Below are 144,179 nucleotides of genomic sequence, written 5' to 3' on the forward strand. Positions count from 1 at the left end.
AAGAGCTTGATATATTGAGAGACTTCCTCATCAATAGTTTGTCATTCTTCTGAATCACTCTCATCTGAAAGCTCATCCAACTGTTCATCAAGACACTTTTCCCAGTTATAGGCAGATTCAGACACAGAGGCAGAACCAGAAGGTTTCTTAGATGTCACAGGAATATGTAACATCTCAGAGGAACTCTGATCTGGTGTTGCGTTATCAGAGAGATTACTGTCCATAAAGTCAGATCGCTACAAACACATACTTATAAGGTCTTTAAAGGTGTTTGCATACTCTTATACCAATTGAAAAAGCGGGGGTCTAATAACCTCACCCATTATTTCGCTTAGCAATCTGTATGGACTAACTCCAATATACTTTTCAAGAGAATCAACTAGACAGTCAGACACAATCTTAAGAAAAGTATATCAAAGAGTTATATCTCAATTTCTCGATTCAATACTTACTCAAGCAAATAGATATCTGCAAGTCCAATTGAATACAAGAGAAATCAACTTGAACGGTACCAAAGACCAATGTTCAAGGATCAATCAATTTCAATAAACAACCAAAGGTTGGATTTACCAATTGATCGATTCAACACACAACCTGTGATATTTCAATTATATAACAAAATATAATGTGGAAAAGAAATAACACATACATCATAAGTTTTGTCAATAAGGAAACCGCAAATGCAGAAAAACTCCGGGACCTAGTCCATATTGAACATACACTGTATTAAGCCGCTACAGACACTAGCCTACTACAAACTAACTTCGGTCTGGACTGTAGTTGAACCCCAAACAATCTCACATTGATCCAACTTACAGTTGAGCTCCTTACGTCTCTGATCTCAGCAGGATACTACGCACTTGATTCCCTTAGGTGATCTCACCCACAACTAAGGGTTGCTACGACCCAAAGTCGAAGAATTTAATAAATGAATCTGTATCACACAGAAAAGTCTACAGGAATAGATACCATAGAAATACCTATGAGTTTTTGTTTCGTCTTTTGATAAATCAAGGTGAACATGAACCAATTGATAACCCGGACTTATATTCCTGAGAAACAACCTAGAAATATCAATCATCTCACAATAATCTTAATCGACTAGCGAAACAAGATATTGTGGAATCACAAACGATGAGAAGAAGATGTTTGTGACTACTTTTCTATCTTGCCTATCATATAAATTAATCTCAAGCCAATCTTAGGATTGCACTCAATCACGATAAAAACAGCAAGATCAGATCAGGCAACTACAGAGAAAATAGTTGGGTCTGGCTTCACAATCCCAGTGAAGTCATTAAGTCGTTAACCTACAGGGTCTCGGTAGAAACCTAAGGTTAAATGAGAATCGACTTTAGCTAATACAACTAGTATCACACAAGAGGTGTGCGGATTATGTTTCCCAGTGTTTCCCAGTTGCTATATTTCTCCTTTATATAGTCTCCAAATTAGGGTTTGCAATCTAAGTTACCTTGGTAACAAAGCATTCAATATTCACCGTTAGATGAAAACCTGATTAGATTCAAGCTAATATCTTTCAACCGTTGATCGAACTTAGCTTGTTGTACACAAATGAAATGCACGTTCATTTAGGTTTGTGTAACCGTACCTAAACGTGTACACCTAGTTGGTTCAACAGTAGTTAACCAAATGGTTAGCCATATGAGCACTTTCATATCAACCATATTCATCTTCACCATAACTAGTTCAAATGACTCAAAAGAACTAGTTAGAGAGTTGTTCAATTGCTTAGATCTCATAGAATTATACTAGACACAATCGAAGAAAAATGATTTTGATTCACTCGAATCAATTCATGAACTTTATAGTCACGGTTTACACATTCCTTAGTTTATATAAGTTTAAGTTCACGAATAAACCGTTTTTAGAAAATAACCCACTTAAGTATGCATACCGTTACGCATACTTAAGTACCCGGATTAAGTTTGTTTGCAGTTCACAAACTCCAGCAGAAATTCACGGGATGTGAACCTCCGACAGTACGCGTACAGGTCAAGGTAGTTAATATCGTGTGTCAGTATTGTATCGGTCGGGTCATATACACCTATACAAATGATAATATTTGTTTTTATAGGCGATACATCATTATGATTTCTTTAATATTTATTATTTATCAAACAAAAAATTATATTGATATAACCATAATAGAAAATAATAATTGTAGTAAACATACTTCAACTTTACAAAATAAGAGGTGGTTGATTAGAGCCTTATACTATTAACAACGAAACCAAGCATTGCATGTCTGTTAGCCCATCAACATCACATTATTACATCCAACATAATCATATACGAAATTACCAAAATTAGTGGAGTTACTTTCTTGAACTTAAAGGTTCAAGAAATCATAATCAAAAGACAAAATACATTAGTGATATATCAGAGTACAAGTGAAAGCTATAATACCAGTGTACAAGTGAAATCGATATAATGGTCCGTACAGGATGATACACGCGTTTTTAAACTTTCTCCTTCGTATCGTCAATATTTTCAATATCGTAAAGTTTTTTTTTTCTGATATCCTATAAAAACCTTTAATATCGTCATTTACAACCGATATTGACTACCTTGGTACAGGTACGCGGACTTTAGTTCCGGTTATCCTGGACAGCAAAGTACGCGTACTTTGGTTCAAGGATTATGAACTTACACAAGTATGAGTTCACATATAATGTTTATATCCATTCAAGGTTATATATTCTAAACTATCATTTAAATCATTGAAACATTCTTAGAGTATGTTAAATAGAGGTTACTCACGCACTATTCTTCATCAAAGCGATTTTCAAGATATTGAAATAGTCAACATGACTTTCGTCACTTGTAAAGATGAACTTTGCCAAAGCGAAAGCTTACCAACACATATTTTGAGAAATAAAAAAGCGAGATAAACTCGACTCGAAATAGCAAATGTGTATAATCGAAGTCTATATAGCAATACGACTTTTCTCTCAAGATAGGAGATAGAGTTGATAGACTTTTGAGTGATAGATAAGTTCAAGTCTCCGCATACCTTTTAGTTGATGAAGTTCCGCCAGTTTATTGAGTAGTTCTTCGTCTTTGTATGATGAACTTCGTGGAGTCTAGAGGTCAACTACACTTTCTATCCTAGTCCGAGACTTAGCTATAAGTAGACTAGAAATCAAGACTTATAGTTTTGGCAACTAAACTTGACAAAAAAAACTTGAAATAACAACGCTTGCGAAATCGACCAAGCAGTGCTCTAACACCTCCCTTGGGGTTAAATAATCAAACATCATTTATGCATCATGGAACCCTTTGGATTTTATTAAAAAGTTGTTGTGTCGGCATTACCTTAGAAACTAGTTGATGACGTATCCTACAAATACCCTTCACAAATCGATGGAACAATATATGTAATTGCCTGTCCCTCTTCATTATCCAAACATCAATCCAGTAAAGGCAAATATAAATTTCATGCTTATCAAAAGAAATTAAATTTTAAACCTTGAAAAAGAAAATCACTATCTTTTGGCTCGTTTGTGGATATAATTCGAAATCGAAGATTGCAATAAAAATACCGTTAAATGAAGTACATACCCTTTTTTTAAAAGTCGAGAAATTCGACCTAAATCACTGAATGATAGAATTTCGAGATATGTGATTTGGGACTTATGTTGTTGTTACGAGGAAGAAAAGGCCGTTTTTTTGTGTGTGTAAAATATCCCGAAGCTGGATATTGAGCATTTGCCTTTGTCAAAATATTGACTAGTCCACTTCCTATTATGGATACTCAGTATCCACCCAACACAATTAAGACAACAAGTCCCAATATCCTGAAAAAATACAAGATGACCATAATGGTTGCTTTTTGTCTTCTCCAAAAGTTAACACGCGTATCTCATACTTACCATACTGTTCTCCTTTTAATGTAGGAAATTATTTTGACATTACTTTGGGTAAAAAACAATTTCTATGGTGGTTCTCTACATTTGGTCGGATTCATGATATTCAACCAAATAACACTGGGCTGACAAATACATATTCATCGAGAGTGATAAATTATTTTAAGAAGTAAACCATGTTTGGACGATACTAAATCCGCCAATCCTAATGTCCGGATATTATGGAAGTTCATATGGAAGCAATGCACTTCTTTTCCATTTCCTTACCTTAGAGGTTGCAATTCCCCACATTTATCTCCTTCAATGACGCCAATTTATAATTTGATGTTTTTATTTTCGAAGAGAGTAAATCAAGATATTAAATATGAAAATCCTGTGTTATGTTTTTCTTTTTCCAGTTCTTTTGCGAGCGACGTATCAAGAGAAACTAATTTGGTTGCGTTGTTACATTGGCATCAATAGTTATGATATGAGCAACCAACAATCCTTATTTTATTCTAAGAAGAAAACCTCTTCGAATATGGTCCCAAGTTAAGGAAATGCGTTTTCTGATTAACATATTTAGAAGTTTGCTTTCTGATTTCTGGAAGCAAAAAAATCAACAGTTGGCTTAGATACACCGTTACACAAATTCAAAATAACTTCTAGAAACAAAACACTTCTAGACACAAAATATTTTTGCTTCTGACTTCCTCTTCTGGAGTTCCAGTTCTGATAACCAAACATGTTATAAAACCTCTAAATGATTTCTAGAAGAAAAAAAAAAAAAAAAGTCAATTTTTGGTAATTTACGAACCGAGACCTCTTGACTGGGGTGAGTGGGTAAATAAACAAGACCAAAGCGGCGTGTCTCAGTTTTGCGGGCGTCTGTCTGAACTCTGTGTGTATGCTCAATCTCTTCTCTCAACTCTCTCTCTAGCTCTCTCTAATTCTCAAACTTGGATTCATCAGTTCCCCTCTCTAAACCCTCAAAAAAGTGATTGAGCTTTCTACTGCTTTGAAAAATGGCGGATGAAAATGAACATTCTCAAAGAAGAGGTCCAATCAAGTCTTCTGGTAAGTCTAGAATTCAATTTCTGAGTGTTTTTAGATGACGATGATTATGTCTCAAACATGTTTTTTAGGGTTTATATGAATTTTGATTTTATTGAATTTGGGGTTTTTGCTTATCTATTTTTGGATTTTGATTAGTTGGGAATATTGCGGCAAATCGGAGACGACAACAAGCAGTTACAGTTAGTAAAGAAAGAAGAGAAGCATTAGTACGAACTAAACGTTTATGTAGAGATGGAATTGTTAATGATGATGATATTGATAATTTGGGAGATGGTGATAAAGATATGATGATCGATGAAGAACAAACAGCTTTGGATGAACAGACTACTCAAGCTGTGGAACTGCTCAAATCTGCTTTGAATTCACAGTATGTTTTTCCAATTCATTTTTAGATTTTCATTCGTTGTTAGTTGGTATGTTATTACTCATTGAGATGAAGAGTAAGCAGCCATGAATTTAACCTAGATTTATCAAACTCAGCTGGATTATAGAAATTAGAGATTCAGGTCCAATAAGGAATGCGTTTGATGCTAACAAATTTAGTTTTGTGCGATGATCCATGCTTATAAATTCGATATTAAGGCAAACTTGTTAGGTTTGGATATAGGATGTGTTATCACTACTGATATGAGCTTTAGAACTTTTACGTTTGCATATAGAAATTCAGAAATAAATAAAAACAATTGCTGATACAGACTCAAAGGTAGGAGGGAGAGTGAGGCATCACTGTGCAATTACTTTACTCTCTTTTTTGTTGTTGTTGTAATTACATTAGAGAGAGGAATATCATAGAGCTAGTTAGTTGTTCAACTTGTTTTATACTTTTTATAGCTCCTTCAAACAGTATGCCCGTGAATATGAATGATATTCTCATTGCCGTGCTCCAAAGAGAAAGACCCATCAATAGCAATGGTTCTCTACGCAATTACATGTATGCTTCTATTTCGTTTTGGTCTTTCACTAAGTAGGTAGTGTTTGCATCGGCCACATTATGTATTGCCCAAGGAACGAAATACTATGTTTAAAAAATATCAGAATAATATCGGCCGGTATATGGCAATATAGGTCAGTGTTGTTGAAGTTAGTAATATATGTAAAGGTACTGTTCTTTTTTGTGGACATAAAAAATATGACCGATGATATAAAATTGCATAAATACTAGTAAGTATTATTCAGGTTTCCCACTTTTCATTCTTCTCAAATGACAATTTTCTGGAGTATTTACTTCTTTCCATGAAAGATATTTGGATTAGAACCCGGATTTAATGCTAGTAAGTGGAGGATGAGGATGAACTTTTTGTTTGATACCAACCAGAGACCAGTACGATATTTTGCCAATATATCAGTTTTTATAGGATATTAACTAGCTAGATTTTTAGGCTGTTACAACTTAGTATCTAACAAGTTCACATTTGCGTCGAGCTTACGAGATTTTATGACTCCGAACTTTATAGAGGGGCAGGTTCCAAGACAAAAAAGGTGGAGGCAATTAGGGATCTAAGGCGCTTGTTGTCGAAGTCTGAAATACCTCCTGTTGAAGCAGCTCTCAAAGCTGAAGTAATACCTGCTCTTGCGCAGTGCCTTGCATTTGGATCACCAGATGAACAGGTGAGGAGTTTGACTATAAACTCATGTATTCCGTTCTTACTAGTATATCCAGTAAGCTTTTCCATCTTTCTTTCACCAACCTTCTGACATGATTTTCATTTCCTGATAAAATAAAATCTTGATGTCAACTTATGCTACTTCATTCTATAATAAGCTTGAGTGAAAACATATAACAGATGATAGAGGATGCAGGAAGTTAGCATCTGTATGTGTGTGAAGGTGTGCCCACGAATAATCAGTGATCAAAGCAGAATCTGAACAGGGCAAACCTTTTTCTTGTTTCATGTGTGCAGTTGCTTGAGGCAGCCTGGTGTCTGACAAATATTGCTGCAGGAGAGCCAGAACAGACAAAGTCTTTACTTCCTGCCTTACCTTTGCTCATTGCTCATCTTGGGGGTTAGTGGTTTCATTTCAACTTTCTTTTTCTGAATATATTTATGGTTCTTCAATGCCTCTTATTAGAATGCTGCCGTAGCGTAAATATACTTAAAATCAATAAGAGCATCTCCAACTCTTGGGGTCAAGGTGGAGGTCTTATTAACACCTTTTATTAGTGGGTCATTGCTAAATGACAAAAAAATGTTTGAAGATAAATTTTTTCACCTAAGGTTCATCTCCAATCTCGGAGGTCTTATCTAACAAATTTTATTTAAATTTAGAAACAAATGATGATGTGGACTTAAGACCCAAGGTCATGAAGAAAGTGTAATCTAGACTTTCTCCTTGACCCCCACTTTGCCATGTCATCCTTTTTAGTGACCTTGACCCTTACATTGGAGATTAAAATTTGGTGAAAAAGGTCTTATGTCATGCTTTTTTAAGACCTTGACCCCTTGCATTGGAGATGCCCTAAAGTTTCACATCTCTATGCTCTCGCACATTCTTATAGTTTTCATCAGTAGTGCAAACTGTCTCAAGACTCAAGTTACAATATCAACCCAAAACTGAAGTGTCAGCCTGATTAATAAGATATTCCTACTATTTCAGCTAACTTAGAAAGTAGAAACTGTGGCACTTGTGATCAACTTGACACTCTTGCTTTACGTTTTATTTATGGACTAAATCGGAAAATATAAATGTGAACATTTTGAAATGAAAAACAAAATTGTCTCTGTCAATATGATAGTTATTTTGAGGCGTTTTTTTTCTCTTTCTCATTCTTATTTTTGGGACCAATTTTAGGATCGTTTGTTGTAGGGTCTATTTCTTAACAAAGACAGAGAGAATAAGACTAGGCAACTAGTAAATTGTTTGGGTAATTAATGTCTTCAGCTTACAATTTACACAGAGAAGAGTTCCATTCATGTCGCCGAGCAGTGTGCATGGGCACTTGGCAATGTTGCTGGTGAAGGAGAGGAGCTGAGGAATGTCTTGCTGTCACAAGGAGCCTTAACACCTCTTGCAAGGATGATGCTGTCAAATAAAGGGTCAACAGCAAGAACAGCAGCTTGGGCCTTGTCAAACCTGATCAAGGTTCTAACTCTTCACATACACTTACAATTAATTGATTAATAACCAGCGATATTTGTCTTTATTAATGGTAAGTTAGGGTGATTTAGTGATGTTTATTAACATGAAACATGACCAGGTTGATACATGCGACAAAACGTAATCATGTTCATCACCTAAGAAGTATATGTATATGTGCCTTCTTGATTTCTACTCTTTTATATCATTATGAATCTCATTGGAATCATCTGTTTTAGCTGATTTAATGATGAATTAGTTTGATTTCTACTTTGTGTAGGGGCCTGATTCAACAGCTGCCTCCGAACTCATAAAAATCAATGGAATGCTGGATGCAATTGTTCGGCATTTAAATAAAGCGTAAGTATAAGGTTACTTGTTGCCTGAACTTTTGGATGCTAAATTGCTAACTTAAAAGAAACCCATGAGTACTGTGAAACAAAATGAAGCATTCCATGACACGCGATATCGAATGTTTTCTCAAAGTTCTTGTCATCGGGTTATGTCTAGATAATTGATTAGTTTAAGTTACTGATGATTAAACAGAGATGAGGAGTTGGCCACTGAAGTAGCATGGGTTGTTGTTTACCTTTCAGCTCTATCAAATCTTGCTGCCAGCATGCTTATCAAGAGTGACCTTGTTCAAATACTTGTTTGGAGATTGGCAACGTCGGACAGTTTACAGCTGCTCATTCCGGTAATTTCAGTCAATTCGTTTTTTCCTCATCTGTTGCTTGGAACTCAGTTATCAGTCAAATGGCCTCCTCCTTCATCTTCATTTTTCAATTGCAACTCCAGTATCATCCTTTTTATATTTATCAAAGTTCGGTTTTCTTTCTTTTTTATTCTCGTTGGATCATCATAAAATAGTTTCATTACTTTGTGGTTCACAAAAATTGCCCATCAATACCCAGCACTGAATTTACTAAAAACTAACTCTGCCAAATATATTTTTCTTTTCCCATATCTGCCTGTAATTTTACTTTGAATTTCGTTTACAATTGGTTGTGATCAACCTTAGGTAGTTTGTGGGACGTTCTGGGTTCTGGTGCATTTGTGCTATATATAAAGCTGAGAGTTTTCTGTCCGTGTAGGTTCTACGGAGTTTGGGTAATCTGATAGCCAGTGACAGTCACAAAACTTATGTACTTACTGCTGGACATGATATTACAGGTTAGCTGATATCCTTCTGATTTTACTGTGTGCAACCAAAGCTTTTATCACTTAACATTCAAGGATGCTGAATCATTTGAAGTTTCCAGAAAATGTCATATTGGCGCTCGTAAAGTGCTTGAGATGTGAGCATCGGGTATTGGAAAAGGTATGTAACATTTTCCTTACTAACAACTCTTGTAGTAATATTTTTGTCTCACCTCCCAGTCGGTATTTTTGCTAACGGTGTAGGAGGCAGCCTGGGTTCTATCCAACATAGCAGCAGGTACTCTTGCTCACAAGCAGTTGATATACTCTAGCGAGGCAACACCTTTGTTGCTACATCTTCTTTCTGCTGCTCCATTTGACATAAGGAAGGAGGTAGCATATGCACTTGGTAACCTTTGTGTCGCTCCGGTTGAAGGACATGGCCAGCCTAACATTATCCTAGATCATTTGATCTCACTAGTTACTAGAGGATGCGTTCCAGGATTTGTAAATTTGGTCAGATCTGCTGATATTGAAGCTGCAAGACTAGGCCTTCAGTTCTTAGAGCTGGTAAGCACAAATATATTCATCTGGTCTCTGCGGTGCATTCTATATGTGTTCCTTCTTTGCTAGGAGTACGCACAGATTTTTGCTGGACCATAGTCCTGTTTTTGGTAATTAACTAATTATACTTGATCGATATATATTACTAAGAATATCAAGTTAGATCTTGAAAAAGAATTTGGTACTTCCGCTATATGATGTCTGTAGCTTTTGATTTGATTGAAGCTGTGTTTACATTGTAGCATCATATACAGGGGAAATATTGATATGTTAATATTACAACGATAAAATTTGGATCCATATCGAGTGTGTGTTAATTCAAAAAGGATTGAACGGATTTCAAGCACCACCTGACTCCTTTCGATCGTTTGTATTGGACATTTTTTTAAAGCTTCATGCAAATATTTGCATAATTTGTGCAGGTCATGAGGGGGATGCCAGATGGAGAGGGACCAAGACTTGTCGAAAAGGAAGATGGTATCGATGCTATGGAGAGATTTCAGTTCCATGAGAACGGGGAGCTCAGAGTTTTGGCAAATGGATTAGTTGACAAGTACTTTGGTGAAGATTACGGTGTTGAGGAGTAGAAGCAGGTCTGGGATCTCAGAACTCTGGCTTCTTACACATCTACCTTCATGTTGTTCCTCCACTGCATCCATCTTCTGGCCGTAAATGTATGCGATCTACTTCCTTTCTTAAAAGTTTTACTGCTGATCACTGTGTTAAGAAAAAAACTAGTTTGGGTTAACCATTCATGTTCATTATGAGGAAGTAGATTTCTTGATCAATTCTGCTGCAGTAGATATAGACTATTAAACTACCTTCACTTGCTGGGTGGAGTGACAACTTCCTGCTAATAAAGAACTAACAACTGGTAGTTAACGATAAAAGAAAAGAAAAAACATTCCCACTCACCCCATACTTTGATTAGGTTGAAAATTACTCTTTTCGCATTCCATGTATCTTCACTGCACATTTGAGGTTCCTTCCGCTGGCAGATGATACCAACGGATCAAACCTTCAAGATTCAGGATCTAGTCATTGGAATTTGGTTGTTGGTAGCATCTCTCCAGCGAAGGAGCCTCTCAATGTGCCTTTAATGTTTTTGCTTCTTTCTATGCTAAAATGCTTGATGTGCCTGTAATGTTCCTGCTTCTCTTTCTATGCTAAAATGAGGAATACTTTTGAATGGGAACTCATCAATTTATAGGAAATTTCAGTTTATTTGGTACTAATGTATCTTGTCTACTAAAGTATCTATCCTTATCCAGACTGTATCCAGCTAAATTAGTTTTTAATGGTAGTGAACCAATAATGAATGTCAAGGACTTACAATGATGTTTTTGTCCTGAGGATGACAGTTTTGTTTTGTGCAGTCAAGACTGCGTTAGATGTCTTTCAAGATTTATTATCCACGAGGCATGAGGATCATCCAACGACCAAGGATTTTTCAAGACGTCGATGATAATAGCTACTCTTTGGATTTTATATGTTTTCAATCTACTTTATAAAATTGTGGTAGGGAACAAATCGATAGACTCAAACACAATAAGCATTTAATGGTTCAAATTGTGGTAGAGATCACATCCAAGGCAGGCTGCACTGGACACGGTATGATTGGCACTTTTATTACTCCCTCTGTTACTTTTTAATAGGCCAGTTTTTTTTTTTTTTTTGAGAAAATTAAGAGAACTAATCATTGAAAGTGGTTCTCTAGACACTTGTCAATAAAAGAAGTGAAGTGAAATGGTTTTCATGACACTTGTCAGCCAAAGAAATAAGTTTAATGGTCCACATGAGAAGTTAAAAAAAAAGTGGTTCCAGAAAATTAAAGTAACATTTGACTTTTCCAATCATGAAACTGACTTATTTTTCTGAAATATTTATTTATAGAAACTGACCTATTAAAAAGTAACGGAGGGAGTACAACTTATTTAAACGTGTGTCTGTAGGGCCGATGTATTGGTTCATAAGAATTATGGTGAAGATTACAATCCCGAGTTGAAACAGATCTCAGGTTTCTTAAGAGTCTAAGATCCCTGCATTAAAAAAAAAGAAACAAGTGGGATTTTAGAGTTTCTTTGAAGTAGATTTTACGGATTTTGCTGCAGTAGACAGAGACTCTGTTAAACTGCCTTTCACTTCAAATTTAACGCATCCACCACTTGCTGGTTGGAGTGACCACTTCTTGCTAACAACTGGAGTTTATGAGGAAAATAAAAGACATTCGCACTTACTGTTTTCGCGTTCCATGTATGTTATTGGACATTGAGTTTCTTTCTGCTGGCAGAATGATACCTACAGATCAAACCTTCAAGATTCAGGATCTCTAGTCTTTGGAATTTCGCTGTCGGTATCATCTGCCCAGAAAGGAGCCTCTAAATGTGGCTTTGACATTCCTTTTTTTCCGTGTATGGTAAGATAACCTGTTATTCTGAATGTGCAAACAGCAAGCTTGCTATTTATAGACAAATCTTAGTTTACTGGCCATGCAAATGTATCTCGTTTGATGGTATTTTTGTGCTTAGCTGACTGTATCAGACTAATGATCAAATAATTCTGAATCTAATAATGGATTAAAAACAAATGACGATGTTTTTAGGCCTGATGACAGCCTTGTTTGCCGTGAAAAAGTATTTGATGCCTCTTAAAAATGACGCATACAATATATATTGTTTATGAGGTCATAATGTTACTGCATTTGGACACTATTTGTCCAAATGCATAAAACGTGCGGTGTTCTATTATTTCTATATTTGTCGTATTGTAAATGTCGGTTTTGATCCTTTTGATTCTTAACTGTAAAGTATGACGGTGAAAAAAGTTCTGAAAATGATTTATACACATCAACGAAGTGTATGCACCGTGTGAGAGGGGTGACCTTTCTGCCGTTGGATCCTCTCGATGCATACACTTGGTTGTGTATGTAGCAAAGCCAAAAAAGTTCTACTATTTTTTGAGTCAGAGACACTTTAGAGTCTAGATCAAAGAAACGGAGAAAAGGAACCGCTGTAAAATAGTTTTACCTGTTTGGTCGTTTTCTTCACTGGCCTTTAAATTTTCATTGTCCTTTAAAATTTGGAATCGCATTCAGTTTCTAGTGGTTACTTTCCCATTTTAAGGTATCCGGTTCCTGACATCATTTTTTACTGTGAAAGAATGATTGTATCTTATCATCATGTTTTACTTTACTAATTGCACCCGAAGCAGTCTATTATTGTAGAACAGAGGGAGTACTATTTTTATAGGAAGCAACACGTTATTTAAAATCTTTGAATGGGATGAACTTTGGATTTTCATGTGACAATTATCATTGAGCTAGATGCTAGAGGTCTCTCTTTAGGCTTACTTTTATGGTGTTTCAGTTCACATTCAAGAGATTCCACCAAAAAAACTGTGGTCTATTTCCTCTCTCACGGAGCGTTTAATGGTTCGTTAAATGTGATCTGGAATCAGCCAAGAGACGCCAAATGGGTTGGCGTTGGGAAATTCACTTTTTCTGTTTGGCGTTTCAATTTCAGCCATCGGATCTTATGTTAGATATTAACATCTGTGCCAAAAAAATTTACTTGCTAGATGTTGTGATTTTTGTTTTTACAATGTTTTATTCTGTGAAAATACGAACCTCCTGCACTTCCTCCATTCACTTTCCCCACTCCCTTCCCTCATTAGGTGACATTGTTCTTAGCCGTTGATTTTCTGGATTGGGATTAGCATGGATCCCATTATTATTGGATTAACCTATATATGCATGACACGTAAGCGGGGAAAGGGAGTGGGGGATATATATCATTTTCGGTGAAAATAATTTAGGTGCACTTAAGCTAAAAATTATGATTGTGTTTTTGATAAAAAAAAATAGTAAAATATGAGTTTGCGGGTGTAGATGGGGAAAAACGATTTGTTGGTTTTTCCGGGAATTGAAGAGACGAGCGTGTTGTCGAGACTCCTCAACCAAGCAAACTGTACAACCGCACACAAATGCACTGTAAAGGGAGTGCTTAGATTCGAGAGATCAATCTGTAGGACTCCGGCCTAAACCAAGTCAATGGTCGTTCCAGAGTCAATTCGGTCGCAAAGAGGGAGATCGTTGATCTGTAGGAGGGAAGCTGAGAATTGTGTGGGATCAATGATGATCAAGGATTGTGGATGTGTTGAAGGTTTCTGCAATTTCTGTGAACTGATGAGTTCGAATAAGTTCTGTTAGATTGATGCATTCTTGAGAGTAATTGCTCGAAAAATTCTGTGTAGATGAATGTTGATGTGCCCTTCAATCATGGATTCAGAGACTTATTTATATTGTCATAATAGTAAAACACCTTGATCCCTGTAAGTGTGACAGTTTCTAGAGTGAAAGAGTGGGGAAGTGGGAAATCGTGGTGAAACCAGTTCCAGGCCGTGCGGAGACTTGGTTAACCGTCCATCCATTACTTTGCTAACTCCTTCAAACGTTTGCACGACTTACTCACATTTCTCATCGTGGAGGAATCCACGTGCCGTAGGCTGCCAGACCAAAACCTTAATTGATATCCCCCCATGTGACGTGATTGATGTCTCACGAATCGTGGAGTCTGCATGACTGACGTGCATTTAATTAGTCAGTTGTTGACTGTTTAGACAATGAGTCTAGGTTTTTGTTGAATTGAGCATGAGTGACGAATGTTCAGTGATTCATGGATCGAACATGTCTGTTGAGACTTAGTTCTTTGAATGATGTTGATATTGCGCGTATTAGCAAAGATTGTAAATTCGACGATGAATTATTGAATATTGATAGTTGGATCAATATTCGAGCAACTGAGCAAGTATTGCTCAATTCGACAAATCACTGAATATTGATAGTTGGAACAACATTCGAGCAACTGATCAAGTATTGCTCAATTCGACGAATTACTGATAAATTACTGAATATTGATAGTTGGATCAATATTCGAGCAACTGATCAAGTATTGCTCAATTCGACGAATTATTTATTGGTAACGTGACCCAATAAAATATTAATTAAAATACTGGTAGACTACCAAATATTATATGATTAATCCAGATGTTGATTGCTGAATTTACATAAATTCATTAGTGTTTGAATCTTGCTCAGAATGATAATTTGTGGAGCGCTTATTCGAAACCCTAATTTTTGATCAATTGTGCATCAATTGATGAACCGCTGAAAATAGGTCATGAGTGATAGAGGGACCGACCACATGGGATGATGGACGTCCATGTGGCTCCCAAGTGCTCGAGTGAGCATGCACCAGGGTCCTTAATTGGCCAGTTGGTGAAAGAATGATGATTTAAATGCCGGTTCATCATTTATTGAAATAGTACTCGATTGAGCATTAGGTGATAAAACCTAATTATGGAGAAGTAAGGGACCGACCAATAGGTCATGAGACCGGCCCTTGGTGGTCGTGGGACCAGCTGATGGTTGTTTGAGCAAACTCCAGGTTGGTTGGAAAGAGTTTGGACCCAGTATGAGTGATTGCGCAAATTAGGTCAAAATTATGAAAGCGTGTGGGACCGGCTCGTCGCAAGCCTTAGAGCCGCTCTTGGTCGGTCAACGGGAGCATGCCCGTGTCACCATAATTCCCGTATCTCAGTCCTGAGAGTTTCAGTATTTTCTGGTGTGCATTTGAGCAATATGTTGAATTTTCAGAAGAGTTTGATCTTTGAGTGAAATTCTTGATTTTGCTCGAATGAGCAAAGTAGAACTTTGCTCGTTTCATCAATTTTTGAGAATATTAAAAGAATGATAGTATAATATTTTTCGTGAATAGCCTAGTCGGTCATGTGACCATTTGGCTTTTTGGCTTTTCATAGTTTGAGCAATATTTGAGAAAATATGAAGAAACCATGATTCTTGCTCAAACTGAGGAGTTTCATGAGATGAGAGAAATAATAATTATGAAAGATTAGGGATTGTAAGGTGTGGGACCGGACACGGCTAGGGCATGGCCGGACGGTCAGGTATCCCGGTCCGTAACACCTTTCCATATTTTATATTATTATTTTTCATGAAACCGTGAAACTATGGAGAAACCATGAGTTTTGTTGAAACGAAGAAGTTTCATGAGATTAGGGAAATAATAATTATGAAAGGAAAAGGGATTGCAAGGTGTGGGACCGGCCACGACCAGGGCATGGCCGACCGGCTAGGTTGCCCGGTCCCGTGACACCTTTTTCTATTTTATATTATTATTTCTCATGAAACCATGAAAATGTGGAGAAACCGTGAGTTTTGCTCAAACAAGGAAAGTTGCTAGAATGAAGGAGTTTTCATGAGTTCATGAAAATAACAAAATAAGGAAAAATAATGGAAGAGGCATGGGACCGGCCATGACTAGGGCACGGCCGGCCAGCCGGTGGGCCCGGACCATGAGCGCCTCTTTTTTATTATTTTAATATTATTATTATTTTGTCTCTCCTGTTTTGTGTAGGATTCCTCGTTTGTCCATATTTTTGAATGCTCGTTCGTGCATTCGGGTGCTCGGTCGTGCATCATTGTCGAGTACACTTGCACCATTATCTTGGGGCTTACTCAGTGATAGTCCAGATGCCCGGTTGTTGAGTATTTATTACTAATTTATGAAATTCAGTGGAGAATGATTCATGAAACTGAGTAATAAAGGTGAGTAGTTATTTATTGTCAATTCATAGGATCAGCCGTGGATTCGACCATGAATTCACAATAATAAAATGAGCATTACCATTCCATGGGATCATGGATTCGACCATAGAATCGGAGTAATAAAATTATCTATTGCCATTCCATGAGATCAGCCGTGGATTCGATCATGAAATCAGAGTAATGAGATAAGATAATTATCTATTACCATTCCATGATATCAAGCCGTGGATTCGACCATGGAATCGGAGTAATGAGATAAAATATATTATCTGCTAGGAATTCAGTGGTGAATGTCACGGTAGAATTAATCTATTGCAGAAGGGATATTAGCCAGTTAAAGCATCATACCCATTCTGAGAGGTGCATAGTCAGGGAGCAGCGAGTGTTGCTGGAAACCTGAAGGCGTTAATGCTCTCAATCTTACAGAAAATCGCCTGAATCTATACACGGTCTCTCTACATAATCAGGGAACAGTAAGTGTCACCGACGTCCTGAAGGCGTTAATGCTCTCAATCTTACGGAGAACCACCCAATCGTTCTTCTATGTAGAGGGAGTCTCTCTCATGTAGTCAGGGAACAGCGACCCGCAAGCACGTCAACGTTATAGACCAGTCAAGAGACGCTTTAGTCGCTAATGACATAATTAATTAATTAATAGTAATAATTTATAAAAAATTAATATAACAATAATTTGGACAAACTAATAATACGGTTAGATAGATATCGAAAAGTTATGCGAAATAGACTACAAGAACGCGTCAATCGGACTCCAGAGGAAGAAGATACGAGACTCAGAAGATAGAGTAGAAAACAACCAGGCTACCGTTGACCGTCTGACTTGACCGTTGACTGACTGCACCTGACTTCTGTTGACCGGACCTCCGACTGGACCTTTCATTGGTAACCGATTGTCCCTTAGTAGACTGCTAGACATGAAATAATATATCTCTTCTGCATTTGAATTTTGAAAACTAAATTTATCAGGAAGCTTATCTTCCTTTTTTTTGCTCGATAAAGAAAAAAAATATATTGAGAAGATTAGCAGCCAAAAACAGCAGCTAACCACCAAACAAAAATACAAGGATACAAAGCTAGAAGACTAGCAGGAAAGACAAACCCAAAAACAAAAAAAAATAAGGATCAGGGATGTCTAAAGAATAACTCCCTCCAATTTACAATCACGTCAGTAGTTGAAATACCTGACATACAAGGGGTATAACTTGCCCATTGAAAGACTTTTAACATAATGTCATTAATGATGTCCTCAACCTTTCTTTCCTTAGAGTTGAAAGTACGGTTGTTACGTTCCATCCAAGTGACCCAAAAGATAGCAGCATATAAGCGAATCCACACCTCCTTACCACGAAGAGATAAACAAGTTGTTGACCAATTCTTAGTAATGTCCAAGGTGGTGCCGGTTAGATTGACAGATCTACCAGACTCGAGGCAGAAATATCTCCAGATTTGAGTTGTGAAAGAGCAAGTTAAGAATAAGTGAGCATTAGACTCAGCACCTTGTTTGCACAAACAAACAAACAAACATTAATACGAGGGTTCCCACTAGGAGTAAAAAGAACAGAACCTCTTTTTTGTAGATTATCTAAAGTTGGCTGTCTATCCAACACGCATTGCCAAAGGAAAAAAACTAACCTTGTGAGGCCAAGCCTTAGACCAGACACGCTTATGAGGGAAAGTAGCAGAAGTAGAATCTGAAGTAGATAGATTATAGGCTGATTTGACAGAGAAATTACCCGAGTTGTCTCCCAGCCAAACCAAAGAGTCTTCTTCATCGGGGTAGAAAACAATGGAGTCGAGCATAGAGAAAGCTAGAGACAGTTCCCCAATTTCCACCTCGTTGAATCTGCGATGAGTTAGACCAAGCTCCCAATAAAAGCCGTCAGAGTTAGCACAATAAGCCTCGCTAATAGTCTTGAATTTCGCAATTGAAGTTCTGTACAGATTAGGACAAAGATCAGCCATAGATCCTTGAATAAACCATTTATCCTCCCATACTCGAATCTTGTTCCCTTTGCCAATTTTGAACTGAACTTTATCAAAAAATCATCTTGAACTGCTCCAATTTGTTTCCAGATGCTAACACCATGAGCAGCATTACACTGTTTTGTTCTCCAGCCACCATCAGCAAACCCATACTTCTCCTCAACAATATTTGCCCAAAGAGCATTTCTTTCTCTGCCCAATCTCCACCACCACTTCATAAGGAGAGATTTATTCATTTTCTTTAAGTTGCGAATAGCTAAACCACCAAACTGAAGCGGCTTACTAATTCTTTTCCATCCCACCCAATGGTGCTTTTTGTCACTATTAGAGTCATGCCAAAGAAAGTTCCTAATGGCTTTCTCAATTTGAAGAATAATGGACTAGGGGCACATGAATAAGGAGAAGTAGTAAACTTGAATGCTCATTAGCACACTCTTAATCAAAGTGAGTTTACCTGCTTTACTAAGAAGTTTACTCTTCCAAAGAGCAAGTCTTTTTTGGCACAACTCTACCACTCGATCCCATTTGTTGCAGGATAGGGACTTATCACCCAACGGAAGCCCCAAATAAATCACAGGGAATGCCGCAACGGAGCAACCAAAAACAGAAGCAAGATAATCAACATTTTCCACATTACCAACAGCAAAGATATTGCTTTTAGTAAAGTTCGTACGAAGACCAGAGGCATACTCGAATAACAACAAGTTATATTTGAGCATTCTCACCTGGTTAATGTCGGCATCAAGGAAGACGAGAGTGTCGTTGGCAAACTGCAGATGACTCACCTTAGTTCCGTTAGGTTTGACCTGAAAACAACCCAGCTATCCAACTTCAGCCGCCTTAGAGAACATAGTAGTAAGAACTTCAGAGACCATTAGAAATATGAAGGGGGACAAAGGATCCCCTTGACGAAGGCCTTTTTGACTCGTGAATTTACCACAGCAGCAGCTGCCTTTTTGACTCGTGAATTCCTTTTTCAGGAAGCTTATCTTCCTTCCTCCTTTTGTTTTGATAGAGTAGGTGCTGTAGACTTTGGGTTTCACTTTAGAAATGAGTCACTAGAGTTTGAAGGAGGTGTTGTTACGGATTTAGTTTTATTAGGAAAGTATATATGTATAATTTGGAAAACTAGAAAACGTTTAGTTGATGGATGGGAGTAAGAAACTATGATGAAATTATTATGATCATTGAGAATAGGATTAGAGAGAAAGGAGAGGTGAAAGTCGGAGAGGATGAGTTTGAGAAAATAATCGGTAGTTGTAATTAACATAGAGAAGAAGTTCTTAATGAAGGAAAGATGGTGAATGGTAATACTTTTGATAATCAAGATATTGGTGATCATGAAGTTAATATTTGATCAAGGTAACCCTTCTATTCACTTCCTTATGTTGAATGATGTTTTGGGTATGAGCTTTCATGAGGAGTAGATTTAATCAATCCATGTTAGTTTTAATGAAAAATAATCATAATTGTATACAAGGTGTTTGATTCTCTGCCCGTTATGTAGAGACTTTGTTAGGTACCTTGGAATGAGATTTAGAGATAGCTATATAAACGTAAATTATATTTCATTGCGTTGTGGTTCTGTTCATATAAAGTTTGTTTAGTTTGGTGGAGAAAAGAGTGAGATACGGAGGTTAGAAAATGACCCGTTGAAACTGTGTTTTTGTAGAAACAGTCACGAGTAGTCATATGTAGGTGACTTTCTAGATGGGTTCGAGTTAGAATTAGAAATTATTCAGTAGGCTAAAGTTGTAGAGGGTGATCCGTTGATGCGAATAAGCCGTAGGTTGTTTAATTTGGATTTATAGGTTGTGTTATAGAGACCTTAGAAATTAATCAGATGAGCTGAGTTTTGAGTTCCAACACTTGGAATATTTCAGAGATTTAGTGAAGAAGATGGCCGAGTCAGATTCTGACTCAGTCGACTCATCTGACTTCGTATGAGTCAGACCTATGTAGGTCGTGGACCGGGTTTTGGGTCGGGTCATGGTTTGACCCGATGTGTCAATAAGTGGATTAGTGGGCTGGTTCAGTGGGCCGTGCCGGATCAGGCCCATTGTCCTAGGGTTAGGGCCAGAAATCTTAATAAGAGTTTTTGGACCACATATGGTCTAAATTAGCTTCCAGTTCCTTCTGCAAAGTTGTAGCATTTTTCGAGGGCTTTCCGGTGATACCCAATTTGATCCTCTTTGGATAGGTAGATATTATTTTATGCCAATAATACTTAATACTAGGTTATAGAACCATTAGTAAAACTAGAACTGTTAATTATTTGACTCAGCCTATAACTGGAGACTTGTATAAAATTATATTATGAATATTGTGTGAGCCTTTTGGCTAAATTCTTAGAGTGGTTGTATGGTTAACAATTAGTCTTTATTAACGACGAACGATTCAAGGGATGAACCAGTGGATTGAGGATCTCGAGGTAAGCGTGGCTTGTTATCAAATCAGGTGGGAACTCTGTAACCTTCTTGTAATTATTAAGTTTGCTTTTTCTGCGAGCATGATGTGTCTTTAATTTCTGTAAGCATATTTTTTGTAATTCAATGGGTATGTTGTGTGATATGCGTTGGGTGGTTTCCCCGCAAGGAGTGACCGTTTTTCCCCACGGCTTCTTGCTATGTTCGATGTAGGCCAGGGAAAGCCGGTTGAATATTACGCACTTTACTTTATATTAGTAGATCGGGGAAAGCGGGTTAAATATTATGCACTTTACTTTTTATATCTATAGTAGGACGGGATAAGCCGGTTGAATATTACATAGTAGGTCGGGGTAAGCCGGTTGATTATTATATATATCATTTTATTCTGGGTAATTCACTCATGTGCATATTATACTTGATTGTGCAGTCTTAGTAGTATGACTAGGTTACTATGATCTTGACTTAGGAAGAAATTCTAGGTTCGTGACTGGATATGGTTATTATTCAGAGACTTCGGTCTACGAATAATGATTGGGCCCTTTGTGAACCTGTTGTGCGGGGTCAGATCATAGCAACCAAAATCTTATTATATTCTAGACTTAGATGATGGCATTGGGTTCTATGAGGTATAAGCATTCCACGATAATATCTTACGGTACCTGGATTCATGCTATCATTTGAGACTGAAGTTATTCCTAGCATCTTCTCCTCCATTGAGTGAGACGAGGTTGGGATAACATATGTTTAGGTTGTTTAATTCTTTTCTCGTGGATCCATCCGGAGGTGGATCTTTCACGGATATTACCACTATGGACGTAATATCTGGGGATATGAATTGAAGCAATCTTCTGCTCTATGTTGCATGTAAAAGATGTTTATCGTCTTCCTTTAGTAGAACTGTGATGCATGTTAGTGATTACTTGAATGTTATAATGATAACCACTGAGCCCCCTTTGGGATGATGTGCTCACTTGTTCCCACTTCAGTTTCAGTAATCAGAAGCAATGGAGTGCACGATGATATCTGTTTCATAGTTTAGAGCTTTATCAAATCTAGTCTTGTAGTGTATCTTTTATTATATGCACGTATCCTTTCTTTATACTGTAAACAACACAATATAATATTATTAACACTTGAAAAACCTTCCTTTATATGATATCAGAGAGTTTGGGTTTTGGTTATTAGCACTTTTTGTATTTATGATCCTTGCAATCGGAAATCTAGTTTGATGCTTCGATTAGGTTGTAATCCTATTAGCTAAGAAGGTTTAAGAGTTGGGGCGTCACAATCACCGACATCCTGAAGGCGTTAATGTTCTCAATCTTACGGAGAACCGCCCAATTATGTTATTCTACATAGAGGGCATGATGAAATGCGAGGCATCGAACGCTCAGCTAGTGGAGTTTTTTTGAGAAACATACTCATCATGGCTCGAAAAATACGAATCATCAAATGCCTGAAAGCCGTGTCAGAAACATGTAGTATCATGATTTTACGGTTTTGACCTTTGTTAAAAATCCACCATCTACAGTGGGATACATTCTTAATTATAAAATTCCAACTAAATGCAGGTTTTGAATCTTTTGATGGTACTTTAGTTTACACAACAGTAGGAAGTTTTTGTAAGGTCCTATAAGAGAAAAAAGTGATATTGTTTCATAAGAAAAAAAATGTTCTTCCTTTTCGACTTTACTTATGTTTCCTTTTCGATATTATGAGAAGCATGCTAATTCATATTTTTTCTTTATGTGCCAGTAATTACTGAGCTAGACCAGGGACAGAGCCAAAAATTCTGGGATGGGGTGCAAAAATTCTGGGATGGGGTGCTAATTTTTTATTTTCTTTGGGGGGGGGGGGATATGGGTGGGTAAAAAAGAAAAAATACGCTTATACATGTAATTTTTTTCTAAATTAGGCCTAAAATTGGCTTTGTAGCCAGCTGGACAGAGGGTGCAAATGCACACCCTTGCAATGGGCTGGCTCCGCCCCTGAGCTAGACTGCTGGAGGCTTTTCAAAAATGAAAAAAAGTTCATTGTGTCCATTTTTTTTACAATGGTAGAGGTCTGTGTGAAAAAAATTCTACTATGTTTGAGGTCTGCAACAAACAGGTCCACCTTGTTGTTGTCCATGACCCAAATCTTATGAGTAGTACCCTGCCACTGTAAGTAGTATCACAATATTTCAATGAAATTTTTTTCACATATGGCTGATTGGAGATGGCAAAAAAGTGTATGCTTTGAGGGACAATTGGATTCAAGGTTATACAGCTCAGCTAGTCCAGCAAAATTTCAATGATGGAGAAGATATCCCACTGCATATGAAAGTTGAAGATTTCTTTGACAGTCACACAAAAAGATGGAATGTAAATCTTCTCCAAAACTATTTTACTCAAGATCAGATGGAGAAAATTTTAAATATCAGGCCATCTACACAACATGAAGATAAAATTCAATGGTCTTGGACTAGCAGTGAAAATTTCACAGTAAATTCAGCTTATAAAGCAATTCTTTGTGAGCACAATCAATACCTGAGAAATAAGGAAGAAGAAGCCAAATTCTGGCTGGGTTGGCATATCAAAATTCCTCACAAATGCCAATTGTTCTTATGGAAATTAGCTCAAGATATTCTGCCCTCTAATCAAAGATTGGCTAGACATTCTCAAGTCTAAGATAGGAGTTGTAAAAGATGCATGAATAGAGAGGAATCTACCACTCATATGCTCATCCAGTGCACCTTTTCCAGGAGTGTTTGGAATGCCATATCTCAAGATATTGCTCAAGAACTAGAAAGTGTTCAAGACATACAGCAATGGGTGAAATCTTGGAGCAACACAGATTCAAGGATAAATTTCAGAAAGCAGTCAGCCATCAATCTCATTGTCATTACTCTGTGGTTCATATGGAAGTCAAGATGTGAACTGGTGTTTGACAACAAAAGAAGCTCCACCAACAGCCTTACTCACAGAATTAGAGATTATTGCAGGGAGAATAAAATCCAAACTAACAATCAACTAAACCAAATGCAGGTGTTATGCAATAATCTTAACAGAACAGAAGAAGCATAACTAACATAACCAGATGGAACCCTCCCCAAAGAGGATGGCTAAAAATCAATATTGATGCTTCTGTTCTTCCTGATAGTAATATTGCTGGAATTGCTCTAATTATTAGAGATTTTGCAGGTCAATTGGTGGAAGCATGGACAATGGTAGAAAGAGTGAGAGATGTTTCCCAAACAGAAGCTGTTACAGCCTTAAAAGCTTTCCAATGGATATATCAGCTTCAACTGAAGAATGTTATAGTGGAAGGTGATAATAAAACAATTATGGACAGCATAAATGGTCTCTGCAATATCTCTCCTTGGGAAGATGGTAATATTATTAGAGAATGTCAGCATTTAGTTCTTTGTTTAGGAAGTGTTGTTGTTTTCTTTAGGACTAGAAAATGTAATCAACTGGTAGATCTGTTGGCCAAATTTGCTAGGAACAATCTTTGTTGTAGGAAATGGTGTGCTAATCTTCCTATTTGTGTCAGTTCTAAGATGGAGGTAAAGAAAATATCATGTACTATGTAACTTGCCTTTGGGCCTTTTTCTCGATGAAAATCTTTATGTTTTTCTTTCAAAAAAATAAAAAAATATCACAATAGTTATTGAGTAATTGAATTTTAGGGAAATTGAGTAAAAATAAGTATACTATCTTTTTCATTTACAATTTTTATCAACCCAAGGCACCAGTGGTCTAGTGGTAGAATAGTACCCTGCCACGGTACAGACCCGGGTTCGATTCCCGGCTGGTGCAATTTTCAATTCTTTTTTCCCATAATTTTCAGTTCTTTTTGCAACACTAATGATAATCCTCCGAGACAGTTTGTACCTTCGTGAAATGAAACAATAAGAGATAGTCCTGTGAGATAAGCAACACAAAACTGGAAACTTCTTTTATAGATTCTTATCTTATAACGATCTGAAGCCAGAGTTGATTGGCACAAGATTGAACAAAAGTTAAAGAATGCAGTAAAATTCTAACATCTATACCACCAACACAAACAGACCAACCATCCTAACTTGTCCCAACCTAAACAAAATCATGCAACTAGTATCCCTCAGTAGCGGTCTTCGTAGGATGAAGGTTGTGTGCTCCCTGCTTGGGCAATCATAAGGACCTGCCCTGTCCCTGTAACTTCCTCCCTCAACGTGTTGGCCCTCCATTTCCATACCTATCGCTATCAGCACCCGCAGCGCCGCCACCAGTCCTTGGGGCTGCATCTCTGTCATATGCCCTGTCCTTGCTATGGCCATTCTGAGGGTACCGATCTGCAGCCACACAACGATCACAACCTCCAAAACGATCTCCTCCAGCAGCTGGGTACCTGTCCCCACCAGCATACCGATCACACCCTCCACCACTCCTAGGCTGGGCTTTGTTGACTTATATAACATGTTCACCAAGTTCCCTGCCATGCATCTCTCTAATGGCATCATCCATTCTCGTTCTTTACATTTATCAATCAAAACCCCACGTAAGAATAAAGAAGAAAAAAAAAACAGACTGCCAAGTGAGATTTTTTCCTTACCGTAATAGTTCGACATTCGGGTCGATCAAGTAAGTTACATTGTCTCCTTCCATGCCCAAAATATGCTTGGTAAGATTCTTTATAACATTCTCAGTGTACGCTCCACGTCTCTATAATTCACCTTCCCTAATTGAGTAGATATCTTCTCCATCAAAACCAAATCACCTGTTATACTTAAAGTCGGAGCATACTAGGACCAAACACCTAGAAAAGAGAAAAAACATCCAAACACAATTGTCCCTTAATTTACAGAGCAGGGAGTAGAAAATTGGGATCAATTGCTTACAAGAGTAGGACTGCAGATGTAGGTGTTGCTAACATGAAACGAAGAAATCAAAGAAACTTCCCAACTAAAATTGTTGAATCAAATGCTTCTTTCGGAATCTCAATTCCCTTTCCTTTCAACAGATTCCTCAATCCATTTAAACACACTTGAAAAAATTCTTTCGAACAGCAGATCTACTACCTATTTTAAACTGACTCGACTAGAGCATTTTCTCTATATGTACATAATTAAGAAATTCTAATCGACATTTCGTGCAGAATTTATGCATCCAAATAATCACATACAACCCATATCTTTGATTACCAACATGAATATTTGACTCAATAGCTAAAGTGATTTCATACATGCCAACAAATATATTTTCATTAAAGAAAAAACTCGAATAACTAAGTGCCACCTATAAACCAAGGCCACTAATTTTGAACTACCTATAACTCATGACATGAACGGAAAACACTAAAATATCTATTTCATGCAGTTGACCCACCTTGTAAACTGGTCAACTAGTTTCACTTAGCTCACAAATCATATATGAACCAGACATGAGCTATAAACAGATTCCAATTATGGTTACCAAAGAAAGTAAACTGACATATAAGAAGCAATTCAAACTCTATGCCAATTAGCAACTTTGAACTTTGAGATTAATGCTACAAGCTGGTGAAAACAAGACTACCAGCTGAAAGGGAACACTTCAAACTCGTCTAGCAGCTTTATCAGCGAATGAGACACCAATTACTCAGTTTTGAACCAGCATTGGATGTCTGGCGATGAATTTAGCACCTTAGGTGTAACATTGTGACAAGTTTCAGTTCACTAACACTACCTATGAGAAAGAAACAAGTCCCTGACTGGTTTAGGTTGTGCTGTTGCAGTATTCTAATTACATGATTATTAGATTGTGAATCTTCCTTGTCCTTTATTACCGGAATAAACAATTCAACCAGCTAAACCGCCACTAAGCTTCAAGTCATCCATAGAGTGCATCTAAATTGACTAATTGGGTCTATGGAACATCACCATTGTACACTATTTATTTATTCGAATTTTGAGTAAATCCGTCAACTAAATCTGTTCTCCTAAGCTAGGTTACACTAAAGCCAGAACAACAGGATATAGACTATGTGCTTCAATCTGGAATCCAAGTAATAAAAGCAAGTGAAGAGAGTGCATCACAAAAGGAAAAAGAAAAAATCCCAAATGAGAGTGTAAGATTGTTACAGTAAAAAAAAAAAAGCACCTTCTCTACTAGATTCCTTGTCCCAGCGATCCAAAGCTACTGATTGGCCAAATCTACAAAAAGAGCAGCTAACAAAAGTAAGCTTTCACTCGCAATTCAAAATTAGTGACAAAAACGGTGGAAACCACAAAATGCCAAAAAACCTATACTCTAGTGAATCCAAGGTTGCATTGTTGGTGGACAGGATGGTGGTGACAGTAGATGTGATGAAGCTGTTACGGTGATTAAAGAGAATTTGCAACAAGACTGAAAGAGTTAAGCAGTTGAGACAATGATGGATGCCATGAGGATAATATCCGAAACAATTGGCGAAATGGGTACAGTCGGGGAGGAGATGCAAGTCCAAAACAATGTTGAATATTTACTTAAAACTAATATCCGTATAAAACATGTATATTAAGTCTGATCAACAACACATTCGCAATTCAAATCTGGGCAGTAAACATGCTTATATAACAAACAAAAGGAAACTCACCCTACAAAACACCTTGTTTTGAATAAGACCGTACGTAACTGGACAGAATTGGCATGGGTCATTCGAGGCATATATGTTATCTCCTTGGATCCACCTTGGCACCTGTTTCAAACCAGTGAAATAGAAAACTTGAACGATGAGTTAAGAGAATATCAAAACATCCTTGAGACGAACTTAAATCATATCGATACTGAAATATACTAAGGGGAAACTATACAAAAATCAATCAAAACCCACGTAGTAACAACGAAGAGAAAAACAGACAGCCAAGTGAGATTATTTTTCCTTTACCATAATAGTTCGACATTTCTCAGAATTCTGCGGGTCGATTAAGTAAGTTACATTGTCTCCTTCCATGCCCAAAATACGCTTAGTAAAGAGTCTTATTAGGATTCTCACGTAGCTTATATCTATTATTCTTCCTAAATGAGGTGATATCTTCTCTTTCGAAACCAAATTACCAGTTAGACTTAAAGTTGGATGCAATACTAGGACCATACACCTGGAAAAGAAAAAAATCATTCAAACACAATTGTCCTTTAATTTGCTGACCTAGAGAGTAGAAAATAGGGATCAATTGCTTACAAGAACAGGACTGCAGATTTAGGTGCAAGTCAACTTGCTTTTTCTTCGCTTCTCTAGCCGGTTCGGTTTAGAATTTATAAACACTTAAAAGCATATGTTTTTGAACAAATCCTATAACAAATTTAACACTCATATATAAGTACTAACTTGGTATCTAAATAACCTGTTTTTTAGTACTAACTTGGTATCCAAATTTACAATCTGTTTTTTAAACACTGAACTAGTGCATTTTTTTTCTATATGTACATGATTAATAAATTCTTATCGCCATTTCATCAAACACTTTCATGGCATAACCTATGCATCCAATAATCACATACAACCCAATTTTTTGACTACCAACATGAACATTAGACTCTGATCAAAAAAAAAAAAATGAACATTAGACTCAATACCAAGAATAATCTAATAGCAGTACTTACTTCTTATGATGATTCTTGCAGAGATTGTTTCTTGTTGTTGTTGTCTTTCGAATATATTTTAAGAAGAACAAGAAGCTCATGAAGAAGCCAATGTGTGGGTATCTGACAATTTCGTTATTTTCTTGGTTCTGTATCCGAATTTCGATGTTAGCACTTTGTACAAATGAATATTGGTATCCTGTGCGTCTGTGAGGTCACATGGTCCATCAAAAAAAAAAAAAAAGGCAAAAAAAAAAAAAAAAAATTATTGGCAACATTGCCTACCTCCTTCGCGAGGGGAGGGATCAGGGGAGGAAAAGGACACGGTACAGCCACAGCATGACTAACCGCTAACAATATCAATCCACTGCACCAGTACAATTGAATCGGCGTCAAAAAATCAAGTGTTGCAGTATAAAAAGCGAAACAGACTATGTAATCTGTTCCATGTGGGACTAAAAACTATAGTGTAAATCTGACAGTCTAACACTTAGAGAGCTAAAAGCCCTTTTCTGTGTTAGGTCAGTGGTTCGATTCCTCATGCGACCCTTTTGTTTCCTGCCTTGTTCCTTCCTTCTAGTAAGTCTCTCACCCACATTCTTCATAAACTGGTACCTATATATTCAGCTCCAAGTGCGCGGAAGCTTCAAATGGAAAGTGAAAAGCAGTCTTTCAGTGGCTTTACCTCTTAGCTTTTAATTGATCTTAAGACTTGGATAATACACAAATTTTGCATTAAAGGATGAGGTTTATCAGAACCAACAAACTCTCTGACCTTAATCACCAACCAAATTGGAAACTGGAAACTTCTTTAGAACCCAAGTAAGTTCTCAAAATATGGTAAAGACGGTATGTATTCTTCGAGGTTAAAGTGTACGCAGAGAAAGATTTAAGCCTAAAAATTGCTAAATGTAGTCTAGAAATAATTTGTGTTTTTTCAGTGCATAATTATTTGAAGAAGCTCTAAGCAGTAGCCACTGGATGATTACTTTAGAATGCATTTCTTATTGATGCACAATACATATCAAGAACAGTTAATACTGAATCTGTAATGGCTTTTGATCCTGGAAGTGTAGGGTGATCCCGATTTCCAAATTAAATTCACCATTCCAAATTTAGAGTACGGTGATATAAGATTATTAGAAGTGGATGGCGGAAAACCAGTGTTACAAGGTCCGCACAATATTTCCAACACCGGAAGAGACAATTGGACTCGAGAGTATCACACTACTTTCTTATTTGTTAGCAGGTCCGCAAAATATTTTCTTTCACTCTGTTGCCGGAAAAGATCAGGTAATCTTAGAAACCTATGGTTTCGATTGAAACGTAAGACTTGCGGAATTTCATTCTTAAGATCAGAAAGAAAAGACACTTAGGAAGTTTAAAACCATATTGGGTTACCATTGGTTCTCGTAGAAAGTCTTTTGCGTGTTCGATAGAGGCTGTTATGTTCATACCCCTCCACATCCTGGATTTTACAGGCCATGGATTTGCCACTCTTAAAAGCACAAGCCACATTTATGTTGATGTAACCATTGGACGGAGGCACCACACATTTGAAGCCCTGAATAAGAAATCTCACCTCTGTTGTGGACCTGTTCTCAACAATTTTTTCTGAACTATCTTGATTGAACCAGTGAAGAGCAGTGTTTAAGATGCTCTCAAGTCTCGTATTCTCACAATTTCAGATTCTTCAATTGCGAGCTTTCCATATTTGCCATGAAAAGACGCTCCCATCTTTTAAGATTCAAGTCAACAGCCTTCTTTGGACCAATCATTTACACCAAGTCTTAATTGTGAGATTTTAAATAAGTTCAGCTCTGAAGTTTAGCGGAGAGGCAAACGGAACAGCCTTGCTGTAGGAAAAAATAGGAATAGATGTTCAGGGGTTGTTGCAGAATCTGCAATCCATTTAATGCCCTTTACAAATTTGCTGATGCAACCACTGGACAACAAAGAGGTATGTGGTGCGAATGCACATGTAGCTAAGTAATATGATGGCAAAAAAGCCATCGAGATTTGAAAATGATACAACTTCAGAACTTGCTCATGAGCCAGAGAACAAATGTTTTTACCTGAACCCCGATTAGTCTAGCATTAAGTAAAAGCTGATGCCAAAGAAACCAACAATAACCTGACAATTTTTTTGGATTTTGAGGATTGTTGGGTTCCTCTTGTGGAAGAGAAGCCCTTAAAAAATAGGCGTATGCCGCCTATTTTTATACACAGCAATTTGAGTAGAGTTGTGCTTTCTAATCCGTGTGGGACTATTGCCATTTCATTTCTAGTCTTGTTGTTTCCCTTTCCAAGTATGGTGCAACAAGCTGATCGGAATAGGTGCTCATCAAAACTAGTCTTGGCTGTTAGTTATTTGGATGAGATTAACTTCTGCTATAAAAGTTTGAATGTCTTCTTCCTCCTCCTTTTCAGTTTGAAAACCCTTTTAGGGCCTCTCTCAAGTTTTTTACCATTGTGTTCATAAATATGTCTCTTGTGTGTAAAACTGCATTCTCTTTGACAAGTGTGAAACTAATGGGGATGGTATTCCTGTGGAAATCAGAACAATTGGCTAAGGACCTAGAGCTATTTGCACAGCATGCAGGTCGCAAGTCTGTGAACATAGTTTAAAGAAGCGGAAAACAACTTCGAAGAAGGAAGACAAAATTCCCTCTGCGGTACTTCATATATCATGATCCCTATCCTTTATCTTTTTCTTCTTTTAGTAAGCAGTGCCGTGAACAATGTCTTAGGCACCCTATCAAGAGAAAAAATGGCCTCAAACCCGTACGTATATTTCCATTCTTAATTAATCATATCCAAAACAAAAAAAAAAAGTCAAAGAAGAATTGCAACATTGCCACCCTCCCTCGAGAGGACACGGTACAGCCACAGCATGGCTAACCGCTAACAATATCAAGCCACCGCACCAGTTCACTTGAATCGCTCATACGTTACGCACAATTGGGGTATAAAAAGCAAAACATACGATGTGATGGTAATGGTTTCCCTTGGGTTTTTATAGCGTACTGTTTGCATGATTCTAGCTTCCAAAGATTAGATAAAGTCTGCGAATTGCTATTTCCACCACTCTTGTATCTTTTTCACCACTGTTGACTTTGTCAACGCAAGGAGACTCTGTCAAAATGGAGAGGAAAAATCTCACAAAATCTAAAACTTTAAAACCCTACGTAACTACGCTAGAAGTTCAGAACCCTAAATCCTCCGTATCCGTCTCTTCATTGAAAGCCATTCCCTCCCTCTTTTTCATTTATTCAAAATATGATGAAATTAGTACTACTGTTTCTTCCGCTTCTCTTTGCTTCAGCATCAGCATTATTTCCAAAGTATCCGATTGTTGATAACCACAAAATAAGATCAGGTTCGTCTCTTTCTCCTTCTCCTGATAATATACTAGACAAAAATCACTGGCTCTCACCCTCTGGTAATTTTGCTTTTGGATTCTACCCATTATGTTCTGGTGATTGTGAACATCACCCTAGTTATCGTATTGGTATATGGCTTGTCAAATCATCCAGTAAAACCCTAGTCTGGGTCGCTAACCCTCATGAACCTCCGCTTACCAATCTATCCACCATATTTTTCGACTATGATGGAAAGCTTGTACTTCAAACTAAAACAAGAAAGAACGAGTATGACGAAAATGTTGTTGGTAAAGAAAGGCTTTTATTTCCTGAAGTTGCAATATCAGCTGCATATGCAAAAATGCATGATAATGGAAATTTTGTTCTGTATAGTTATAGTTCTGGAGTTATATGGGAAAGTTTCGATCATCCTACCGATACAATTCTCGGTGGCCAACAATTGCATAGCGGGCAAATCCTAAGAGCAAGCAGTAGTATCACTGATCACCAAGGGTATAAGAGATCATATAGGTTGGAAATTGAAGAAGACTATGGAAATTTGGTGATAAGACATTCGGAAAGTAAGGACAGTACTATGGAAGGGTTTCCATTGACATTGAATTTAGATCCAATCAGTGGTCGACTTTATCTTGTATATGGGAATGATATGGTAATGGGAAACATTACTCGAGGTGATGAACGAAGGGATCGGCTTGACAGTAATGTTATTTATAGAGCAAAATTGTATCCAGATGGGAATTTGCGTTTGTATATGGACAGATTTGAAGGTGAAGGTGGAGAGTCGATTCTATTATGGTATTCACCCCTCAAAGACGATAGTATTACTACTGCTGAACTTTATGTTCTCTGGTTTATCATCACTATATTCTTACCATCTGTAGGTGCATTTTTCTACCTAATTTGGCCCAAGACTGATCAGCATTTTGAGCAGCACCACAAGGATACCGCAGCAGCAACAAGTCTAAAAATGTGCAACTAATGGTTCTTAAAGCATTTTTTTTCCTTACTTCATGTTGATGCTAGATATTATGTTAACAACCTGGCTATATTCTAAAGCCTTTTTTTTCTTTCAGATAGCTGCTAATGCTCGTTGCCAGATGTTTAAATAAATCTGTAGTCTTTTAAGTAAATACGTTTGCACTGTCGAAGCTGCTGGGTGATTTGATAGATTGTTTTGGATCCTCAGGTAATCTCTGACAATATTTCAAGTTGCAGGGACATTTGCTGCAAGCAGGATTGATTGCTTTAGCTTCAGCAATGTTGGTCAAAAATGTAGCCGTCAGTTATTCTTGCAACCACCATGAATGTTGATCTAGTGGCTAATGGTTCTTAAAACTTTTTTTTTCCTTGCCACATGTTGATGCTAGATGTCATATTAACAATCAGGCTATATGATATTCCCTTTTTCTAAAACATTTTCTCTTCAGATAGCTGCTAATGCTTATTGCCAGATTTTTAGATATTCTCTCTTTAATATTGTTTTTAAGAAAACGTATGATATAGCTTATTCATACAATTGAACACAGGATTGGGCATCTTTTTCCACAACAATTCTCTTCAGGTCAAGTTGCAGGGACATTTGCTGCAAGCAGGATTGATTGCTTTAGCTTCAGCAGGAAGAATGTTGGTAAAAAAATTAGCCGTTAGTTATTCTTGCAAGCACCATGAATGTTGATCTAGTGGCGGCCATCAGGAATAAACAGTTCTTCCCACATCAATATGGCCAACTAAATATCAATTCTATTATTTGGAATAAGCCAATTTCACCCAGGCCAGCAACTGAGATTTTATTGCAGAAGCGATCTCCCATGATGATCTGGTCTTGGCATAAAAGTACGGCTATTTCTTTTTAGCCATAAATTCGCAGCAGTTGATAAAAGACTGGGATAACCAAATTCCAAACTTTTCTCGAGAAAGAACAGTGCAATAGCATATGTGAAGCCGATTCATTCAAGAAAGACCCACATAAAGTGCATGAAAAACTAACTTGCATATGTGTGGATTTTAGAAATCCAAACTTCCGAAGCCGGAAAGTTGTCTTGCACATACTCCCTATCAGTCGAACAATATAAAGAAAGAACTTACAGTGAAACCAACAGCACCGTTGTTCCATCTTCCTTTGTCTAGTACAATACTATGCATTACCATTCTCCATCCAGTTTATCCCTCTGAGATCAAGCCAAGAATACTTTGTTTCAGAAAACCAGTAAAGAGATAAGTTGAACAAAAATATAGCAGAAACACCTAAAATGAAAAAGCAAAGAGATACAGGATAAGTTGAACTTAAAAAAAAAAAGATTTGGGAGTCTGTCAGACAACCGCACGACCACCACAGCAGGCCAAGGGCCAAGCTGAGAACGATCATCTACAGCGACAGGGCCTACATCATATCATAGGCCTGTGCGACATTAATCACGCTCTGGTCGTGCGGTCATGGTTCATCAACCATGACTGTGGTTCCTGTCTCCTTAGAACTCAAGGATACAGAGGTACGAGCCTATAGAACAGATCCTGTTCAAGTAAGGTCGTGCTCATTTCTGAAATCTAGCAGTTTGAATACCTACGCTACCTGTTGGAGATTAACCATATGGGACTAAATGATGAAGGGATCTTCCATAAAGAATATGCTCTTCATAAAAATGAGAATTGAGCACAGGCCCTACCTACTTAAACTAATATAAGAACGCCCAAATCAACAAGACCTCCAAACCCATTGAAATCAGCTAACAAAAAAAGACAATAAATTATCAAACACCATATACAGTTTCCCCATTTCAGAAGAAGAGTGGGAAACACTGTTTATTTGCAAAGGCAAGAAACTTTAGGTTTTGCGTAACCTTATACTCGTTAACTTACCATGTTTGCGGCAATTATTCTTTTTTCATTTTCAGATGGACCATCATTGAAAAGGCTACTGATGATGCATCAACGGAAGGAGACTGATAGGGGAAGATACTTCCATCATATGCAAAGTTAAACAGACATTCCTTGTTATGCTTATGTAGAAACTGTAGAAAGCGAAGCCAGTTGGTGGGCGAATAATAAAATTGTTTCTTATGTTCTTAAATGTTAAATTTCTGGGATTACTTTCAAAAAAAAAATTAGGTTCCATGATATAGCAAGAATTTTAAGATCCCAAACAACGGTTACATATGTTGACAGAAAACAGAACCTGATGGAGAATTGCACGAGTAGCTGTAGTATATTGTTGCTATATAAAGAAATATATGATAGACCCTTAAGCATTTCCAAATCTTTTTCAATATTTAAATCAGGATATTTCTCTCCATCTAGCAGCATATTGGTGTACTTTCTACGAGCACTATTTAGATCCTCAGTGTTATCCCACCCAGACTCTTTTACAAGTTCCAGGATGTCTTCTGGGACCTCGAGACTTGAACCACTAATACAACGACGACGAGGGTCTAGGTCTCCTGCGTATTCTTGTCCAAAAGTAGAACATCTGCTGCTGCTTGTTGCTTCAGTCATGGTGCTGAGATCAACCAAAAAATCAATTCTCTCTAGCCTTCCTCTTCTTTAGGGAAAACCTTAATCAATTATCTCTATCCTTCAGCGAAAGTAACTTCCAATTGAGGAAGAGGAGACGGCGGGAAAAAAAAGGGTTATGTGAAGTCGGTAAGGCTGACTGACCACCAGAAACTTCTTCTAGATCATCTCTTTATTAAGAAGAAGATGTGGTGGTTGTGTCCAGGTCATTCGTGTAGCCTCACCGGTGTGGTTCTATTACTAATTTGGTTGGACCATGTAGGCTTATAATTTCCTTCTAACCAACACTGAGCCCAGAAGCAATATGTGATTTTGGCTTCTGGCCATATCTGTGAGCACAAAATGAGAATCGATGTTTGAGATGATTTCTATTAACTGGTCAAATTGAATAAGTTATTGTACGTATGGCACAAAGTTAACTGATATAGGCCAAAGTATTACATAGCCTGCTGCTGAATGTGCTGCAGGAGATCATGCATAAAATGTCGTGGAAAGTGAACACCCACGGACACTTGCAAACAGTGTTTGTATCTTGTATGCATACAGAATTGCAACGTTAGTTCGTCATCTTCTACCAGTTGTTTAGACTGTAGTTTTCGATTGCTAACTAGGACTTCCATATCGACTAACAGGTACTACTAACGATCTTTATGGCGTTACAAGGGAAATGTTATTTGAGAGTGACATAAAAATCTTATACACCTAAGGGTCCAGTCTTATGTATGACCAGCAGAGTTTTTCTAGGTCTTCCACTACAACGTAACATTCGGATTTTAGCTGGGAAGTTCTCACCGAGCCCTTTACACAGTTTCACGGTATCTGTGCAAGTTACCTGGACCTAGCGTGAAGTGTGAAAAAGAGTTCTCATTGTTGATCTTGTAATACTGTTTTTTGGAAGTACGAAGATTTTCCAATTGGAATTCTCCAAAATGATACAGGTTAAAGCGGGAAGTTCGTTAGCGTTAATGCAAGACAAGATTTTCAAAAAACCCTGTATATGCTGTAGCATGGAGAGCAAATCTGTTCCTCTAGTCTAGATTACATAACGGAAGGATTTACATTCTGCTCAAGCTTATTATTAACACAAAGGAAATGTTGAAGTGCAGTTGGGGTGAGCGTAACTGGTCACAGGCTCAGTTCAAGATTTTTTTCCGACTTGGCATTCTAGATTCTGGAGCTTTCTAAAGATGTGAATTTTTTAGTATCTTTCATCGTTTGAATGAGAAGTTGTAATTCAGGTGCTCACTATTGGTCTGAAAGCAAAAGATTCAAATCAAATGCTAAGCATAATTTTCAGATTTCTTACGCTAAATGCTTCTCCAGCATTGATATGATGCATAGCATCAGGTTTGTCTCGGCTCAAAGACATAGAACACAAACAGGACATAAAGAACATTCAAGCACGAGGAACTAGTACTCGATGTTTATCTTGGATTTGGTGGGGGTGCGCCAGGCCTTTGCAGTAGTGCAACGCAGAGGCGACGCTTGAGAACCCCAGCAGCAAGCTGCTGTGATGGGTGAAAAAAATAAATTTAATATCGTGTGAGCCGATGGCAGATATTAAACTGATAAGAACAGATACTACACTTGATCTTAGCCAAAAGGCCGAGAAAGGTATGACTCTTCCACTCTCGCAATTCAGGTTTTATAGCTCACAATATGAGCAGTAGCTTTTAAAATTCCTGGTCGGGCACCACGGAAACTAGTGAATGTTGTGGGGGTAAGAGTTTTCAAGCAGAAGTGGCTTAATTGATCCCGGGATAAGCTTTAACAAATGCCCAAAGTATACTCCAAGAAGAACATGATGTATAAGTTACAAACCAAAAACAACAAAAGCAACTAGTTCCAAATTGACTGAAGTTACATTACATTTACTCAAGCAAAGAGAAATGCGAAGAGAACACCAAAGCCGAAATTTATTCAATGAACGCAAATAGCCAACTCTTTCACATCTTATACGGAGTAGTTTACATAACCTATAGGGGACTCAACGCGACCATCTTACAAATGATCTCTCATGGATTTATTAGTGACTCTATTTTTCTTAGCAGGAACAAGTTATGATAGAATACGTCTTGTTTACCTCAACAAGATGGGAGGAATAGCTATCCCAGTGGCAAAAATATTTACAATGTTAAGTGCATTAATTTGGAACATATTTGAACACCCTTACATAGGGATGGAGTGGCTTTGCATGAAGCACCCAACATTCCTCCTCATCAAAAACTTATTGCAGTCCATATGGTATTCATGATCGCAGTCAAGGATGGAAATCATTTCCTGGCTCTCATATTCATTCTGCAGTAACAAACAAGAAAAACTATACATTAATAAATTTGAACAAGATTTGAAATTGTTAATCTGTAGCTTAATTAAAAAACGAAAAACTTACTGGAATTTTTTGTTAAAAATGGGAGCATATAGGTCGGTTCGAATCAATATAACTCATTCCATCTTATTTGGATTCTGATCCAGTGTCGTCGGTACATGATTGTTGTAGGCACAGTGTAATCATTTATAAGGGAGATTATTTAGTTTTCGCCAATATCTCAAATCATATATGTCAAACCCTGCCAAGTAATATAGCTAGGGACATATCGATCCCTTCGATTCGATCATTTTCATTGCCTTCACCTGTAATGCAGTTAGCAAAATATTTAGTGTTATCAAACAAGAGCAACAACAATGGGAAAGAAGCATTAGTAGATGTCATACCTTCACTAAATTCATGTTCTATGATGGAATTGTTTATGCAAATAATACTCTCATCTCATAAATGGATGAATATGTTGATAGTAGAGTCCTCTCTACAGACTATAATTATGATGATGTTTCAAAACTTCAAACCAATCAAACATATTTCACAAAATGAAATGACTCATCTAGGGTGAAACTGAAGTTCCCAAATTCATATATATACTAGAGAGCCCGTCTAGCTATCTATATGTCGTGAAGATTGAGTGATTAACCTACTTGGATAAAACTATAAAAATGAGGGGTGTGACTAACCTACTTATGAACCACCCAAGTTGAAGCAAAAGCATTTTTTTAAGCAATTTCGTGGGCCAAAGAGTAAAGGCTTAGACGTGTTCATTTTGAGGAGGGCTGTCAAAATATAAGAACGATTTTTTGGGGACCATGGTTTTATTTTGGGTAAAGACATTAGAAGTAATTCTAAGTCACCTCATATCTAGTTATTTATTTAATACATAATCTACCCTCTTAATTAATTTAGGTTATGATTAGTGAAATGATTTAGTTAAAAATAATTAGTGAGATTAAATTAAAAGATGAGTTTATTATTAGTTGAGTAGAATTATTGTGAGAGTAGAGTTAGAGAAGATGAAGGAGAAAAACATGCAAAATAAAAAAAAAATCCAATTCACCCCCTTTGAGTATTCAAGTGATGAAAACTCATCTGATTCTTCATCTCCATCCTCTCCTAGAATATTTGTTAATCTTCAAAATGATCCGGATTTGGCTTATTTCTTAGATGGTGATTGTATTCTTCCCCAAAATGAAACTCAAGATGAAAATGATGGATTTTATCAACCACAACCGGAGGAAGAGTATTTGGATGAACAGGTATGCTCCAAACTTAGATAATGTATGTTGAATTGGTAAAAACTTCCCAAAAATGTAAATCTTTGAACTGGATTTTGCACAGTTCGGTTACATTATATGAAGAACATGTAACCGAACTGTTCTGAAGGTGTAGTTCGGTTGCCTTGTGAGATGAATAAGTAACCGAACTCATTTGAAGATGTAGTTCGGTTACTTTATCCAAACACGCAGGTTACCGAACTCCACATTAATGGAAGTTCTGAGATGCAGTGTTATGTTCGGTTGGTTCGCAACTAACCAAACTTTACGTAAAAATAAAGTTTAACTAAGTGTATACAGTTCGGTTGGTTCGCAAACGGCATGTACCAACTATCTAACCGAACTATGTTTAATAAGTTCGGTTGTTTCGCAAACTTGAACCTAATAGCATAACCAATCGAACTTAACAAACAAAAAAAAATCTGAAGTTTCAGTGTCTAGTTCGGTTATCTACATAAAATACAAAGTAACCGAACTCTGTTCCTTTTATTAGTTCGGTTGTTGCGATAAAATTCACATGTTACCGAACTCGGTTCCTTTTATTTGTTCGGTTGCTTTGCAACTTGCTTAGCCAACCGAACAATGAGTTCGATTTTCCCGATAAAATTATTATGTGACCGAACGTATTTGTGATTGCATTGATGTTGTTACATTTCTTGTAGATGGAATCACAACCTATACCAATGCATGATCAACCTTCTCCGATTGGTATGTTGTTCGAAGATACATCTACTCACTATGCGAATGAGTTGGTATTTGACTTACCTATTGATGCACTAATGGAAAATGGAAGTTAAACAACTGTCTAGACATGAGGTAATATCACTAAAAACGACTGTGTTCATCAGCTCTAATATTGAAGTGGTTTTTTCGAAACGACTGTGTCTCACAAACGTGCAATTCTTTAAGAAAACCACTTCTGCCGGAAGTTATATACTGTAAAACTGATGACCACAGTTGTTTATTTCTATTATATATAATAAAAAAAGGATTTGATTCTGCTGATTCTAAGCTGATTCAACTGAATCTAAGCTGGAATCAGAAGTGACAGCAAGACTAAAATTAAAAAGGAAACCAAGTAAAGATTCATATTGAAAGATGGATTCAATGTACAAATTCAATCATTAAAATCGCCCCAAGTTTAAAATGTGAAAATTTCAATACTAAGAACAATGTTAAACGTGAGTCTCATTCACAAACCTAACAACCAAAAACATCAACAATCTCATACACAGTTTAGTATATTTAACCCGCAAGACTGTACCATCTATACCAAGTAATATGAGAGAATTAAAACCAAAGACAGGTACCCAAGAGACTTGAGAAATTGGATAAGTTCCACTATGCATCTAACCACCATGGATCATTGCGTTCCTGAGTTTTCAAGAGGTCCCTCTTAGCATTACAATCCACAACTAGTTTGGTAGATTCTCATCCATCGGTGATTAGAAAACAGAACCATAGTAAGTTTTAACAATTAAATAACCAAGAAAACAGAACCATAGTAGTACCTTGATGAGTTTCTTCATTAGTGAAGGAAATGCAGCAAAGAATATGGTCGAAGATCTTAGACGGGTTAGAGCGAATGTAAGTATCTCAGAGTCAGTAACGTGGTTTAGAAAGATAGTTGTACTACTCAGATAAGACTGAATCAGAGGCTCTAAGTCTTTCCATTTTTGAGTTTTCTTCAACCCCAGAACAGTATGCTTCTCGCAGTCAAACCCGGGATTTCTAAATGTGTTCGAAATATGTTATCGGCTTCAAGAAGGGAAAAGTTCACTATCTTAACAAATATCTTGCTACTTTGAATTCTAAATGAGATCGCATCGATGGCATCACCAGATCCATATTGACAGGCAGCTCGGTATGCATTCAACAGATTAGGAAGAACAGACAAGTTCCTTACCTCTACAATCAGTCGACACCAGGAATCAATTATTGCAGTAGTCAAAGGCTTGCCAATGCTGGAATCAACTTCCACCATATCCTGGTCACTAGTTTCGGCTTCTTCATCAGAATCCTGCAACAATCAAACCCAAAAATATTGGGAAAAAAACTCTAATGAGGACAATACAGATTTCATAACTCTCGCTGGTGAAGCAAAACAAGTAAAAGATTACATATAACCCCAGCAATTTATTATAAAAAAAGTTTTGGTAGAATTCTCATTCCAAATAACTCTAAGATTAGCACAATACAAAGAAGGTATGAAGCTCAAACAACTTACACTATAATTACTATCTTGCTCAAGTTCATCAGCACGAGCTTCCAAAAATTCTGCAAATTCTGGATACTGAATAAAAAAAGAAAAACACGGAAATCAAACATCAATAGGCTGAAACAGACACGTGAGAACCAGTACTGCAGGAAGTAATGACCCTCCCAGGCAAACAGATTCCTTGATGCACAAGTGAGCAAACAATCAATGTCAGGAAACAAAGATATTCAATGTATGTACATCAAAATCCAGTATCTAAAATCGAAAATGAAAATAAAGTTACTGAAATTTCAACTACTATAGCAAACACTGATGTTATATGAATCTTACAATGTCCTACTAGGTCAGCTGGTTGCCAACAAAATCTACATCAATTTCTAGATATTGGGACGACCATTTATCTGAGGCCCAAAGATGAACATTAGATACTCCTTAGTTTTTACTCACATAATTCTCAAACCAACAGGATAACCAAATCGACAATGCTCCAAGAGTAAGCTGATGGAAATACCATAGTGGATACGTAGTGCATCAGACAGAATCCCACATACATCGACAATAATGCAGATTGTAGACTAGAATATTAACTTATAGCATACCAACTACCGATACAAACTCGAGGGGTGCAAATACCGCATTAAGGTTCATAACAATTATACTGGCAGTGGCAAGGATTAATAATATACTGCAGCTTTAAGGAACACTCATTCCAGAAATAATATCTAATCACCATAATCTACTGAATTCAATGTGTCTACGAACCCTATCCAATATCAACTCCCTTGTACTTGTTAGTCAATGAATGCCAAATCATTTCCATTTCATTTTAGGGTGATTTTGTACTCAAGCACTCATATATTACAAGTCCTAACATACTCAGTTCTAATTTTTGGTTGTTGCCGCATGAAACATTCCCTTCAATATTTTTTACATATAAAACCTACTCACACTTATCTTATTTTCACTACTTTGCTCTAATTTCACAATTACAGCAAAAGCATCAAATATTATCATTATTGATAGGTTTCGGATTCTCAAACAAACTCACACTACTCGTAAAGTTACTCGTTGCAGTTATTTAGAGTAATGCACCATTACCTTTTCGATCAGGCGGTCCAATTTCTTCTTTTGCTTGGCAAGTTCCAAACGAAGTTCCTTGTTCTGCGCCTGTAAAGGCCTATCATTGCCCTCATCTTCAAAAAACCATTATCTCTTTAATAACTTACAAACCTAAAAATCACTAATGCACTTACACACAACAAATTCAACTGCTAGATTTTCCAAATTTTACGGGAGACTAATTGAACCTCGTAGTGACTAGTAGCACTAAGCTCAAGGATTCACCATCTTCACAAAAAAAAGAAAAGACACAGTTAAATGACTTAAGAAAGACATGGTATGATATTTGAATCCAGCAAAATAAATAAAACGAATTAGTGCAAGCCCTTTACCAGCTACGTTGTAAGCTGCAGCCATTTTTTCTTCCTCTTCAACTTCTTGTTCTCCTGCACATCATCACGTAAATGTATTTAAATCCCTGACCATCATATCCTCATAAAACTGAAAACATATGTAAGCAAAACTGCATATGAGCACTTATTCTCCTAGTAACCATGTCATGAAGAGTTCGAACTCAGAGTCTAATAAATCCTATACAGTCTAGGTGATCATATAAGATCAAATATTGAAGCATTATAAGTGAATCATAACTCAATACAGAACCTACAGTAGGTACACACTAAGGACAACAAAAAACATTGGTCTCTATTGATGCTGTGAAGAACTTGGCCATGACATTTAAACAAACATGTAGTGTCTCTAAAGAATTAAGATGAGCAAAATTGAAACTCTATAAAGCTAAACAACCTTATAACATTAATGATCTTCACCAAGTTAGGGACATACAATTTAAACAAATCCCAAACTAAAACATAAAACGAAAAATATTCAAAATTGATAAAGAGAAATTGAGATTACTACAAATACAAACACAAATTAAAAATTAAAATAAACTTAAATCTCTTGCAAAGCTTCAACACCTTTACTAACATATGTTAAAAGGGGATGGACTTGACATTAGCTTATCCCGCAGGAAAAAAAATCAGGAAATATAATCAAAATCCTTAAATCAAATCTACAACAAGTACTACCGTACGAGTACCAACAAGATTTGTTCGATCATGAGCACTCAAATCTTCAATAAAACAAAAAATATCAAGGTTTTCAAATACTAAGAACAGACTCGGACCATCAAATAAAGTGAAGGGTTTTTGAGAAGATTCAATTTCAGATTTAGGGGTTCTATTTCTTACACTAGGAGAAGAGATCTTCAACCCACTTGAAGACTTTTTTGCAGGGAAAAATACATAAGGAAACATCATTCTGCAAAATCGAGAGAAGATGAACAGAAATTAAATCATTAATGATACTAAAATTCTATCACATTTAGCAAACAAGGACAAGATTGATAATACCTGATGATTTCAGGAGCAGAAAACTAATCTAGGGTTACAAAGTTTTCTTTAGATTTCTATTGATACATGCGTTTTGATTTTGAGATAGGGGTTACGACGAAGCTATGATTTGGGACAGTAAGTTTCGATCTTTGATATGAGAGTGAGATTCGTCTTCAATTTCTAACTTTGATTTCTAATTATTGAGAAACGAACTGGATTTTGAATCTAGGGTTCTTGGAGTTTTTGTTGAATTTGATTAATGGAACAAAATAATAATAAAACTTGTTAAGATTGAGTTGTCGGTGGTGATGAAAGTGAAGAGTTTATGATTTGGGGACATGATCTGTGGATGAAGAAGAAGGGGATCTCGTGTGCTGTGAATGAGTTAAGAAACGGGTGAATGAAAAGGTATGTATGGGTGTTTTCGTCTGGAACTGGGGCTATAGAAAGTAGTTGCTTCCACAGTTGTTCTTATACTCGATAAGAGAGCCATGTTTTATTATAAAAATACCACCCAATATAACGACTGTGGCTGAAACTTGTTTAATTTTTATCAAAAAAAAACTATTTTTTCTCACAGCTCATATAAGTACTACCAGTCCATGGAAGTCGTTTCTTTAAAACCTAGGAAGTAGTTAAAAATCCTTTTGCTAGAGAACATGCCAAGAGAGTCAATTGCGTCTTGATTTTGAATGGAAAAGAAAGCAACACTTGTTTTGAAATGGTTTGTGAGAGAAGTGGAGATCCCGATGTTAGTCACAAGAGGAAGGGTTATGAGTATAAAGGAAAGACGACGAGGAAGAACACAACGTGCTCAAAGAAAATCAAATGTCCGTTCAAGCTAGTATTTAGCAAGAGAAAATTAATGACGAAATGGTTTCTATCTATGGGTAAGGTGGTAGGTCGTCATAACCACCCTCTTTCGGATGATCTTGAAGGGCATGCAATGGCCGCAAGGCTCACTCCTCGGGAAATGGAAAAAATAGTCCAGTATAGGAAATTGTGTATTCCACCTTCCACAATGCTTCGCTTATTAAAGCAAGATAACTCGAGAATGGTGAATAAAAATAGCCGTTTTTTGAGTCAGATCAAGTACAGTGTTGTCTCAAAGCTTGAGTTCGGTTACCTGGTAAAATTCTGCAGGTAACCGAACAGTGTCATTTTTTTGGAACATTAAAGTTCGGTTACAACGTATTTTTTGCAGGTCACCGAACTGCTCAGTTCGGTGAGCTGACGTTTTTTCCTAGTTAACCGAACCTGACTCTGGATGTTTTGGCATGTTTTCGTTTTTGTTCAATCCCTGAGTTCGGTTACACTGCACATTTGCGATAAAACCGAACGCTGAGTTCGGTTACACCGTATTTTTTTGTAGGTCACCGAACTGTTCAGTTCGGTGACATGCCGTTTTTTCCTTGTTAAACGAACCTGACTCTGGATGTTTTGGCATGTTTTCGTTTTTGTTCAACCCTTGAGTTCGGTTACACTGTAAATTTGCGATCAAACCGAACTATTTGTGTTGAATCCAAAATTTTAATTTAAGCATGACTGTAACAACAACATAAGACCAAATTATGAAATTCATTTAGTAATCCATATAACTAAATGTTGGAAGCAAACATAAGAAAACAAACTACCAAATCCGCAAAACAAAAGTCTTCCAAACATAAGGAAACAAACTACCAAATCCGCAATAAAAAAGTCTTCCAAACATAAGAAAACAAACTACTAAGTGTTGAAATCACTCATTTACCACGACTACTACGAGAAACTTTTCAACTCTTGCGTTTATGAGCTTTAGGTCGTCCTTCGTCACTAGGAGTGTCATCTCCACTGCTTTGTTGTTGAACCATCCGACTTGAACCTTCCCCTTGTTGGCGACTCCTTTTCAACGGCATGGTCTGGATTGGATCAACCTGGCTTGTATCGACAAGGTCGGGATTAAAAACATTAGTTATTTGGTTGTAGAGGTCTGTTTGTTCTCGAGTGTCCATCGGCTCTCCACTCCGGATTTTTGCCATCAATTTCTTCAACAATTTAGCACTTGCGTTCACCTTTTCTCATCAAAAACATAAGTCACTATTATTTTTCAATACTTTATAACATTTTGAAAACAAAAATAAGAGTAAATATCTTACCGCCGAATTCCACAAGATCAAGGCCTCATCACCACACATAGGGGTAGGCTTCATAATCTTCTGAGTCTCTTTATCCATTGCCGTCGCTTTTGCTTTATCATCACGGGCTTGTTGGACACTGTTTATTACACGAGGATGAGAAAAATGTTCATACCATTCCATATATCCATCGTCAGCGGTATTTGGCTCATCAAACGAATCTTGTAACTCTTCGACTGGAACAAGATAATCCCCAAAGTTCTTCCAGTGGTCCACTGATGGAGCATGATCGTATTTGGGGATGAAATTCTTCTCGCTGTTCTTAGTTCCGGCCTTCTTTACCTTGAAGTTTTCCACTTGTGGGACACTTTGGACACAAGAAAGTTGTCTAAGTACTCTTCGAGGATTATACATTGTACAACCCCCAGGATGAAACAACGGTCCGTTATAACCCGCAACAGGTGAGAAATCAATAACATCACATCCTCCTCGTCTTCATCTGATGAAATGCTGTAAGAATGGAAAACCACATCTTCCACTGTTAACTTATCCAATGTCTCCCTCAACTCCAACACCTTTTTTTTCCTTATTCTTTTCCCGTGAGTTCAAAAATTCATATTTACCAGTTGTAGGCTTCCCATAAGGCCAAGGAGTGCGAGCATTAGACAATTGCAGTTCAGGGAAGTGGTCGTACACCCAAACCTACGAGAAGAGGCAAAAAATAATACATTCGCAATATGATTAGTAACAATACACATTCATTCACTTATATATTCAAACACACAAACGATAGTTTAACGGGGTACCTGAACAAGGGTGTATAAGCCTCCAAAATATAGACTCCTAAGCCTCGAAGCTTTTCTGAGTTCCACTTGAACGAATGAAAGAACCGCAATGCCCCAAGAGTAGTTGTTCACCTCATCCAAGGGGTCCAATAGTTGGAGGTAATGAACATTTACCACGTGGCCTGAAGTGTCAGTGAAGAAGATGGTTCCAAGTTGATATAACAAATAAGCAGTCACATGGTGCTTAGTCTTCTCCTCTGTCATCACCAACTTTCCTTGAGCAACCAAATATTTCGTCCCTGAAAACTCATCAAACAAGGTTTTTATCTTGATCTTTTTCAATTTCTTCTTGTACGTGCGGTCTTCCTCAAACTCATTATAGTCATCACCTCCCTTAGGATCTTTGTTAGCTCGCCTAAACTCACATTGTGCCTTTTTATCGCTCCATCCTAGACACCTTTCGACTAGTTTTTAAAGAACTTCATAACTCATCGAGGGATCGTGGCCATCTCGAACACTTGTTCCTGTAATTGGTAGGGCTGTGATTCTAAAACAATCATCCGGAGTTATTGCCATCTCACCAAAAGGTAGATGAAAGGTATCCGTTTCTGGATAAGCCCTCTCGGCAAATGCAGTAACAGTGACAGCATCAAATTTTTGGTGCGCACGTTGTATCCCGTTCCATAGTACACAATCAAATACCGCCAGGAGGACCTCATCACACTCATTTTCTATATTCCATACCTTGTTCTTTTGACGTTTCAAAACACGAACAACATTTTTATGATCCTAAAAAAACAACATCATATCTTATATACTAATATATATAGAAAAGAAAAATATATGTCAAAATATAATAAAATGACTGAGAAATCTAAATCTTGATGGTTAAGATTGAACCATACCTTTGTTGCAAAGATCTTGGCAACCCATGAGTTTTTGTAGCCCATCAATACCTCCCTGCCATCTCTTGGAGTACCATATGTTGGATTCTTTGGCGGCAAACACAAATCCTTGTGAGGAATGTACGAATATCTAGCACAAGGATTTTTAGGCGTCTTTCTAGGTCTCTTTACCCTTATGTCTGCTTGTTCCTCTTCTTCTTCCTCTTCATCTGAGCCCTCCTCTGATTCATCATCATCCTTATCTCCATCCTTGTCTCCGCCTTCCTCATCTTTTTCACCCTCATCATCGCCACCCTCATTTCCTCCTCCTTGAGCTAGTTCATCTTCTCCACCTTGATTATGTTCTTGACTGCTCATCTCTTCCACGATCTCTTCATTAACTTGTTGGATTACGTTGTCAACATTATCTCTATTGACACCATCTTGGATGACAACACCTGGTAATAACCCACCTCCATACTTAGAATTTTTGGTTCCACGCTTATCGGCACCTAAGTGTTTTGGGCCTCTAGGTATAGGAGTTATCAAATCTTCCGGTAATGGTTGGTTAGATTTCTTACCTTTGCCATTAAACAAAAAAACAAAAGAAATAAGGAATAATTCACGAAAAAAAAACCAACTCAAGAAAAAAAAGTTGTGTTCCAGGGTAGAGTTCGGTTACTCAATTATTTTTTCGAGAAAACCGAACTCCACATATATATGTATATAGCCAAGAGTTCGGTTTGTCAAAGTTTTTTGCGAACAAACCGAACATATTGGAACAAGTTCGGTTATATGGGTACCAAACATATAGGGAAAAAAAGAACAGTTCGGTTACATGACCATTTTTTTTTGTAATAAGGGTACAGTTCGGTTACATGGCAGTTTTAAACGTTTATGCAAAACAACCGAACAAAGGTGCTAGAGTTCGGTAGTGTGGGTACTAGAAATTTTGGGAAAAATCAAACAGTTCGGTTACATGGATTTTTTTCCTATTTTTGGTAATATGGATATAGTTCGGTTACATGGAAGTTCAACAATTTTTTTGCGAAACAACCGAACTCACGAGTTCGGTAACCTAGTTTTCAATCCTATAAAACCGAACTGTTCTTCGTGTTATTCGTTTCATGGAGTTCGGTTAAGAAACTAGGGCAACAATAAAAGACGCTCTAACCGAACTAAACACTGTAACTTCAATTTGAACCCTATTTTGATGATTTCTAATCAATTGAATCGATGAAAATCAAATTAAAAGAAATGGGTTTCTCGGGAAATACCTGCGAATCGGTCCCATGGAAGAATCAGGCTTCTTACTGCGTCTATTATACTGGATTATGGATTCACTTGGCTCTTCCACTTCTTTATGAATCTCAAAATCACTTGGCTGATTTTCTAGATGTCCTAATGGGGGACCTGTTCCTGGGAGTCTTTTGGTTTTCTTTCGAAGAACCATTCTTATAGTCGATTGATTAATCGATGATGAAAATTTTATGAATCGACGATTAATCGATGAAGATGACGTTGAAATGGGGAAGAAGAGAAGAACAAGAGGGAGAATAGTTTTCTCCTCAAAACTGTTTTTTTTTTTTTCCTTTTTTTGTGTTTAGTTTAGGTTTTGAATTAAGTTTAGTTTAGGTTTTGTTTTAGATTAAATTAGAGGCAGTTATTAAGTTAGGATTAATTTTAATTAGGGTAAGGAACAAATTAGTAATCTCATGATTTTAGGACATCCCTTAGAATTGTAGGGTAGGTGGCTTAATAGGACCATGGTCCCCAAAAAAAACCATGGTCCCTAAAAAATCGTTCGAATATAAGATCAATGTTATTGATGGAAAGGGATCATCGATGAAATTGTCTATTTAGCATGTTTGGCTATAAGCTAACAGTCAGATCGATCTCGAGTCTCGACTACTGATAAGAGAAAAGGAAAAGAAAGGTGACTAATCCTTTTATAGGAATATGTATGTCACGAAGGAAACCCAAGGTAGTCATGAGACCCACTGAAACAAGTTAATTTTGTGAGGACCGATTTCAAGAGTGTCTTTTTTCCTTGAATTTTTTTCTCTCAGAGGGTTTTCGTTAGGACGATTCCTATAAAATTTAACAAATCAAAATATTATTCAGTCAGGTGGATGGGCAAAGTGGATTTTCCACTATGATAAATGTAATTGGGGTAGGAAACAATGCGCGGACAGAAAAGATATGCGGACGGGCTGACAAGTCCGTCATCGGTAAACACCCAACGGCTAAAACTCTCAAATCATGTATACAAGTCAATTTTCAACCATTTTCACTCACATCACTCCACTCTCTTTCTTATAATTTTTCTAAACAAAATCTTCTACTTGTTATTTCCAATTTTTAGTACAAATTAAGCAAAATGAGGGATGTCATGAATAGTATAAGGTGAAAAAATTATCGAAAAGATGAAAGAATACCGACTCTAGCTATAAATGTCGATTATACTCAAAATCGTGATATAGACTTTGCTTCACCAAATGTAGTTGATGGTCCAGACTTGATCCCAAATCATGTGTCGGGGTATCAAGACCAGTCTGAATATTATAAATTGAGATACAAAGACTTAAATCATATTTATCCAGCTTTACCCCCTCTAGTCCCAGAAAGAGTGGATAGATATCCCCGTCGTGGATTTTATTATATGTAATGCATAGAAAACACAACAACGTTATTACGAGGATATTGATAGAAAAGTAGTGGCCAACGTCTCATACGTTCCATATCCTGGACTTTGAAATTGGTAAATTTGTTAAACTAAACTAAAATTTTATTTTTAATCAATTGTTGATTAATGCAAAACAATTAATTAGATGATATCATTCTTGTCATAGGAATTACCCCCTTTGATTTGCATTTCATTTGTGCAATCCCAAGTGGTGTGGGAGCCCCTGTACTATTCAACCAAAACGAATTGATGTTAAATAAAAGATGGAAAGCGCTTCCTTCATTGTTTTTAGCTTCAAATGAACGATAAAATCATAAAAAAGTTAAAAGGAGGTGGAATATATTGTTCAGCGTTGAAACTTTTCCTATTATCCAAGGAGGGATCTACATTGTCATGGAGCAAGATTATCCTCTCTCCTAAATCCTCTGCATAACCGTTTTTTCCAAAAAACTATCGAAACCTAGGTTTTTTTTTTCTTTCAATCTTCTTCTTCAAACCTAGATTTACTTGGATTGAATCTGATATATCAGATTTTCCTAGTAAATTTGGGTTTATAATTGTATAATTAACTTTTCCTGCTTTCAATATAAATCACTTTGTGATTTAGTGTTTAGGTTTTAGAATTTACTTTTATGTTTATGTTCTTCTGTATACAATGGGCCATTAGGGCGTTTTATTATAGCCTTTGGGCTCTTATATTGAAATCCAAAGAGAGATTTCAGCATATCTTTGAAGACTATCAATCCCGACGTGACGATGATCAGGATCTATACAAAGAAGATCAATGGCTATCGGAATGGATCGTGATTACAATGGTTAGCGGAAACTACTTCTACAACGGATTTTGTCTTACTGAAGAAGAAGCCTCTAAATGGTTGAAGACTAATCAAAACACCATTATTCAGATTAGTCTTTTCCATTTTTCTTGGTTTCATGTAGATCAAAAAATTTACATTGTAAATTGGTTGTATCAGTGTGCAATGTACAATGATGGAACCGAAGGGTATGTTTATACACCACTTCTGTCATGTAACAATCCAAACCTCAATTTGAATGAGGTAATCTAATAAATAATTCTATAGGTTTTCCGAAGCCCCTCTTTCCATCAAAAAAAAGAAAAAGAAAGAGTGTTTGTGTTATGGTTATTGGGTCAGACGTTCTTTCCTAACTCAACCAATGTTGCTCACGTTTGTTAGCTTTAAGAGTTACAAGATCTTCATAAATTATGAATTTATTTCCAATATTGGCGGTATACTTACTTCTGTGTTAGTAAACCATCTCTTAAACATAACACATTCAAGATTGGGTGCCAATAATAGACATGTACATCAAGAGTACTAATTGGACTAGGGACACTGGTGAAGATGAGTCGCTTTCCGGTATTATTCAAAGATATCTACAAATGACATGGATCCACCAAAATGTTGTTGTTCATCCTTATGTTGATTTTACTTAGTTCGGAGATCCCTGGGTACAAATTATTCTTGATTATTCACTCCGAAGAGTTGTTTTTATACCTCCGAAATGAATAAATTAAGGTGTTTGGTATTTCGGAGAAAAATTATTTTTCTGGTTACAACATACTTTTGCAAAGACGATTAGCCCGTTAAGACAAATGCAAATCTCTACATCATATTTTGATATGTTGCGACGGAGGTCAAGGGGTGGATTTGAATTAAATGCTGATATACATATTGTCGAAGCACAATATCTCAACTGGTACCATAAAATTGTAAAGTCGGCAATTAGTGTTCACAACATGCATATTTATGGGTTTGATTTCATGGTGTTAGTTCGTATGGGTCGTCATAAGTTAATCATTCCTAGATAGCCGCCTCCAGAAGAACCATGCTTTATGACTTAACCCACCATAGATAGAAGCTCTTCATCATCTTCATCAAATATGCCTAAAATACGTTGGGAGTTTCCAAGTATAACTTCACTAGGCGAGCCAACCACGATCCCAGTAGTTTCGACAACTATGGAATTAACACATCCTTATTACAATATGGATACCAATGAAAATCAATTGAAGATTAGATCTTAACAAGTTGTATTGGCTAAATCAACAAATGGCGGCTTTGCACTTACTGACGGTTCGGAAATGGCAGGTGGATAGCACCTTGTTTAGATTCAGTTCATCTGTAAATCTTGATGGTCGTTCAAATTCTGGCAGTACTTTTAGGAGCAATTCATCATGGCACGAGAACATAAGATCTACACAAGTGGAAGATACATGTGCCAGAAACTGTGCCTATTTCCTAGCATCAAGTAATTCAACTAGATCCGAGACGCATTTCAACATCATTCTCTCCCTGGAATCAGATGAAGGTTATTATATTGTTGCACCACTACAACCAACCTATTATACTTTTGTAGCAACTTATAGTTTACAACCACGCGCTTTCGCTTTTAAGAGTATGGAGATATAAGTCAATTCTCAAGTTTGTTGGCAAGTGAAAGTATTCGGGTCTTGGAGAATGGAATCAAGGGAATAAGGAAATGGTGAACGACATTAGAAAACTTGTAACTTATATTTCCACTACATTTATAATTCTAATTTTAATTAATGAAAAGTAATGGTTTCTGTTGAAATCAAATTATATATGTTTTAAATTAGAAACAATCATTTTATTTACTAACTGCAATCAAAATACTTGCAATTGACCATGTTTATTGAGATTTACTCGGTGGAACAACAACTAGCAAGGAGGGGTTGAATTTGTTCAATGCATTAAGCCTTAAGGATTTTGAAACAATATTTGAAATGAAACGACCTTATTTTTCCATCTTCCGCCATTCATTTAAAGATCTTCTTACCAACTCGATATTAATTTCACCCATCAGTCTGAATCGATTGAATTGCATGGTTGAAGATAAAAATTCACTTACATCTTTCTTAATTACCTGAAAAACGAGATTGTAGGTCACAAATTGCACGACGACTCGGGTTATGAGTGTTACTGTATAACTTCTCGTACATAACCTCCCAGAAACTCACACCCGGATAGTGTGCTTTAGAAAGCTGAGTTTGTAACAACACATCGTTTCCGCAAATATCTAACACCCCTTGTTTTTAGCATGGCGCATGCTAAAATATGCGTCATGGCCTGAGATTAAGCTTCATCCAAAGATTTCGTTGCTTGGTAAGTGGTAGATTGGCTTAAGGCCAATACTGCGCCAAAATGACGCATTGTGTTTGGCATTTGGCTAAGGGACAAATTCGCATTAAATGATGCATCAAGATAGTTGAGTAGATGTCCTAGAGCCTTGCAGCGCATTATGCGGACGATTGGCCTAGAGCTAATATTGCACAATCATTGTACATCAGGCCAGAGAGGGTTGGCCGAGTGAATACCGCACAATCATTTTTGCATAAGGCCAGAGAGGGTTGGTTGAGCCAATATTGCACAATCATTGTGCAATAGCCAGAATGAGTGATGCGCAATCATTGTGCATTACAAAACAGAACTCGACAATCATTGTCAATATCCAGAAATACATGGCAACAGCCATGAATAGTGAAGAAGGCATGTCAATCCGCTCCCCTTTTCTAAGTTGTAGAAATTGCAATTGAACATATATAGAGAGGGGTAGTTGGTTGAAGGTGCATATGTAGACTATGTACCAAGTAAGCTTCAAAGCTTAGACGAAAGAGCATAAATGATGCGTAAGCCTCATTTATGGCTCCGTAACCTAGTCAAAAGGACATTTTATGCTTAGGAATCATTATGCCACATCGCGGACCCGATAATGCATAATCATTGTGCATTTTGAAGAAACGTCATATACAGACAAGGCCATTACCATTATTGCTAGGCCACAGAGTTTGGCTTAAGTTGTTGTCCCTTCGAGGATGAACTACGGTCTGTGTTTGATCCCTTTAGACTAGGGTAGGGTACATAGGCAGGCGCAATGAGTTGCAGCCTGGTCCAGCATTTTGTCGCTCATATCATCTAATTGAGAGATGATTGCGGCCCATTGGCCTCTCATATCATCTGGCCCGGTATTACGATGCAAGAGATGATTGTGGCCAGACTTGATGAGGTGAGTTGCATCACATTCGTTGGATGATCATACTTCCTATCAAGGCGTTCAACTTAGGCATGTACCATTGCCACAATGGTCATGTCCAGGAAGGTAAGCTATAACGGTATGCAAGTAGCGGAGCTTGCATAAGCCTAAGGATAGTACAACATTGGTCTGATTGATGCACCCTTGACACGAGAAAGACAAGTGCAACTCTCATCAATGCCCAAGCTACGGGAAGAGGCGGTATAACGATTACTCAACTAGATAGGAAATTTATTGATGAATCTCCTACGTTAAGGCAAGGCTTTATATCCTTGTTCTCTGGTAAGTTGGAACGGTGGGGAAGCTAAGTTAGTTGCATCATGCTCCACGCGCATGCTTGTAAGGGAAAATGAATGTGCATTTGCCTAGTGTTAAGGCCAGGTAAGTAGCATTAACATGGCGCATTGGGAAAGTTATGGCTTACGCCCCCATGCGCGGTGTAATTTTCTAGTCCGTCACATTTTATGTGATATTTGATGTTTGAAGAAGATGTAATTTCATATGACGTGAGAAATGAGTATTCATAGGAAATTCAAAGAAAGACGTTGGATGATTAAATTTTGTAGTCGTTCATATATATATATACCTTGCAGTCAAAACCAGGGTCGCACGAATTGTATTGAACTGCTAACGAATTTTGTGGGGACGCGGGGATGAGTTGAATCAGCTGGTGGTTGGTGTTGAATCGCGCAGGGTGGCTTTTATTTGAGGGCAATGGTAAAATCAATAAATTTTCCTATCCATATTTCTTTTGGTCATCCCATAGTGGGATCAAAATAAATAAATCAAAGATCTGCCCATCATATAAGAGTTCCCCTACTTAACACATATATTCCAACCAAATAGACCAAGACTAACGCGTTCGTTTTAAATATAAAAGATTTACATAGTCTTAAAAACTATATCTCCTAAATTCGGAAATGTTGTATCCATAATCATAAATAAATGTTCTGAAACGTATTTAACATAGATGCATCATCGTGAATTGATCTATCTTATATAACATGTACATAAATCAAAAGAAAATCAAGCATTTATTGTTTTTCATAACTGTGTCCCGGATAAGGTTTGTTTATCAGAATCATTATGTTACACTGCCTTAAAAATATATCGAAATTAAATGCTCTTGCCAACTAAGTTCAAATTACTATAAGTATTTGTTAATGTTTCTGTTAAATTTGTCTTAATTACTTAACTAATGGAGAATCCATAGTATGTTGTGTAATGGATTCTGAATTAAATTCATTGTTTGTAGACCATCACATAGTTTTCTCCGATTTCTTTCCTTGTATATGTAACAGATACATCCCTATAAATACAACATAGAGACAAAAAGAAATCATTAAGAGAAAGTTGAATACCGAAAATCAAAAGCAATCTAAGAAAAACTATAGAGTGTGAGAATTCTAGACATAGTTAGAGAGCAAGAGAGAAAGTATGGGTCGATCGAGACTATTGTCGTGTTCAATAGTGTCAATGTTATTATTAGTAACGTTGATCATGGTAATGGTGAATGAGAGTTGCTCCGCAAGAAGAGAATTTACATCAAAAAATAGTAAAGAAGCAAATACTATTGACTATGCAGATGCTTTAACAAAAAGTATTTTGTTTTTCGAAGGACAACGATCTGGAAAATTACCTGGAAATCAAAGAATGACATGGAGGAAAGATTCTGCTCTCAATGATGGTTCATTAATTGGGGTAAATATCTATTTTTCGCACTCTTTCTATTCCAATTCCTTTAATTTTTATTTTTAGAATTTGCTAAAGTTTTATTTTAATGTGAGTTGCCAAAACATTTGGTAAGATATGTACCATGATGACTATTTTGACAAATGTTTTTGTATAAATATATCAGGTTGATCTTTCGGGAGGATACTACGATGCTGGGGATAACATAAAGTTTAATTTTCCTATGGCGTTCACAACAACAATATTAGCATGGAGTATATTGGAGTTCGGCCAACTCATGGGTCCTGATCTACAATATGCTATGGATGCAATAAAATGGTCAACAGATTATTTTATCAAATGCACGAATAACGCCGACGTGATTTACGTTCAAGTTGGGGAACCTTATAGTGATCATGGTTGTTGGGATAGGCCGGAGGATATGGACACTGATCGAATGGCATATGCTATTAACACGACCCGTCCTGGTTCTGAGGTTTCAGCAGAAATGGCTGCTGCATTAGCAGCTTCCTCCATTGTCTTTAAGTCTAGCGACCCTGGTTACTCTAAAACACTTCTCGACAGGGCAACACAGGTGAATACCATTATATATATATATATATATATATATATATATATATATATATATATATATATATATATGCTAGAGTCTCTAAATCTCTTTTTTGCAAATCTTTATCTTTTTTATCTTCTTAATTAAAGTTTTTATGCATTATAAAGCTAGTGACTATGGATATACGATGATATTGTTTTTACTATTTACAGGTATTTAACTTTGCGAATACATACCAAGGAAATTATAATGATTGTCTGAAGCCTTTTGTTTGCCCTTTCTATTGCGATTGGAGTGGTTTCCTGGTAGATATACAAATCTATGTTTCATATCAAACTTTATTACTCACCTGCCTAGATAAAGAATGATATTTACTATCCGATGTTGTTGTATTTGGTAGGATGAATTGGCATGGGGTGCTCTGTGGCTATACAAGGCAACCCATCAACCTAGCTATTTGGATATCCTCAGCATGAATATAAAAAAAATGAAATCCACAAATTACGTTGCTTATGCTCATGAATTTGGTTGGGATAATAAGGATGCTGGCATCAATGTACTCGCTACCGTTGTGAGTATAGGATCAACTCATGATATTCTATTAAGGTTTGAATCGTTTGGTTTTCTCACAAAAATTCACCACTCTTATTTGTATTTATATTTTTAACCAGGAGTTGCTTTCGAATGGATCGTCACTCTCCAATTATTTATCCAACGATGGAGAGGAATACCGCTTACATGCTGATGAATTTGTTTGCGGTATATTGCCGGAAAATCCCACTAGTGTAAATTATTCGCAAGGTGGGTTAATGCACAAAAAGGTTGGAAGCAATATGCAAGTCGCAGGAGCGATTTCGTTTCTTACTCTTGTCTATGCTCTCCATTTAGACGGTGCCCAACAAGCCATTCAGTGTCCCGACGGAACTCATGTTACTCCACAAAAAATGGTTTCCATTGCAAAGAGCCAAGTAATAATTATGAGCCCTCTCAAGTTATTTTCCAGTTTTATTTTTCATGATTTTTCTGCCAACTATACAATTATTAATTCTATGTTTCTTGAAACAGGTGGATTACATTTTGGGAAATAATCCATTGGGCATGTCATATATGGTGGGATACAGTAACAAGTTCCCAACTAGAATACATCATCGTGCATCATCAATGCCATCGCTCGATCAACATCCTGAGCAGATGCACTGTAAAGATGGGACGCCCTACTTCGAAACCTCAAATCCTAATCCAAATTTGCTGATAGGAGCTGTAGTTGGAGGACCAGATATGAACGATCAATTTGCCGATGCTCGGGTTGAATTTACTGCATCAGAACCAACAACTTACATCAATGCGCCTCTAACCGGGCTATTCGCTTACTTTGCTCACAATACTTAACTAAATATGCTAAATCCGATCATATCTATTCTTTCTCCAATGTCGTTTTGTATGCGCCATTAACTCTTATGATTTGAGTTTTAAATGAATAATTACAATAAACTTTTGAATTCCAGATATTTTCGGTTTTTCAATTTTTTTCCTTATAATTTAGGTTTTAATTGAATGAAAATAATTACAATAAGCTTTTAAATTCGCGATAATTTTTTTGGGGGCAATCCGAGATTTTAAAAATAATTGGGGTAAGCCTGGTGTATCAACATTGTACTCTCTAATTTTTCAAACTTGTTTCAAAAAAAAAAAGAAAAAAAAAAATTGGGGGCAATCCGAGAATTGAACTCGGGACCTCTCGCACCCTAAGCGAGAATCATACCACTAGACCAGTTGCCCTTCGATGTCCAACAACCTAAATATATATTATATAAACTTTACCTAATGTACATTAAATACAGAAGAAAAGAAGACTCTTCCATTTTTCAGAATCTGTAGATCGTTCAGAAGAGAGGTTAGCAGCTAGTGAATAACGATGGGAAGAGCACTACTTTTTCAACTCGTTCGTTCTCAGGCGAAACAACTTCTCAAACCTACCCATTTACACTCAGGTTTGTTCTTCTTCTCAATCCTTCTTCTTTTAATTCAATTGCAAAACCCTAACTAAAACCCTACTTATTAACAAATGGTTTAGAATGTTAGATTTATCTCCATGATTTTCTTAGTTCTATCAAAATTGTTCATCTCATCATTACGCCAAACTTGGTGTTTCTTTCTTGATTCTGTGAATAGTCGGAGTGTTGATCGATCTCTCCGTTTAATTTAAGTATTTGTTATTACCTTATTTGCGAGATCCTGAAGCAGAACACTTCTATGGAAATGGGATTTCGATATTTTTTTTAATTTATTGTTACTGTATTATTTTTTTTAACTATTGAATTCTGCAATATTTGCTTACTGTACTGAATGTGATCAACGCTATAGCTACAGGAAATTTGGAAGTGTCAACAGACAAAAGATGCCTATAGTTTTTGATAGCATAAGGTTATGGATGAGCAGAATTTTTGGTCACCGTACTAGGTTCCAAATTTTTCAGAGACATTTCGTTTCAGTTCACCATCTACATTTATGCAAATTGGAGAAACGTAATCCATGAATACAAATCTAGGTTGTGTAAGGAGATGAGACAGACTAGAATCAGTTGTTTAAAGTTTACAACCTAGAAAGTGTATCAGAATCTGAGAGCTGGTTTATGAGAATCATTTTGTACATCTTAAACAAATAAACAAGATTGGTTGGATCCAGAGTGATTGAGGGATTTTGATTGTCCCATCCCAGTGGCGGAGCCAGGAACTCAGAATGAGGAGGGCTACAAAAAAAAAATTCAGTTTCCAATGAGCCTTTGTCGCAGCTAGCTAGCCAAGGATGTAGTCACTTGGTCAGCAGCCAGGAGAATCCTTTGCTATTTGTTCGTATCCCGTAAATGTTTTCCTGAAATTAAGAAAATCATACTTGTTATGGTCTCTATAACTAAAGACGGCCGCAGGTGGCCAATTTTTTTTAGGCCTTCTAGTGGCTAGGCAACAATTTTTTTTTTCTCATCCTAACTCTCCCTCCCATTCTCTGTTCTTTTTGGTTCTTACTGTGCTAACAAGAATTAGTACCTAAACAAACGCACAATTAACGGTAAACAATCGTTACCATTGATTACCAAATACTGCAATTGTACATCTCTTCGTCTTTTTCTTCTTCTTACTTCTCTGCCTCCTTAAGCTAAACAATTATAAATTGTGAAAGGTATCCTGTATTCAAAGGATTTGGATTCAATACGCAGCAGTTGGCCAGTAGTTTAACTTGTCTTATGAGTTAGACTTGGACTAGTGGACTAAATTTAAGAACATAGTGGACTAAGTTGCTGACCAGGTGGACTAATTCCAGCAAATAGTTTTCCATAATAGGTAATTTACCTTGCCACTTGCAAGTCAGGTTTTCCAAGAATTTAGAGGGGAGCCAGGTTTAGTCAACCTGTGCTTCCCCCCCTGTCCGATCCCATTCTGTCTTTGCGTTAACTGTTTCAAAAGAATCCTTCTCTAGTTTAATCCGTTCTTAAAATCTTAAGCACGGGGTATCAAGATGTGATCAAGCGATTAACTGTAGATGTTATTACTGTAGTTTTTGGCTTGTTATAATTGATGCTAGTGATAGTACAAAGGATGGATCGGAAATTCTGGGGTTGTTATGCAATAAACCCACTAACGTGTTGTATTCATTAGCTCTGGGTATCGTTGTTTCCTGGTAAATTACAAACTGAAATACATTGACATGGTTTGCACTCCGCGCTCATGATTGCTTCTTCCTCTGTGCAGGCTTTCATACTCGTAGTCTTGGAACATGGACTGGTTCATCTGTGGTGAAAACCAACTTTGATTCTGCCCTGTTCCTGGGTTCACAGAAGAGATGGGCTTCTTATTCTCGAGCCAAAACTGCTGAAGACGAGGACAAGATTAGCATCGGACCACGTAAAAGTGTAGAAGCAGATGGCAAAGATTCTGGAATTGTCTACGAAGGTCCAATCTCATCTACAATCAAGAAAGTAAAGCTTCTTTCTTTGTCCACCTGCTGTCTATCAGTCTCTCTAGGCCCTGTCATTACCTTCATGACTGCACAAGACATGAACGTTATAGTTAAGGGTGCTGTTGCATCATCTGTCATATTTTTTAGTGCTACCACCACCGGGATTCTTCATTGGTTTGTAAGCCCTTACATTCACAAGCTAAGGTGGCAACCTGGTTCAGACAGCTTCGAGGTTGATATGATGACTTGGTTGGCTACATTTGTTACAAAGACGATCAAGTTTTCTGATATCAAGCACGCAGAGACCAATAGGCCATTCGTGACGTTCAAGGCCAACGATGAATTCTACTTCGTTGACACAGATCATTGTCATAATAAGGCTCTATTGGCGAAGTTAACACCACAAAAACAAGAATCCGCTTTCAAGAATTTGTGATTGAAAATGAAACGTCAGAGGAAAAGAGGTTCTGAGCACTTTGAGGTTAGTATTACGTGATTAAAATATACAAACTCTTGTTAGATGGTATTTTTTTGAGCTTGTGTTACAATGTTCTCTTTAAGGCAGTGGGTTACATCCCACACGGCAATGCAACCATCATATTTCTGCGGATACAATGTTTTATAGGCCTGGGAGTTGGACTTACTGGATTTTGGTCTTTTTGATGAAAATAATTTATTTGAATCAGAGTCTCTGCCATTGATTTATTAGTGTCATATTCATATCTAGAAATGTTGGTTGATGTTTATACATGTGGAGTAGCGGTTTGGTTTGCAGTACCTATAAAGTGCTTGTCGCCCAGTAAAAATAAGGATTTACATTTTTTAGGGTTTTATTTGTTGCCTTGCTCTTGAACTTTCAATTGTTTGTGTTTGAAAACGGTCTTTGACAGATTTCGGTCCAATAAACCAACATGTAATTGCTGCAGGGTTGTACTAATCTTGTTGTGCATGGTAACTCAAAATTTGTCATTTATAAATCAAAATGCATACGGCACCCTGTTCTCTGGCCTAACTTTTATCTTTATCCAAATTTTATCTTGTGCATCAAATTTTACATTTATGTTCCAAAATTTGCCCGGTAATCTATAATTTGTGATTGGGACCGGATTTGCTCAGGGGACTAAAAGGCACCTCAAGGTTTTTAGATATGTTTGCGATCTAAATCCAAACTAGGCTCAAATTTTGTTGTGTCACTGAAATCTTCCCCCGTGACTATCTGGCCTATGATTGAATCCTGGTATTCTGTCATGTAACCCGTAATTTACCTCGTGGCCTAAAATTGTCATGTGACATCAAATAAGCTATAAACCCAAGTTCATCTAAGGTAACGTGGAATGTTCCCGATACCTGTCACTATGAGCTAAAATTTATCGTAGTGATCCAAAATCATACCGAGACCCAAGAATCTGCCATATGATGTAAAAATTAACGTAGGAACCTAAAGTTTATACCGCGATCTCTATTTGGCGACCCGAAAATCCACCGGATAGTCCAAAATGTCTAGTCCGTCGGTGGTGCCCGATGATATAAACACTGACGTGTTCATTGAAGTGGGACCCGCATGTGCTTTTCGGACAGCAACTCATTCTAGAACGGATGCTGGCCGCTGGCGGGCTGGTGCATATCACGTGACGTGGCCCATAATCAAAATAAGCCGATCCCGGTTTGACCAGGATTTGTATTCCTTTCCTTTCCTTGTCTTGTGTTTTGGCTTGGTAGAAAAGAAAAATTAGACCTACAAAAAGAAGAAGAAGAAGAAGAAGAAGAAGAAGGAGAATAGAGGGAAAACATAAACAAATCAACATCAGAAAGACCAAGAGATGGTGTTATGGGAGGTGACACTTGCAACTGCGTATTTCCTTGGATTGAAGAAAACTTACAAACTTGCTCTTCAGCTTCAACGCCGTCTTATTGGCCCTAATCATCCCAGGATTCGAGATTTTGCTTACAGGTAATAGTAATACCAGACCCCCTTTCTTTTTTCCTTCCGATTTTTCCAAAAAATTTGTCTGATTTAATTTTATGATTGTCAAGGATTCGTAGGAGAATGTGATTAAATTTTAGGGAAACAGAAAAAGGGAAATGTTGTAAAAATTTAGGGTTTTTTAATGATACATTAGTTGATTATAGATGCAAAATTTCAACTCATTGTGATTCTGTACCTAGTTGAGAGGGATTATAATAAAGGATGACTGTTTGCACTTACAATGTGATGAATGTCAGACAAATTTCTCTTCTGGGAAAACTTTGGTACTTTAGAATTTTTGTCCTGCCTCAGCTGTAAACCGAAAGGCCTGTTGAATTCTCAGTAGATTAGCGTCAAGGGTGGGTTTGGACGAATGGTGTGAGCTCTTTTCAGTGATTCATTTCCTTGAAATGATGAATTTGACTCAAGTAGTGTGCTTTGGATTTTGGTTTTGCTGTACTGTCTATGCTTAAAAATCACTGTCTCAATAGTAGCGTATCCATTATCTGATGAAAGTTCAAGTTTAGGTTGTGGAAAGTTAAATTGGAGTAGCATATTCATTTCTATCTCGCTTTTTGCTGAACCTTGTTAATTGTTATCTTGATCATAATGAAAACTGGGTTGTACCGTGCACTTCAAATATTTATGCTGCTGCCAAAAGCCTGGTGAGTTAGTACTTAGTATAACTTGTTAGGCGTTTTGTACTGCTGATCCTGTGATTTTCTGGATTCGAATTGGATATGACTTGAGAAAGAAAATGAAATCTAGCAAGGAATGTTCTTTCTCACTAAAATTTGGGAGACTTGCTGTGATCTTGGCGTCAGGTTTACAAGATTGGCTTCAACAGCTAGTAGATTGTGTCTGGCATCTTGAAGTTTAACCAATTTAAAACCAAGCAGACTAGTTTTGTTGTAATTAAGGATTCAATGTCTAGCCATTACTCTCTTGTGCTGATTTTTTCTTTATTTCTTCTAGGCGCACACGTGCTGTTTTTGACATGGCTGTCACAGTTCATAAGAAAGTACAGGAAAGGGACCTTGAAGTTGGTAGGAATCTTGGAAACTGGATCCTACGCTGGCTAGACCGCATGAAACCATCGGCGCAGATCCGTGCCATTGGACCAGGTAAAGGACCATCATCCACTGGCGGAAACCCAGCAAAACATGTACCAAAGTATGGCCAGCCTCAACCTCCTAAGAGTGGTGAGACGCCCAGCTTTGGAAGTTCAGATTCAAAATCCAAAGGAAGAAGACTCTTTACCTCATCAATGAGCTTCCTGCCAAAATCTCGCCCTACTTGGATGAAGAGGATTCAGCCATATAATCCTATCAGTTCAAGCACACAGTACAGGAATCTCTCCACCTCTGCGCTTGGTATGTCAAGTATAACCAATGGGATTAGCAGAAAGGAAGGAGTAATTAGGAAGGATATAATGCAGTGGATGTTAAGAAACTGACAGAAGGTTATATTATGCGGTGGATGTTAAGAATCTGATAGAAAATTTTGAGGTTTTTTGTAAATTCATCTTGCTGGGTCCTGTCACATTGGAAGATGAAGTACCCAAGTTGTTGTTAGAGGAAAGAATAATGTGTTTCAGTGATAGTTGAAACGGACCTAGAAAGACACTATATTTATGAAAACAAAACTTTTGTGCATCTCCTCTTTCATCAAGTGACCAATTTTGTGCTATGGAAATAGTTTTAGTCTTTTCACTTTGGGTTTATTACTTTCTGTTTGATTTTTATATTTTATGGCCGACCAGAGGGAAAGCCAGTCCATTGATTTGAAAAGAGGGATGTTTCTCCTAGACATCCGTCCCACCTCAGATCTAAGACTACTTCTGTTTCATTTTAAAAACCCAAAAAATGGTTCTCTAACCGAAATAAAACAAAATGAAGGAAAATATATTCATGGTTTGACGTCAAAAATCTCAGGGACCTGATCTTGTGGGTGACATAAACTTACCTACAATAGTGAGTCCAGAAATCTGGAGTTGAAGACTGGAAATGATGCAACAATCTAGATGACTCTAAGCTGTTACGATTAGTGAACCCATACAGCTGCAAGACACTTTTGGAGATATTCCTTGTCTTGCACCTGCGCCTCCATGTTTTATTGAAACTAAGAATAAAGCAGAATACAAGTTCATTGCAGATTTTCTTACAAAGGCATCTAGTAGAGGTAAAGTGGTAAAACTGTTTCCATAGTCTAGTGAGAATTCAATCTGGACTACAGTACACACCAGAAAGTAAGGATTTCTGAATCTGGAATATTTACTCAAGTTTTTGCGCCCAAGACTTGTACAAGAGTAAAATTATTTAATATTGCAACCAAAATAAGGTCTACAAATTAAAGTGAAAAATAAATCCAGTCCAGTAAGAAACAGAACCAAAATTATACTCCCTAGTGTTCATTTAAAACTTCTACTCAAGGTTATGCTTCTCTGTAGCCACTTCTGACCACAGCAATGCAACACCAAAGTATACAGGCTGCTGCTTGAGATATGGCTATGAGGGTCAGAGTAGATCAAAACGAAATTAGCAGTTTATAACAGTAGCTGCAAGCCTTGCTTTTTGGGAGAGGCTTCAGCAAGCTTCTTGTTTCCTGGAAAGGCTTGACGGGAGACATCAACAAGGGCTTTGAAGCTGTAAGGTTCGTGCATGGATATCTCCGATAGCACCTTTCTGTTTAGCTGGATGTTTTCCTTGATCAATCCATGCATGAAGTTTCCATAGTTCACCTGAATAGAACGAGCCAAAAGAAAACAATACCAAAAAGAATCAACCTCAAAGCCACCTAATATTGAAAAACAATTCTAAAATCCTTGATAAGTATACAAACTTCGTCAATTAATGGGTATTCAATTTAGCCAAGGATAATTTTATTCCAAGATCGACAGTTTGAGAGCGGGGTTGTGCATTGGAACAGTGTTACAAAAATACATTCTGCCATACACTAATCTTCCATTTAATGGGTTAAAACTGTAACCATAAAGATCATCAGCACTCCTCTTCCTCTCTTGGGTTCTTAGTTTCTCTCTAACATAACGCCGAACTGTATGATCCTGTATGTAGCTTAGACGAGATAGCTTTAAGGAATCAAAAACAAAGAAGCAATATCTACAGAATTTCTTACTTAACAGAGAGGCGTTTCAAAATGAACATAACAAGCTAATCAAGACGAGAAAAGTAAACCAAAACACAGTAATTTACTTTAAGATAGACGTCTCATATTCAACTGCCATTACACGCCATGATATCTCACTCATCTGTTAACAGTGGGATAATAACATGCCCTGTAATCTAGTTGACAACGGAAGGCACTATGACGACGACAGATAAACAAGCCGTAACTGTATCATTTATACTTTTTTTATGAACAATCAAAAGCCAGTAACATGTCTATTCCTTTACCTATTCGGCTAATTCCTATCTCTATAAGTAGCAATAGAAGCAAAAGACGGAAACCAGGGAATGGAGGGTACTGGTATATGAAATCCTGGGTTGCACCAATACCGCCACGGCTGTCCGATATGGAGACGTCTTCGTGTGTCCAATATGGCAATTCCAAAAAATCATAATACGGGGACACACCGGTATACATAAATACAGTCAATTTTTCAAAATATGCAATGTTGATTCAAAATATATAACATAAATACAGTCAATCTTTTATTATACTTGCAAAAATGTCATACACAAAAGCATGAACTGGCCATGTATATCAGTAGTCAGTAGATGATTTCACACAAAATATACTCCCTCCGTCCAAGTTTACTTGCTTAATTTGGATTTTGCAAAAACTTGAAAGAAATTCAAATTACTTCCACATACACCATCGATCTTTCAAATTGTTTGTTCAATATACTAGTTTTTGTTTCTTTCTTGATAATTAGAAAATTTTAATAGGAAATATACCAATTTTTTGGTACAAATTTGTTTAAAAAAACACAATTTTGGCAAGTAAAGTTGGACGGAGGGAGTATAATAGTAAGACTAATGATGAGATTGCAGCTGGCCCTAGTCCTCACAGACTCATGAGTAATGGCTTATGGTGGAGAATGGATCTGGTTTTTCATCTCAGAGATATTTCATTTTATCTTTGTCACTGGCAATGCTAACCTGAGCACTTAATGATAACCACACAGCTGTATTATTTGCTAAAATACACAGGATTCTAATTGTTACCTCCCTTAAAAGGTAGGCGAGCGTTGCAGTACAATTAAAATAATAGATTTAGTAAAGCAGCCGTATTTTGGGTGTGTCCCTGTATGTGGCTGTGTCCGTGTCCATATGTATGGACACACCATACGGAGACCCCACAGAAGTATTAAGGGAACCCAGACGAAATCTATCTGGTAAAAAGAGCCACCATTGGATATTATAGCTACCTGGGTTGCGCCAATACTTCTTGGGGGTCCCCGTATTGTGTGTCCATACACCCAAAATACGGCTACAATATTAAAGTTGTTATTTATTTTAAGTGTCAAGAAACAGTCACCTACCTTTTAGGGGGGTTAGGATTACAAGCATGTGTATTTTAACCAAAATACACCTGTATGGTTATAGTTAAGTGCTCAAGCTAGCACCATCAGTTACAAAGATAAATATCTCCGAGATGGGGAGATGAAAAAACCAGATCTCCACCATAAGCCATTACTGAGTAGTCAGAATTTTGTCTCGTTTATATTTCTACTATATCCTAAAATTTTAGCGGTATTTACGAATACCGCTATGTCCCTGTATTATGGGTTTTTAGAATTGCCGTATTGGACACACGGAGACGTCTCCGTATCGGACACACGTGGCGGTATTGGTGCAACCTAGTACAGATCTTGATTGGGATTGGCAGTATAGTCTCCAGACATTGAAATACTTTTAGTAACTGTAATGTAAAGTGCAGTGACATTACATTTCTGCCACACACATTAGTAAAAGTGTAATACATAGAACTTCATTTTTCATACCCAATCACCCGTTGTTATGATATTGCACGAAAACTTATTGCCGTGTATTGCCTATATGTATCTGAGACATTACTCTATAACGCTGTCGTTACGATGTTTGAAAATACTAGCTAACTTAACATATTTAGTTGTTATGATTGCACTCATCAGGTACATCATGCAGTTTGTTACTGTTCACACTTCACGCTTGGAAGTTAGAACATTTTGATTAGGAATTTTACAATTCCCTTCAAAAAGTTTACTTACGGGCTGGAGAATATCCGTGATAAGCAAACTTCCTAGCAAATCTCTTCAGATTAAGTGCTTGTTCTATATACTCGAGACTCAAGCCAACAATTTATACTGTGTGAACAATCAATAGCAAATAAAACACGGCTTTTCCCTTTGCCTATTTGACCATTGCCTATCTCAATAAGTAGCAAAATGGAGGCAAAGATGGAAATAAGGGAATGGAGGAACACCAATATGCGGAGTCTTACTGGTAAAAAGAGCTACCATAAAATATTTATAGCTATGGATCTTTATCAGGAGTATATTCTCCAGACGTTGAAATACTTTCAATATGTAAAGTAAAGTGAAATGACATTAAGTTTCAGCCTCACACTTTAGTAAAAGTGCAATATATGATTGTGGCCTTTTCTACACCTCAACTACCCGTTCTTATGATATTGATATTTCAATAGAACTTACAGTCATGTATTGACTACATGATTCCAACGCATTAATCTGTACTACAAGAATAGTAGTGTATTATCGCACTCATCAGGCACATCATACTATCTGCTAATGTTCACAATTAGAACACTCTGACTAGGGGTACTACAATTCTCTTATAATGGTTTACTCATGGACCGGTGAATATTCGCGATAAGCAAACTTCCTGAATTTGCTCTAAATGGTTTACTCATGGACAGGTGACTACATGAGTCTACAAATTGCTGCTTTGCATGTCAGATGTGTTAGTATCAAACTAAAAGCAAAACTCAGTTTGTTGACAATAGTAAAACGAATGAGAGAGAGAGAGAAATGGAAAGATATTGTAATGAGGAAGGAAGGAGTCTATGAAGATGAATTGTATTTAAAGTAGGAAAAAGATGGGGTGTGTGTGTAGGTAGTGGGTCAATTGCTTTAACTACTACTCCATTTTCTTTCATGATCTCGTCCATTAGGAAGGAATAAAGCTATACATTATCCATAGGCAGTATGATGTCGACAACGTAAGGCACTATGATTTCGACAGATAAACAAGTCGTAACTGTGTGATTTATACTTTTTATGAACAATCAAAATGTACAACATGACTAAACATATTTGGAAGGAATAAAGCTAATAAGCTATACATTATCCATAGGCACTATGATGTCAACAACCCAAGGCACTATGATGTGGACAGATAAACAAGCCGTAACTGTGTCATTTATACTTTTTATGAACAATCAAAAGCCAGTACAACATGATTATTCTCTAACATATTTGGTTAATTACTATCTCAATAAGTAGCAATGGAAGTAAATGATGGAAACTAAGGAATGGAGGAATACTGGTAATACAAAGTCTATCTGGTACAAAGAACTAACAAAGAGGCATTTCAAAACTAAATTATAGTGTGCATAAACAAGCTAATCAAGACGAGAAAAGTAAATTAATAAATTACTTTAAGATAGACGTCTCATATTCAATTGCCAGCTACACGCCATGCTATCTCACTCATCTGTTAACAATGGTCTAACAACATGCCCTGTAATCTAGTTGACAACATAAGGAACTATGACGTCGACAGATGGACAAGCCGTAACTGTGTCATTTATACTTTTTATGAACAAGCAAAATCCAGTACAGCATGACTATTCCATTACCTATTTGTCAAATTCCTATCTCAATAAGTAGCAACGGAAGCAAACGATGGAAACTATGGAATGGAGGAATACTTATTTACGAAGTCTATCTGGTAAAAAGAGCTACGGTTGATTATTATAGCTACAGATCTTTATCGGGAGTAACTGTATATTCTCCAGACATTGATTTATTTTCAGTAACTGCAATGTAAAGTGAAATGTCATTACATTTCGACCTCACACTTTTAGTAAAAGTGTAATACATGATCTTTTTTTAATATACCTCAATCACCCATAGTTATGAATATTGATATTAAAAACTTACAGTCGCGTATTGACTATATGTATCCGATGCATTACTCTATTGCGATGTTTGAAAATACTAGCTAACTATACATATTTAGTTGTTATGATCACACTCATTCAGGTACATCATTCAATTGGTTTACTCACGGGCTGGTGAATACTCGTGATAAGCAAACATCCTAGCAAATCTCTTTAGATTAAGCATTTGTTCTGATATACTCGAGACTCAAGCCAACAATCTATACTGTGTGAAGAATCAAAAGCAAATAAAACACGACTTTTCCCTTACATATTTGACCATTTCCTATCTCAATAAGTAGCAATGGAGGCAAAGATGGAAAGTAGGGAATGGGGGAACACCGACATACGAAGTCTTACTGGTAAAAAGAGCTACCATAAAATATTATAGCTGCTGATCTTTATGAGCTAACTTTATATTCTCCGGAAGTTGAAATACTTTGAAATGGCATTAAGTTTTAGCCTCACACTTAGTAAAAGTGTAACATATGAAAGTGGCCTTTTCCTATACCTCAATTACCCGTACTATGATATTGATATTTCACTAAATCTGTGTATTGACTACATGAATCCAACACATTACTCTGAAATACAGGATAGTCGCGTATTTTCGCACTCATCAGGCACATCATACTATCTGTTAATGTTCACAATTTGAACATTCTGACTAGGGATACTACTATTCTCTTAGAATAGTTTACTCGTGAAGACTCGCAATAAGCAAACTTCCTAACAAATCTATTTGGATGAAGTACTTGTTCTATATCCTCAACTCAAGGCTCAAGCCAAGACTCAACAATTTTGCATCAGACATACTATTTAACAACAAGCTGAGAACCTAAATCATTTCTTCAATCATGTTATAACCCATCCAACAATGTAAAGACACAATCAAAAAGAAATCAAATACGATAAACTTACTCCGTGCAAGCGAGAACCCGCATTGATGCGTTCAATCCAGAGTGATCGCATATCCCTTTTCTTAGTTCTTCGATCTCTATAAGAATACTGCAAAGCCTTTTCAACTCTCTCCCTTGCTATTCTTATACAATTCTTTGCTCTCCCTCTAAACCCTTTTGCAAGTTTAAAGATTTTCTTCTTATTCATCTTGATTTATTCAAACTCTGATTAACAAAAAATCAAAAAAAGAACATCAATCTCCAGAAACCAAAAACTAAAAACAAATAAATTTATAGAGCCTCGATTCAGATTAGTTAAAGAAGCTTACCCTTTAGAACGCGATAATCTGAACTGGAACTGTACAGAATCTTCAGAGAGAATGAGAGTGAGGGTTTTAGAAGGTCTTAAAAATGAGATGGAAGAGATTTAGGGTAGATGACGAAGCTACCCACAAATCGAGTTTTTGGGGGGTTTTCACTGTGTCCTGATTGCAAAGCAAATGGGCACTGGAGTACTGTTTGTTTGGTCAAGCCCAATTTGAAACCCAGTATTTACTTTGGGAGTCCTGCTGCCACCCGGTTAACTTGGTGACAATTGCCAAGGACTCACCTTCTAGCCTTTCGATATTGCATCTTGTCATTTCCAGAAAAGATTTAAAAAATAAAGACACGTCGTATTATTTTTACTTCTGTTTTTCTTAGAGGTAGGATCTAACGATATGATTAGAATGACATTATCATGATATATGACGATATCATTTTTTCTACAAAACCTAAATGACGATAAATTTGAAGCTAATTTTTTTGGTGACATATGCCTTTTATAAAGCTCTACACTCTAATCAAAAATGAGAGCATTTCTAAAACCCGTAAGATTACCATCTATCGCTTTGAATGTCAGTCGTTGAAGATTAATTGTTGAAATTAAAACTTGTGGATGTTGAAGTCTCGTACTTCGTAATACTCTCATTTCTGATTGGAGTGTATAGTTTTACCTCTAGTTGGAGTTTATAGCTTTTTTACCAGAATGTCTGCAAATTTTGGAGAGTAGGGAGTTGAAAGAGTTGACCGAAATGCTCTTAAGAAGATTAATTTTTTACAAAATCCCAATAAATTGTATAAGAGAAAATTCAATCAGAGCAAATACAAGAAAAATGTAGGAGGGTGTAAGATTGTTGATGTAAAAGACCACAACAGTTGGCACCAAAACTATGGAAATAAAAACGATCAAGGGAAGAAAAAAAACACAACTTTAAGGGCGATCCAGTTGAAAACTGTTGCAGAGAATTATGGGGAAGCAAATGGAATGATTGACCAAGTAATGAGCTAACACAGCTAAATTCTCCCAAAAAAAAAAATCCACTGCACAAAATTTTTGCCTTCTTCATATTTGTAGCCAACATAACTAACTTACAGATAAACCTCCTAGTCTCCTACCCATTACAATTCTTTATCACTGTCAAGCAGCGCGTTGGCTGCTGCTTTCTCTGCCTCATCCAAAACAAATGCTTTGAGCGAGTCGACGTCTCTTGTTCCTGTCATGGGCATTTGACACAACAGAAAAGTCAGGCTTCTCGATGGTTCTAGTAAAGATTACAAGTGATTATAGCTTAAAAAAGAGTACTACTTCATTGCAGCCTTATATAAGTTGCAACCAGCGCTAGATTAGATCCCTTTGTAGAAACATAACATAGATCAATGTGAAGAGAATGACAATGGGATTATAAGATGTGTAAATAAAGAAGAAAAGGTAGAGTGAATATTAGTATACAAGAAGAGATTTGGTCATTAGACTCATTACTCTAACAAAAACAAAGGGGCCATGTTTTTTCCTTCCTTTCTAAAGAGAGAATACCAGACACTACAGAAAAGATATTTCACACAGACAGATTTTATTTATTCTTTTCTCCTCTTGTTTTGGTTACTAAGGGAGGGTTTGAATGGGTGAATAATGGTGTGGGTAACATCAATAACTGCAGTAGCAGTATTGGTTTCTGCCCCTAATAGTCTCTCACTGTTTCACCTTTTGCAAGCACGAGCTGCACAGAATTGACATATGACAAATCACGCCTAATCAACAAAGGAGGGTCTCAAATGGACTCATAATTAACAAGGCCTTTGCAATTTAAATCATGTTTGCTAATCCTAACTAGTAATGGATGTTTTGTTTTCTGAAGTAGGATGCCAAGAACAATACTATAACACTATTGGGACTGTAATGAAATCGAAAATCAAACCCAACATCAAGCAACTTATGAATTGAGAATTACCGTTATATTTTGCAACTTCTTCCCCATCATAGAAGATTTTAAATGTAGGATATGAATGTATGTCGACCTTGGTGCACACAGGCTTACTAGTACTACAATCCACTTCTCCTATCTCTATCTCATCTGCTCCTTCCATGACTTTCGCAAAGTCCTCCCAAAGTGACCCCAAGTTTTTACTGAAACACAAAGGTACAGTGAATAGAAAAGCAAAACAACAAACATAAACTAACATATCCAACAAGGAATAATCCCTACTGAACAAAACAAACAAGAACATAACCAAAAACTTACCAGTGTTTACACCATGGAACGCAGAATTTCACAAACCATGCAGTGTCCTTTTCCTTCACCTAAGCAAACGAAATGTACCAGAACCAAATTTAGCATCCTACACTTCACTTAACAAAAGATGAAGAGACGATAGACATGAAAATAACATTGAACATGTGCTAGTGAACTAATGCTTCCCAGGAACCCCCATTCTGTATCTATACAAAATCCATCAATGCCATAAATTTTGGTGAAAGCAATCCAAATACCTAGCTACTGAACGAATTTTTGTGATTTTATACGATTTGCTTAATAATTATCACAACCCTATTACTGAATACTGAATGGAAAGATTTCATCAATCTAGTAATTCCTCAAACCTAGTAGAACTAAACAATCAAAAGCCAGCATGAATTGAGTGCTGGAGAAGTTAAATTCTGTGACCTTATTTAAGCATGAGTTCTTCGATGTAAGATTCAGTTTTAACTTACAAGCGAAAGAATTTGTTGTCAACAATCAAGATTCTCAGTGAAACCCTAGAAATAAATACAAGCCGTAATTCGAAGTGGTTGAATAAGAGAGGGATCTAGAGTAATACCTTATCAGAGAAAGTATCAGGAGTTAGGGTAATAACTTCCGATCTTGTAGAAATCACAAAAGAGAAGATAATTATTGAGACGATTAGAAGAAGATGATGATGCTGGGAGTAACGACTCGGTTGTTTCATGGTTGCTTTTCTCTTCTGGTTTCTCTTTAGAGCGTGGATCTCCTCTTTAATATCTTCTTTTCAAAATTTTGATTTATCTGTCCTGAAGAATAAAAGTTCCAGCTGAATTTTTTTAGCATCTTATTTTTTTCGTACTGGGGAACTAAAATAATCAATGGTTACGGCTTGTTTGGCAACCAGGAAGCAGCAGTTTTCAGATGCAAAAGAAAATTGTTCTGTCCTAAAAACAAAAGCCGGTTAGAGCGTCCACAATGGACGACTAAACCCAAATATAGTGTCCAGTTGATAGGCGTAGTGGGACGGACCATCGATCAAAATTTGATCAAAGACTAAAATCCAAACCAAATTTGGTCTGCGACCAAGATCAAACCCAAATATAATCGGGCGTTTATATAGTCCACGCCCCATAACCAGACGGACGTATACTCTACGCCCCACACCAGGCGTTGATATATTCTACGCCCCACCCCAGGCGTTGGTATAATGTCCGCCCGTCTTTTTTTTTTTTAATCTTTTGTGTGGGGCGGGCTTAATACCTCCGCCCCACTCTTTACAAAATTCAAATTCATGGGGCGGGCATAATACCTCCGCCCCACTTTTTTTCTTTTTTCTTTTTATTTTTTTTTTCTCCTTCGGGCGAACGTATACTCTACGCCCCACACCAGGCGTTGATATATTCTACGCCCCACACCAGGCGTTGGTATAATGTCCGTCTGACCAAATTTAGTTTTTCCACCGTAGGGTCACACACCAGATTAAACCCAAAATTTGATCTTTTTTTTCCTCTTTGGTCTTTGGTTATACTCGCACCACTGCAGTTGCTCTTAGGGAACAAAATTTTGAAATAACTTTTATGGCCAGTTTAGATACCAGGAATAACAGAACCAAAACCAGAACCAGATAGGGGTGTAAATTGGGCCGGGCCGGGCAGCCCGACCTATTTATTAAATGGGACGGTATAGGGCGGCCCAGAACATCTCTTATCCATGAAATTAAAAGGGCCGGACGGGCATGGTTATTTATCTACAGTTAGTACCCATGGCCTACCCAAGCCTGTTTTGTAATTTGGGCTCGGGAGGGTAGGGCCGGGAGGGCCTTAAAAATTACAAACAAATATATATATATATATATATATATATTATACATATATATTGTTAAAAATAAAAAGAAAATAGTAATAATACACAAGTTTTACTTAAAATTAATAATCAAATACGAGAATTGAGATGGGAATAAGATAAACCAAACTCCCTATAATTTTTCCTGAATTGAATCATCAGAAAAGGAAACTACCTTAGATTTTGCTCAATATTTTCTACATATGGTTAACAAAATTAGACTCCAATGGAATAAAAGTTAAGAAATACATATGAAAACTATGAGGGTTGACTGTATTAAGTATATGTACCAAGTATATTCTAGGATAAAACAAATGAGAACAGTCACTTAGGCTAGGTAAATGGATAACACCGGCGGGCTAACATGGCGGGTAGCATTGACGGGATAATATGGAAGGTATTGGGCCGGGCAAGAAAATTTGAATTTTGGCCTGTGCCCGCCCTCTTATTTAAATGGGTTAGGTCGGGCCAGCCCGTAAAGGGCCACGGTCACCCATGGACTGTCATGGGACAGGACAGATGGTACTGGGCCTCGGGCTGCCGGGAAAAATTTACACCCCTAGAACCAGAGCTCGTTTTCCAGTAAAACAAGTACCAGGTCGAGCAGAGATAAACCGCATAACGATCTTATCTCCAGAGATGCGGTTAAGTTTTTACATCGGCTGCCTGCAGGCCTAGACGCAACTTACCCGAAGGCAAGAGTAATTCCTTAACACATTCCGTGTCTTGTTCGCTTTCGGTACAGAGGGTTCAGTGGGCACTACTTCAGTAGGATTATGCGTTCGCGACCATTCAGTGATGTATCCACATATTCCATGTCCCGGCTGCAGGGCTACTGGGGTTTCCCCCATTCACGATCCCGCTAGCTGCAGAGTTACTGGGGGTCTCCCCCATTCCCAATTCTGCTATGGTTGTTTACATGTTCGCAGTTTAGACAATCCTACTAATAGAAGAGACAGAAATTCAAATGTAATAGGGTCAGCTTACGTACCTCGTGTACATACCTCCTTCACGTGGATCGCTGCTTTCCACGCACTTCTGTCCAGAGCCAGCTCTTTGTCCAAGCCTCGGTCTGTCAAGAAGTAAAAGTATTTTGCTTATTTCTAAAATTGACTTAATGACTTTTTAGTTCTGAAAAATCGAAAAACAATTTCTCAAGTGGTATCCAAACTTGCTATTAAAAGAGAAAATGATAACTTCTTATGAAGTAAGTTGATTATGACTTTTGGATTTGGCTTCTATTTCTAGTATCCAGGCATGCTTAGTTTTGAAAATAATAAATATCCTATTTGCTTCTAGAAATTACTCAAAATTTTAGTTTATATAGGAAGTTCTCCTAAACATGCTCAAGTTTTTTAGCACAAGAATATCCATTACATGTTGTTTTCAGTTCTTATAGTTTGTACCTGATAGGCTCCAAGTTCTCTGTTCACAACATCACAAATCCATCCCAACCTACAAGTTATAACCACTAGAGACATAGAGCAGATAACTTCATTCAAAAACAATAGACAAGGAGGGACTGCACCGATAAAAAATTACAGGGGATGGATTAGTTGAATAGATGTGGTCTCTGAGCCCAATCTCAGGGGATGGATTAGTTGATTGGATGTGATATCTCTGGACCAAATCTCATTGTTACATTAAGCATAATTCATGAATCAGTTGATTATAATATGGAAATAAGAGAGTGACATCTTCCGGAAAAGTTTTATCTCCCAAATTTCAAAGATTTAAAGGAGATGTTTATCCAAATGAACACGTGTCTCATTACGAAAATGCGATGACACTCTAGCTGGAAAATACATCCATAATGACATGTTTTTTCCCGAGCAGTCTGGAAGATGATGCTTTGATATGGTCTAGGTGTTTGTCATCTAATTCAGTTCAAAGCTTTCAAGACATTGAAGTACTGTTCATTCAGAAATATTCTTGTAACATTAAAAAAAAAAAGATGTACTAGATCAGTGTTCAAAATATCACATTAAGAAAAATAAAAGTTTCACGGATTTTCTGGGAAGATTTAAGGCTACAGCAGCACCTGTAGAAACTCTTTAGGATTTCTCTTGATCAGAGAGTCTACTGAAATCCTGGAATTTGTAAAGAATCTTGCAAAATCTTTCACATTAAAAGTCCAACAAAATCTTAATAATTCTAAATTCACTACCCCTATTAACAATAACATTATCGTAACTATCGTTTTTTGGATAATCGCCTCAAATGGATACGACATTCGTATATAGAAAACTGGACATATTAAAATTGGCATATATTGTCGTTAATTAAACAAAATAAATAAATAAAGGTAAATCAAACAAAGAAGATATTGGGACCAAAAAGAAAATTAAATCAGATGAAACAAATAGTTCAAACTCATTTTTCTCCAACTAAGAAACAAAAATAAATCACTAACAAATACATTAAAAAGAGAGAAAAACCAACACAAATCAAAGAAATAACATAGCGATACAACTTTATTGCTACTGTAGTGAGTGAAGAATAATAAAGTTCTGAGATGTGAAAGAAGAAATAAGATAGAGTATATATATATATACGGGTTCGTGGATTCAAGATCAAAAAATCAACAATGAGAAGTTTAAAGAAAACATGTATACATGACGCAACAATACAAAACCAGAAACTAACCGTCCAAACCCAAATATCAACAATCCAGCAGCTGAAAGATATAATAATACGATTGGTTCAAGTCACATGTATCTAATAAACTTGTTGTTGACATTCTTGGGGTTCCCCCTAGAATGATTAATCGATGATTTTTTCAAAGTATGTATATATATAAAATAAAATAAACCAACGCCACCAACATATCCAGAACGTCCATCCTCATCTCCCACATTATAGATCATCGATTTTAAAATTCAACGAATCCAAGCCGTAGAAAGGATAAACATTTTCTAAGCCAATTAGAATCGCAAGTCCATTAACTGAGTAATGAAAAAAAGGGAAAACACGACCCTAAAAATGGATTGAAAGATGAATTAAAGTGTTTAAGTTGTTGATGGTACAAGGTTGCATTAAAGTGATATTTATCTTAATGCAGACGATATCACTGTTCTGGGCAGTGATTGTTGTCATGTTATGTTGTTAACTGAAAAACTTGAAAACAACACCAAAAAACCATTTAAAATTAACAATGGACATTTAATCATCCTTCTTATATAAGACAGGTAAAAAAAAGATTCATATCCCATTTTATTTTAGTAAAATTTAGATGTGGATTGCAGTTATTTTCAGATTCTTTTGCATATAATTGTCCAAACATTAATTAGTCTGTTATTCAAACTCCGTGGATTATCATATTGCATAAACTTATATGGGATGATTCCCATGTATTTTAAATACAGAAAGACGAACCTAACTATGGTGTTGTTGCAACCGTTAGGTACCCTGGTAGGTTCGACTCTGGTGATGCGATAAATAAATATTTGTTGAATCATTTTACTCTTTGCAGATTCATAAGTATCCACCACATTAATTGCTTAAATGTCCATCACAACTATGTAATAACCTGATTTAATTTTGTTGTTTATTTTGTAGTTACCATGAAGTTTATCTATTTGCATTGATGCCTATCGAAATGGGAGAGAACATAGTGTTAGAGCGTTGCTTGGTCGAACTCGCATGCGTTGATATATCAACCATGTTTGTCAATATTAGTGATCAAAACTATATGTCTTGATTTCTAGTATACTTATGACTAAGTCTCGGTCTAGCATAGTTAGGAATAGTTGAGCTCCAGACTCCATGGCGATTATCTTACAAAGATGAAGAACTACTCGAGGAACCGGTGGAACTTCATCCGACTAAAAGGTATGTGGAGACTTAAACTCATCTTGTCACTCAAAAGTCTATCTACTCTATCTCCTACTCTTGAGACAACAGTCGTATAAGTATGATAGTTTTCATACATACACATTTGCTATTTCGAGCCGAGTTTACTCGCCTATCTTGTTCTCGAAATACGTGTTGGTAAGCTTTTGCTTTAACCATCTTCATTTTTACCCGTGACGAAAGTCATGATGACGTTTCAATCTTGAAAATAGCTTTGATGACGATAGTCGATTCTTTATGTCTAACGACTATTATAACATTATAGAAGAATGTTTCAATGATTGAAATGTAGAGTTGAGAATATATAACCACCTATAGATGTAAGCATTTAGTGTGTTCGCACATTTGTGTATAAATCCATGTGCCGGAAACCAAGTGCGTGCATATGTGTGCATGCGGTATTGGTTAAGGAGACCGGTTGGGTATGCGTACCCGTATGCATACTAGAGGAAGTTCACGTCCGTGAAATTCTGCTGGGTTTGAAGTTTACGAACTCAAAAACTAGTCACCTTAGGTATGTGTACCCGTATGCGTACTGGCGGAACTTTTTCACCCGAAAAAGTCTGCTGAGTTTGGAAACTAAAACCAACTCAAAATCCGGTAGTCTAGGTACGCATAACCGTATGCGTACCCAAGATGGTTATTTCTCAAATCAGTAGTTCATGGATTTAAAACAATAAATTATAAGGAATGCAATCTTTGCAAACCGTGGGTATATTGTTCATGAATTGATTCAAATGAATCAAACCGATTTTGTTTCAATTGTGTCTATGTATAAAGACCTAAGCAATTGAACAACTCTTGAACTAGTTCTTATGAGTCATTTGAACTAGTTATGAGAAAGATGAATACGGTTGATATGAAGGCACTCATATGGCTAACTATTGGTCAACCATTTATGAACCAACCAATGTACATGTTTAGGTACGGTTACTCAAACCTAAATGAATACATTTCATTTGTGTGTGACAAGCTAAGTTTCGATCTAACGGTTGAAAGATATTAGCTTGGATAAATCAGGTTTTCCATCTAACGGTGAATATTGAATGCTTTGTTACCAAGGTAACTTGGATTGCAAACCCTGATTTGAAAACTATATAAGGAGACGTCTAGCAACTGTGCAAAACTAATCCCCACACCTCCTGTGCGATACTAGTTGGTTTGCTAGAGTCGATTCTCCTTTAATCGTAGGTTTCTTCTCGAGACCCTGTCGATTAACGACTGAAAGACTTCATTGGGATTATGAAGCCAAACGAAACTACTTCGCTTGTAGTTGAGCGATCTGATCTTGCCATTTTCTATCGTACGAGTTAAATTGGAATAATTGACTTGAGATTATATCTCTGATAGGGCAAGATAAAAATAAATCACATACATCTTCGTTTCATCGTTTGTGATTCCACAATATCTAGTTTCGCTACCATACGATTTAGATTATTGTTAGGTGATTGATAATACTAGGTTGTTCTTCGGGAATATAAGTCTGGTTTATCAATTGGTTCTTGTTCACCTTGATTTTTATCAAAATACAGAACAAAACTTTTAGGTTTATCTGTGGGAGACAGATTTATCTATCCTTTTCTGTGTGATACGGATTTGTTTACTAAAGTCTTCGACTTTGGGTCGTAGCAACTCTTGGTTGTGGGTGAGATCAACTAAGGGAATAAAGTGTGTAGTATCCTGCTGGGATCAGAGACGTAAGGAGCACAATTGTACCTTGAGTCAGTGTGAGATTGATTGGGGTTCAACTACAGTCCATACCGAAGTTAGTTTGTAGTAGGATAGTGTCTGTAGCGGCTTAATACAGTGTGGTGTTCAATCTGGACTAGGTCCCGGGGTTTTTCTGCATTTTCGGTTTCCTCGTTAACAAAACTTCTGGTGTCTGTGTTATTCCTATTCCGCATTATATTTTGTTATATAATTGAAATATCACAGGTTGTGCGTTTGTATCGATCAATTGTGAAATCCAACCTTAGGTTGTTGATTGGAAATTGATTGATCCGTGGACATTGGTCTTTGAATACCGTCCAAGTTTATCTCTCTTGTATTTAATCGAGACTAGCAGATTGCTTGAGTAAGATTTAAATCAAGAGATAGAGATATAAGAACTCTTTGATATACTTTTCTAATTGATTGAGTCTAACTGTCTAGTTGATTCTCATAAAAGTATATTGGAGTTAGTTTATACAGATTGCTAATCCAAATATTGGGTGAGGTTGTTTGACCCCCGCTTTTTCAATTTGTATCAGAGCAGGCAAACACGTTCAAGACCTCAAAAGTATGTGTTTGTAGCGATATGACTCTATGGACAAAGGTGTTATCTCTATTAACGTACCACCAGTGTTCGATGGCTCGAATTACTTATGGTGGAAAATTGTTATGCATGCATTTCTTCAAGCACGTGATTTTCAATCATGGGTATATGTTATTAATGGCTATGATGCTCTCGTTGTTGCAGTAGGTAACATTAATGTTCTAAAAAATATTGGCGAATATGATGCTGCAGAGATACTTGCTGCAAAGCAAAACTCCGACGGTTTGAATGCCATCATACATGCCATTACCCCAAATCTTCAGCACCATGTGTCAAACTGCACTAGGTCTAAAGATGCATGGGATATCTTAGAATCCGTATTCGAAGGAAATACCAGTGAAGAGGAATCTAGGCTTCAAAACCTTAATTCCGATTGGGAAAACCTTCGTATGGAAGATGAAGATTCATTTGATGAGTTTAATCACAAAGTGTCTGAAATTGTTAATGCATCTTTTGCATTGGGTAAGACTATTCCTGAAAAGGACATTGTGATGAAAATTATCAGATTTCTTCCATCTAGATACGATTCTAAGAAGCATGCCATCGTTGAGGAAAATAACCTTGATAATCTCTCCAGAAATACACTGGTTGGGAAGCTTAAGATCTTTGATCACGAACACTCGTCCAAATCTAAGGATGTTGCGTTCAAAGCACTGAAAGACACAAAATTACTTGATAAAAGTAAAAATGTGTATATCTATGACGATGATCACTCTGAGAAAGATTCATCAGATGAAGATCTTGAAAAATCAGTCTCGATGATCACAAGACAGTTTAGAGATCTTCTGTTGAAGAGAAGTAAACGGTTCTCCAGAGATAACCCAAAAGCATCAGTCAAACCTCATAATCGTATTTCTCCTAAAAACAAGGACACAGATGAAACTGATGACGAGGATATGCCTCAGTGATTTAAGTGTAAATGATTTGGTCATTTTGCAAACGAGTGCGCAAATCGTAGAAAATACTCTGGGAACGAAGGTCTTGCTGCGACACTTGATGAGATGTCTGACAACTATGATTCTGATGAAGACAAAAAATCAAGTGTTGCTCTTCTATGTGAAAATATTGATTTTTATAATTGTAACAATACATACATCAATCTTAAAAATCTTCTAGAAGAGAGCCCAATTAAGATGGAAGAATCTGACCCATCTTTTGGAAATCCTTTACTTAATGTTTCAGGATCTACTATGTTCCTAGCAGCTTGCATTTCAAAGGCTCCTGAACCATTCCTTGCGTTGACATGCTCCTATTGTTCTCTCAAGGGACATGAATTTTCGAAGTGTTTCAAGTACAAACACAAGATGAGATATGTCAACAAGCTTCAACGAAGAGCAGATCGTTTAGCCAATAAGCTTAAACTCGCGGAGAAAACAGCTAAGGTATGTAAGATCTTGTCCTCTTCGAAAATACTGGTTTCCAAAGAAAGATATAGACCATTAGAGAGGAAAAACTGGTCTAAACATATGGAAAGGCATAGTTCCATTAATTCCGTACAAAAGGGTCATGGTGGACAAATCATTGTTCACCACATCACAACCTGATTTTGTTGTTTTTTGTGCATCTCGTCTCATGTGCCTGTTCAAAAGAGACAAGATCTTGCACATCTCAAGATTTAAAATTAAAATAGAAAATGTTTTCTTTTGTTTTGTTTTTTAGCTTTGAGTTGTTTGGCTTTGGAATTTCTTCATATCATTGTTGGTATTGGAAGGGACCAATTTGCCAAAAGAAGGGGGTTATTATCAACAATTCCGCTCTTTATAGGGTTGTGAATTGGACGTATACGAACCTATTTAAAGGTTTCAAATCCATACATTCCTTTTTCCGTCTCTGATACTCTTTATATCTTAAGACGACTTGTTGAAGTTAATTGTGAATTCCTCTCACAAAACCATACCATGGAAACTCCACGCACCATGTCTTTAGATGGTAAAGATATCAATATGATTGTTAAGCCATCAATCACCAAGTAAAAAGAAAAATCTCCTGTGTCTACATCCTTGAAAAGAAAAAGAAGGAATATGAGGAAGCCAAGGGCAATTCCTTCTAACTCTCAGAAATTCTCTGATGTTCTTGATGAGTTGAAAGAGATAAGAAAGGAGGTTCGACAAATAAAGGCTTGTGTGCTAAGATCTTTGGAAACTCAGAAGACCCTGGTTCGACATCTTTAGCCAAGACGGTTTGTTGGTATTGACTCCTTCCTCCACGAACCTTATGTTCCAATGGCTGTTGACGACGAGGAGTTCGGGAACGATGCAAAATTTCTCAAAGATATCAATGTCTAGGAAGTCTTCTTATGAGAATTTATTTCTTATGTCTTAGAAAGAATAACTAGAGTTTGGAACAGCCATTATTGTGAGTACACATAGCTATGTCCATTGGTTTTTCATCTTTATTTTTTAGGTTTATTTATTTAAGTTCTAAAAATCGGTTTGGAAGATGATTTTTGCAGTATTAATCTTTATGGTTTTATATATTGCAATATGTTATGGGATATGTGTTTGCGTCCGTGAACTATTATTGTCCCATATGTTGTCGAAAGTTATCTCCTTTATATGTCGATATGCATGTGTTGATAAAAGAAGGAATGAAATTTTGACAAACAAAAGTTAAGCCTATTATGTCAATTATTGATGGAAAATAGGTTAAAATCTTTTGTTCCCAAGGATTATGTCTATTGTATGTCATTGTGAAAATAGTGATGGAAAATAGAATGAATCATTGTATATGCCGCAGTATTGATCATTCCATGATCCATATTTTATGTGTATACTCCAATGCTCCATAAGTTTTTCTTGTGTTGAGCATAAGACGATTGAGTTAATCATTCTTTTATGGTGAACTTAGTCGTAGCTCCGTAAGTTCTCTTATGTCGAGCATTTCCAACTAGATTAATCATAGATTTGTTTGTGGTTATTTTGGTTGTGTATTCCGATTAAATTAATCATGGGTTCTCTTGTGATTAGTTTAATTTAGTTTTTTGGATATAGAAAATCATTTCTTTATGGTTTTTGGTGTCCAATAAAATTCTTATTTTCTTGTAAAACTAAGGTCGCTCTTATTTTTCTCTTGGGAATGACATCAAATAGGGGAGAGTTCTTTTGAACTTGCGCTTAAATTCCATATCTTTGTGGGGAGTGCGGCTGTAGAATATTTGAGGAGTTATCTTGTATCTTTATAAACTCCGTGATGAATGCATTTAGCTTCGGCTTTATGATTTCATCTACACAAGTTGGTGTGTACTTTTCTTTGGTCTTGAAGTGTCTCCATGAAAATTTTCATTAGGATCCCGTTTTCGTACCTTTGCCAATTTTATTGACAAAAAGGGGGAGAATTAATATGTAGTTCACACTACAAATACATATGGTTTTCGTATCATTATGTAAGGGGGAGTAGTTTTCGAGTTGAGACGAAGTATTGACTAAGGGGGAATGATACATATCACCATAGTATTGTTGTCGAAGTTGTGATATGAGAACTTTGATGCTGTGTAATAATACTATGACACTGTATAACAATGATCGAGAGCTTTTTATTTCTCATTGTTATGGCTACGGAACTTCAACAACTATGATGTTGAACTTACAACCTTTGGAATCATGGGAGTACTTGGAAAAGACGAAGTTTTCGAGTAACGTTGAAGCGCCAATGAGATCAAGCATGTGGACAAGAAGCTACAAAGTTTTATTTATTTTGTAATCCATATGTATTGATAGTTTTGTCACTAAAATTGACAAAGGGGGAGATTGTTAGAGCATTGCTCGGTCGAACTCTCATGCATTGTTATATCAAGCATGTTTGTCAATATTAGTGGTCAAAACTATATGTCTTAATTTCTAGTATACTTATGACTAAGTCTCGGTCTAGGATAGTAAGGAGTAGTTGATCTCCAGACTCCATGGAGATTATCTTACAAAGACGAAGAACTATTCAAGGAACCGGTGGAACTTCATCCGACTAAAAGGTATGTGGAGACTTGAACTCATCTTGTCACTCAAAAGTCTATTTATTCTATCTCATACTCTTGATACAACGGTCGTATAAGTATGATAGTTTTCATACATACACATTTGCTATTTCAAGCCGAGTTTACTCGCCTATCTTGTTCTCGAAATACGTGTTGGTAAGCTTTTGCTTTAACCATCTTCATCTTTACCCATGACGAAAGTCATGATGACGTTTCAATCTTGAAAATAGCTTTGATGACGATAGCCGATTCTTTATGTCTAACGACTATTATAACATTATAGAAGAACGTTTCAATGATTGAAATGTAGAGTTGAGAATATGTAACCACTTATGGATGTAAGCGTTTAGTGTGTTCGCACATTTGTGTATAAATCCATGTACCGGAAACCAAGTGCGTGCATATGTGTGCATGCGGTATTGGTAGACAGGTTGGGTATGCGTACCCGTACGCATACTAGCGGAAGTTCACGTCCGTGAAATTCTGCTGGGTTTGAAGTTTACGAACTCAAAAACGAGTCACCTTAGGTAGTTTAGGTACGCAAAATCCGGTAGTTTAGGTACGCAACCGGTATGCGTACTGGAGGAACTTTTTCACCCGAAAAAGTCTGCTGAGTTTGGAAACTAAAACCAACTCAAAATCCGGTAGTTTAGGTACGCATACCCAAGCTGGTTATTTCTCAAATAGGTAGTTCATGGACTGAAAACAATAAATTATAAGGAATGCAATCTTTGCAAACCGTGGGTATATTGTTCATGAATTGATTCAAATGAATCAAACCGATTTTCTTTCAATTGTGTCTATGTATAAAGACCTAAGCAATTGAACAACTCTTGAACTAGTTCTTATGAGTCATTTGAACTAGTTATGAGAAAAATGAATACGGTTGATATGAAAGTACTCATATGGCTAACCATTGGTCAACCATTTGTGAACCAACCAATGTACAGGTTTAGGTACGGTTACTCAAACCTAAATGAATACATTTCATTTGTGTGTGACAAGTTAAGTTTCGATCTAACGGTTGAAATATATTAGCTTGGATAAATCAGGTTTTTCATCTAACGGTGAATATTGAATGATTTGTTACCAAGGTAACTTGGATTACAAACCCTGATTTGAAAACTATATAAGGAGACGTCTAGAAACTATGCAAAACTAATCCCCACACCTCCTGTGTGATACTAGTTGGTTTGCTATAGTCGATTCTCCTTTAATCGTAGGTTTATTCTCGAGACCCTATCGATTAACGACTGAAAGACTTCATTGGGGTTGTGAAGCCAGACGAAACTACTTCTCTTGTAGTTGAGCGATCTGATCTTGCCATTTTCTGTCGTACGAGTTAAATTGGAATAATTGACTTGAGATTATATCTCCGATAGGGAAAGATAAAAAGAAATCACAAACATCTTCGTCTCATCGTTTGTGATTCCACAATATCTAGTTTCGCTACCATAAGATTTAGATTATTGTGAGGTGATTGATAATACTAGGCTGTTCTTCGGGAATATAAGTCCGGTTTATCAATTGGTTCTTGTTCACCTTGATTTTTATCAAAGTACTGAACAAAACTTTTAGGTTTATCGTTGGGAGAAAGATTTATCTATCTTTGTAGACTTTTCTATGTGATACAGATTTGTTTATTAAAGTCTTCGACTTTGGGTCGTAGCAACTCTTAGTTGTGGGGGAGATCAGCTAAGGGAATCAAATGCGTAGTATCCTGCTGGGATCAGAGACGTAAGGAGCGCAAATGTACCTTGAATCAGTGTGAGATTGATTAGGGTTCAACTACAGTCCAAACCGAAGTTAGTTTGTAGTAGGCTAGTGTCTGTAGCGGCTTAATACAGTGTGGTGTTCAATCTGGACTAGGTCCTGGGGTTTTTCTGCATTTGCGGTTTCCTCGTTAACAAAACTTCTGGTGTTTGTGTTATTTCTATTCCGCATTATATTTTTTTATATAATTGAAATATCACAGGTTGTGCGTTTGTATCGATCAATTGTGAAATCCAACCTTTGGTTGTTGATTGGAAATTGATTGATCCTTGGACATTGGTCTTTGGTACCGTCCAAGTTTATCTCTCTTGTATTTAATCGAGACTCGCAGATTGCTTGAGTAAGATTTAAATCAAGAGATAGATATGTAAGAACTCTTTGATATACTTTTCTAATTGATTGAGTGTAAGTGTCTAGTTGATTCTCATAAAAGTATATTAGAGTTAGTCCATACAGATTGCTAATCGAAATATTGGGTGAGGTTGTTTGACCCCCGCTTTTTCACATAGTAATAAAAGGGAAATGAGGTCGATGTGTTATTGGCTGGTTCAATGGGATCTGATGAGTATTCATTTGGTTCAGGTCCAAAGATTGCTTCTATAGGTTGTGTTGTGCTAAGAGAAACAAATATGTAAGGAACGTAGATAAAGCTACATCCAAATATCAAAAAATTGGGTATTAACACTTGATTACTCACGGGTTTCTATATGTTCAGAACATCTTTTCAGATTTCTCATTTACTAAAATGAAGTTTGGTATCTCCACTATGTAATTTAAAGTTCAATAAACAATATTTTTCTGGAAGGAAAAAATTGCCGATGATTGATTCCATTTGCTTAAGTTCACGTGTGCTCGAATTGTCCCGCTAGCTCCGACTGGTGAGGTATTTCCAAACTTGAGGCTTCAAGCTTCTCTAATGGTTGGTGCGAATGAGCCTATGAGGTGCGTGAGTACTCTTTAGTTGAGAATTGTGGTTCATTCAACTACGACCTATGACGCTTGAAGACAACACAAAAATTCTTTTAATATTATTAGTTATTGGATTTTTTTATTTTTATTGCCCGTTTTTCTCAAATTTTGAATCCCAAAATTACCAGCACAAAAACATATTTTTCTCTGCAAAACATCTAGACATGTGCAAAGCACGGGAACAACAACTAGTATAAAAAGGTTTCTGGTCCCGCAAGTAATGAATGATATCAAAAAAAATGGAAAATGATTGATAGCAAATACTACAAACAGAACACCTAATAACTTGAACTTAAGTGATGAAGATCATATGGATATAAACTACGCATGAAAACTTGAAATCTACAAGCTGCACATTTTATAGAGATGGTTGTCGAATGCTACATAGTGGCCACTAGTCAGACAGTCAAAAGGTATTCAAATAAACAGGACACTGTCTCCTTGAGTCGGTTTATTTAGAATAATATCAAATGGTTTTATTTTCAATCTAAGTATTCACTCAATTTGCAAGTTAGTAAGCACACTAAAAGAGAATAACTCTTAAAAAAAAATCCTTGTAAATAATCCCACTTGACTTCACATTTCTTATAACATGTATGCTGGGAAAAACAAGTCTAGCACCACTAATTAAACCAACATCAAAAACATTCCACACTTCGAGTCTATCAAGTGTTCTACAGAACCCGGCTAACAAATATAACACAAGAAAAATATCAGGATTTCAAACTTCATAAATATTGCACCACTTTCTCTCTATAAGTAGGCCATCCTCGGTGAAGCTTTAAATGCATTTCCAAATTTTGTCATGTGATGGGCAAAATAAGATTTACATTTTCATCGTTGACAACAGTCTTCGTGGTGTCATCAGCACAATGGTTTCTTACTCTCTCATTCCAAATCACATGGACATTTGTCAACTCTTTCTCTTTCGAGTATTTTCCTATCGATGTAATGATTCTAAGAGCCCTGTCATGGAAGGTATCTTCATCCCCTCTTGTTAAATTTCTAGCACCAGTAAGTACTTTCACAACCTTTTCACAATCAGAAACAATCGTGATTTGTTGTTCCCGATCGATCCTTAACCATTCAGGATGTAATTCAAAGAACATAATCACATTTTCAACGCCTTTTAGTTCTTTCACAAACGCAGATGTTGCTTCTTCACTTCTTCTGATGAAGGCGTAAATAATCTTCCCTTTATCATTAAAGATAATTAACGATCTACTTCCAAGGTACAAGAACTTCTTTGTCTCATGTTCTGCTCGCATCGGTATTGATCTTAAAACACCCACGATGTGGTGCAATCCACCCTACTGATCATGATCCTCTCTGGCATTTAGATGGCTCCGGATGAAGAACGTTTAGAACGCTTTTTAGACAACTATGAACTATATGCTTCTTGATAATGTTTACTTATAATATTAAAATAAAAAAAAGTGTGTACCAGTTACATAGTTTGTCTTTTTATAAATTATAAAGATACTTGCATTCCGCATAAAAACTGAAGTTCTCAACTTTTTAAAATCAGAATTCTGATACTTAAAAAGAACTTTCAACAAAGATTATATCAGAAGCATTAACATCGTTATTTAAATCTTGATCTCCTAAATTCTTGTTTGCAAACTCAACAGTCAATTTCTTAAAATTATTATGTCTAAGTTTTCCAATATTGATACAAAGCAATCGAAAGAAAATAGAAAAATCATTAAAAAAGTGTTATAAATTTAAGTTTAATGATTAAGATGCTTTTGTATTTAAGATTGAGGTTTCTATATAGTCGGATATTAAGTCTTCTATCCATATAAATAAGGACTTGTAACTATGCAATAACACACAGTCAATAGAATTCTCTCTTATTCTTTTCATATACATTTGACACTTTTCCACGTAGTTCTAATCACTAAGCAATTTATTTCTTTACGATCGATTTATTAATTTTTTTTGTTACTTTTAGAATATTATCATCATTTTCTTTGTCCTTGTAAAAATTAAATCCTAATTATTGTTTTTCAATTTAGTTTAACTTTTTTTCTTCTTTACATATAAAAGCTAACTTTTCGGCTTGTCTAATAAATCATATGACATGAGTTATATAAAAAAAATACTTTCCAAGTTTTCTATGGTATGTCGATTCATTATAATCACATCGTGTCATTTTCTTATTTGTTAATCACTTGGACACACATTTACATCAATTTTGTATGAAGTGCATATAAAAAAAGTTGATCACATTATTCGTATTAATGTTATATCATCTTTGTTAACTAACGAAGGTGTTTGTTCCTATTGTAAAAAGAATTGTCACTTTTTAAAATTATATCCGATTGGTTATTAATAGCATGTGAATAGTTTCTCGTTTGAAAATCATCTAAATAATTAAAAGTTTTTGTTGAATACATCAAGTATTATCTGTTACTACTGGGTTATGGCACGGGGACGGAAAGGGTGCTGGTGCTCTAATGGTGTACCGGGAACAATTATTAGAGAGCTTATCTTCATGGAACACTATTGTTTACCGGTAATTTTCTCCCTGCACAAAATTGTAATTCAATTAGTAAGGTCATAATATAGCTTCTCATACACGAATGAGAGCATTGAAATCTATATAAAAATTGAAGAACATGAACTGAGGTGGGATGCCATATTAAAGACTCGAAAATGCTTGCAACTGCAAGTGGAAGTTAAGGTGCATGATTCAATAATTAATGTCTAATGCATATGTATGCAAGACTGTTTAACATCAACATTATTAAGGAGGAAACTATTAGTGAAACGCATACAAATACAGGATGGCATTTGATTTTATATGCAATGTGTACCCAGCTGAGTGTATCAGTCTCTTAGAGTCTGAAATATCATTCTCGAGACAGTCATCTAAATCAGGGTGAAGTCTATATGCTTGAAGGGCCAACTTTTTCATCAAGTAGCTGCTTGTATGCACTTGTGATGACTGTCAGTTGGCTTTCATTAAGTCGGTTTGGAAGACTATGCTGCCTACAAAAGTTTTTTTTTCCTTCATGTGGGTGGTCGAGTATGCTGGATTGTTCATGGTTAGTGTGGAGTTACCTGATCTGTTGGTCGAAGCTGGGTATCATCAAGAGATTTAAAGCTTGGGTTGCAGAACTTGCAGGAAGTTTCCATGTGGGCCATTTAAATATAGAAACTATGTGGCAATGAACCAACACTATGGGAAACGTAGATACACAAATGAACTATGTATACTTAGAAGAACCAAATCATATTTAGCTGGATTTATCCAAAAATACCATCCCCACAAATTCAAACACCGAAATTCATATAAAATTTCAAATTTTAGCTTCAGTCTAAAGTTTCTCATTTCTAGCACACTTCCCAGGCTCACAACCATGCCTAACAACAACATACGAATTGAATTTCACACTTTACTTTGACCATGGGGTCCTCGAACCAACCTGTCCTTGCATGAAAAGGAATTTTCATGGAATTGATAGCAGACAACGCCTACTCTACAAAGAAGTCTGCAACTAATATTTTTGATAAAAAAATATATGAACTAATCAAAGTTTAACACAATCCCATTCCAATTTAGAGAGGTAATGTTGGTTAAACTTCAACATAGAAGTCACTAACAAGCTGGTTAGGACAAGATTAGGAAATTGATGTAATCCTAAGGGAATTAGAAGTCATCTAGTTCCAAGAAAAGGAAAGACATGTAATAAGGTAATAGGACTAGGAAAAGGAATTCATAGTTCTATATATATGATCATCAAAGTTGTGGTTTGATCATATGAGCAAGATTAGAGCTTGTGTTTAGTTTTGAGAGATTTTCTAAACATCAATAAAGAGAGTTGTCTTTATATAAGCTAAGTTTCATCTTGCAGTTTCCATTAATTGGTATCAGAGCTTGTTTCTGAGCCATGGAAAACGAAACCACCATTGTGGGTGCAAAACAGTTCACGCCACCATCAATACAAGTTCCAATCCTCATCGCCACAAACTACACAGTATGGGCCATGAGAATGAAGGTACTGATGAAAATCTACAAAGTTTAGGAAACAATTGATCCTGGTACATTGGACCCAGACAAAAACAATGTTGCCATTGGACTACTCTTTCAAGCAATACCAGAATGTCTTGTTCTACAAGTTGGTGAACATGAAACTTCAAAGAAAATGTGGGATGCACTAAAGGCACGTAAACTCGGAGCTGATCGAGTTAAAGAAGCTCGTCTGCAAACCTTAATGTCTGAATTTGAAAGAATGAAGATGAAAGACACTAATACTATTGATAGCTTTGCAGGAAAGCTATCAGAAATAGCCTCAAAAGCTGCGTCACTTGGACAATCCATTGATGAAGATAAACTGGTAAAGAAGTTTCTCAATAGTTTACCAAGATCCAAGTATATTCATATCATAGCTTCTCTCGAACAAGTCTTAGATTTAAAGAAGACTAGCTATGAAGATATAATTGGAAGATTGAAAGCATATGAAGAGAGAATCCTTGATGAAGAAAACAATGGAGAAACTCAAGGAAAACTCTTGTACACAAAATCTTACCAACAAAAATCTGCGACAAGAGGAAGAGGTCGTGGAAGAGGTGGTAGAGTAAACAGAGGCCGAGGAAGGGGAGGAAGGTTTAACTCACAAGATAGAACAACAAGTCAGAATGATCAAAACCAAGGGAAAGAAAAGAAGGATAGATCAAACATTATTTGTTACAGATGTGATAAACCAGGACACTTCTCCTCTGTATGCCCTGAAAGAATACAAAAGATGGAAGAAACAAACAAGAATGAAACAAGGGAAGCGGATACAACTCTTTTCATGCACGAAGTTGTATTCTTAAACGAAGGGAAACTAATACCAAAGAAATACGAATAAAAGGATGGAGAAGAAGGAATCTGGTATTTAGATAATGGAGCCAGCAATCACATGACTGGTAAGAGATACTACTTTTCCGAACTCAATGAGAAAATCAAAGGAAAAGTGAAGTTTGGGGATGGATCTTCTGTAGAAATTGAAGGGAAAGGATCAATTCTATTTCAGAGCAAGACCGGAGAACAGAAGCTTGTCACAAACATCTACTTCATCCCAAACTTACAAAGCAACATTCTAAGTTTAGGACAAGCTACAGAAGTTGGATGTAATGTTAGAATGCGACAAGATTATCTAACAGTTCATGACCCAAGTGGAAGACTTTTAGTTAGAGTCTCACGCTCACAGAATAGACTCTACAAGATAAGTCTCATGATTGGAAGGCCATTGTGTCTGAATACGAGACTGGAAGATCAGACATGGAAGTGGCACGCAAGGTTAGGACACATAAGTTTCAAAACCTTAAAAACTATGTCTCAGAACAAGATGGTTCGAGGGCTACCACAGATAAACGATGAATCAAGGATCTGTGAATCATGTTTAGTTAGGAAACAAACGCGTCAAGGTTTTCCAAAAGAAACAACATTCAGAGTGGTAGTAAGTCGCGACGTGGTGTTTGATGAGACAATACATTGGAACTGGAAAGAAACTAATGATGGACCAAGTAGGGATCTAGGAATGTTTCACATGAGATGGGGTCAAGTAATTGATGAAGGCGAAGGACCCATAATCATCAATACCAATGGAAACAATGATGTTAATCAAGAAGAAGAAGAGAATAATGAAAACACTGAGAATAACGAAGAAGTAGAAGAAGAAGAAGAAGAAGACGAGATCGATGAAATAACTCAACCCATTCCACTGCGAAAATCAACAAGACAGATACAAAAGCCACAGTATCTGGAGGATTATGTTCTTCAAGCTGCAGAAGAATGTGAGATTATGCTACTTTCTGTTAATGATGAACCAAGGAATTTTCAGGAAGCAAAGTTCTCGACTAAATGGACACAAGCATGTAGAGAAGAAATTATTTCAATCAACAGAAACAAGACTTGGTTTCTAGTTGATAAGCCAGGTGGGGTAAAAGTGATTGGTCTTAAGTGGATCTTCAAAATAAAACGGAATACTGATGGTACTGTCAACAAATATAAGGAAAGACTTGTAGCTAAGGGATACGTTCAAGAATCAGGCATAGACTTTGATGAAGTTTTCGCACCAGTTGCTAGACTAGAGACAATTCATCTCTTAATAGCAGAAGCAGCATCAAACTCATGGGAAATTCACCACTTAGACGTTAAGACAACATTCTTACATAGTGAATTGCGAGAAGATGTGTATGTTGAACAACCAGAAGGTTTTGAAGTAAAAGGACAAGAGCATAAGGTTTATAAGTTATCAAAAGATCTATATGGTCTAAGACAAGCTCCTCGAGCCTGGAATACAAAGTTAGATCAAATCTTAAGAGAAATCAGATTTGTTAAGTGCTTTAAAGAAACATCAATATACAAAAGAGAAGAAAAGGGAACGCTTCTTGTGATTGCATTCTATGCAGATGATCTATTTTTGACTGGAAACTCCCTTAAGGTGATCAATGAGTTCAAGAAAGAAATGTCATCAAAGTTTGAGATGTCATACCTCGGAAAACTCACTTATTACCTTGCATAGAAGTCCATCAAGGAGTAGATGGGATTCAGATTAAACAAGAAGCTTATGAAAGGAAAATTCTGAAAGAAGCAGGACTTGAAACTTGTAATCCAACGAAGATACCAATGGAGTTTGGACTTAAAGTTTCAAAGGCACAAGAAGAAGCAGAGATTGATCCAACAAGTTATAGAAGAAATGTTGGATGCCTTAGATACTTGTTACATACAAGACCAGACTTGGCTTTCTATGTGGGAGTAGCAAGCCGTTATATGCAGAGTCCACGCAAGTCTCATGGTGATGTAATAAAGCAGATATTGAGATATCTAAGAGGAACAATCAGTTGTGGATTGAAGTATGGTCGAGGAGGATCAAAAGGAATTGTTGGGTATAGTGACAGCAGTCATAATATTGACCAAGATGATGGAAAAGGTACAACTGGTCATATATTTTATCTAGGTGAAGCACCTATTACATGGTGTTCACAGAAGCAAGACACTGTAGCCCTCTCATCCTGTGAAGCTGAGTTTATGGCTGCAACAGAAGCAACTAAACAATCAATATGGATTCAAGAACTGTTGGGTGAAATCAAAGGAAGAGAACCTAAAAAAGTTCTCATCAAGATTGATAATAAGTCTGCAGTTGTACTCACTAAAAATACGGTGTTTCATGGGAAGACGAAACACATTCACAAAAGGTATCATTTCATACGAGAATGTATCGAGAAGAAGATCATCAACGTTGAACACATACCAGGAAATGAGCAGAAAGCAGATATATTGACAAAGGCATTAGCTCGGATCAAGTTTGAAGAAATGAGACAACTGATTGGAGTACAAGATATGTCACGGGTAAGGTTGAAGCTTAACGGGGAGAATGTTGGTTAAACTTCAACATAGAAGTCACTAACAAGATGGTTAGGACAAGATTAGAAAATTGATGTAATCCTAAGGGAATTAGAAGTCATTTAGTTCTAAGAAAAGGAAAGACATGTAATAAGGTAATAGGAATAGGAAAAGGAATTCATAGTTCTATATATATATGATCATCAAAGTTGTGGTTTGATCATATGAGCAAGATTAGATCTTGTGTTTAGTTTTGAGAGATTTTCTAAACATCAATAAAGAGAGTTGTCTTTATATAAGCTAAGTTTCATCTTACAGTTGTCATTAGGTAAAGCATAAACTTTAATTAGCATCCTGAGAAGCACTGAAACTCAATTTATTCCTTGCCAACATTTGAATTCTCAACATTTAATTAACATCCCTAACTGAAGCTCAGTCGAATCAATTGAATGAAACCCTTACTCTAGATCAACTGAATCAATCAACCCTGAGGAAAACATAACCCAAAGAGTCAAACTTAAAATTACATAACTCAAGCTCAATTGAATCCAAAAAATAAAAGCACAACTGAAACCCTAACTGCACCTTCACTACCACCATTAATGAACCTTAAAAATCAAACCTGGAAAAAACCTCGAGTGAATTCGTATAGATGAACTAACGAACGAAATACAATAAATAAGCAAACCAAGTTCAATTGTGCGCAAACCTGTTCTATGAAGATGAAATCCAAAAATTTGACCTCAAAATGTTATTCTCTGGGAACCATTGTAAAATGTTAACGATTTTGGGAGAATAACGAAGATGAATGGTGATTTTGGGAGATTATTCTCGAGAAAACATGGTAGGTGATGAAGATGAAGAAGAGATTATTCGAAATCGAGGGAGAAAGAAGAGATGAAGATGAAGAAGGAAGAAATTTCGATGGAGAAGAAAGGAATCGAGGGTTTTCTACTCTGAAACAGGAGAACTGAAATGATTTTGTTGTATTTTCCCCTGGGTTTGTTAAAAATTACGCCATTTTCAGTGTTGATGGAAAACACGGAGGGGTATTTTACGTCTGTTTTACCCTTGAGTTTGTAATTATTTACGCCAGTTTCTTTAGTACTTAGAAAGATGGAGGACAGTTTTGTCATTTCATCGTTGAACGAAAAGTTTGGTTACACCAAACAAATCATTTTCCTAGCTTAATTGGGAGCCATCAGATTTAATTGGGGGCCATGCACTAGAGGATAAAAAAGGTCATTAGAATCTAATTTGGGTCACCCTTATAAAAATATTTTTTAAATGGCTAAAATGCTCCTAAATGATTAGAGTTAAAATTTAATTAATTAGTGATAATCTTACTTAAATTAGAGTTTAATTTTTTTTTTCCAGATTTTTTGTCTGCAATTTTTAGTCTAACTTTTTTTTTTGCCCGGATAGTATGAAAAATCGTCAAGGTATTAAAAAATTTCATTGACGACCCTCAACAGTCGTTAATGTTTAGACAGTTTAAGTGACGACTCTAAACTGTCAAAGATTCATTAATGGCGGAAATGTACGACAGTTTTGGGTCGTCATAAAAATGATCAATTCCCTGACGACCCTTTGGAAGGGTCGTTACTGTTTTGGTTACGCATTTGACGACTTAAACAGTCGTTAATGTTTTAGAAATGTCATTATAGACTGTCGTTAATCTCTAAAAAGAGTCGTTAGTGTATGACAGTTTAGAGTCGTTATTGTTTTGATCATGATGTATATGACGACCCTAAACTGTCGTTAATGTCAGTGAAGGGTCGTTACTTGAAAAAAAATTATTAATCAAGGGTAAAATAGTATATTCATCTTCCGATTTTTACACCCCTGGAAAATTTGGGGGGCAAACAAAATTCCATGGTCCCCAATTAAAAACCATGGCCCCCAATTAAGCTAGGATCATTTTGTGTTATATTATAGATTTTATTCATATATGCTAATTTCAATTAACTTTTTGCTTGATGTTACATAACTTAACGAGCAAAAGATACTACTACTGTGATGTACAACAGAGGCACAAGCATGTGTTTTACTCACTAAACAATAAACTTCTAATAGATTTTTTTTAATAATATGTGATTGATTTTTTGATTCACTACTATATGCAAGGGTAATTAACTTCAATGATAAAAGTTTGATTCTCCCTTCTTCTCTGATTCCTTCTATAAAGTAAGAAAAAAAATCGTAGAAGGATGATGATTTACGGTTTCCACACCATTAAAATAAACTGCAATCACCAAAATTTGGTGTCATTCCCGGACTTGATTACCTTTTAGGTAACCAATCACATGCACGGTTTGCAAACTTAAGGCCAATTAAGTTTGATATCATTATTCGTTGGAAAAATATCATGATATCTATGTATATGGCTTCTACTTGCATATTTAAAAGAAACCATTCGTCAACCAAAAAATGCATTTTTTCCATATATGATGATTAAAACGAGTTATTTTTGATAATTAGATTTTAGTAAATTATTCAAACCATTGATATTGGTTTGTCTCTGTCGTTTCTACATGATGAGAAAAAATAGATTGTCATATTTTTAAGTTTTTCTGTCAATATGATGTGATTCTTTCGCAAACTCTAAAGAGTAACATTGATCATGTAAAACAAAGTAACATTTATCGTGAGATATGGTTTTCTCAAATGGTTAGTTGCATTTATTAAAAGAAATCATTCAAAATGTATCATCAGTTTCCGTTCCTTATAAGAAACCTTACATAAAACAACTAAGTGAATTTTGTCTAAAAGAAAATAGCAATGATGATTTTTTTTTTATATTCTCAAAAAAATTTTTTTTTCTCTTAAGATCCTAAAAGGATTAAATAACGTTCTAAAAATTACAAATACTAATGAAACAAGTAGTTGTTACATTCTTGAGGGATATTAAGAATGGTAAAAGGATTCAGAAGGTAGAAATGGCAACTAACTTTGTTTTTATAACACCTCTATCGAAGTCTAGACTTGAATGTTATTAATGAACTCAACTGCAATAGTTCCTGTAAATTTGAATGCTATTAATGAATTCAACCGAAATAGTTCCTCGTACTCGGAAAGTAATAATGAAAATGGATTTGACTATCGGTCGCCGCTCACACCTAGTTGGCCGAATGTGACCTTGAGTAGGTCGGTCAATGTGACGGATCGGAAAATTGCGTCTTTGGCGCGTTTCCCCGTAGGCAACTCCCCCGATGATGATGTTACGATCCGAACCTTTAAAGATAGGCAAACGCACGTTCATTTGCCCTTGCAAGCATGCTCGTGGAGCATGATATGAAGGGCCAAAGTGCTGGACCGGTAATGCTGCAACTCATTGTGGCTGCCTACGTACCCTTCCATACTCTAAAGGGATCAAACACAAACCTTAGTTCATCAGGAAGGGACAGAAACTTAAGCCAACTCGTTTGCATGGCCGTGGCAAGCAATAATGGAAATGGCCTAGTCCGTGTAGGTCGTTCCATCCAAATGCATAAGGAATATGCATCATCGAGTCTGCGTCATGGCATACTAATGCCCATGCTTAATACTCTCCATTGGGAAGGATGTGAAGCTATAATGAGACTTAGGAATCATTTATACTCTTCCGGCTAAGCTATGAAGCTTACTTGGTACATGGCCCGCATATGTACCTTCAACCAACTAACCCTCCCTATATATGTTAAAAAGACATTTTTACAACTTCGATTGGGGGAGCAAAAATCATTCATCAACTCCCCAGGCCGTGATGGCTGCACCTTACCACCCTGGCCAACAACGACGTACGACCGTGATGGTCGTACTTTCAGTTCTGGCTCACATGCCAGTTCCAATGTCCGGCCATGACGGCTGAACATCTCTTGATTCAGGTCCACTAAAGGGACGTGATGGTTGTATTTCCGACTTTGGCCCGAAGGCCATTCCAATGTCCAACCCTGATGGCTGTATATATCAAAGGCCAGCCTGCTCTAGCCTGTTGCACTATTGTGGTGCGATATTGGCCATAGGCCAATGACCTGCGTATCGCGCCATTTTGGCACCGTATTGGCCTAGGCCAATGTTCCTTTTGCAACGCAACTGAACTTGAGATGAAACTTCATCTCATGCCATGGCGCATCTTTTAGCATGCGCTATGCTAAAAACACGGGGTGTCACAAAGCCACTTCAAGGGATAATGATATATACTAACAATCCAGGTGCGCACTTACTTACCATAAATATCATGGGATGTAACAATTATAAGTGGAATGAAACCAAATTTCATAGATTATTACCATGATGAAAATAAATCAAAATTTTGATTAGTGGCTCGACCGAACAAGAACTTTATATTTCAATTCTAAAAGGTGTTTATCTATGTCAATTCAACGTTGACTGTAAAACCCCGTGTTTTTAGCATGGCGCGATACGCAGGTCATTAGCATATGGCCAATATCGCACCACAATAGTTTAACAGGCCAGAGCAGGTTGGCCTTTGAAATATACAACCATCACGGCTGGACATTGGAATGGCCTATGGGCCAAAGTCAGAAATACAGCCATCACGACCCTTTAGTGGACCTGGATCAAGAGATGTTAAGCCGTCATGGCCGGACATTGGAACTGGCCTGTGAGCCAGAACTGAAAGTACGGCCATCATGGCCATACATCGTTGTTGGCCAGGGTGGTAAGGTGCAGCCATCACGGCCTGGGGAGTTGATGAGTGATTTTTCCTCCCCCGATCAAATTTGTAAAAATGTCATTTAAACATATATAGGGAGGGGTAGTTGACTGAAGGTACATATGCGGGCCATGTACCAAATAAGCTTCATAGCTTAGCCGGAAGATTATAAATGATACCTAAGTCTCATTTATAACTTCACAGCCTTCCCAATGGAGCATATTAAGCATGGGTATTAGTATTCCATGCCGCAGACTCGATAATGCATATTCCTTATGCATTTTTACGGAACAACCTACACGGACTAGGCAATTTCCATTATTGCTTGGTCACGGCCATGCAAACGAGTTGACTTAAGTTTCTGTCCCTTCGTGATGAACTACGGTTCGTGCTTGATCCCTTTAGAGTAGGGAAGGGTACGTAGGAAACCACAATGAGTTACAGCATTTCCGGTCCAGCACTCTGGACCCTCATATCATCTAAGCTCGGTAGCTCGATGCAAGAGATGATTGTGGACAAACTTGATGAGGCAAGTTGCATGCCAGTCAGTGGATGCTCATACTTCCTATCAAGCCGTTCGACTTAGGCATGTACCAATGACGCATTGGGCATGGCCTCGGAGGTAAACTACAACGATATGCAAGTTAGCGGAGCTTGCATAAGCCTAAGGAGAGTACAACATGAGACGGATTGATGCACCCCTGACACGAGCAAGACAAGTGCATGCTCTCAACACTCGGAATCCAGTGATGCATGCAATATGCATCAGTCATAGCCTCTATGGCTTTGAACTCTTCGCAGAACAAGGGCAAGTTGGAACGATGTGGAATCTAAGATAACTGCATCATGCTTCACGATCATGCTTGCAAGGGAAAATGGGCGTGCGTTTTCCTAGCTTTAAAGATACGGATCGTAGCATCATCATGGCGCATCGGGGGAGTTTCGGCCTGCGGGGCAACGCGCCAAAGGCGTAATTTTCCGGTTCCTCACAGTTGGTATCAGAGCAAGTTCCGAAAAAACTCTAGGGACTTGTGCGGAGTGGACTCATTGGTGAGTATTTTCCTTAATGGAAACTTAGAGTTGGAGAGTAGGCCAACTTTTGCGCGGAAAGAGTTTGTAACTGCTTTGCCAGTTACTATGCGAATCGAGTTGAGCTTGTTTAAGTATTGTGAGTTTTCCTGGACTAAGTGGCACCCCACTTACGAGTGGATATCCGGAAGTCCGTCTGGGACGGTGGGTAGATGGGACTGATCATACCCACACATTGGCAACTGGCCAATGGTGTGCGTTGCCAGGCCCGGCTAGCATCCCACTTACGAGTGGCAACCTGGATGACCGTCAGGGACGGTGGGCAACTGGAAGCTATTCCACACAGTACTACATGTTGTTGGAATCAACCTTGTGAACTATAGGGACTCCTGAGTGTGTAGTATGGGATGCACATTTGGGATACCTTGTCGAGATATCCTCTTGGCACTGGCCAATTGAGATTCTTGGTGACGTTGTGGACTCTTTTTGGATTCCTGAGTATGCGGTATGAGACGTCTGCTCAGAAGATCCTAATTGATGCTCCATGACAAACTGAAGAAACCCATGATTTCTGAGCATCTGATATGGGACTTTTGCTCAGGAATCCAGACTGAAGAGCTTGTCCACAATAGTTTTGTTTTGAATTTCGGGGACAAAATTCTTTAAAGGGGTGAATAATGTAACACCCCGTGTTTTTAGCATGGCGCATGATAAAATATGCGTCATGGCATGAGATGAAGCTTCATCTCAAGTTCAGTTTCGTTGTAAAAGGAATATTAGTTAGGCCAATACGGCGCCAAAATGGCGCGATACGCAGGTCATTGGCCTATGGCCAATATCGCACCACAATGGTGCAACATGATAGCGCAGGATGGCCTTTGAAATATACAACAATCACGGATGGACATTGGAATGGCCTATGGCCCAAAGTCGGAAATACAGTCATCACATCCCTTTAGTAGACCTGGATCAAGAGATGTTCAACCGTCATGGCCAGACATTGGAACTGGCCTGTGAGCCAGAACTCAAAGTACGACCATCACGGCCGTACATCGTTGTTGGATAGGGTGGTAAGGTGCAGCCATCACGGCCTGGGGAGTTGATGAATGGTTTTTGCTCCCCAGTCAAAGTTGTAAAAATGTCTTTTAAACATATATTGGGAGGGGTAGTTGGTTGAAGGTACATATGCGGGCCATGTACCAAGTAAGCTTCATAGCTTAGCCGGAAGAGTATAAATGATGCCTAAGTCTCATTTATAGCTTCATAGACTTCCCAATGGAGCGTATTAAGCATGGGCATTATTATGCCATGCCGCAGACTCGATGATGCATATTACTTATGCATTTTGACGGAACGGCCTATACGGACTATGCCATTTCCATTATTGCTTGGCCACGGCCATGCAAACGAGTTGGCTTAAGTTTTTGTCCCTTTGTGATGAACTACTGTCTGTGCTTGATACCTTTAGAGTAGGGAAGGGTACGTAGGCAACCACAATGAGTTGCAGCATTGGCGGTCCAGCACTTTTGCCCCTCATATCATCTAAGCTCGGTAGCTCGATGCAAGAGATGATTGTGGACAAACTTGATGAGGCAAGTTGCATGCCTGTCAGTGGATTCTCATACTTCCTATCAAGCCGTTCGACTTAGTCATGTACCAATGACGCATTGGGCATGGCCTCGGAGGTAAACTACAACGATATGCAAGTTAGCGGAGCTTGCATAAGCCTAAGGAGAGTATGGCATGAGCCTGATTGATGCACCCTTGGCACGAGAAAGACAAGTGCATGCTCTCAACACTCGGAAGACAGTGATGCATGCAAGATGCATCAGTCATAGCCTCTATGGCTTTGAACCCTTCGCAGAACAAGGGTAAGTTGGAATGGTGTGGAAGCTAAGATAACTGCATCATGCTCCACGATCATGCTTGCAAGAGAAAATGGACGTGCGTTTTCCTAGCTTTGAAGATACGGATCGTAGCATCATCATGGCGCATCGGTGGAGTTTCGGCCTGCGGAGCAACGCGCCAAAGGTGTAATTTTCCGGTCCGTCACAGGTTTAATTAATCGATCTTGACTTAAATTTCTTTTGGTAAATAAATTGTCCATATTTTCATTCTATTTGAAATCTGATTGCAAATTTTTTGTACTTATTAGAAGTAACCAACAAGATCTTTGCTTTCAAAAATAATTCATATGGTTGATGGTAAATATGTATGTCTAGAATACTACAAACAATTTTTATGTTGAAGGAAGCATCCGTTGTACAAATTGATGTTATTAAAACCAGAAACTACCACGAGTAACGTCTTTAAATTGATCGTATAATACTTGACGAAACTTGAATGTTTCGTATATTAGATGAAAAAATTTCCGTAATCAGGGGGAGACTATACGTTACTAGAAGTTATTGTTAATTAACTTAAAATTTATATCAATTTATCAATTTATCCCCCATCATAATCAAATTAATAAGGATTGTCATAATATGATTGGAGTGAAATATCTCAGTTTTCCTTTATATAAGATTTTACATCTTGAAGAGGAAAACCCAGTCGCATCTAGCAAGCTTGTAGCGTTTTCAAAAGAGGTTACAGATAGTGCTCTTATATAGTCTATTAAAACAAGTTTCACATTGTTTGATTTATACATCCTTCTCGATTATATCAGGTTTAACAAACCCTTATGTTCTTTCCAAAATAACCAAAACACGGATTAGTTGATGAGGCAAACATTATCGGTCTTTTAAAAAGTCCTTAAAAAAAAATTAAAATCCACGTTTAAACAACATAATTTTTTTTTCTTGGTCTGCAGTTCCAAAATTATGCTTGTATAGATTTATCTATTAAATAGACTACGCATTCTGAGTTAGCAATACGTCAAAAGTTTTTCTCATTTTTATTCGTTTCATGTTTTGTCCCATGTGGTTTTCTTGACAATTTTTTAACAAATTTTTTCCCATTGGATTTTATTGGAAAGGTTTTAGATAGGAAATTTATTCAACATGATACTCATCAAAGGTTATATAAATTTGATTATATAATGGATGACCACATTTCAAATCAACAAAACCATCTTTTAAGAATTTGAATCCTTCTGAACCACTAAGGTTTAATCACAAATACGGTTTTTATTCACCTAAGGTAATGTATTTGTATTTTGGAACTTTGTTGAAGAAGCTACATTAACTACCTCTGCAAATCATATTCGAGAAGTTAACAATTCATGACAACTAGCAAACTCTTTCAACGAAAACATTGCTATCTCCAGCATTCCAGAAATTTGTTTACCAAAATTGGAAAGTCTCAACTCAAAGATTTGTAGGCCAAGATTTGATTTAAGTACTCATCAGGGGAAGCGACACCATTAAAGGTGTACTTACTGGACTTATCGTGTTATACTCTTATTCTTTCGTCAATGTTTTCCCCATTGGGTTTTCCTTATCAAGGCCTTAACGGGGAAACTATTTTAAGTACATGCTTACGTAATTCCAGGTTTTTCTCTTTTGAGTTTTTATGGTATATCGTAATGACTTACACAGGTGGAGCGTTATAAATTTAAGTTTATTAACTAGGACGTTCTTGTGTCTAAGATTAGGGTTTCCATATACTTGGGTATTAAGTCTTATATCCATTAGTAAGAGCGTAAAATTATATAATTACACATACATGAATAAAATTCTTTCCTCCTCTTTCTCTATGCTTTTGTCTCTTTTTTATTTCATAAAAAAATGAATATGATTTACATGTTTACTCTACAGTAAGACAGGGATTAAATTCTTAATGTTCTACTTCTTAACAACGTGAATTAATTGAAATGAAAAGACAACAAAACATTATGTGTGACATACACTATATTTGCTCATTATCTTAGGCTTGCTGATTTTGTTTGATGTTAACCCACAATTATAATTATATAACAAAAATTTGGCCTTCAAGATAGTATTCTTTTATTGATACCCTGGCTCGAGTCCAGATTGTCGGGCTTCATATGAGGGCCTGGGGGTGGTGGTGGTGGGTGGGGAGGGATGAGGTTCAGTAAAAATGATTTTTTATTAGAAGGAGAGCAAAAATGAACCCAAGAAGAGAGAAAATCGTAGTCAACCTGTTAGTTACGACCTAGTCGATATATGTTTGTAACTCTGACTAAATTATCCTTATTAAAGACATATACCATACAAAAGTCACACCCATTTTTCCAAACGGAACAATTCCACCATCGACATGAGGAGAAACTCATTACTGAGATCCGATACCATCATATACTTCCTCTTTGTTTGACTTGTTTGTATGTATTAATTACTGGAAAATAGGTACTTGAAATACATGCTCGCAGTGAAATATCTTTTCTTTTTTTTAATAAAGGAACAATACTTCTTTGATTATGAAGTCGAATATGACCTAAAAAGCTAAATTAATCGATTTCTTCTGTATGCATATTAGAAAGACAAAATTCATCAAACAACTAAATAAAAACACAAGATTAACAAGTTATTAAGTTAAATTAAATGATAATCCCCGAAAGGAAGGAAAACATAATCATCTCTCTTTTTTCTAGAATTATAAATGAAATTAAAGGATAAAAGAAATGATGAAATCTTCTATTATTTACCCAGTTACAATATACACGGCCTTCATAGTGTCAAATTTTCGTATTAAAAGATCTCGTAGGAATTTTAGCTCCTCTTGAAGCAATTTTCTGTAATTTCTTAACAATCACCACAATTTTGTTGAAGCAAGGGTTTGTTGCTGCTAAAAAATATTCCCAATTTTATTTTCCAAATTTCGTTGGTTTATCACAGATTTGATAAGGGTTCACGGTCTTTTTGTTATTTATTTTACCATAAAATTACCTTTATTTTCAATACCTTGTTAATCAACATGTTTAATTCTTTCATTAACCCATAGGTGTTAGTGGTGGAGTTGTGTGGATGTGTAGTGGTGGTGGGTTTATGGATTATGTTTGGTCAGTGGGAGTATTAAGTAAGACAATTTGGTTCGAGTTCGAAGTTAAATACGATTGTTTTCCTTGGGTCCCTTTTTACTCTCCTTCTAACAAAAATCATAAATAGAGGTTTAAAGCTATGTAATTATTATTAAGGTTTTGTTAACCTGTGTATCCATGTAAAATTTGCATTATCCAATATAAGATAACATCATCTCTCTTATAGTTTAATATTGTACAACTTCCAATTATAAAGATTGGTTGTTATCTTATACGTGGGTGCACAAGTTAACAGAATTCTTATTGGGCCAACCGACCGGAGGGCCTGAAGAGAGGGACTCCCTTTTATGACCACTTTTTTGTAAAATGAAGCATAACGCAAATGTGCAATTTGATAAAAAGAATGGATTTGGTGAAGCTTTTTTTGGTAAAGCTTTTTCACATAATTTCTTATGTATCTTATTTTTTAGGGGTATAATTGGCAAGCAAACTAGAATATAACATATCTAAAAATCCGTGCCTTGGAGTTTTACAAAATTTATCTCATTGGAATGATTTTAAAGAGATCTAAAAAATGAGTACAAACAACAATATCAAATTTAGAGTTTTTATGAAAAATTCGGAGGTGTTTATCCTTTTAGGCACAATTTTCAAAAATTGATGCAAACCACCACAAAGGATGCATAACACATTATGCAGCCATATTTTGGTTTATGCATCAACTAATTTTCAGTTGCAACTAATAAAACGATGTACTCCCTCTGTCTCAAGAAAAGTGCTACTTTTATTTTTCAATTTGGCAAATTTACCTATTGGTTCGGTCGGCCTTCCCACCATCTCAACGATGTTCTAGTTATTAGACACATTGAATTGAATCATTTCTTCTTCTTTTCCTGTACTTTTGTCTCTTCTTTATTTTATAACCACATGAATAATATATACCCGTTTATATTACAGTTAGACGAGGATTGAATTTTTAATGTTATACTTCTTAACAACGTGAATTAATTGAACTGGAAAGACACGCAAAATGCTATATAAGGCTTACAAATGTTGTTTAATGTTAGCCCAAAATACAAATTTTAGCCTTCAAGATAGTAAATCTTTTTTTTCCTTTCTTTTTTGCTAACCTTGGATGGAGCCTAGGTTGCTAGGCTTCAGAGCCGAGCCTGCTACTAATCTTACCATGCGTTCATAGTTTTCCATCTATTAAAAATAAAGAACCAAAACAATAAGTCTGATTACACTGAATTAAAAATTAAAAAAGGATTTTTTTTTTTAATAAATTGTTGACCAGTCGAGTATGGACCAGCCGCCAATAGGCCCAGAAAGAAGAGATGGATAATGCTAGAGAAAACATAGAATTCATAGTCAATCAAAAACACATGCAAGACTGAATTATTTAAGGTTGGGAATGAATGCATTATTGTTTACATGGATGGAATAGTATGTAACATGTGCACGTACCATGATTAGAGATATGTTGGCATGAACCAATCACTAATTTGCAAGTAGCAAACAGTGACAAAAATAGGAGGTGTCCTATACGCAAAGAGTTTGCAAAGAAAATACTAAGTTGTGTTAAAAACTTGTCAAATTATCACAGGAAGGTTGTTTGGTGAACTCGTAGCTGAAGAACAAGTGTTTCTTAAGAATTTCTGTCACTCTAGGGACAACTGCTCCATCATGCGTTTTCTTACACACTTGTTCTCTATCATAGAAGATCCTCATCATAAGAAAATGAAACTTTGAACTAATTTACATATAGGCATCCACCCAATAAAACCATTTAGCATATTCGGTTTTGAACCTCCCTATTTCGGTTAACTGAAAATTCTGTCAGTTTAATAAAACTGACAGACAATATTACTAAAGAATGTATAAACCAAAATTATGAAAATTAATCTTAACCCACTTCATATTACAAATTACAAAGAAAATGAAATGGGTTCATTATCAAGGTTCATGTTAGAATATGATGATACTTGGTATATAAACACTGGTAATGAAAACCCAAACCATGATTTTCAAACTCATCATCATCATCATCATCAAAAAATGGGTGGTAATTTCTCTACTTCTTGCAACATTCCGACCTTTATCACAAATATTCGGTGATTAAGTCTAATTTGCTCCAAATTCTTCTACGTGAGCTTCTAGGGTTTGAGTCGTTCGACTGATGGTGATATGTGTTACTTGTAAGATCTGATAGAGAAGAAGATGATGATGAAGAAGAAGGTGGTGGTGTATTATAGAAGTAAAGTTGGAAAAGAAACCTAATAAAAATATAAAACGATTGTCAACTTCAACTTCGACCTTATGTTGGTTTCAAAATTAAATCCTTGAAGGTATTTGAAAAAAAAAGTATATTAATGGGCTTGGCAACAAAATATGATAAGAAGAAAAGGGAAGTGAAGATAACACAGAGGAAGACATGTTTATGTTATGGTCCCTGTGGATTATATTTGATAATACTCGTATATTTATAACAAGATTGACTAGATATGAAAATGTTATTCAGATTGCATTAAAAAAAAGTGTATGAGTCTTACTTATATTTCTATAAGAAAACAGTTCAAATTTCTGTTTAGACTAACCTTCTTTGAGCCATATTGAAATGACAAATTTTGCAGAAATGATCAGGAATTTTTTTGAAGTTTATGATGTAACTTTTTAATAGGTATATTAAAAAACTTAAAGATATTAAATCGTTTCATATATATATTAACACATGAGACAAATTTTCGTAATTAAGTTCAAACTAGCATCCCGTGCTTCACGCCGTAAGAACTATTCGACTCATAATTAGTTCATTGTTTGAGCCGGTGAGCTAATGTAAATACGAGCTCAAATAGGATAGTAATTGGTAAGAACCAACGGTAATGTCAAGCTAACATTATTTTTTGCAAATGAAAAATCTAAACGCTAAATATCCTTTTCTTAAGTCGTTCAATTAAGAAACGATCAAAGAAAAAGTTGAGAGTGTCTCCCGACACTTTGTTGCTGGAATCAAAATACCATTGTGCATTTGTGCTAGCTTTTACTAAGCATAAGCAACATACTGAACCATTATTATTATAAAAGAACAAACAATTTGTACACATATTGGTATTACAACATTATAACAAAGAAAGAAAAAAAAAAGGAGGTTTAACAAGCCTTTAAGCATATATATATATATAGATATTTCCACCCAAAATGCACTGCATATAAGGTTGAGAAATTTATATTTTAATTGTTTATCCGAATCACTTCAATCTGCAAAGAAAAGATTGCTAACACCAAGGTTGAAAGCATGCTTTAGAATAACTTCAACATTGATAAGAATAATAGGAGTTTGCATCTCTTACTCGTATGTATTTGAACTGGAGTTAAATATTTTTGAGAACAATATATCTTATGAAAAAAATTGGCATAATAAGAAAGTTAAATAAACAAAAATTCAGTAGTAGTTGATAAATACCTAGTTTGTAACACTGGAAAGCCTATTAATTTGTCATTTAAATCTGTTTGTTTCTCGATCAATGTATTACTTAGTAGCTTCCCCTAAATTAAACAATCAAGAAACATTGAAATGGAATTAAGAGAGACAATATATCGAAAATACAGGGATGGTTCGAGATAACCTGCCAAGTATCGATAAAAAAAGATAATAAAGAGATTATGCATTGCACTAAAAAAATTAGTACCCACAACGACGGTATGATCTTCTTGTGTTGGATATGGTGCATCCAAATATTCACATGGTAGCAAATGTGGCGTCAATTTTATTTAGTCGAGGATCCCATTGTGATAGTACCATATGGGGCACACATTGACTTAGTTATGTGCGACCTGTAGGCAATAAATAATTTTATTTTGGGTTCATCAAATCTAAAGATACATAAATATAAACTAATAAAATAATAAAATGTCAACGGGGAAAATAAGTGCAAGATACCATTCAAACATTTTAGCAAACAAAAGCAAATGGAAAGGCAAATCCAAACCTTTCGTCCAAATTAACAACTATTTCATTTCTTAAGAAACACAATGCTAGAAGTTGAGGCATGTTGAACGGTCATGCAAAAATAAAACTTCCACCAAGAGAGAAATAACAAACACACAAAGTTTCTCTTTGGTTATTCGAATTTCCATATAGAATGATCGCCGGAAAATTCCAAACGGGAACTGTAGATCCAATTGTTTCAACTTTCGCTGTCATTGGTTCAATCCAATATAACATTTCCAAACCCAATATTTACTGTAATTAATTAAATTTTGATCCTTTCTCAGATGAGTAAGTAATCATATATGTTATAATGAAAATATGAATTGGGTATAATCATCTAAAATAAAAAAATATACTTTAAAATATCTCCATGTTTGAGCTAATGAAACATTATAGCAAACCCACATACAAAATAGTCAAGGTCGTGTCATAAAAATGTCCACATCAACACTAACCATCATGTATTTACTATCTCATGAGTAAGCATGATTTGTAGAATGAGATGACATGTATAAACCTGGAAAGCAAATAGATTTGATAGGAGAAGGGAAGTGACTAAAAAAATAACATACCCTGATAACAGCAGGAAAACACGATTCATATGCATCAGAACCTTGAGCCCATGAATGAAGCTAAGAAGATGAAATTCTACTTGGAATTTTAACAAGCAGTTAAAGTGCGCTAGGTTTGCTCTTCCAAAATAACCAAGAATTGAACATACTTCTTAGACAACTCAACTTGAAATAAAAATTGTGAAAGATCTTGTATCTCTATTAATTTTAAATAGAATCAATTCGAAATCAAAATTTGGAAAACAAAGAGTGAATGCAAAGATGCAGTACCACCTGCAGTATATCAAATGTTAAACATTAAATTACCCGATTCAGTTTAACTGCTGGTTTAGGTGCTCAGTAAATTTGAAGCAAAAAATTTGAGAGATTATAAACCTAACTTACCTTGAGATTTTAAATCCTTTTATGTGGAAATTGGTTTGATTGTAGATTTCAAGTCAAGTGAGTATCAAAACTTAGTTTAGTTCAGTTGGTTTTGATTTCTAGAGCTTAGTTCTGATTATTGTCAGTTACAATAAAAAGAAAATATGAAGTAAAAAGGGAAGAGCGGAAGTGGTCGTTGTCGAGGAAGTGGGGGATTAAGCAGTTAAGGTCGAATGTGGCTAACTTGGAGATGTAAATGAGGTTCAACAAAGTATGTAACATTTCTGTATGGGGCTAGAATCAATGAGAGAGATTTATCTCCCAATACTCTGACCAGAGTTGTCCACATCAGTTTTTTGTGGGGCTAGAATAAAGGAGAATTGAGTATTGAGTTTCAATTATAATCTAGTTAGATGAAACGCTTTTGTTATTTCTTAGCTTTTGATTCTCGTGAAACGCTTTTGATTACTGTTCTTGTATTTTGGTTTTTGTTTTATGATGCATGATATGAAATCGAACTGATATTTGATACCTATTAATTTTTTGAATATATAAAATGTGAACTTTCATGTACATTGTTCACGTTTTAGGTTATTCAAATCTAAAAATGTGATTTGAAGCTTCAAATGTTATTATTATTATTTATCTCATGTATTAAAATGTTATTTAAATCTTTTTGATTTTAAATATTTTTGTCAGTTGATTTATATTTTAAATCTCTTTGTGATAATAATTTTTAGATCCTTTTGTATGTGATTTAGATTTCTTGATGTATTCATTTGTCCATGTGTGCATGTTCGTACAAGGATATGTGTGTTTGTATAACGTTCTGAATTTTGTTCATCGTGATTGATATCTTTTTTATAGAATATGTATTCTGTTGTACATTGTACATTTTCCAGTGAGTGATACCTTTTTATAGCATGTGTGTTCTTTTGTACACAGTACATTTTATAGCATGTATATTCTTTTGCAATATGAAGGGGTATCAACCATGTCTGAGAAGGTTGTTTATTCTATTTTAAATCATGGTGAACATGCTATGCCTTTTCGTGTAAGTACGCGGAGCACTGTAGATGAGTTGAAGCGTTTTTCATGTAAGCAGTGGAGATCTTCGTCTCATGAGACTATACGTTTGAGATATATAGATAATGATCAAATAGTTTTTGTACATAGTGATATACAATTGCAAGGTCTAATTGCTCTTACTATTGTTATTGACGATGAAGATTTCTATTTGAATGTTGATGAGATCCAGAAGCATACTTCTCGTTATAAATCTGGTTGTAATAGTACTGCAAATTCTTGTATGGGTGGTAGATCATGATGTAGACAAGGGAAAGCCTCTGATTTTCCGATGAATGTATTTATATTTTTGACAAGATAGGTAAAGAATTTATGGGTGGTGTTAAAACAGTATCGTTGTGGATAAGTACAAGATGGCTAGGACACTGAAGTGTCAGGTATTGAAAAACTTGTTGCATGAGTCTCTCTATTTATAGATTTTCAAGGCTCTAGGTGGCTTAAAATTCATGCTAAGATAACTTGAGATCCAAGCAAAAAATTTCTTAATTTAGATGAAATTCTTATTTGGAATTCATGTAAGCACGTGAGAAGTCCGCCTTCAAATTACACAGAAAAATATACACTATGGTTCAAGGTTTCAGAACTGTGTACAATGATAGTTCATATCGGAAAATATGCCTTTTGAACTTTTAAACAAAAGTAGTGTTCAATAATACTCAAGGTTTAAACCATGATTCACAAACACATAGTGATTTAGTGAAACAAATTTGTCTTAGAAATGTTTATGAGAGTTGTAAAAATGCCAAACGTATTTGTGATGGTTATTTTCAATGATGTTATAGTAATAAGTTCGTTGAGACTTGTGAAAGCAGACTCTTAGACTTAATTTTTAAAGCAAAAATAACAAACTCAATTAAAAAGTGTTGTAAAAATTATGGAGAGACCGGGGCTAGGATTCCACCATTCATCAAAATTCATGTGATTTAATGTTAATTTTTATCATGCAAATCTAGACAATATAACTCCAATCAAAAGAAATTGTGATTCTAATCATTGTATAAATTAGATTTCCAAAATATCAATTGTTAATCGCAAGCATGAAGTATCAAAAGCCCTAAACTAAGCATACTTCATCAAGAGAAAACACAACTAATTAATAAAAATCATTTACTCAATTTTCATTCGATGCAAATAATCATAAAAGAATTGCATAAAAAAATTAAATAAATTTTACCACATAACTTTTGGAAGAATGACTTCCTCCATTTCCCCGGAGGATTGGGTTTAGCTCATCTTGACGGAAACACGCTCAAAAGTTGAATTCATTGCTCAAATGGTGTTCACAAATGATGAAATGGGAGAAAATAATGATTAAACCGAATTTGTAACACTTATATTTGTTACAAACTCGGCTGTTACAAAGAACGATAAATATAAACTGTTGCTGCCACTGTAGAGATATGACCCACAGGATTTTGTCGTTGTCACTATAGCATGAACGACAGTTTGTTTTGGTCCTAAGTTCTTCGTGTTCTTCCCAGCAGCAGTAGAAAAATATTCTCTGCAACTCTCGATTCTCACTCCATTGTTGCTCTAAACGATCCCAAACTCTCCTTCCTCCTTCATACTAATCCTCAGCCACTTATATAGCCATTCAGCACCAAATTATCTCGTCATAACGTCATCAAATTCTCCATAACTCGCCTTGAAGAAAAAATATTATTCGGATATTTTCTTCCTGAATTAACTCTTCACGCGTCTGCCATTGATTCTCCGTATCTTCTGTTGGTTATACACACTAAAACACGCTACCACTGCTTGGTTCAAACACGCGCACAACACAGATTTCACGGGAAAGGGTGAGATATTCTCGTGCATACTGTCTATCTTCAACCCGATCAATATAGACCAATTTAATCCAAGAAAAATCCCATACCACGCCTGTTAATGACAGTCAAGTATTCCCGTGCAATTACAGCTATTGAGTCTTGCTGAATCGCCTCAAAAATCCGAACCAAAAATATGCCAGCGACTGTGACTATTTTCCCGCCAATTTCAATTTTCAAAAGATGAAGAAGAAGTTCCTTGAATCCATTCTGCGGGTGCCTTTAACACTGGGTGCTCTGGGGGTGCCCTTATCCAAACCGAGGGCGTGTTTAGTAATTTTCCAGGGTGCCTTTAACACTTTTTCGAGCCATTTTTTCCAAAATTGTTAATTTCCAAAAATACCTAAAAATACATAAAAACACAATAATAAGTACGAAATCGAGTACCAACAATGGAGACACTAAGGACAATTCAGACACAAAAATGTGTCTATCAAATACCCCCAAACTTATTATTTGCTAGTCCTCGAGCAAATCTAATCTAGAGAATAAAATGACTACACTTAGCACGTGCAGCAAGCCGTTAAACCGCTAGGTGGCCCTAGCGGCAGAGTGTTATCTCCGGAGGGTTTACCAGAGGTGTAACCACAAAACCTTTACTCCAAACCCTAGCTACCTGCGCAGAACCTTGGAAGGCACTAAAGAATCTCCTTGATTGGCATACTTTCATTGACTATAGGAGGAAGTACCCTGATGCGAAATTCCAATTGACGTACACGAGTTTGCACTCAACATACTAAAATTCATATATAAGTGACAGATCTCTACTCAGATAGTTTCTGGACATCATAACCGGAGTCAACCAATCACATGGGAAGATTAACAAGATGGATAAAGAGAAAAAAATAGATGGTTTAAAGTGAACGGTGTTTCCCATATATGTCTGAAGGCCTATGCCAAGATGAACCTATCCTAATGGACTGAGATACTGGTCTGACTAATATCAACACAACTGGCGTATACAAGGGGACAATGGTCGATAAACCTAACTCTAGGTCAACACAAACCGGCATATACAAGGGCACCAATGATCGACTTTATTGAATTTATTCTGGTTGGTCTGATGGTCTGGTCTTAATTAATTAATTTATTTATTTTTATTTTTTTGGGTATCTCAATCACTTTATTTCACCCTAACAATGGTAACAACTTGAATCGTGTGTCCCACCAAATCACTTAAAAAAATAAAAACAGAAGGATTAGGATTCAACGAGATATGGCGAAACTATCATGTTTTTTTTTTTAATTCTAACACCTGAGCTCTGTGCTTTTATGAATAGACTCTTTAGATGTTTCCATCTAATCAGATTGGTTCCTCAACTCCTACAACCAAGATATTACCATCCACTTAGATTGGTTAGTGCCAACCTTAATAAGCATAAATTTCTAGGCTCTAGAGTTTATTTATTGCAACTAAAAGCTAACAAAAAGTTTATTCCCCACCCCCAAACTTAAATCTAACATTGTCCTAAATGTTCTAAAGATGAAATTAAAAGCATGAAAAAGAAGAAACTGTTACCACTTGATGGATGGAAAAAAAAATAAGGAAGGATATTATCGTAAGCATGAGCATGGGTGCCTCCCAGGAAATGCTAAATTTAAAGTCTTTAGTTAGACATCAAATACCTCAAAAAGAATTGTCACCTTCCAAAGTCGTATACCAATAGTCGAAACAATTGTGGGTCCATAAGACCAAATAGGGCTAACACAAATATGAAACAACTAGGCTGGTTCAGAAAAATGAAAAGAAGAAGTATATCCTCATTCAAGGTTTCTGTCAAGACAACTGGGTTTATCTTGGAAGCATAATTGAGCTTCATATGTGTGTCTCGATAAATAGATTCATCCGAAAAACGGGTTTCTAATACATGGGTTTCCTCCTGGACAGTATCAGGAGGATCGGGTTGCGGAGTCTGAATAGACTCAAGTAAAATCTCAGACACACAAGGCTCGAGTCCCAAGTTAGGGACTCTAATCAGGGATACATGACGATCGCAAGAACCATCACTACCCCCAATCTTAGGGTTTTCACTACTCACAGACAAACCACTAACTATTGCTTGAATTTCCGGATCTTCAGAGTCCTTAAAATACTCAAGAGATTCTTCTAGTTCTCTACCCCCAAACTTAGGGTCATCATTACTCTCTGAAAGAGCCATCACTATTGCTTGAATTTTTGGGTCCGTAGAGTCTTTAAAATACTCAAAGGCTTCTTCTAAAGATTGATCACACATCTGGTCTAAGAAAATGGTTCCTCAAATTCATCTAAAGGATCTCCCAGTAAAGTTTCATGACAATTATCCTGAACTAAATCCTGAACTAAAGTGCTAATCATATTCACTTCTTCTAAATCATCATTCTCAGAAGGTTGTCTAGTAACGTTAAAGACATTTAGTTTAGCGGTCATATTACCAAAGGATATGTTCATAAGTCCGGTTCCACAGTTGATGACAGCGTTAGCTGTGGCTAAAAATGGGCGACCTAAAATCACCGGGATTTGAGCACTTGGGTCCTGAACTGGCAGGGTGTCTAAAACAACAAAATCCACTGGATAAATAAACTTATCAACCTCAATCAGAACATCCTCTATCACACCACGAGGGACTTTGACAGACCTATCATCTAATTGTAGTGTCATTTTAGTCGGTTTAAACTTACCAAGACCTAGCTGGGTGTATACATGATACGAGAGTAAGTTAACACTAGCTCCTAAGTCAAGTAATGCCTTATCGACAGTGTGGTTACCAATTGCACAAGATATGGTAGGGCATCCAGGGTCCTTATACTTAGGGGGTGTTTGGTTTAGAAGAATTGAACTTACTTGACCAGCTAAAAAGGCTTTCTTATGAACATTAAGCTTACGCTTTCTTGTACAAAGATCTTTAAGGAACTTGGCATAAGCAGGCATCTGCCTAATTGCTTCTAATAAAGGAATGTTGATTTTCACTTGCTTAAATATTTCCATTATCTCGTTGAAAGTTGACTCCTTCTTTGTTGGGGTTAACAACTGAGGATATGGGTCTCTAAGCACAAAGGTAGACCTATCAGGAATTTCTTGGGAATCCTTAGAGACTATTTAAGTTTCCTCAACTACGGGGTCCTTTTGGGAAGTAGAAGGTGGAACTACAACATGTCCACTAGGCATGGCTACCTTATTGTCTACCGTTTTACCACTCCTAAGGGTTGTTATTGAATTCACATGGTTTGATGGTCTTCCACCTACTTCATGAACTCCTCTAGGATTGGGTTGAGTTTGACTAGGAAACTTACCGTTTTACCTCAAAGACTCATTTATCTGACTAACCTGGGATTTCAACTCGGAAATAGCCTGAGAGTTAGCATAACCTATACTCTTACTTTTTTCTATCCCTTGCGCAACCATTTGGTTGATCTTTTCAGAGCTTTTAATAAATGAGGCGAGAGTCTCTTCTAAACTTGTGATCTTTTTGTTCGAAGGGTTCTGAAACTGGGGTTGACCTGAAGAGTTCTTAGCATAACCAAAACCTGGGGGAGGATGAGGATTACTAGACTGTCCTTGATTCTGACCCTTAAACCAAGAAAAATTAGAATGGTTTCTCCAACCAGGGTTGTAGGTCTATGAGTATGAGTCAAACTTCTGACGGTTTTCAAACCTAGAGTTGTTATAGACAGCATGAGCTTGTTCTTCACTAACCTGACCTTCCCAAAACGAGTTATCGGGTTCTACTCCATAACTAGAGACTTGAGAGGCTCTAATTCTATCATTAGGTTCAACAAGGGACATATTTTTAGACTGACCCATTTCCAAAGCTTCTAATCTTCTAGACAAAGCAGCAAACTTAGCATCTGACCCAAAGCTTGTGTCTACCATATTGGTGCTACTTTTATTGACCAAGAGTCTTTTAGGGCGTTCAACACAAGATCCCACTGTTGGGATTTTTCAGCTACATCTTCTAAGAAGGAAAATGCATCATCACCGCTTTTACTCGTGAACAAACGAATAGTCTAAACCGTCATAAATAATTTCAACTAGTTTCATTTTCTCTAACCCATGGTGAGGACATTGCGACAAAAGATCATTAAATCTCTCTAACCCATGGTGAGGACATTTTCTCTAACCCATGGTGAGGACATTGCGATAAGTTAAGAGATAACTTGAAGCCAAGTCCAGAGTTAGATACTTACGAGAAGTATACTTTGGTGCAATGTCCAAGTATACGATGGAAAACTGCAAATCTTGCACCTGCTATTGCATATGACTTCCTAACATCTGTGACTGAGTTGGAGCTATCGAGACCAAGTGAAGGGTACAGTTTATTACTTGGAAGTTGTTTAGCAACAACAAATTTAACTCGCAAAGACGTTTCAAAGTTGGTTTCTATCCACAATTACAGAAAGTTGTTATTATAAGTTAATCATTATATTGTTGGATTAAGTACTAGACAGTTGAATGGTTTAGTTGTACCTTCGAAGTGTCTACGTCATGTGATGATGGAGGTGTGGAATCTTCTTGGTATAATCAGTGTGATTCCTGTTTTCAACATCGAAGCCTATATTGCAATGAGGGGATCAAGTGGAGTAGCATGGTCATATCTTTGTTTTGCAGAAGGATATCCTGGAGTTTATGACAGCTTTAATAATTCAAGATGTTCTTCAAACTGCAACTGCACATTAGGATTTGTTGTTAATTGTAATAAGGCATGTGGAGTATTGCGTGCTTTTGAATCCACAACTGAAGTTACTCTTGATGTCATTTCGAACGATAATGTACTAGTGGATGCAATTAACAAAGGATTTCATTTTTGATCCTGTCATCTTTCCTCATGTAAGGAAGTTATTGGAAAACAAGCTTTGATGAATACAGACGTTGACAAACCAGGCGCTACATCTCAAAGTGATCAGGACTGGTCTTGCATGGAAAACCAGGTTGTTCTTAATTTAAACGGGTTGCTTTGGCTAACTCCGTATTTTTGCTCAAGACTGGAAGGAGAAACTACAAATAAGTTCTTGTTAGAAATTTGTGGTTCATTGGTTCTGCAGTATCACTGTTTTGGTCAAGCAAGTACAACCATGAATATTCAATTTGGTGGATATTTCAAGAAAAGAGCTAGCAAGAAATCATCCTTTTTGAAATCTATGAAAGAAGACTACGAATTATATTCTGCTACTACTGCACTTTGGTTAGATAGTTTGGCAAGTGTTGGTTTTGATATCTTATCATCTTATAATCTTATTAACTTTCTGGTCAGGAAGATCTCCAAGTTGAAACGAATATGGAGCTCTGATAATGATTGCCAGTGTGGAGACTATTTAGCGTTAATAAAGCTATCATGTGGAGAAAGGTGCTGGCTAGAGTGGAGTTGGTTTGCTGAACCTGTAAGTTTCTCAAAGAGTGATGTTGTCACAAAACATGGTCTATATGAGAAAACAAGTACGACATCTGATGTTGATGATGGCTTGTGGTGTTCATTTAGTGCTGAATTCAAAGAAAACAAAAAGCTATTTCTGAATGATAATAGGTATGTTCTCCATGTCAGATCACTTGGTCGTGAGAAGCTTCCATGTAGCGACAAAGTGAAAATCAGCCTTCAAGTACGGGTATCTATTGCACTGGTACCAGGGACGAATTGCATTGTCTCCATGTTTGATAAAGAGACGGACCTGGTGGAAGTACACAAATTGCTAAGGAGGCTTGCAAAGGTTATTAAGTCGTTGTTATCCATGAACCCATTAGAGAGTTTAAATACTGCACTAAGGGATCCATCCGAGCCAGAAATGACACCGTATGATGACCAGGTTGGAATTTCCAAGGATAATACAATGAGAAAATCAATGTTGCACGGATACGCCTAGAAAGATGGTGTAACCGTTCAGATACACGATCGGACACGACACTTCATGACACGCGATGGACACACTACATCATGTGTCGCGTAAAAATAAACATTGGACACTTTGAGGACACTATTTGGACACTTTCTGACACACCATAAATGATTAATTTTGGTATGGAAAATCAAAATAAACTAAATGCGAAGCTAATTTAGTCATCTTTTTGTCAAATCCAAACATTATTTATGAAAAACTTGATAATAATGTCGTTATTATTAATTTTATTTTATTAGTAATTAAGTATTTTGAAAATAAGAATAATTTTTATCTTGAGTAGATTATCGTAGATTCTCATTTTAATGATGTGTGTAATACACATAACATGTCCCCATAACCAACTTTTTTGAGATTTGATGTGTCCGTGTAATCGTGTCCTGTCGTAACCGTGTCCTTGTTTGTGAAACATATGAGAAAATGATTCGTAGTATTACTCCATTTCATGGTTCAAAATTCGTAAGTCAAGATGTCAACAGAGATTATGATATTGGACTAGAACCTTCATGTCGTGATTTAAATAGGAACACAACTTTTGTGCAGAAGGAATATCACCCTCTTATTTTAAAGTCAGATGTATGTGGCGCCCAGGATTAAGAGTTTTCAAACGTTAATGCTGGGACTAATGGAGTGGAAATACTTTTTGGTGAAATATTTGATGCTCAAAACAAAATGGTGAGAAATATTAATTTCCTACCTGACTTCATTTTAAGTTACATTCCTCCATATAGGCAATTCATGTTGTTTACAGAACCAAATGATGAACTTTGGTTTGAAACTGGAGATGCTGTAAAGGTTAGTTTTTATAAAGACAATGGCTTATTTACAAGCCATCAAATAGTTCTACTCGATTTCACATTTCGGGTTAACTTTGGAAACTACTACGAGAGAGGAAAAGTAATGTTTTCTGTTCATACAGATTGTTTGGGCTGCATAAGAAAAAAAGATGACATAGCAATTCTTGAACCAGCGGATACTGAACTCAAGGGGTTACTCGAATTGTTGGACCAGAGAAGGACCAAGTCAATTGAATGTGTTTTCAAAGGTGTAGTTCCGAACTTGGGAGATACACGTGATGTACTCGTGGTGGACGTTGTTTGTATAGTTTACATTGTCATCACTGGTAACATGACTTTTGTCTTTGATCGTGGAAAATTTAAGCACAATTTTTGTCATGCTTTGAGACACATTTTTTGGATACTTTGGTTTATGATCTCTAAAGCTACGGGTTTTGTGTTCGATCGTGGTAAGCCGGTAAACGTGGGCTCTACAATTTCCATGAAGGAAAAGAACTCTTATTCTGTGATGACAGCTCGAAGTCTAGAGCAACATATGAAGAGAATGAAGTTCTTTTTATTAGCTAACTCGAGGACGAGTTTCTTTCAAGAAGGGGGACTGATGTAGGACATCTGCGTCTGTATCAACAATGATTGTTGATCCCTTGCGTCTGTTTTAGTTTACTAGCTTTACAAGTCTTTACTTTCCTAGTTTAGATAGATTTCCTTTTTATTATCTTTTTAGTCGGTCATGCTAGCCTATATAAAGGCTAAGTCTTCTTATTTAGAGATACATCTATTATTATCAATCACAATTTATCAAAGTCTTGATTTCTCAATCAAATTTTATCAAGTTTATGACAGAAATTAAAGTCTCTTCTCGTCTCCAGCAAACTTGTTTGCTTTCCTTCACAGCGATACAACTTATCTTGTGTAACAACACATTAGTCGCTTGGTTTGGTCATCTGATTTGAACATTTTCCCACTCCATACTCTATAGTGAAAGCAAACTTTTTGGATTTGCCAATCCTATAAAAATTTCCCTTATGGGCCTTAGTGTACGTGTTTTCGTTATGAAAAATAAAAAGAAACAAGGAGCGGCTATAATCCACTAGATTTGTTTTTTTAAAAGTATATGGTAACCTAAAGCCAGATACTAACCATTTAGTATGGCTCGATATCCAGCAAGCACTACAATAATTGAAACAAAAATGCATAATTGCGGTCAATTTTGATTAGTATCACCGATACAGCTGTATCTTATCTGTGAGAGGACCGATACGATACTTACACCCGAACAATGAACAGGGAAGCATGCCCTACATTCATTTTCAAGGGTTAACCAAAATGGTTGCCTGTTTGGCACCATGCATGGGGATGTAGCTCCGATGGTAGAGCGCTCGCTTAGCATGCGAGAGGTATGGGATCAATGCCCCACTTCTCCATTCATTTTTTTTGTTTTGTTTTTTTCATGTCATCATGAAATGAAAAATGAAGTTGATGTAAAACAAAAAAAAGTGCGTCTGCCGGGAGTCGAACCCGGGTCTATTGCTTGGAAGGCAATTATCCTAACCGTTGGACTACAAACGCTGGATGTTGTTCAGTTAAACTCAATCTAAAGACATAAAGACCTAGATAAATAAAGCTCTCACGTTGAACGGTGAGGAAACCCTCGCTTCTTATTGGCCAAAATAGGCCTTTTTTGAGTTTTGTGAAACGAGCGTTTCGGTGAGGACACTTGGCAACGTATGATTGGTTTAAAAAGAATAGAAAAAAATTAAAAAAAGAAAACCAAATTAAATATGGAATTCATGAAATGACAATATTTAGGTGAGGATACTTGGCAACTGTATGATAGGAAAACATAACTTACCGTGTTTGGAATTTTATGGAAGTCCAAATTCAATTTGGAAATCGAATAATTAGTATGTTAGGACTATTTTTTTCAAATTAATATATAAAGTGGAAAAAAATCCATATGTTTTATGCGAAAATAAAAGGAAAAAATAATAAAATTTGCACATATCCACCACCTACTTAATGTGTTTGCCCCGTCGCACCAAATTAAAAATACATCTCCACGGGGGCGGGGCTTTGTGAAGATGCCCCGTGAAGATACTTGACAATACATTAAAATAATAAAATGTATTGCCACGGGACGGGTCAAACTCCGCGCACATCAAGTTAAAAAAATAAAAATAAATAAAATATGCATATATTTTAATCTATTTAATGTATTTTTCTTGACACACCAAATCAAAAGTACATCGCCAGGAACGGGACGAAGCCGGCGAATACCACGCTAAAAATAAATATGCCCGGTGCGTAGCACGGGCACAAATCTAGTTTTTCTTTATTTCGCTTTCTTCTAATGGATTGAATGATTTTCACTCAATTTTTTTTTAAATAATCCCAGTTCATGTTGCTCATTTGTTCAATCAAATCTATGTAATACTTTATTCTATCTCGTCACTGTGATTCAAAAAAAATATCTGCAAAATCCAAAAACATGCTATTTTGATTCAATTTGAAACCCTTATTAAAGGTTCCTTGAAAGATTCTCAATATTTGTTGCCAAGGTATGGTAAATCTCTTACATTTGTCTACTCTGTACATCTTAATCGTGCATTCACCCTAATTCAATTTTTGATTTTATAATCTTTTTTCTAGTTTTGAATTTAGTTTGGTTTTATCATTTTTCTTCACTATACTGAAAAACCAGATGCGAACTCTCGAGTCCTTGACTCTGTGCAATAAGAGCATATCATGGAGTGCGAACCTTAGATAGTTGAACCACTTAAAGGGCAGCATGGTTTAAATGTATACCCGACCAGTATAGTTAGCAATGCTCAAGAAAGACATTGAAATGAGTATTTATGTTCGGGGTTTTGCTTAAGTGTGTATCTCACAAAGTAGTTTAAAAGAGTTTATAGGTCTTAGAGTTTCCTAGTTCCAACTGTTTCTAATTGGTAGTGTTTCTGTTTCTATTTCGGAAGGCAGCAGCCCTATGCACAAAGGCGGAAAAGAAGTTGAAGCTAGTGTAACTGAACTCGGAAGTTGAAGATAGTACTTGTCTAGTTGTGTTTATTGAATATCTAGCTATATGTCACTAATTGCCAAGGTGTTGTAATGTCCCGTCTCTTCTCTTATTCACCTTGATTTGTAAATGGGATATATGACTGCAATGGCTAATACTTAATCTTATTACTGCAGTGTTTCCTCCTTACGTTTATCTGGGGGGTGGGGGCTGGTGGTGGTAAAATTGATGGATCCAATAACTTATGCAAAACTTCTGTGTTGAATTCTCCATCTGCTGAGACCGACTGGAGTTTTTTATGGACATTCTAATCGTGTTTTAATTATAATTTACAAAACATTATGTAAAGATCATGGTACTCCTTCAAGAGATTTGGTGAGAAGAAGGGTATCTAGGGGGAACAATTCGTCTCTGAGGAGCTTTGCAGACAACGTAATATAGATGCTCTCCTTTTCTTTAATTCCGTGCATCCTTTTATCTACTCTGCTAAATATTTTGAGCTGAAAACTAACTTGTGATGTATATGTGCAGGAAGCTTATGATAACTTTATGGGGACTCTGACGAATGGCATCAACGGTTCTAATAACAAGGACAGGAGAAGATATATGATGTATATTGATGACCTGGCATATGAGGTTAAATTGATTTGAAATTATAGTACATAAAAAAAAATTGCAACTTTTTATTGCTTTTGTTTGGTACATTTTCTTGATTCACAGAGTTTTATATGAGTAAAACTACTAGGTAAGGTATTAAGATGTGAGTTTACATTGCGAACTGCAGGAACTATCAGAACTGGAGAAAAGAATTGGCAGCCATAAACTTGGGTCATCAGAAAAAACCATGTTAGATGAGTTGAAGGCGCGGACTCTTATTGAATGTTCAATGCCTAAAGATGTAAATCAGGAAACTGGAATATCCTCTATATGTTAGGTAGTTTATCAAGGTTCATTACAAATTTTTTCAGCCAAGACAGTAGTGCTCAAATTATATAATGTACGATTTTTCTTGTTTATTTCACCGGATGAATATGAGAGCCAGGAAAAAGTTACAATTCTGATGTGTGGTCATGAATACCATACTGACTGCATGAGACAATGGTTGATGGAGAAGAATTTTTGCCCTATATGCAAGCGAGATCAGCCCTATGTTTGACCTTTGAAGAGGATATTACAATCGAAGTTGCTCTTGCTACGTTTTGTTCTATGGCGGATCTGTTTATTTATTTCATGTCTTGATAAAGTTCTTAGGTTTTGGAAGAGGTGAACTTATTTAAGGATCCAAGGGAATTGCCGCTATAAGGTAGAAGTCTGAAACCTAGAAGTCTGATTTCTTGACTATTCATGTCTTGATCTAGTTATGGCGTACTTGAGCAAGGATCGTTTTCCTACTGGTACCTACAACAAGACGAAGTACACGAAGATTGATGCATTCTCAAGAAGATCTGCGACAATGCTTATGTTATTGACCTCCCAGCTCATATGAATATCTCGTCCACATTCAACGTCAAGGATATTTTTCCTTATTTCCCCGGTGATGAAGTTTCTCTTCCAACACCGAACTCGAGGTCGAGTTCTTTTCAAGAAGGGGGGCCTGATGTAGGACATCTAGACCAAGTCACCCCGTTTGCCATGAATGTCATACCTCTTTCTATTTCTAGTATTGTTTCTTAACTTATGATTTCCCTATTCTAGAATTTATTGGTTTCCTAGTTTAGTTTGATTTCCCTTTTCTAGTTATTTCCTCTTCTAGTTATAATACTTTTAGGAAATAGTGAAGCCTATGTAAGAAGGCCTAGTATTGTATAATTTCTACACATTCAACATTATTATCTTATTTGATTTATATCAAAGATATTTTATTTAGTTATTACTGTTCTCTAGTTTTCTATTGATTTCACACTAGTTTTCATTATCTTTTGGTTCTTTAATCCAAGTTATACGCTTCCGCTACGTTATAATCTTATGTGCTTACTGCTCTTCTGAGGAGAGTAACATTCAGGAGAACTTTCTAAGAATGAGGTATTTCTTTACAATTTACTGTTGTTATGTTATTTCTGGATTTACTTATGTTATTTCTGGATTTAGTATCAGCTAGGCGGTGGGTGGCCTGGTGAATTTCAAATAGGGTTCTCCGTGGATGTTAATTTTTATCTTTTGATGTACTACATGAAATTTCTGATAGTAAACGTTCCATATGTGCATTCAGAAGCCAGTGGATTGATTAAACTTTTACATTGTTTCTGCTCTTTTTGTCACATAACAAATGTCATGTTTTTTGTGTTTCCGAATCTATCTTGTTGCAGTAATAGTAATCCATCAGAATTAGAAGGCATTGATGAAGAAGAACATTATCGCAAATCGATTGATGCAAAAGAATATTTACGCGAATTGACAGACGAAGAGTTAAAGCATATAACACCTGAGCAATATATTGTACTTTCTCTACGAATGGTTTTCTTTTTAATTTATAATTATCCTGCATTTTTTCTCCGTTCTGAGTCGTGGATGATCCTCTGTGCAGAGATTGAGCGAAAAACAGGATGAGGAAGACGCTGCAAGGTATTTGTTTCTATTCAGTAAATAGATACTGTTAGTTGCTGTTTTAATTCTGGATCTCATGTGAGTTATTGGAGAAATTCAAACTTTTCAGGTCCGGTGTGAATGACAGTAAGGATAATCTTGTTGTGAAATTCTGGTAACACAAAAGTGTTTTCTACTGATTTTTAGACGACCATTGATTCACTTTTTATCTGTCATTTCTAACTCCCAATGACTTTATGAGGATCTCTCATTTCTAACTCTCAATGACTTTATGAGGACCTCTCACGACTTTGGTTAGATCTGAATGATAGCCTAGTTTTGTTTTCCTTGTTGTTTGACTTATTTCTGTAAGCTTTTGTTGAAACTGTAAAAATAGATGTCCGTGTGAAATGCTTGCATGCTTGTTGTTCAAATATGATTAACAATGTGCTTCTTGTGTAGAAGGAGTACCGTGCCTTGTGGACTTCCTTTTGTTGACCTAATTTATTTTTCCCGATATATAGGATGGACATGGACGAGGATGGTGCTGTACACCTGTGGATCCCCAGATCATGGAAGCGCTGTTTTGGTTGGGAAGATGGGAATGGAGAAGAAGGTCCAGGCTACATGGTTGTGGAAGATGATGCATGGTTTGGTGAAGATGGGGAAAGAAAAAGAAAACATGTTTTACTTTTCGAGGTAATTATCCCAGTATATAATTATGCAAAAGAAAATTATCCTTCAGAATCTTGGATCTCAGCTCTTGACAAGTCTTTTAAACATCTCGAAATTGAAAAAGCTAAGAAAGCAGACATCAAGGCAGTTCCTGTAAAAATCCGTGTTCCAAAAACTGTCTGCTAGCTTCTATCGCAGTTAAACGCAATTTTTCTTAATTTCGCTTTTGATTTTCACTCAATTTTTTTAAAAATAATCCCAGTTCATGTTGTTCGATTATTCAATCAAATCTATGTAATACTTTAATCTATCTCGTCACTGTGATTCAAAAAAAAAAAAAAATCTGCAAAATCCAAAAACATGCTATTTTGATTCAATTTGAAACCCTTATTAAACGGGGTCCTTGTATAGTATCAGGATCCTATCATCTTTTTTTTTTTTTTTTTTTTTTTTGCCTTCGGTGAGTTCGATCAGTCATTAGATGGTGAAGATCAGTCATTAGCTAGAACCAGCCACCCTACCGACCTCTTAGGGTTAGCATGGGTTAAATGTATACCCGACCATTATAGTTATGGAAGGAGTATCTATGATCGGGGTTTTGCTTAATTGTGTATCTTACAGAAGCAAATATAGTCTTGAAGTGTTTATAGGTCTTAGAATTTCCTAATTCGAACTTGCTACAACAGCACAAAGGTGGAAAAGAAGTTGAAGCCTAGCACTTTGTGTCACTGAACTCGAAAGTTGAAGATAGTACTTGTCTAGTTGTGTTTATTGAATATCTAACTATATGTCACTAATTGCCAAGGTATTGCAATGTCCCGAATCTTCTCTTAATCACCTTCTTGTGTTTTTCACATTGATTTGTGAATGAGATATATGAATGTAATAGCTAATACTGAATTTGATTACTGCAGTGTATCTTTATGCTTATCTGGGGGTGGGGGCTGCTGCTGGTGGTGGTAAAATTGATGGATCCAATAACTTATGCAAAACTACTATGTCGGATTCTCCATCTGCTGAGACCGACTCGAGTTTTTTATGGACATTCTAATCGTGTTTTAACCATAATCTATAAAACATTATGTAAAGATCATGGTACTCCTTCAAGAGATTTGGTGAGAAGAAGGGTATCTAGGGGGAACAATTCGTCTCTGAGGAGCTTTGCAGGCAACGTAATATAGATGCTCTTCTTTTCTTTAATTCCGTGCATCCTTTTATCTACTCTGCTACTGCTAAATATTTTGAGCTGAAAACTAACTCGTGATGTATATGTGCAGGAAGCATATGATAACCTTATGGGAACTCTGACGAATGGCATCAACGGTTCTAATAACCAGGACAGGAGAAGAATGATGATGCATATGAGGTAAAATTGATTTGAAACTATAGTACATTAAAAAAAAATTGCTACTTTTTCTTGCTTTTGTGTAACTTTCATAGAATTTGGTACATCTTCTTGAATCAGAGCTAAAAATACTAGGTAAGATATTAAGATGTGAGTTTACATTGCAAACTGCAGGAACTATCAGAACTGGAGAAAAGAATCGGCTTGGGTCATTAGAAAAAACCATGTTAGATAAGTTGAAGGCGCAAACTCATATTGAATGTTCAATGCCTAAAGATGTAAATGAGGAAATTGGAATCTGCTCTATATGTCAGGCAATTTATCAAGGTTCGTTACAAATTTTTTCAGTCAAAACAGTAGTGGTCAAATTCAATTCTAATTGCATGTTCAAATTATAATGTACAATTTTTCTTGTTTATTCCACAGGATGAATATGAGAGCCAGGAAAAAGTTTCAATTCCGAAGTGTGGTCATGAATACCATACTGACGGCATTAGGCAATGGTTGATGGAGAAGAATTTTTGCCCTATATGCAAGCGAGACCCTTTGAAGATCTTACCGTAAAAGTTGCTCTTACTATGCTTTGTTCTATTTAAGGATCCACCATGTCTTGATAAAGTACTAAGGTTTGGGAAGAGGTGAACTTATCAAGGATCCAAGGGACTTGCCGCTATAAGGTAGAAGTCTGATTTCTCGACTATTCTTGCTGCAACCCCTCCTCATCATCTGGTAATTATACTTGTCATAGAAGTGAAATGTGTTTCTAAAGTTCTGATCCTCGTTTACTTTCAACCATGGTACACGATTTAAGTTATTGTAAGAAAACTGTAATTGGAAACTCTAATAGCTGTACTAGTTGTGCTCTTCAATATACCTTTCCTTTGCCTAGAGATATTCCTGTCAACTGGTATAATGGATGATTCATTTATGCTTGTTTTTGTTTTATGTAAAAACTATGCACAGAAATGAATTGCCTATGTCTACTTGTTTTTTTTGTACAAATCACCTCAGGCTCGGGTTGGATATTCTTTACCTCAAAATTAGCATATTCTAATAGATCATTGTTAAATGTAAATTAAAAATATAATAAAAACCCCTCTTATGAAAGCTTGATTTCATCCCACCCACTCAAAAACATCAATACCATAATTTTTCTGACCACTTCATAGCTAGAAACTCCTCATATTATACAACCAAAAATAAAATAAAATATATTGAAAAATAAAATAAATACAGAACAAAATGAAGAATTAGTCAAGAAAAACATAACTAAAATTATGTGGATTGAAACTAAAAATTGACAGCTTGTTTGTGTTGTCCATTTCCATGTTCCCTAAAATTCAAAATTTTTAATTCAGTTTGTTTCTCTGTTTTCATTTGGGACCAAGTTTCTTAACTTCCAAATTCTTTTGGGGTCCCACTTCTGATCGTTGAAATTTCTATTCTCTTCTCTTCTCTTCTCTTCTCTGTTCTCTCCTAATTGGTTATTGAAAGGATCATTTCAGTTTTATTATTACAAAGACAGCTTCTTTCTAACTTGCAATAACTGATTTGCTCCAATATCTCCAGAGAGACAGAGACAGAGACGGAGGGAGAGAAAGAGAAAGAGAGATTCAGTTTCAGATATCTGTCTGGGTCATTCATCTTCATTCCTCATCAGGTATTGCAATTCCTTTGATTCTTTTTGGTACGGGAATTTTGCATATGAATTGCTGTGTGTCCTCTGGTAGGTAGGTGGTATTATGAATGAATGGGGTACTTTGTGTTTGACCCTTTTCATGCATAGATCTTTGCAAGAATTTCAGATTCTTCTTGGGTTTTTGGAATTTTGCATGATTGTTTGGTTTACTGCATTGATTTTTTTGATTTCATTGGGTTGATCGTTTTTTGTTTCAGAGATCAATTGAGGAATGATAAGAAGGTTATGGGGAAAAAAGGGAAATGGTTTACAGCAGTAAAGAAGGCATTTGGTTCTGAATCCAAGGAGAAGAAAGAACAGGTCAATAGAGATTTCGAATTGTCTTATTTTTATGGTTTGGTTTCTTATGATTTTCTGATACTATTTCGTGTTCGTTTAATTTTGATCGTATTCAGAGAAGAAATAAGAAGAAGAAATGGTTTGGGAAACAAAAACAGGAAAATCTATCTACGTTGACGGTAGAAAATGAGCCAACACCACCTTCACCTCCTCCACCACCTCAAGAGGAGATTAAAGTAGTGGAAATTGAGGATGAACAGGCCACTAATGCGCGTAAGCTTGCAGTTGCCAGCGCTGCTGCAGCTGAGGCAGCCGTTGCCGCTGCACAAGCTGCTACTGAGGTTGTTAGACTCACAAGTGCAGCGGCTTCGCGAGAATCTGGGAAATTGAACAAAGATGCTGCTGCAACTAAGATTCAAACAGCATTCCGGTGTTATCTGGTATTGGCTGTGCTGCTAATTTTTGCATTGAAGCGTTTGGTCTTGTCTATTAGTGTTTGAAATTTGTTTAATTTTAATTGCGCTTTTAGGCGAGGAGGACCTTACGAGCACTAAGAGGGTTGGCTAGGTTGAAGACGTTGATGGATGGACAATCTGTCAAAAGACAGGCCACCACCACCTTAAGGTGCATGCAAACTCTAGCTCGCGTGCAGTCCCAAATCCGGGCAAGGAGAATCAGAATGTCTGAGGAGAATCAGGCTCTACAGAAGCAACTCCAGCAAAAACATGAAAAAGAGCTAGAGACTATGAAGGCTTCTGTAAGACTCTTTTTTCTAGTCCTTTGGTATTATGATTTCTTTGATTAAATGAATCTCTCTTGAATAACAGATGGGAGATGATTGGGATGTCAGTGCGCAATCTAAAGAGCAACTTGAAGCAAAACAGATACACAAACAAGAAGCTGCTATGAGAAGGGAAAGAGCTTTGGCGTATGCTTTTGCTCACCAGGTATTTGATTCCCCATATTTCATAGGCTTCTCTTTCCGCCGTCAGGTACAGGCAGCTAACATCCCATTTCTCGGGATTAAGCAGATCTGGTTTTCACCCTGGTTGTAGACTAAATTATGAGAATAACACTAAACATTGACCATCTCTGCAGCAAACATTGAGGAACTCTGGTAAAGCTGGGAACCCAACATTCATGGACCCAAACAATCCTCACTGGGGATGGAGTTGGTTAGAGAGATGGATGGCAGCCCGTCCATGGGAGTGTAGAAGTTTAGCAGAGAATAAAGAACCCAACAGTGATCAAGGATCTGTAAAGAGTGTAAGCCGTGCCGCAGGAGCTGCAGAAATCAGCAAAGTTATTGCTCGACGTGAACTCAATCCGGATAAAGGTTCCCCAACAGCTCAAAAGCTGAATCGCATATCCAACCGCAATTCAGTTTCAACTCCCCCATCAAAGGCAACATCGCCAGTATCCGTAGCCAGGAAACTGAAACCTGCAAGTCCCCGCAGCAATGGTGCATGGACCCCAGATGAGGATTCAAGAAGCGTAGCCAGTGTGCAATCGGACAAGCCAAGACGTACCAGCGTTGCCGGTTCTTCAGTGCGCGACGACGAGGGTTTAGCTAGTCCACCGGCTTTCCTCCCTAGCTACATGGCTCCCACTGCTTCAGCAAAAGCCAGAACCAGACTGCAAAGCCCATTAGGAATTGAAAAGAGCGAGACAGCGACACCGGAAAGAGGGCCAGTAGAATCAGCAAAGAAACGACTATCGTTCTCAGGATCCCCGAAAAGTGCAGTGGGGCAGCAAAGAAGATACTCAGGACCACCAAAGGTAGACAGCAGTCCTCCAATGAAAGACATTGCAGTGCACACTGAACAATTGAGTGTGGGCAGTGGAGGAAAAAGCAACAGATAGTGTAAACTAGCTTTGGTTGTTTGTTGATACAAATATTTTTTCCCATTTTTCTTTTTTGGTTTCTTGAGATTCTCTGTAAGTAGAGATTGATTGATTTATTCTTCTTGAGGGGTGATTGGTTCTTTCATTTGTCTAGTTGTATTTTTTGGGTTCTTAGGCATTTTGTGATCAAGAAAGAACCCAAATTTAATCTCTGTGAGAATTTACTACTGGTCAATTTGAAAGGTTGTGATTTGTTCATTTTGATGGGTTTGTATAAACAGTTAATATGACATATAATAAGATTATTTGTTCATAAGTTTCATCATCTCAGCTATTAGCTTAAAACAACATTTTCTGAGCAAACCTAAACCAACTTGCCCGGCCTCTAATTTCCAGAGATTATACATGAAAGCGCTTATCCGATAACCTAAACATTCATTGTGACAACTCAAATACGACTTATTACAACATGATCACAGCTAATTCATTGACTTGCATCCATCAAACATGCTTCCCATGAAGTTGCTTTAGAAAATATTATGGATAGGGAAATGCTGCTTCTAATTTCATCAGAAGTAGTCGTGACCATGTGGGAATCACGTCTAATACATAAAAAGCTGACCAAATGAAATGGAAAACATAATGTTTGACTAATTTCCAAATTATTAAAAAGATCAATTGCAATTTTTAGTAATCTCAGTTTTGAAATATGATTAGGTTGAGAACCATCAAGTGCTTTGATGTTTTTTTTTCTTTTTGTGCTCCCTTCCACTATGGCGGCTGGATTTGGAAGCAGACGGACCATTGTACTATGCTAAAAAGGCAAAAGAAAAAAAAAGAAAAAAAATTGACTAGGTTGACTTTTGGTTTGTTTACTTTGATGTGTGTTGGGATATGTGAAGGCGGCTTGCTAGTTCTACTAGAGACGGTTGTTTCTTGATGGACAATATATGTTGGCGTATGAGTGGTGTTTGACTCTTGTGTGCGGGTTAGCTCTCCGTTCAGTGCGGCGAACGACATTCCCGACTACCTCTTCAGCATCGTCCCAGTTCGTCTTCAGGAAAAACTCGTTTGGTTCCTGTACCTATCTATAAAGAAGGTATCGATTATTGTCCCTTGAAGTGTGAACACACGAAACCATACTGACATATTGGGAAGGGGGCCGGGGATATAGTGGGCATGCTACTTTCATGGTCGCGAACGCGTAACCCTACTAGAGTAGTGTGTCTCCACTCCCCGTTCCACCCACGACACAGAATGTGCCAAGGATTTTCCACTGTCTCTGTACAGGTTGCTCAGGCAGGCGAGCCGGTGTAGAAATTTAGCCATATTTTAGGAGATAAGATCCTCACGAGATATTATCTCTTCTCTACCCTGATTTGTTCGGGACTAAAGAGCTTGATTTTGGTTTTGGTTTTGGGATATGTGAAGTTTTCAGTTCTCATTAAGCTTTGTCGTCTATGCTCTCACAACTCACAAGAGAATCTATCGGCAAAAACAAACAATTTGGACCGACATATTTTTTAGAATATAATATATCAAGATTTTTTTTTTCTTAAACATAAACTAATTTTGTTTCCGATAGATAATATGATAGATTGATTGTGTTGATCTTAACCATTACAAAGATAACACCCGAGCACTTATAAAGGATGGTCAGGTGGACATAACTGAAACTTAACAATAGTCATGACAAAATCAAAATAAAGATACTCTTAAAATTCTAGTTACACTCTAGAAAAACTTAGCATAATAATCTCCATTACTCCACCTCAAGCTGATGCTGGTGTAGTGAAATGCATCCGAATGGATATAAAGACGAAGAAAACAGGATGAGTCAGACCCTCGGTGAGAATGTCAGTGAACTGTAAAGAACAAAGAATGTAAGTGAAGTTCACAAGGTCGTCCTCAAGAAGGTGTTTGACATAATGGTAGTCTATTTCAATGTGTTTGGTGTGAGCATGGAAGATTGGATTTACAATAAGAGCACGGGCATCATTGCTGTCACAGTACAAGTTAATGGTGTGGGTGGAGATAGATGAAATTCAGCCAGTAAAGTAGAGAGCCACATAACTTCAGCCAAGGTTTTATATTCTTCTTCAATGCTGGACTTTGACATGGTGGGCTGTTTCTTAAGTGTCTAAGAGATGAGTGAGGGACCGAGAAACACACGATAGCATGTTGTGGACTTTCTCATATCTGGGAACCTAGCAATTAGAGTCAGAATAACCAGAAAGAGATGTAATATCTCCTGCACTAAGAGTAATGCCTGACCCAAGTGAGTGTTTGAGATGGAGCAAAATTCTTTTAACTAGAAGCATATGATGCATGAACTGTGAAGCATAGTTGACTCCAAAGGTTATGTCTGGTCGAGTGACTGTAAGGTATTCCAAAGCTCCATCATCGCTCCTATATTCTTGAGGATCATCTATATCTCCATCATGTACATAAATTTCTGGGACCATGTGCAACTGGCACAGAACATGACTTGCATTCAAGCGTAGTTTCTCAACCAAATTCATAGTGTACTTTGATTTGACGAGTAGCATGGGCTGACTTGCAGAAGTTGTTGTAGCTTCAAACCCAAGAAAATAATGCAGGTCACCTAAGTCCTTCATTGCAAAAGAAACACTCAACTTGGTAATGAAGGAAGAAAAAAGATTATTTAAGCTGGCAACCAATAGTATGTCATCAACATAAAAGAGAAGTAACAAAACATCAGGTCAGAGAACTGTAAGAACAAGGAGTGATCTAAGTCTAACATGGTGAAACCTTGGTGAAGAAGATAACTTCTAAACTTTGTGAACCAAGCTCCTGGAGCCTGTTTAAGGCCATAAAGATACTTGTTCAACTTGCAAACATGCATGTTTTTCCTTTTCTGGATGTTCATATCCTAGTGGCTATTGCATGTACAAAGTTTCATGTAAATCATCATGTAAGAATGCATTTGAAACATCCAACTGTCTCAACTTCCAATTCTTTGAAAGAGCAATAGTAATGATGGTCCTGATTGTAGAGAACTTGACTACAGGACTGAATATTTCAGTATAGTCTATTCCATCTAATTAGTGATAGCCTTTTTCCACCAATCTGGATTTGTACCTAATCGTGCCATCAGACCTGAGCTTGATCTTGTATACCCATTTGCATCCAAGTACATTCATCAAATGATCATATGGAACCAAGCTCTAGGTGTCATTTTTTTTTGAGAGCTTTATTCTCTTTATGTATAGAAACAACCCAGTTAGGGTCATTTTTGACAGTCTTGTAAGTGTTCGGTACAATGATAAAGAGAAATTTTGAAGTAAAGGCAACTAGAAATTGATGATTTCATCCTAGGAAACTATGTTTATATTGGTTTAAGGAAGTAGATCCATGAACTTGCTTCATAATCAAAAGCAAAATCATAAGTATGCTGGTCCGGTTCTTCATTGAAGAATATTTGGATGACCAATGCAAGATGACAAGGTTGAACCGATATTAACTTATGTTGAGAATCAAGGTATATCCGATCATATCCTATATTGTGCGACAAGGTGTAACCGATCCTAACTAGCTTTGGGAAGCAAGGTATAACCGATCATAACCTAGTTTGGGAAGCAAGGTATAACCGGCCACAACCTACACTGGGAAGCATGGTATAACCGGTCACAACCTATATTGTGAGTCATGGTATAATCGATTCCAAGAGAAAAACCGAGTTTCTCATATTCACATATTTCTTTATGTTTTGTATGATTTTGAAATTAGGGTTTGCTAAGATAGGAAACTTCTAGATATCATCATTATTTGAACATGTACATAAATCTTATCTTTAATTGTTCAAAGATATTCCTTGATGCTCAAGGTAATCTCAAACCGAAATTTTGAAAAACATTCAATTATGATTTTCAAATATATATTTTTTAATGACCAGCAGTTAAAACATATCCTATGGAAAAGCGGTTTATTAGTTAATGTGCTAATTAACTGATAATAAAAATTTTCTAAGAGATATTTCGGAAATATTTGTTTGACATCTAATGAGAAATAGGAAAACCGATACTTTAATGCATATCTTGAGAATATTTTCGGTTTTGGAATTTCCTTGTTGTCCAAACAACTCTGGTCTATAAATACTTGAGTTTGCATTTCTTGTATACTATCCTAAGAGCCAGGAAAACTTCCTTCGTGTTGTTTATGGTGGAGCCATCTAACCGGAGAGAAAAGTACCCTAATTAGGTGAAATCTCTTACGCTGCTCGTTTATAGACTTTTGTGGGATCAAGAAGCTCTACGAGTACCATTGGTGGGAAACTAGATAATTGCATTGTTATTTTAGTTTTCGATTATTGATTTGATTGACTAATGGTTGTTGAAACTTTAATTGCACCTAGTTTGATTATTCTTGAGAGCCTTCTCTTCTGATATAAGAGTCACTAAAACTAGATCAAAGTATCGATAAGATCTTTAGAACTATTGTTAGATCCAAATACATCTTGTGATAATCCATTGTTAACAGACTCCATTCCGTGTGTGATTGATCACAAGAGGATTCAAGTTTTTTTGTGCGGGTTATTAAGAAGGAAATTGAAGATTTGAAGACGAAGAAGATTTTCTTATTGGTTTTCGTATCTTGTGAATTTTGTACACACATCTTGATCGGCCGGGATCTGATTTATATTATAGTTAACCAATCAGAAAGTCGTATTGATCGGCAAATATCATTTGACAGTAGTCTTGGGTATTCGAATCTGAAAGTTGTGAATCTGAATCTAAGTTACTGATTCAGATTGCTCTTACCCGACAAAGGAGTTTATTAGATTAAACAGAAGAGCCTTTGTCAATAATTCAAGAAATCTTTTACCAAAGATTATTGAAGTGGTTAGCAAACATTTTCTTTCCTTTGCTGTTTGGAATACGATCAACAACTTGAGATAGTGTTTTTTGTCTTGAGATTCACGTGCGTGACCAAAAGGTCGAAGACTTAGGGATACTGAGGGAACTAAGTAACTAGGGGTAGTTTACTTGGTATTGTCATGTCCCTTGTTCTTGAGTGTTATGGGGTGACCTGTTTGTTGGAGGTTCCCTTAGTAATTGGCGTATGTTACTTAGTTTGGTTAGTGAGTTAGTTGTAAGGCGTGCGGGCCACACGCTGGCAGGACAAGTCTCCTCCATATACTTGTCTTGTGGCTATTGTTGTTTTTCAACCAGTTAATAAAATTATTTCTCTGTGAATCTATTCTCTCCTCAACCATAACTTCTTCTCATCTTATTCTTCTAATTCTCATCTTAATTCTTTTCAAGAGTTGTTTCTGCATATCAATTATAGTGAAAGCACTACAAGTGGTATCAGAGCACTCGATTCTGAGTAACCTACAACAATGGTGAGTAAAGCTGAATTTGAAGCTCTTGCTAAACACCTAACCTCAGTCATACAGTCTAATGAGAATCTAGAAAAGGAGGTGTTAGAAATCAAAGCAAAACAAGATTCTCCTTCTACGCTGCTGCTCACAACTATGATGGATCTGTTTAAAACGGTATCTAGGAAGTTAATGGAGGAATTCAAGGAACAATCCAATCGAACTGGGGGACCAATCCTCAACAATCCTTTGTTTCATAACACCCAAGAGCTAACTGTTGGTCCTCTGCTGAATGGTGAGAATTCTAATTTTGCTCATACACATAAGCTTAAAGTTGATTTTCCTAAATTTGATGGGGTTAATCCTAGATCTTGGGTCAGGAATTGTGCCAAATATTTTCAATTGCATCAAATGAATGAGGAACAAAAGGTACATGTAGCTTTCATGTATTTAGAAGGAAATGCAGATGTATGGTTTCAGGATTACCAAGTAGGAAAGAATGTCATTAGGTGGGAAACATTTATGAAGGATATTTGTTCTCGTTTCCAAGAGTTGGGACATGATGACATACACTACACCATATGGACTGTTTTGAGACATTTATTCCGTTGTTATGAATTTAAATGACACATATAAGTGTCTCAAATCGTGCGTCCGGAATGGTTTGAGACACATAAAGAGACACTTATAAGTGTCTCTTAATTAATAAAGCGACATTTATAAACGTCTCTTAAATTAGTTAGCGACACTTTTTTATTGCGACCGATAAATTAATTCGCGTAGCCTTAGTTTCAAAGGCAACATCTAAGTATCTGTCTCAAAATATTTTGCCACATATCGGTTTTTATTTCTTACATTTATATCCGTCTCAAAAGTAAATTATCTTTCAATAAAAAAAACTAATTTTCAATTTTGAAATCCTAAAATTAAAATTCCTGCACCTGCACATTTCATTTTCTGCACCTGGATACAAGCACCTATCCAGCCATTTCATTTTCCATCAAAATATGAGAGCACAATTTATACATGATCAATCTCACATCAATTACATATATGTAAGATACTCAAAATTCTACAAAAAATATCTACTATAATTGCAAGTTTCTCTCTACAATGTTGGATCAAAGTTGAGCATATTTTGGTACACGTATTGAATAACATCATATTTCTTCTTAACTTGTTGAACCTAATATCACGAGACTTCATATACATTATACAGGAAATTAAGAAAAGAATTACCTACAACCTGTTGAATCCCAGCTCTAGGGAACAAAACACCTATATCCTTTACATTTTGTTTGTAACCTGAAGAAAACAAAATCAAATGAAAAGATGTAAACACATGAGTGACAACCTTGATGTATATCTTCAGTCAATCAGTTTAAGATCAGACCGGGACAAGTATCAAATGTAGAGGCACCTTCTATAATGTCTCTCAAATTCTATTTAAAACCGTAACTTGTAACTGTCATGTGCCAAGAATTTACTGTTATCCGGCTTCTTACCTAACTACTTCTTTGGCGATAGACCCAATAACAAGTTCATTCACAGGTCATCTGCGTAACACACCAAACACAGAACAATGTTCAAAACCAAAGCCAACAACAATGACAATATTTAATAACAATGATTGCAACATTACCAATTTGGTAACTCTATGAACCAAAACATATCAATAGCATTATAATATTTCAACTTACACATGATTGTGAATTCAACAAAGGCAAACTGAGCTTCTGCTTCCTCGAGACTGAAAAAGAAACATCATTTATATTAATAGATGAGAAACGAAAGTAATAACACTCAAAACAGCTCTAACAGTGACTACCTGTCCAAGCATATGGGATCCTAAGAGTCATTCCAAGAACTTAAGCTTCTTACAGTATATGATCCATTCCTGCAGTCACCCAACAAAAAAACTGACTCAATATATCAATGCTTGCATCAACTTTTTCTTCAGTGCCCATTGCACAAATTCAATGCTTGGTGACATCATTTCATCTATTAAACTTTTAATATTACTAAATTAAACTCACTTTCTCATTCAGATAACAAATTATGTTTACCCAATTTGCATACAAAATATGAATAGCTTAACTCCAATGTGCATTTCACAATAAAATACAATAATTCAAGTGGCTGTAGACAATGGATCACCTCACAAAATCTTAACAAGAACACACTATCATAGCAGCAATTACATAATCCATAAGAAGACAAATGCTTGTACAGAGAAATGAATAATGATCCCAACCAAAAGTTAAGGCTAAATAAACTAAAGAGCATTACTAGGAAAACCAAAATGCTAATGCAGTGGACTTGATGTATAAAGCAGCACATGCTCACACGTTTGAGAATCAAACCAAGTTAAGTTAGTTCTAATTGACGAGGGGTTAATAGTAAGACAAAAATGCAAACACAATGTCAAGTTTCAGAAAGTCCACTACATTAAATAGAACAAGGGACTGAACGGGTACCTATTTCTTTCATTTGCTTAAGTTTATACTTTATACTAACAATTCAAAATTTCAGAAAAATAGTTCAAGTTCAGGCACAAACTAAAGGTTATAATTTTCCAAGTTGGGTTATGCAAACAACGCTGTTAAGAAAGAAACTTAAGCCAGAGTCATAAAATAAAACATGGAGCTGAGATTTTTGAGCCATGGTGGGAGAAAATGATGTGCAAGGTCCATAAGAAAAATTTAAGTCTTTGTCTAAGGGTGGAATTTGAATTAGCAAAGCAGCTCATTGGAACATTTTGACAAACGGATAATGGTCTAGATTCGAAATTCAGTGTAAGACTTGAATTAGGCATGAAAGCGAAACTTAAACAGCTTCATAGCACTTTAAATCTCAAGTAGACAATTCATGACGTTTCAATATGTAAGGATTAACCAAAAGGAAGTATAAGGTTCCAAACCAAATTATTGTAGTGCAAAAATTACTGAAAGCATGGGTAATTGGCAGGAAATTTCTAAGCAGCATCTACCAAACTTATGATTACGAAAAACACCCAAATTTCTAAGATGCATGCATGAGTAAGCTAACATGAACTTATGCATCAAATCTGCTTATAAATATACTCCACAGTCAGAAACCAAATAAGAAAACATCAAATAGAAATCACTTCATGAAAAGAAAATCAAAACAAATACCCAGAAAAACATGATATAACAATCCTCTAACATGATATAGCAAAACATGAGACAACAATCTTCATGAAAAAAATCATAATCCAGACAGACCCATACTTCAATGAACCAAAATACATAGAGAGAAAAACAAACAAGTACTAGATTCAGAAATTATACCTGAATCTTCAAATATTTGTACTTCAATCTTCTTCTGAAAGTGTCAAACACAAATAAAAAAGAAATCAAATTTCTAGGGTTTTACTTATTTCAAAAGGAAAAAAAATAGGGTTAACAAATCAAAGTTATTTTGATTTCTCTAATAAGGGTTTTTAATACCTTATAGAACTCCTAGGAAATTGATTCCACGAATTCAATCTTCTTCTTCTAAGAGTTGAATTTTTTTTCCTGTACTTCTGTAAAGTGGGTTTTCAATCACTTTAGGTTTACAAACTCTAAATCAGTTTCTAGTTTCAATCAATCTAGAGTAGTTGATCTTGGATGTCTCTCAATTTCTCTCTGGATTTTTTTGGTTAGTAGCAGGAGAGGAAAAGAAAAGAAGTGTAGAGAGAAGAAACTGAAGATAAAAGAAGAAGAATAAAGAGAAGATATTAAGAAAGAAAAACGTTTTTGTTTTCTTTTGTCTTAAAAAAAATATTTAAGTAGGGAGATATTTTTGTTTAGGTCTTAATAATGGGAGGGAATTGGATATAAATGGTGGGAAACTAGAAATAAATGGGGGGAAGTGAATAATTGATGATTGAACTTTTCAAATGATTTTGGTGTGAGATAAATGTGAATGGAAAATTGAGGGGGAAATTAATGTGAGAGAGGGAATCTTTGGTGGGAATTTTTGGTTTCGGAGGTAAATGAAATAGAAATTTTAAATTAATAATAATAAGAAGAAAAATAAATTATATATATATATTAAAATTATAAAATTATAAATATACAAGTGTAATATTTCGAGACACGTATGCAATATTTCGAGACACATATAAGAGTAGTTGAAAAATCAGAATTAAAGCAACTCATATATTTGATTTGAGACTCTTATAAGAGTGGAAGCACCAAAGATCTTTATATGTGTCTCGAACCTAAAAGTGAATATGTCTCAAATTAGGCCATATGGTGTAGTGATAGTTGGGGAGTTTAATAAACTGAGCCAAGCTGGTACTGTGTCTGAGTACCAAGAAATATTTGAGGAACTCAAAGCACTAATGCTGGCTAAGAACAGGCACCTTACTGAAGAATACTTCACCTCAATCTTTATCAGTGGGATGAAGGAAGAATTGAGGATTGCAGTGCAAATGTTTTCCCCAGCCACCTTGGAGAAGGCAATCTACTTGGCAAGAATGCAGGATCTACTTCTTGACAGTTCCAACAAGAAGGCCAAGATCAATAGACCACCACCCATGTACATTCCACAGAGCCACAGAAGTACAGTGCAGAGCCCAAAATCTATATCTCCTTCACCTAGAGGAACAATTCCTACTAGTCCAAAGTTTCCTCCTATAATAAGACTCACTTATGCAGAAATGAAGGCAAGGAAGGATAAAGGATTATGCTACAATTGTGATGAAGAATTCAAGAGTGGTCACAAATATCAAAGACAAAAAATTATTTATGTTGGTGGCTGATGAAGAGGAACCAATTATGTCTGAAGAAGATTCACCCTCTAATACTCCCCTAATACAAGAAGTGGTAGAGGAGGATGTGGAGACATTTGTTCATGCCTTGTCAGGTAATACTTCCCCAAGCACCATTAAGATTCATGGACTAACACTAAAACAAACACCCTATCACCATTCAGGTGGACAATGGAAGCACACACAGTTTCCTAGACCCTGAAATTGAAAGATTGAGTGGTTGTCTAGTTGAGCCAACTACTAAATTCAAAGTAGTTGTGGCAGATGGAAACAAGTTAGTAAGTTCTTCCAAGTGTCCAAGCTTTCAGTGGGAAATGCAAAACAATAATTTCTAGTTTGACATGAGAATACTTCCTTTAGGAGGGTGTGACATGGTACTTGGTGTTGATTGGATGAAGGGAATCAGTCCAGTAAAATTTGACTTCAAGAAGTTAACTGTATCTTTTAGCTCAAAAGGGAAGAATGTAGTCTTGCAAGGAATTACTGAGTCAGCTAGCATTTCACTCATGACAGGGAAAGAGTATGAAAGGTACAGGAGGAAGCACAAGCATGGCATGGTGGGGAAGTTATTCTCCATCACTGGGGAAGAAAAGCAGACTTTAACACCCCCTTCCTTACAACCTCTTTTAGATTGTTTTAAACCTATCTTTCAAGAGCCAATTCACCTACCCCCCACCAGAAGTCATGACCACCATATACCATTACAACCACTTTCAACCCCACCCAACCAAAGACCTTACAGGATCCCTTACATTCAGAAGGATGTGGTGGAGAAATTAATCCAGGAAATGTTAGCTACTAGTGTGATCAGGCCAAGTCATAGCCCCTTCTCATCCCCAATACTGTTGGTCAAGAAAAAAGATGGAAGATGGAGGTTTTGTGTGGATTATAGGAGGCTCAATGAGCTTACAATCAAGAACAAATACCCAATACCTGTCATTGATGAGCTGCTTGATGAGTTGAAGGGTGCAAAGGTGTTTTCTAAGATATATTTAAGAGATGGTTATCACCAGATAAGGGTTACTCCAGTTGATATACACAAAACATCATTTAAGACTCATCATGGGCACTATGAGTTTTTAGTGATGCCATTTGGGCTTACAAGTGCCCCAGCCAGTTTTCAAACTTTGATGAATGATATATTTCAACCTTATTTAAGGAAATTCATCTTAGTATTCTTTGATGATATCCTCATCTATAGCCCTGACATGGAATCTCACATTAAACACTTAACCATTACCTTGGAGTTACTCAAGCAGCATTCCTTAGATGCCAAGATCAGCAAGTGTTCCTTTGGGCAATCACAGATTGACTATTTAGGGCATATCATATCTGGTGAAGGAGTAGTAGCTGACCCTGAAAAGATTGCGTGCATGGTAAGGTGGCCAATACCAACCACTCTTAGAGATCTCAGAGGGTTTTTGGGTCTTACAGGGTATTACAGGAAATTTGTTAAGGATTATGGTCTCATTTGCAAGCTCTTAACTGAGTTATTTAAGAAGAACCAATTTCAGTGGAGTGAGCCAGCAGAGTCATCTTTTCAGAGATTGAAGGAAACAGTCACCACCACTCCTGTATTGGCCTTACCAGACTTCTCAAAACCATTTGAAGTGGCAACATATGCTTGTGATGTTGGAGTTGGAGCTTCCCTGATGCAAGAAAAAAGACCAATAACTTTCTTTATCAAAGGTATGGGAAGCAGATTCTTGGCTATGTCTACTTATGAAAAGGAAATGATGGCCATTGTGTTAGCTGTCTCAAAATGGAGAACTTATCTACTTGGCAATAAGTTCACTATATACACAAACCACCAGAGTATTAAATCCTTTATGGAACAGAGAATTCATTCAGTGTTACAACAAAAGTGGCTCTCTAAGCTTCTGGACTACACTTATGAACTTAAATACAGAAAGGGAGCTGATAACTTAGTAGCTGATGAACTATCTAGAGTGAAATTGGGAGATGATAGCTCTTGTCAAGCACTAACTCAATTACAACCATATTGGTTACAAGGAATCCAAGAAAACTACATTAATGATGACTTAGCTAAAAAATGGATACCTGAACTAACCACCAAGGGTCAAGAGGCAGGAGAATTTACTTACCAGCAAGGGGTTTTGAGGTATAAGAAAAGAATATATATTGGCCAAACTGGTGACTTGAGAAGGACAGTTCTAGAATCCCTGCACTCATCTCCAGTAGGGGGACATTCAGGGGGACAAGCAACTTATCAAAAAGCAAAACTTTATTTTTATTGGGAAGGAATGAAACATCATATCCTTATTTATGTCAGAGAGTGTGATGTTTGCCAACAACATAAGGGTTTCAACACTTCTCCAGCTGGTCTTTTACAGCCACTACCCATTCCAAACCAAGCTTGGGAGCACATATGCATGGATTTCATCACAGGGCTGCCAAAGTCTGAGGGAAGGGAAGTCATTTTGGTAGTGGTAGACAGGTTAACCAAATACAGTCATTTCATTGCACTCAGCCACCCATATACATCCTCCTCTGTAGCTGCCAGATTCTTGGATACTATCTTCAAATTACATGGCATGCCCAAGTCCATTGTGTCTGACAGGGACAGTACATTCGTCAGTAATTTTTGGCAAGTACTGTTTGCAAAGGTAGGAGCTTCACTGCACCTTAGTAGTTAGTACTGCTTACCATCCCCAAATGGTAAGCAGTACTGCTAAGGTAGGAACATATTC

General features: G+C 36.6%; 10 protein-coding genes, 2 long non-coding RNA genes, 4 other non-coding genes and 1 pseudogene across 24 annotated transcripts; 8 read left to right on the plus strand and 9 right to left on the minus strand.

The window, feature by feature from the left end:
• Window positions 1–4,758: 4,758 nt before the first annotated feature.
• Window positions 4,759–11,376, plus strand: LOC113313863 (importin subunit alpha-9-like). 2 transcript variants are annotated; one of them, XR_003342082.1, is made up of 12 exons: window positions 4,759–4,943; window positions 5,079–5,310; window positions 6,398–6,551; window positions 6,845–6,947; window positions 7,840–8,024; window positions 8,299–8,378; window positions 8,565–8,715; window positions 9,113–9,191; window positions 9,281–9,339; window positions 9,423–9,728; window positions 10,145–10,396; window positions 11,099–11,376. XR_003342082.1 is itself a non-coding variant. In XM_026562647.1 (11 exons), the coding sequence occupies exons 1-11, from the start codon at window positions 4,892–4,894 to the stop codon at window positions 10,307–10,309; spliced, it is 1,566 nt and encodes a 521-aa protein (XP_026418432.1). In that variant the 5' UTR covers window positions 4,759–4,891; the 3' UTR covers window positions 10,310–10,571. The 2 variants fall into 2 exon arrangements, 1 of the variants encoding a protein (XP_026418432.1); XM_026562647.1 differs by lacking the exon at window positions 11,099–11,376 and having other exon boundaries at window positions 10,145–10,571.
• On the minus strand, window positions 9,837–10,960 carry LOC113313864. The gene is made up of 2 exons (XR_003342083.1): window positions 10,638–10,960; window positions 9,837–10,439 (listed from the first exon to the last, which is right to left on the minus strand). It is a non-coding gene; the product is annotated as an uncharacterized LOC113313864 (long non-coding RNA).
• A 12,210-nt stretch (window positions 11,377–23,586) lies between the features above and the next one.
• LOC113311634 lies at window positions 23,587–24,351 on the plus strand. The gene is made up of 2 exons (XM_026560446.1): window positions 23,587–23,670; window positions 23,827–24,351. The coding sequence occupies exons 1-2, from the start codon at window positions 23,587–23,589 to the stop codon at window positions 24,349–24,351; spliced, it is 609 nt and encodes a 202-aa protein (XP_026416231.1).
• Window positions 24,352–24,506: 155 nt separating this feature from the next.
• On the plus strand, window positions 24,507–24,577 carry TRNAG-GCC. The gene has a single exon. It is a non-coding gene; the product is annotated as a tRNA-Gly (tRNA).
• Window positions 24,578–24,745: 168 nt separating this feature from the next.
• LOC113308621 lies at window positions 24,746–28,542 on the minus strand. 3 transcript variants are annotated; one of them, XR_003339946.1, is made up of 5 exons: window positions 28,361–28,542; window positions 27,354–27,455; window positions 26,879–26,931; window positions 25,353–25,556; window positions 24,746–25,247 (listed from the first exon to the last, which is right to left on the minus strand). XR_003339946.1 is itself a non-coding variant. In XM_026557081.1 (2 exons), exons 1-2 carry the CDS (start codon window positions 25,366–25,368, stop codon window positions 24,808–24,810), a joined length of 480 nt encoding a protein of 159 aa, XP_026412866.1. In that variant the 5' UTR covers window positions 25,369–25,827; the 3' UTR covers window positions 24,746–24,807. The 3 variants fall into 3 exon arrangements, 1 of the variants encoding a protein (XP_026412866.1); XR_003339945.1 differs by having other exon boundaries at window positions 24,746–25,271; XM_026557081.1 differs by lacking the exons at window positions 26,879–26,931; window positions 27,354–27,455; window positions 28,361–28,542 and having other exon boundaries at window positions 24,746–25,271; window positions 25,353–25,827.
• Window positions 28,543–34,026: 5,484 nt separating this feature from the next.
• On the minus strand, window positions 34,027–34,251 carry LOC113314672. The gene has a single exon (XR_003342550.1). It is a non-coding gene; the product is annotated as a small nucleolar RNA U3 (small nucleolar RNA).
• A 2,417-nt stretch (window positions 34,252–36,668) lies between these two features.
• On the minus strand, window positions 36,669–36,847 carry LOC113314721 (annotated as a pseudogene).
• An 18,562-nt stretch (window positions 36,848–55,409) lies between these two features.
• On the plus strand, window positions 55,410–57,793 carry LOC113309312 (endoglucanase 8-like). Its single transcript, XM_026557738.1, has 6 exons — window positions 55,410–55,750; window positions 55,908–56,315; window positions 56,507–56,599; window positions 56,695–56,865; window positions 56,966–57,262; window positions 57,360–57,793. The coding sequence occupies exons 1-6, from the start codon at window positions 55,487–55,489 to the stop codon at window positions 57,681–57,683; spliced, it is 1,557 nt and encodes a 518-aa protein (XP_026413523.1). The 5' UTR covers window positions 55,410–55,486; the 3' UTR covers window positions 57,684–57,793.
• Window positions 57,794–58,001: 208 nt separating this feature from the next.
• Window positions 58,002–58,073, minus strand: TRNAP-AGG. The gene has a single exon. It is a non-coding gene; the product is annotated as a tRNA-Pro (tRNA).
• Window positions 58,074–58,142: 69 nt separating this feature from the next.
• On the plus strand, window positions 58,143–60,990 carry LOC113309313. Its single transcript, XM_026557739.1, has 2 exons — window positions 58,143–58,285; window positions 60,041–60,990. The coding sequence occupies exons 1-2, from the start codon at window positions 58,210–58,212 to the stop codon at window positions 60,682–60,684; spliced, it is 720 nt and encodes a 239-aa protein (XP_026413524.1). The 5' UTR covers window positions 58,143–58,209; the 3' UTR covers window positions 60,685–60,990.
• A 961-nt stretch (window positions 60,991–61,951) lies between these two features.
• On the plus strand, window positions 61,952–63,909 carry LOC113309314. Its single transcript, XM_026557740.1, has 2 exons — window positions 61,952–62,199; window positions 63,190–63,909. Exons 1-2 carry the CDS (start codon window positions 62,069–62,071, stop codon window positions 63,668–63,670), a joined length of 612 nt encoding a protein of 203 aa, XP_026413525.1. The 5' UTR covers window positions 61,952–62,068; the 3' UTR covers window positions 63,671–63,909.
• A 554-nt stretch (window positions 63,910–64,463) lies between these two features.
• LOC113309316 (50S ribosomal protein L20-like) lies at window positions 64,464–70,705 on the minus strand. The gene is made up of 3 exons (XM_026557741.1): window positions 70,568–70,705; window positions 70,261–70,463; window positions 64,464–64,954 (listed from the first exon to the last, which is right to left on the minus strand). The coding sequence occupies exons 2-3, from the start codon at window positions 70,444–70,446 to the stop codon at window positions 64,760–64,762; spliced, it is 381 nt and encodes a 126-aa protein (XP_026413526.1). The 5' UTR covers window positions 70,447–70,463; window positions 70,568–70,705; the 3' UTR covers window positions 64,464–64,759.
• A 751-nt stretch (window positions 70,706–71,456) lies between these two features.
• LOC113311141 (protein disulfide isomerase-like 5-1) lies at window positions 71,457–73,676 on the minus strand. Its single transcript, XM_026559993.1, has 4 exons — window positions 73,377–73,676; window positions 72,800–72,858; window positions 72,509–72,684; window positions 71,457–71,773 (listed from the first exon to the last, which is right to left on the minus strand). The coding sequence occupies exons 1-4, from the start codon at window positions 73,503–73,505 to the stop codon at window positions 71,679–71,681; spliced, it is 459 nt and encodes a 152-aa protein (XP_026415778.1). The 5' UTR covers window positions 73,506–73,676; the 3' UTR covers window positions 71,457–71,678.
• Window positions 73,677–121,462: 47,786 nt separating this feature from the next.
• TRNAG-UCC lies at window positions 121,463–121,534 on the minus strand. The gene has a single exon. It is a non-coding gene; the product is annotated as a tRNA-Gly (tRNA).
• Window positions 121,535–122,354: 820 nt separating this feature from the next.
• On the plus strand, window positions 122,355–128,519 carry LOC113308000. 6 transcript variants are annotated; one of them, XM_026556472.1, is made up of 12 exons: window positions 122,355–122,523; window positions 122,941–123,065; window positions 123,158–123,413; window positions 123,513–123,617; window positions 123,766–125,003; window positions 125,288–125,417; window positions 125,506–125,543; window positions 126,029–126,203; window positions 127,094–127,351; window positions 127,457–127,545; window positions 127,699–127,851; window positions 127,951–128,519. In XM_026556472.1, exons 5-11 carry the CDS (start codon window positions 124,999–125,001, stop codon window positions 127,757–127,759), a joined length of 756 nt encoding a protein of 251 aa, XP_026412257.1. In that variant the 5' UTR covers window positions 122,355–122,523; window positions 122,941–123,065; window positions 123,158–123,413; window positions 123,513–123,617; window positions 123,766–124,998; the 3' UTR covers window positions 127,760–127,851; window positions 127,951–128,519. The 6 variants fall into 6 exon arrangements, with proteins under 6 accessions (XP_026412257.1, XP_026412252.1, XP_026412255.1 ...); XM_026556467.1 differs by having other exon boundaries at window positions 123,766–125,417; XM_026556470.1 differs by having other exon boundaries at window positions 123,513–123,592; window positions 123,766–125,417.
• Window positions 128,520–128,852: 333 nt separating this feature from the next.
• Window positions 128,853–131,663, plus strand: LOC113311056 (protein IQ-DOMAIN 1-like). The gene is made up of 6 exons (XM_026559902.1): window positions 128,853–129,184; window positions 129,421–129,523; window positions 129,619–129,942; window positions 130,032–130,259; window positions 130,330–130,449; window positions 130,601–131,663. The coding sequence occupies exons 2-6, from the start codon at window positions 129,449–129,451 to the stop codon at window positions 131,363–131,365; spliced, it is 1,512 nt and encodes a 503-aa protein (XP_026415687.1). The 5' UTR covers window positions 128,853–129,184; window positions 129,421–129,448; the 3' UTR covers window positions 131,366–131,663.
• Window positions 131,664–138,413: 6,750 nt separating this feature from the next.
• Window positions 138,414–140,327, minus strand: LOC113308757. The gene is made up of 4 exons (XR_003340043.1): window positions 140,159–140,327; window positions 140,000–140,033; window positions 138,517–138,585; window positions 138,414–138,438 (listed from the first exon to the last, which is right to left on the minus strand). It is a non-coding gene; the product is annotated as an uncharacterized LOC113308757 (long non-coding RNA).
• Window positions 140,328–144,179: the final 3,852 nt, after the last annotated feature.

The sequence above is a fragment of the Papaver somniferum genome, chromosome 9 (assembly GCF_003573695.1).
Source record: "Papaver somniferum cultivar HN1 chromosome 9, ASM357369v1, whole genome shotgun sequence".
NCBI lineage: Eukaryota > Viridiplantae > Streptophyta > Magnoliopsida > Ranunculales > Papaveraceae > Papaver > Papaver somniferum.

Bases quoted from the DNA above. Each gene is read 5' to 3' on its own strand.
- LOC113309316 (XM_026557741.1), bottom strand. From the start codon at position 70,446: ATGAATAAGAAGAAAATCTTTAAACTTGCAAAAGGGTTTAGAGGGAGA. The intron at 64,955-70,260 runs GTAAGTTTATCG...CGTTCTATTCAG, and splicing joins CGGGTTCTCGCTTGCACGGA to GTGAACTATGGAAACTTCAT.
- LOC113311634 (XM_026560446.1), top strand. From the start codon at position 23,587: ATGGGTGAAATCTTGGAGCAACACAGATTCAAGGATAAATTTCAGAAA. The intron at 23,671-23,826 runs GTTCATATGGAA...TAATCTTAACAG, and splicing joins CTCATTGTCATTACTCTGTG to AACAGAAGAAGCATAACTAA.
- LOC113311141 (XM_026559993.1), bottom strand. From the start codon at position 73,505: ATGAAACAACCGAGTCGTTACTCCCAGCATCATCATCTTCTTCTAATC. The intron at 72,859-73,376 runs GTATTACTCTAG...TCGTTTGCTTAG, and splicing joins CTGATACTTTCTCTGATAAG to GTGAAGGAAAAGGACACTGC. The intron at 72,685-72,799 runs GTAAGTTTTTGG...TTTGTGTTTCAG, and splicing joins GTTCCATGGTGTAAACACTG to TAAAAACTTGGGGTCACTTT.
- LOC113308000 (XM_026556467.1), top strand. From the start codon at position 125,142: ATGTACTACATGAAATTTCTGATAGTAAACGTTCCATATGTGCATTCA. The intron at 125,544-126,028 runs GTATTTGTTTCT...CCCGATATATAG, and splicing joins GATGAGGAAGACGCTGCAAG to GATGGACATGGACGAGGATG. The intron at 127,546-127,698 runs GTAAAATTGATT...TGCAAACTGCAG, and splicing joins AGAATGATGATGCATATGAG to GAACTATCAGAACTGGAGAA.
- LOC113309313 (XM_026557739.1), top strand. From the start codon at position 58,210: ATGGGAAGAGCACTACTTTTTCAACTCGTTCGTTCTCAGGCGAAACAA. The intron at 58,286-60,040 runs GTTTGTTCTTCT...TCCTCTGTGCAG, and splicing joins ACCTACCCATTTACACTCAG to GCTTTCATACTCGTAGTCTT.
- LOC113309312 (XM_026557738.1), top strand. From the start codon at position 55,487: ATGGGTCGATCGAGACTATTGTCGTGTTCAATAGTGTCAATGTTATTA. The intron at 56,600-56,694 runs GTAGATATACAA...TGTATTTGGTAG, and splicing joins GCGATTGGAGTGGTTTCCTG to GATGAATTGGCATGGGGTGC. The intron at 57,263-57,359 runs GTAATAATTATG...TTCTTGAAACAG, and splicing joins TTTCCATTGCAAAGAGCCAA to GTGGATTACATTTTGGGAAA.
- LOC113309314 (XM_026557740.1), top strand. From the start codon at position 62,069: ATGGTGTTATGGGAGGTGACACTTGCAACTGCGTATTTCCTTGGATTG. The intron at 62,200-63,189 runs GTAATAGTAATA...TATTTCTTCTAG, and splicing joins ATTCGAGATTTTGCTTACAG to GCGCACACGTGCTGTTTTTG.
- LOC113313863 (XM_026562647.1), top strand. From the start codon at position 4,892: ATGGCGGATGAAAATGAACATTCTCAAAGAAGAGGTCCAATCAAGTCT. The intron at 6,948-7,839 runs GTTAGTGGTTTC...CAATTTACACAG, and splicing joins GCTCATTGCTCATCTTGGGG to AGAAGAGTTCCATTCATGTC. The intron at 9,729-10,144 runs GTAAGCACAAAT...TAATTTGTGCAG, and splicing joins GCCTTCAGTTCTTAGAGCTG to GTCATGAGGGGGATGCCAGA.
- LOC113311056 (XM_026559902.1), top strand. From the start codon at position 129,449: ATGGGGAAAAAAGGGAAATGGTTTACAGCAGTAAAGAAGGCATTTGGT. The intron at 130,260-130,329 runs GTAAGACTCTTT...CTTGAATAACAG, and splicing joins TAGAGACTATGAAGGCTTCT to ATGGGAGATGATTGGGATGT. The intron at 130,450-130,600 runs GTATTTGATTCC...CCATCTCTGCAG, and splicing joins CGTATGCTTTTGCTCACCAG to CAAACATTGAGGAACTCTGG.